General features: G+C 42.7%; 1 protein-coding gene across 1 annotated transcript; it reads right to left on the reverse strand.

The window, feature by feature from the left end:
* Positions 1-26,953: 26,953 nt before the first annotated feature.
* KCTD1 (potassium channel tetramerization domain containing 1) lies at positions 26,954-93,878 on the reverse strand. The gene is given in 6 exon segments (XM_053994879.1): positions 26,954-27,938; positions 30,783-31,088; positions 33,336-33,480; positions 60,348-60,526; positions 92,026-92,440; positions 92,442-93,878. Coding segments are annotated over 6 exon segments (2,640 nt in total). The 5' UTR covers position 93,878; the 3' UTR covers positions 26,954-27,779.
* Positions 93,879-144,179: the final 50,301 nt, after the last annotated feature.

Consider the following 144,179-nt stretch of genomic DNA (forward strand, 5'->3'; position numbering starts at 1 on the left):
TTCAGAGAAAAGTGTATACAGCTGTGGGGGGAAAGCTGTTGTTGCTTGCTCTTTACTGCTATCTCAGCAGCATTCTATGCCAAATTTTGTGTATTACTTGCTGTCAAAAGGGGGCCTTACTGTTTCTCCTCCAACTGCTGCTTTTTCCTTTTATTGCCATTTTGAAGTCTTAGCACTGAATCTAGCCCTTTGCACTGTCTTTGACTCCAGCTTTTCCCTTCTCCCCATGGGAAAGCCTAGCTGGAGTGCACTAACACACCCTGCAGCTTTGTTCGAGGTTTAATGAGGAAGGTAGCAGGGGATCGTGAGACATTGCTGGATGATTCCTCAAAGCCATTGCACTCTCTTGGACACTTTGACACGAGTAGCTTAAGGCTACTGTTTGCATCAAGTTGTTCTAGCCCCCCTCTCTTTGTAGGCACCTGTGTCCTGCCATGTGAGTGCACTGTGCTGAGCAAAAGTGCTGTCAGCTGTTCTCCAGGTTCATTTCTTTGCTCTGTTCTTTGCTTTCCTCTTCATTTGTAATCACTGGGGTGAAGAGAGAAAGACTAAAGCAAGTGAGGATGTCCTGAAGGGGAAGACAGTCCAAGTGATTGGACTTCGTGAAACAGGCTTGTTCCCAGCAGCTTTTCAAATGAGGGCTGCTGGGTTTCTGAGGCCAAGTGCTCCACACTCTTCCCTGTGCATGTAGCACACAATGTCTGCGCATGCTGTGAAAGCTGGATGCCATTGTTATCCCAGGTCCCATGGCCATAGCTCTGGAAATAACTTCAATCTGTAGTGAAGTCTTTACTCCTTTGAGGGGTGCAAAGCTGAGCACCAAGACTGAAGACCACAGCACACACAGTCTGTTCTGAGACTTTGGGTTTTGGGCTCATTATGATGTGTCAGTGGCTTGTCCCTCCCTCACTGGGTGCAAAGGCTGCTTGTCTACAGGCCACAATGCCATTGTTTCATTTGGTGCAGACCTTCAGTAACCTAGACAAGCACCTCATCTGGCTTTGTAACACTGAAGGAATAAGCAATAAACTTCATCCTTTCCTTTCAGATATATCCTATAGCCTCTTCTCTTCTCTTGCAGGTATGAGATGGTCACTCATTGCCTGCTCTCTGTAGCTATTCTGGCATGTTAGCTGATAACTTTGCTACCCAGTCTCTCCTCATGAGCCCCTGCTTCACAGTTCCCCTTCTGGGGAGCCTGGTTTTGAAAGGGGTTTTTGCTGTGAAGAAGGGAGGAAAAGGAGGATTTTCATACTGGACTTTAATGGTTATTCTGGAGTGGAAGGAGATAGTGGCACAGGTCAGCCCACAGCCACTTTCTGCGCCAGGAGGATTCTTGCAGGAAGTTAGTGTTTCATGGTGGCCAAGATTTCCACCATTAAGTCCTACTTCAGTCAGAGGTTTTCTAGGTCCTTATAGCAGTAGGTACTTGCCATCTTCCAAGGGATGTTTCCCTGGCAGAGCCATCCAAAGTTCCTGCTGGACACCCTATCAGAGATGGTCATCCATTCTCTTCCCCAGCCCCATCTCACAGTCCCACAGCTCTTCTATGTCTCATTGTCCGCCTGTGTCTCAGAACTAGCGAAGGGTACAGAGCTTGTTTTGTGTCATTCAAGTGGACACTGAGGAGTGTCAGGACCCCACTGAGGCCCCAGAGGGTGACCAGTATGTGTTTCACCACAGTTCTGCCCGTTTGCAGTGTCATTAAAAGACTACTTCCCCTGCACCCTGGTGGGAGGGAGCAAAGGTGGGGGTCTTCTGCATAGGTACTGCTAAGACATAAAGTGCCTCTTAGCAGCTTGGCATGCCATGCTCCCACTCACAGGCTTTGTTTGATAACTGCTCTGCAGTTATCAGTAAGCAGTTACTGTCTCTACCAGATCACAGGGAATAGTATTTTTAAATCTATTTGAAATCAAAAATTATCTGATAGATCATCTGTATCTGTTTTTGAGGGCTAATTCATAATTATGTGTAGTTCCCCAAGCTTCTTGAGATATTTGCTCTTCCACTTTGAAGTGTTTAGCATGACAGGGTTTATTATTTACAGTTATTTTAAGGTGTTTCTTATTTCTGTTCTTAGAACCTGGAAGGGAGGATGGAAGTATTTTTCAAGTAATTATGTGTGAATATACATGTACTCTGTGTGTATAAGGATGGCTGAATAACTTTAAAAAAAAAATACTCTATGTAAAGACTGAGTTATAACAGCTCCCAGGCGTGAAACTCCAGCAATAAGGAGAGAGGCAGGAAGGAGATAAATTATCTTCTTTCTTTAAGAGGTTTCAAGTTTTAATGTGTTAAAATCCTTTGATACCTTTGTGCAAAATTGGGCAGAGAATAAAGACTCCCTTGAAGAGCTGATCAGCGGGAAGTCTCAAGAAGGAAGGATAGGAAAAGGAGAATGCATACAGGGAATCGAAAACAGAGCTTGCTCCTCTCTTCAGGAGCTTCAGTGATACATTTATGTGCATTCTGGCAGAGCCTTTCTTTTAGAGAAAAGACAGAAAAGGACCTTCCTAGAAACAAAGTAGGTGAGTATGTGTACACAGACTGTGTATTTAACGAAGCAGACTTGCTGAGGAAGAAATCCTTATATTGTTGCTTCCTGCTCAGTGCAATTTTCATTTTTAACTTCATGTCTCTTACAATTTAGAAAACCCCTCTGTTATCACCTCATCTCTCTGAAGGAGTAGCAAGTGCTATCACCAGCACAGAACTGAGCTGCTGTGGGCCACATCCTGTCTATGGGAGTTGTTAGCCCAATGCTGAAACAAGAGGCTGGAGTAAGGAGATGTACAGCTACATTAGACATACCAGGAGATGTGTAAATACAATGTAGTCTACTCAGCACCTCATAGCTGAAGCAGTTTTCCTCTACTGATGTGAATAAACCACAGTTGGAGGCTTATAGCCCATGTGAGCGTCCGCCTTGCATCAAGCTGAGGTGGTAATCAGGCTTGTGCTACCTCTTGTCAGGGCCAGGTCTGTAATTTTCTGCACCCTGCCTTTCACCAGCCCATTCCTTAGCCCTTTGCAGATGGGCTGACAGGTGTTGCAAGCTCAAAGAGGCCTCATCTCATACAGCTCTCAGTCTTTGCTTCTAATTTGAAAGCTTTATTACAGGGAAAAAAAAACTGAAAGTGACCCAAATGTCAGGTAGAGAGGGCAAATATTAAAAGTAAGCTTGTTTTTGCCTTTGAAATTCCACACTTCTTAGAAGCTGTTGGTGCCCCAGAGCTGGGGAGGATGGCTCCAGAAAAAGATCCCCTCAAGTGTGCAATCAGCCCTTCACAGCAGTCTGCTGAGGATGCTGGAACAGAAATCAGTGTTTCGAGTTTTTTTTTTTTTTTTCTCATGCGGTAAAGAAGAACCTGTGGGAAGGTCCTGCCTATGTCCTTACACAAAACCAGGATATCCAGTTATTAGTGAGAGATACCTCCAGGGCAAGCTCAAATTTTGCAACACTTCCCAAGGCAGGGAAAATGCCCTGGGCTAGGGCAGTCTTGGGAAGAGAATGAGTCAGGAGCCCTTTCTTTCTTTCTTTCTTTTCTTTTCTTTCTTTTCTGTCTTCCTTTCTTTCCTCTCTCTCTCTCTTTCGTTCTCTTTTTTTCTTTCTCTCTTCCTTTCTTTTTTTTTTTTTTTTTCCCTTCTCTATAGTCCTGATTGAGTAAAAACTTTGTAGGGATGAAAACTTTGCAGAGACCTGACTCTTCCAGACCTCCCTGTACCTGGGTGAGGCTCCTCCACCTTCTGAGCTAGACTTCTGCCTTTTCAGGCTTTTTCTCCTTAACGGGCTCAACTCTCTGCAGTTCCGAGCCACGTCTGGGAACGGGGAAGCCGAGCTGACCCCAGGTGCAGCATTCCCCAAGGAAGAAAGCCCGGGCGGTGCCACCCAGCCCTCGCACAGAAGAAGGGGTAGCGTGCTGCTTCTTTTGGTGATTCTTTCCCCTCCCCCAGAAACACAGGGATGATTTAAAGAAGGGATCAAGAAGATATTTAAAATTCCTGTTTAGCTGTCACCCGCCTTGGGCGGCACCTGACACATAGGAGCAGCCGAATCAGCACAGGCCTGGGGCAGGGTGGGTGGCACAGGGGCGATGGGTGGCGGGAGCTGGCGCTGACCCTCCGGCAGCTCCTGCGCGGCGACCCAGCCCCGGGAAGGGCGGAGAGGCCGCGCTGGCGGAGGCAGCCTTGAGAAAGCTCCTGCTTGGCCCTGGGCCCAGAGGAGCCAGCACCGCCCTGCTGCCCCAGGGCCGCCGGGCCTGCCCTGCCCGGCCTTGCCCAGCCCCTGGGGAAGGCCCTGCCCGTGAGGAGGGCCCTTCCCCTCGGAGCGCCGCGGCTCTCGGCCAGAGGGCGGCTGGGAGGCCTGGCTGGGGGGATGTGAGCCCTCACTGAACTATGGTTCCCTGGGTGCTCCTTGATGTGACATGGCACCAGCATCCTGAGGCACATCTCTCATTGAGGAGGTCTCCTTGTGAAGCCAGTCTGCATCACGGGCAGTAAGCCATACGTAAGGGGCTCAAGTTCCTCACATCGGGATGCCGCATAAAGACTCCCTGGCTCTTGGAACTAACATCCCCAGGCACATCTGACCAACATGCAGTGGCCTCGCTCCTCTTTCCCACTCTTATCCCCTCCACCTGTTTTCTGTGGTGTTGGATCCCCTTCACACCAGTTCTTTACCCCTACAGCTGCCTTAGTTTTGCATCTTTCCCCCCTGCTCATGGCTTGCACAAATCTGCTGTAGCACTGCCTGCATTCCCGTACTGTTCTCCCTGGCCTTCCCTTTCTCAGTGTTTTAAACCCTGGGAATGGTATTTTGAAAGTATAGGGTGTAGCCCCAGTAATAAACAATGCTGGGATAGTGGTGACAGCAGATGAGGACAAGGCTGAGATACTCAACAAGTTTTTGGCTTCAATGGCAACTTCTCTTCCACATCTCTCAAGTGGATGGACAGCAGGATATGGACTTGGAGAGCAAAGTGTTTTCCACTGTGTAAGCATGACCACCTGACAAACCTGAATGTAGGTAAGTCTCCTAGAATCCTGAGGGAATTGGCTGATGTAGTTGCGAAGCCACTCTCCATGATATTTGAAAAGTCTCGCCACTCAACTGAAGACTGAGGTGACTGGAAAAAGGGAAACATTGTACTCATCTTTGGAAAGAATAGAATGGGGGACCTTGGGAACTATGGACCTGTCAGCCTCAGCTTCATTTGTGGGAAGATCATAGACAGATCCTCCCAGAAACTGTGCTAAGGCACATGAAGGACAGGGACATGATTCAGGACAGTCAGCACAGGGCAAGTCCTGCCTAACCAACCCAGTGGTCTTCTATGATGGAGTGACTACATCGGTGGACAAGGGAAGGGCTACAGATGTCATCTGAGTATCTGTAAAGCCTTTGACACAATATCCTACAACATCCTTCTCTCTAAATTAGAGAGAGAACAGTCCATCCAATTTGGTGGGTGAACCGTTAGATGGATAAGAAATTGGCTGGATGATCATATTTGGAGGATAGTGGTCAATGGCTGAGAGCCCTGAAGGACATCAGTGACGAGTGATGTCCCACAGGGGTCCGTATTGGGACTGGTGTTATTTAGTATCTTCATTAATGACATAGACAGAAGGATCGAGTGCACCTTCAGCAAGTTTGCAGATGACACCAAGCTGGGTGGTGCAGTTGACACACTTGAAGGATGCTATCCAGAGGGACCTGGACAAACTCAAGAAGTAGGCCCTCATGAAACCTCATGAGATTTAACAAGACCAAGTGCAAAGCTGCACCTGAGGTCAGGGTAACCCCAGCCATGAGTACAGATGGGGGAAGAAGTCACTGAGAGCATCACTGATGAGAAGGAGTTGGTGGTTCTGGTGGATGAGAGGCTGGACATGAGCAGGCAACATGTACTTGCAGCCTGGAAAACCAACTGTATCCTGGGCTGCATCAAAAGCAGCATGGTCAGAAGATCAAGGAAGGTGATTCAGCCCCTCTGTTCTGCTATGATGATTCTGTGAATTTTGTACTGGGAGGGAACTGTCTGCTTCATCCAGGCACCTTCCAACCTGACTTGAACTTCTGTGCTTAGGCAAAACCCAAGTGAAATGCTCATGGACCAGCAACACCCAGACCAGGTGCCTCCACCTTCATTTTTTACATCTGTTGGGCACTTCTGCTCTGCCTGAAAGCCTGCCTTCCTCTTCAGCTTCCATGGCTACTCTGATTCTCCTCCCCATTCCTCAAATAATTTGTTTCCCTTGGATGACTGCCATCGCTTCTCAGCCTTCTTCAGGTTTGCTGCTTTGATTGCCTTCCATAGGAGACATCTCCTGCACAAGCAAGTCCTCAGCTGCCCCTTGTCTGAGCTGAGAGCTCAAAAAGCTTTATCGCAAACCTGTTGTCCAGGTAGGAATTGTGAGCACTTGGGGGTCCCTGTGGGCATGCTGAGACATTAAATCAATTTGAACAGGGCTAAAATAGGGCTCAGTTACTTCCTCTCCCATTATCTTTGTTAATGAGTAGGCAGTGTCAATCCTGTGGTATTTGTGATCTTGAGAGCTTCCAAACCTTGAATGTAACTTCTTGAGAGCCTTGAGGAGTGCTGGCTGCAAAAGTCTCTGCTGTCATTTCTGCCTTTCCAAGGTGTCAGAGAAGTAGGTTATCTTTTCCCCAGGGAAGGACTGCCAGGGTGGAGCAGTTTTCCTTCCCTAGATTTTTGTGTGTACCTCCTGCAGAAAGAAGGCTCGCTGTCCCAGGCAGCTACAGTGCTTTTAGGCTATTAAGCTGTTTCAGATGTCTCGTTCAAGTTGGGCTTTGCTGTGATGCCAATAAAAACTTGCTTCTGCAGCATCACAGAGAATGCCATGAGAAGGCAGTACTCACTTCTCAGCAGCTGAAACCCTGCATTGGGAATTTCCCTCCATCTATTTTTTGGTAGTTCCCTTTCCCAATGTGCCACCCTGTGTGGAGGTCCGTGGCCCATTGCTTGAGGCAATGAAGACCAAGGACAGCACTGTATTTATTATACCTTCCTAAGATTTACCATAACAAAGCCTTTTCCTGAAATTAGCTGTGAATCCTAAACTGACTGGAAGGTCACATCTTGTAACCTCTCCGATGGTGGCACTTTGCAAACCCTCTCCCTCATCCTTTTGCTTCCTGATTCTGCTCTGTCTTCAAATGGGCAGGGAGCTCTCAGAGAGAATGGGAAACAGTCTCCACTCCCCTAGGTTCATAGTTTTACCTTCCATTATGCCAACAGCAGGCTGTCTGAGGGAATACAAATGGTGCTCAGCACAGGGCTCGGATAATTAATGCTGTTTCTTTGAGCTACAGTATTACTTATGCCTCTGGTTGATATCTGCAGTGATAAAGATACAGTCTTTTCTATGACTGCACAAAATAAATATATGGGAGGAAAATATGGAATTTTTTCTGATCCAAATTAATGTGGGCCCAAAAATCTCACACTAAATCTCCCAGAACAAAACCATCCTATTTTCATGACCCCAGGAAAGGCCCTTAGATGCTCTTCTAGGAGCTTATGTGCCTGCACGTACCCAGACCTCCTCCCCAGAGCAGCTGGGGGGGACAGGGGCTCACCTTTCCCACAAAAACATGTGGGAACAGATAGGTCACATCCACCACAATGGTACAGGGCTTGTCTGCCACCCCCAGCATGGCTGCAGTGGGGGGACAGCATTTTCCTGCTGCTCCTTGGGGAGAAAAACCCTTGCTCAGTATATCCTGCCCCAAGGCAAAGCAAAAGCCATGAGGAGTCGCTCCAACCTGCTGTGGTTGGTTTAGACTATAAAATTGTGGGGGATTTTTTTTGGTGTTATTTAGTGAGCAACTCACTGTGAATTTAATAGATGAGTTTTGCTATCAGTAACAACCCCCCTAACCCCCAAGCAGTTTATTTCATGTGTACAAGAGTAAAAAAAGGGAAAAGTAAGAACACCTCTGGGGAAAATAAGGGGTTGGGAAATGGCTGTAAGTGTAAGCACAGGATTGCCAAACCCACACGTTCAAAAAGTATGAATCAGATCTCCAGGAATCACAAGACTGGTGGTCTGAATTCCAAGTACGAAATCTGGGCAGTTCCTGAAGGGTATTTCCCTCCATATTTTCAATGCTCTAGGGGAAACTGTATGCCCTCCCTTGGGGAGAGAGCGTTGGTGGGCTGGAGTTGAGGCTTACACATGCTTATAAATCCATCCTCCCTTTGCTGGAGCCTCAGATGGTTGTCATGCCCTCCAAATCCTCCAAGCCTGCCTCGTTGCAGTGCTCTCCCCAGTGTGGGGCGTTGCTGCTGCTCCCTCATATCCCTGATGTATTGCCTGGAAGCACATCCAAGCCCCAGTGCCCACCTTGCCACAGTGGGGAACAACAGCTGCTTGTACCAGGTTTATTCTCCTCCCTGGATAGGTGGTGAGGAAGAGGCATCTTTATTTAGACCTCAGACTTTAATGGGAGAGAGATGCAGCTTTGAATAGTCCAAAGATGTACTTAGCCAGGGCCATAAAACCAGCTCAGCACTGCCTGAGGTAGGGAGAGTTGCCTGCAACACCTGTTCTGGAGGGACATAAATTGTTTTTCTGTACTATGCATGAGCTTGCTTTAAGACAAAGCTGAAACTTTTTTATCTGGGGGTACAAATTAATACTTCCTCCCCCAAAGTTAACCAAAACCTTCAAAAATCTGTGAAGAGTGCTGTGGCAAACTTCCTCTGTACTAGACCAAGTGGCCCAATTTGTTGGCGCCTGAGCCCCCAGGCAGGGAGCAGCCTTCACCCACACCTCCAAATATGGATGTGCTGGCAGGAGAGGGAAGCTTCCTCTGTCTCCTGCCTCACTTGAGGGCCTCTAGATCTATAACTGATCTAAACTACAGTTGCCCAACTCAGCCTTGCAGAGTCAGCTTTGCTGCAAGTCCTTTCTTGTTTCCCTCTGGAGTCCTTCAGTTACTGTCAGCGCCACAATGTTGGTCCTTGCAAGCTCTTTGGTCATGCTACAACTGCTCAGCTACAGCTGTTCCCACTGAAGGAGCAGCATGACCTCCATGGGAGAGGACTTCCTAGGTGATTGGCTACACAGCACCATGAGATGGTCTACCCAAGCCCAACATGGTGGTGTTGCTTCTCTGTGCTGGACCAACATCTCTTCTGTTTCAGCAGAAGCCACTCTCATCCTTCTGTGTTGCCTCCTTGTTGCTCTTACATCTCAACTCGTACCAGTCCAGACTCGTTGGTGTGAAATGTGGGGAAATCCCAGGCTGCATGGCTCTTCCTGACCTCCTGTTGGCTAGGCAAATCACCTGTCGCAGGGAGAGGATTCAGGAGTTAGAGGGAATTGCATGCAAATGGGAAGAGTAACCAAAGAGCCCCAGTTCTCCCAGATCTGCTGAGGCTGAAGACGGCAGTTGGCAGTGCACCTGCTTTGGTGAGGGGTGGAGCTGTGCAATGGGTAAACCTCAGAGCCTTTCTCCTTCAAAGCCAAGCATCATATTTTGCTCCAAAGCACTTGTACCACGCACCTGGGAAAGAGGAGTACCAGTGACTTCCAAGTGGATGGACAGCAACCAGCAGTCAGCGAAACCACTCACATCTAACAGGAGCTGCAGCTCTTGCAGTAGTAGCTGATGTGCAGAAGCTGGTCGGTTTCCAGGGCAGGAATGACTCACAGCGCATCTGTGATTACCTGTGAGTCCTTATGTCCGGCTCCCGACTCCCCAGGGCCTGGTGCAGCAATGTCTGCTTCCTGAGTTCAGTGAAAGGGAAAAGGTGCCTTGCTCCCTGTTGATGAGTGTGGATTAATCCCTGCTTGCCCTAGGTAGAAGGTAATACCAAGAGCACCAAGCACTTCCTCCTTCTGCATATCAAGTGTGGGAGTATCCTGGCCTGAAGGACCAGACATATTAGCCTGACCCATAAGTGAAGCATCTGCCTCAAAGAGTACTCAAGATTAACATGTACATGGACAGCTCATGGCAGCGACCCTTTGTAACTATGCCTGCTTGCCTCACTAGAGGCCCTTTATCTGATAGATAGACTCATTTGTCAATATAAATAAACACTTGCCAGCAGGGGTCAAACACAGTGCATAAAGTGCTGGAGAAACTGGAAGAGCAAAATGTGTCCAGCATACACAGCAATGCCAGGAGAAGAGCACCACTGGAGCCCAGGAGAACAGAACTAACCGTATCACAGCATAGTTCTTGCTTTCATTTCTCCTCCCCCAGTCTCTCTATAGCCACGGCTGCCAGAAGGGGAGAGAAAAAGAACAGAAGTCCCTCTCAATGCTCACTGCAATCACATAGAGTACATCAGCCCACGCTGTTGGTTGTAGCAAGGTGGTGGGACCTTTGGCTGCTCCCAGGCCAGCTCTCTGCATTGTGGTGTCTCCAGAGCAGAAAAAATTCGCTCTCTCTTTCACTCTCAGTGTACAGCTGGCCCTCACAACCCTCTCTTCTTCACAACAACAGAGCAACCTATGTGGGCCATGCTTCCTAGGACATCTACCAACACAAGACTTGAGCCTCCTGCTCTCCCACAGCACTGGCTCCAGGGATAAAGCACGTGGACACAACAAGGATGTCTCTGCCTGCTCCCTCCCAGCAGAAGCTCTGCTACAGTTGGATCTCCATCTGAATGCTGCTCCAAGTTCGCACAGTGATCACCCTCCAGATCTTTGTGGAGTTCCCACTCTTCCTTGGAACCAGGAGTGCACAGTGCAGGGTGCAAAGCTTAGCATATCAAGCTCTTATCCACATTGCAAGTCTGGTGAGTGATTCCGATTTGCTTGGTTTCCTGATATGTCTTTCCATGTCTAGATGCTGCCCGCAACCTATCTGGAGAACCATTCCCCACAACCCCCTTGTACACTTCTCTCACCTGTCTCTCTCTTGGGAGTCACATGCAGAGTGGATATTTTGAGATTTGGAATGTGATTCCACAAGCAGCAAGTGAGCACTTTTACCTGTTCCAAGCTCCCCATAAAGTTCTTCAGTGTGTGCAGGCTCTGAAGAACTATCAGGTTGTTGTTTTTGTGATGAAGTACCTGTCTGGTTGTAGCTACATGTGCCATCACTCTGCTGAATTCACCTCTCCTTTGAACAGGGAGGGATTTCCCATCCTTGCTGTGAACTTTCACTCATGAAAGAGCACTTCAGTGTGGTCAAGATGGCCTCACAAGTGATGGCTCCATTCTGGAGTTCTGAATACTGCTGACTCTTCAAAAGACTGGATTTGCTGCTCGGCCTTTCCCTCAGAGTAGCAGCCCTTATCCAGCTAAATTCAGCTGGGGGAATTCCACCTGTAAGATGTGCAAGTAAGGGCAAAGACATCCTTTGCCTTGTCCCTGTCAAGTTTCTGCTCCCCAAGGCCTTGCTTTCTCTGTTGGTAGTTCCTGCATGCAGCAGCAAGTCTGCTCCCCGCGTGTTTCGCTGAAGCCAAGATGCCCACACATTTTTTCCATTGTGAACCTGGCTTCATCCCTGCCAGCTCACGCAAGCAGCTATTGTTAAGTAATTGTTTGAGTCATCCACTGAGCCCACACCCAAGCAGGCTTTTCAGATTTAGAACACGGGAGATTCACTGCTGTTGGCGTGGCTTTGGGGTACCCTGCCTCCTGCCTCTGCCCAGGAGGATGGCAGCAATGAACACACTCCACATGGGCCATTTCATGCCCATCTTTGCTTTCCCAGCCTCCAGCCACCAGTAACAGAAACTTAATGCAATACAGAAGAGCCACTATCTTGCACCCAAGCTGGAGCAAGGGGTTTTTCTCCTGATGCTGCTGGAGATCAGAGGTATCCCTTTCTTCCCCTTTTCTCCCTATCCCCACTGTCATTACCTTAGCAAATGTCAGAGCTGCTGCTCTCACCAGTGATGATGCTTTCCCCTCAACCCTATTTGATGAGTGGGGTTTATACTTAATTTTAGTTTGGTACAGTTGCTACTCCCCAGCTCTGGCAATTAGAGAATTTGAGAAGTTCATTATGGAGCCCTAAGTTTTCATATGGTCATTCTGGCTGACACCACACTTTTTACTACCTTTTTACATCCATAGCCAAAATACTCGGCACATTTTCAGAAGAGGGAAGATTAAAAACCCAACTGAAAAAAAAACAACCAAACCCCCCACCACCACCACCAAAAAAACCCCAGGAAAAAGCCTGAAGTGAATTACTAAAGTTTATAAGGCTAATACTTTTTAGGGCTAGTATGCACAGGCCTGGGGCCTTCAAGATAATATAATCTAATGCTTGGAGATCCCCTGATGAAAGGCACTATATATGCAAAGTGCTTTATAAACATTAATTAGTTAATGTTGAAAATTTTGCCCAGGGCAAAAGAAAAAAAAAAATCCTACCAAAAATCCCCCTTCCCTCCCTCTCTCTAGTCCCTAACTATACAAAGTTAATGATTCTGTGTGTGTAGACTTAGAGTACATTTTAATTTCTGTTTACTTCTGGGAAGATGGAAGCACTGGAAGTACTTTCATATAATTTATGCTTCTGCAAGCATTAGTAACATAGTGGCTTCTCCTATCGAGTACTTTAATCTCCATGAATGAGGACACCCCCAACATCTACAGCATAACTTTGGACCACAGTGTTTGCAGCAAAACTGCCCAGGCTCTACTCACTCATCCCTTCATAGTCTGTTATCACCAACCAACCAAGCAAGCGACCAACCAACCCATGTGTGAAGGTCTTTGTGACAATAGTTTCCATTCCAGGTCACCTTTTCAAACCTTGGGCAATCAACAGGTGGTTTCAGTGTCATCACCACATCATATGTCACCACATAATGTATGCGCAGGGAGCAATGGACAAAGTAATACACGTGTTGCTTATCACAAAAGGAGGGAGTCTGCAGAACAGAGCAAACCTTGCCAGGATGAGGTTGTGTTTCAAAGTAGGTGGTGTAAAACGCAACAAGTTCTGCATTCAATGATATTTCCAGCAATGATATTCCAGGTATAATTTATCTCTCCTTCATGATCTTTCCCGGGGAAACATTCAGCTCTTAGATAACACTAGGGGTTTTTTTCCCTGGAAGCCCACATTTGCTCTGGCATAATAGTCCACCACAGTCCATCCCACTCCTTTCAGAGCACTGTGCTCACTTCCAGGCTTTGCAAAGCTTAGGGACCCTCATAGGTAACACTTTTCTCCTGAAAAAACCCTTTGCATCCCTGACAAGGCCTTTACAGAGTCCACTCAGTTCAAGCAAGTCTGCACCATCCATGCTCCTAGTATGCCACAAACTACCAAATCAGCTGTCTGACTTGGACTTCTCTTTACCACATCCACCAGCAAAGGACCAGCAGGCCGTATGCCCTATGGCCAGGGTGGGTGACCGCTTCCCACCACTCTTCTCCCAGGTGCAAGGGCAGCAAAGACCCCAAGGGAAGATGTGCAGGCAAACTCCTTCCCTGAAAAGCTGGTGGTATCTTCTGGAGTTCTTTTTTCCATATGTCATGTTGGAACCCCAAATTCACGTGTGTCAGCCCAGACACAGGGATAAAAGTGCTTGATGTAGCAGGAAAAACTTTATTGACTGAGAGGCAGAATGCAACCTGCTTCCAGGAGCAGGGTTTGTCAGGGCCCAGCAGGGTTTGTCAGCGCTGGGTCAACTAGGTCCCCGTGGCAGTGGCTGGGTGCAGAGAGACCTTTTATTCTTCATCTTATGCCTTCCCTATCAGCTGGGTTTTTGCAGGCAACTGATCTTTCCCAGGCACCCATAGCAGCTAGTGCTGCCTCCCTGACAATGGATCCTTGGTGGGGGATGCCTTTCCTTTCCCTCTTCTGGGTCCTGGGGGTCTCAAGGGCTGCTCTTAGGATTTTGGCTCCCCACAGTGCCACCGTGTGAGATTTTTCTGTGCACTAGCAGCAGGACACTAAGCCAGACATTTTCTGTCTGCCTGGACTGTCTCTCGGAGAGGCAGCATCAAGGGATGAGACCATGGCAAGTTACCACATTTCCCTTAGCCTCAGACTTGGTAACTGGTATGAGCAAAGTCTTAAAGTGAAGTGGAGTCAGCCCAAGTTACCACAGGCCATGCTGATGGTGGCTGTCTTGTGCCTCCAGTGCTTAGCAGCCAGGCAGCTGCATGGCTTGGGAATGCATCTTCTCTCCAGCAGCTCGTGAAGGAGTGACTTACTGAGCTTCACTGCATGTGGGTGCAGCACATCATGTGGGTGTTCGGCAGGTGAAATGATGGGGCCAAGGAATCAATGTATTCCCAAGGATCTCAGCTGTAATGACAGCCCCCCTTAGTATCAATGGCAGCTGTTGATGGAGTCTTTGGAGAATCAAGGTCTGTAAAGGTTTGCTCTGGTCTGTTCCAATCACTGCCACCTCTGGGCACAGTCAGGGTTCAGCTGAACATCCGACTCAGGTGAGTTGTCTTGGGGGAGTTTTGCCTGTACACGAAGGCATGATCAAGCTAGTGGAGAGCAATCACTTGCACACGTGTCTAATGCGGACGTACTTGAATGAGCCAAGCTATACTTTCATCTTGTGCAGTTAGGAATGTTTAATTTTAATCCTGTGTCAATGGGGAAAAAAACCTGTATGAAGTCCTAATAAATAAATTATGCTGCCGAGTGCTCAGATCAGCACATCCTAGCTAGAAGCAGTACAGAAAAAGCCGCCTTCCAGCACTGCAGACTGCTTTAAAACATCCCTTCAAATAGATGTTGTTGCAAGCCAGTGATACCGGTGCTGTTGTGTTGGCTTCAGATCATGAAGCATTTGCCATTCTGAGGGTGTGCAACTCTGAGGAAGAAGAAAAATGAGAAATATTTATTAGTATTTGACAATCAACTTGAGAACTCTTGAAGAACCCAGATTTTTCAAAATCATTGCGCATTTGCTCTCAGACAGCCTGGCTGCTTTCAGGCATATCATGCTGGGCACCTGCCAAGGCAACCACTGAAATTGCAAGTCTGCTTGGAAAATCTAGACAGGAGATTGTGATGGAGGAAACTGTCTGTGCTACTATTGCTGAAGTTACTGATTTTTACCTCCTCTGTTTTTAAATTACTCTGCAGCATTATTTGCTTTCAAAGAGACAGCTAGGAATGCAAGGAGAAACTGGAGACTGGAAGCATGTTTTATATTGCTATGGGCAAAAGACTTGCTTTTCCTGAGATTTCTTGGAAGCTCAGACCCTGGTTAAGTTCCACGGACAACAACTAGCACAGGGAACTGTTGTGTGTAGGTCAGATACTACCAGTTTCACCAAAGGTGTTGGTCTGTGCCGCAGCAGAATATTTGCAATATGTATTAGGACAGAAGCTGTTTATCACCCACTGATGAACTTTTATGTGTAAAACGCCCCTTTCAATTTGGGCTGAAGCAGGCACTTGCTTTGATAGTTATATGAAAAAACACTTACCTTTGCTTTGGGATATTTATAACCAAAACACGCAGAATTATTGCAACATAAAATAAACTGGGTCTTGGTGATATAAAAAAGGCAAAAAAAAAAAGGGGAAGAAGGTTAATATAATAAAGAAAAAAAGACAGATGAGTACACGGAACACACTTCAGATCTACAGCACTATATTGTCCTAGCAATGCCACAAATTCAGTTTAAATCCTAAGGAAAAAGCTAATGCTATTGAGGCACTGCAAATTAACAACAGCCCTGGCCTTGTACATCACCCCTTCACAACAACCAGCCCATCAAACACCTTTGTGGCTCCACATGAAGACAGAGTGAAGGAAAAGTGAAATGGTTTCTCATCCTCTGCCCTGCCAGAGGCAAGTGCCAGCTCTCACTGTTGTAAACTGTAAGGCAAGGCAATCTGCAGTGCTATGGAAAGAAAACAAATACCACAGTAGCAGGCAGGCAGGCAGGCAGAATGAGATAGAGATATTTTTAATTGATGCTAGAGGAACATAAATAGATGAACCTGGCATTAAGCGGCACAGCCCTTTTTCTCTCTTTGCCAGGTACCCATTTACCTGGGCTCATAACCAAAGGCCAACATGACATCAGAAGCCCTGTGGAGTTTTGCCTTTGGGCAACAGCCGGTAAAACTGGTTTCATCTGGCAGATGAGCATGTGAGCTGAGGTAATTGGTGTGTTCTTTTCTGCCTCAGATTCCTTATCTCATCCTGAATATTCCCATAACCTCCCTTTTTCCAGTCCCTTTTGTTTCTCAACAAAAAAAAATATTTACATTGAAATAAACAGTGGGAGCCTCTAGATCCCATTGGGAGACACAGTGCCAGTAACTTCAGGAACAAAGAGCAGTGCAGTGACAACTGCAGAAAGGATAAGCTGGAAAGGGGGGCTTTTTCTAGTGTGCTGTTCCTGAACAGAAGGGGTTGTAACAGACACCGTTTGATAAAGGAGCCTCACTCAAAACCAGCTGCCCTTCTACTTTTCTTTCACTCCTGAGATCAGTTTGGATTCTTTTTCTGAGATGTTTTGCAACTGCAGAATAAAACCCACCTGAATGTGATCAGACCACGATGAGGGAATCTTTATACACGCCAAGGCTGAAAACAACCAGGGCTGCCTATTCCTAGGGCTGTATTAGCAGTGCTTTGGCAGCACAGCCATCCTAGGCTATGCAGAGGTTGGGCAGGCTTCCTGTGGGCATCCCTCACATCTCTGACTGCTTTGCTCGCTTGAAGAGAGCAGGGTCACGGAATAAATGCTGCCAGCAAAACTATATTTTCTAGCATATGACTGAATGTACATTACTGGTGGTTTTGTTAGATTATCTATGTGGATGAGTGATTTCACCCATCGCAGCTGTCATTTAGAGATGGCCACAGCATGTCTGCGGGATATGTGTGCTCGGAGCACTACTGTGGGGCAGCACCATGGCCAGGTAACATGTGACTGAGTAATCTGGGGGATTGGATGGAGATTTCTGGCTTGTTTGGAACATATGAACCTCTACAAGCTTCCTCTGGAAAGAAGTTGGAAAGCAAAAAAAGTTTTCTCCTTCCTTCCTTTGAAATATACTACTGATATGTATAAATGTGGCAGAACAACGGGGCACCATGCCTAGCAGGGACATGCTGGGGATAAGGTTCCTGCTCTGACACATTGGCTCAAACCAGGTAGGATGCTGCCTCCATCTCTGTAACTTAAGGAAATGTGGCTTGCTTTTCAGAAATTTAGTTCTTATAGGTCACTTTGGAGCTAGGAGATGCTGGAAGCATGGAGAAGCTTGGGAAATCTAGCAATAGACAAACCCAGACACTTGGGTTTAGTCTCTCACATTTTGAATGTTCTCCCTCTTCTCCTATGGAAATCACTGGGGAAACTTCCCACTGAAGTGAAGCTGGATCCCAGTCTGCTAATGCTGACATATTAAGAGGAGAAGAAAGTGCAGAACATAAGATAGAAAAAAGAGCCTCCAACCTGCTAAACAAGGCTAAAACACAAATCCAGTGGTTATGTTAAACAGTCCAAATGAAAATTATCCAAATGTACAGGATTATAGGAGAAGAAAGAAAGCAGACAACTGGAAAGAGATGATGAAAAATGGGCTAAGGGAGGAGGAAGATATAAAAAGTGGGAAATAATTGGAAAATCCATTTGGGGATGAGAGAGAGGCCGAAGAAGATGTAGAAGGAGGACACTAGTGTAGGAAGTTTGGTGTGGAACACAGGTAGTTCTGGGTACAGGCACTGACACGGGGGCTTTGACATCTGGGTCTGAGCCTCATAGATGACAGAAAGAAACACCTGGAGGAGTGTGAACACTTTCAGAGAGACTGGAAAATGTCTGAGCTCTTGGTGGTCTCTATGGAAAAAGACATAGGGGAAAATGGAGCAGAGAAGGAATGGAGGGGGGTCCCTTGTCTGGCCCACCCTACTGGACATGCCCCAGAGATCAAGCCTGGACAGGTGCTGCAGGAGCTCCTGCTTTTTCCTGAGGGACTTCAGGGTTTCTAGCAGGACTGAGAAGCCTAGGTCACAGATGTGGTCCAAGCAGTGAGCAAGGCAAACCCAGGTGGCTCCTCCAGCACATCCCCCTGCCAGACACACACCCCGCCCCCACATCCCTCTTGCACCACCCTGCTGCTCCGAGCTCACGATCCAGCACTGTGGAGCTACCCAAGACCTGAGTAGGAAGCCAAAGGGCTGCAGCCTGTGCTGCTCTACACCCCTACATGGCACATAGATATTTGGGAGCCAGAGGACTTAGGAGACTTCTGAGCTTGTCCAGGAGGATGGCTCTTCCCTCAGATCCAGCCCCACAGTGACAGCATATGATGCTCCCTGTCTACCAGGTTTTAAACCAGATCCACACAGACAAAGCTGGGAGCACTGTTTTGTCCTCTCCTCCAATCTCTGTCCTCTCTCCTGCACTGAGAATGTTTTGGCCAGGGTGTTAGCAGCAGAAGGACATGTCCCCCACTGCTTCTCCCTTTGGTGAAATACTAACCGGCACACCACTTCAGCAAGAAGACAAATGCCTCAGGTTCAGAAAACGCATTTTGGACTTTTAAGAGAGTGAAATGAGGCAGCTGTCCATTGTGGGCAATTTAGCTCAATGTGATATTGTATTCAGCTGTTTAATACACCCAGATGCTCCAGCAGTGAGTGTATAAAAAAACCCCAACTTCAATAAATAATGAGGATGTGAAGAAATTTTTTTCTGTTTGTTTCCTTTTTTTTAATGAAAATGGCAAACTATTTGCTACTGTACATCTGCATCAGTTATTTAACATGACATCTTGCTGTAGTAATAATCCATCAACATCCAGTATTACATATGGATTCATGAAAAGGTTTATGCTTGTGTTGGTGCTTTTGCTGTCTGCCAGACTAATTATATACATTTTACAATAAATAATACATATTGAGCTGAGAACCTGCTGTGCTAATTGCTCACATATTTGTAGGGGAAAAATATGGTCCTGGAGTGTTTTTTTCATTTTAAGCATATTGAGAATATGGTAGAAGAAGATGCTATGTCTTCAGTTTTTCAGAGCTGAAAAATCAATATTTAGCCCTACAATAAGTAAAACAAACAAAAAAATTAGGAAGAGAAAACTTGGGGGAAGCTTTCTCTGGTGTGTTCTTGCCCCTCTGTGTCTTCATTTGGTGAGGTATGGAAATACAAACACAATTTCAGTACTGCAAGTTCCCATGAAATGAAGACCGAACTTCTACTGTACCAAAACCTAAGGGCCCCCTGAAATGCCTCCCAAATCAGGACCCCATTAGGAAGATGTGAAGGAGCTCTGCATGTGCCTTTCTTGGAGTTTTTTGTTTGCTCTTCAGCAACAGTGACATGTAATTATGAGATACGGGTTCACTGTTCACAGAACTTCTCTGAGTAATACTTTAAATATAGTTTATTACATTAAGCCCAGCACTTGCACCCAGTGGCTTTCAAGTCCCATTACGACAGAATCCCCATTCTGCTTCCTACTAAAAAAAATGTAAATGTTCTCTCTTGATTGAAAATAAAGAGAGGACAGAATTAAAACTCCAGAAAATATGACAATGGCACCATGTAAAGAGGCAGGGCCACATTTCACACTCCCTGAGCAATCTTTCACATCTCAGTCCAGTCTTCTTGGAAATGACAGAAAACATAGAATGGTTGAGGTTGGAAGGCGCCTCTAGAGATCATCCTGTTCACTCCCACCTGGCACAAGCAGGGCCACCTTGAGTCCATTGCCCAGGACTGTGTTCAGATGCCTTTTGATCTCCAGGGGACCCAGAGGATTTGCCTGATGGTGGAACAGGGAGCTGGGCACCCAGAACCCCTCGCTGCCAGCAGCACCTCTCCCAGCCCCAGCAGCGAGTACAGGCACTGCCCTGGGCTGCACCCCCTGTTGCTGCTGCACAGTTACAGCTGTAATGCTTTTTGGGTGGTTTCTCAGCACTGGTGCTGCTCTTGAAGCTCTCACTCATGCAGCAAGGCTCCATGAGCTGGGGAGGACACCATCAGAAAGGCTCTGTGGTCACCGGTGCCAAGCAGTCACCACATCTGCTGTGTGGAGCACCAGCTGAGGCTGGACCAGAGCAGGCTGCTGAGACAAAAATAAAGCCAATCCAAACAATGAGGACAAGTAAATGCCCTAATTTTTAAAGACATGAATTGAAAGGGGTAGTTCATCTTGTATTGCAGCTGTTATCAAGCCAATAAAAATGCAAGGAATAAAAGCAAAAACCAAAGATGTGTCTAAATCTCTCAAGTTGGAAAAAGAAAAAAGTACACTTTTAAAATGAAGGCATATTAGGTAAACCCCCCCCCCTCAAAGATAAAGAGTAACATTTATTACAAATGCGTAGGAACGTCCTGGTCCTCACCACACTACAGACCCATATCATGTCTTTGATGGAAAAGATTAGAAAAAGACCCATAGCATATACAGCAGGGAACAGGAAAGCTGCATTTCCTAAACACTTTAAAAATGTGCACTTTTTTACCCTAGCAAAACAAATTGTATGCTGTTCTGATTGATTTATTATCTCAGCATTGCCCTTCAGGCTCAGTGGATATATTAACATTAAGCAGGTAAAGACTTAGGAATAATTCAAAATAGAGTTTACAGCAGCTGCAGATCAGACTGAATTCTGCTGTGAGATGGTGAAAAAGACAGAAATGCTCTATTAAATTTAGAGAGAAAGACAGCTGTGTTTAAGTATGTTAGTGAGAAGAGGCTGAGACTCACTGTGGCTGTGAATTCTCTGCCAAACTGGCACATGAACATCATGGTAAAATTGGTTTGGTCTCACAGAGAAGGTCTTTCCTCAGAGCCTGACATTCCTTCGTTCTCCAAAGAGCAATGGATGATTTCTCCCTTTCACCAAGGAGCAGATAAATCAGGAATGAACTTAAATGCATGAAACATGTTAAACTCACCAAGTTACATGCACTGTATTTGGTTTTCCTTAAACATTGTTTCTTTGTACTTCCTTGCTAGCCTTCAAAGTATGCCAAGTACTCTGCTCATGCAATATCTGGTTTCAGGCAAACCAGCATGGCAGTTTGCCTGAGCTGAGAAAATATGCTTGAAGTCGGCATTCACAGGCAGCTTCAACATCCTAAGGAAAATGCTTTGTTTTTGTAGCCTGAAAGTATGTCACAAACATGAATAGAATTATACACTCGCTCTCCCTCACCCTCAATCCTCTTTACCTGAGGAAAAAATTACACAGTTCCAATTACAGGGCCAGTTAAAATCAATACAAAGGTGGGAGAAAACAGATCATTTTTCTTATGGAAGTAACTGTTCTCATTAATTTTTCATTAGTCCTGCTTTTGTTGTGCTATCCATCACTGAAGAAGCTGGTATGCAGTAGATTACATTTAGGTTATCTTACATGCTTCCAGGATTTAGTAGATATTGCCCGATAAAGCTGCAAGCTTTATGGCTTTAACTTACATCTATCAATAATGCATCAGAAGAGAATTTTTCTGCAGACAGCTGTCCCTGAGCCAAGCAGCTTTCTTCTGGAATAGCTGCACTGGTTACAGCGGAGATGATAGCAAAGCTTTTACTCATCTAAAGGCTGCAACTGTGAGAAAGATGAGCAGATGCTTAAGGAGAAAGATAATCTGTGAGGGTTTGAGCCCTAGTTTCCCACTGTTGTAATTTTTATTGTGGAGCATTTGAAGCTGGGAGCCAGCCGTGCCTTGCCCCATCTCAACAACCACACCTGAAAAACATTCCTGCCATCCTGGCATGCAGCAGGATTTTGTTGTGACCACTGTATGAACAAACAAGGCTCTTTCACAAACTGCACTGGTTCCTTCTCCCATTTTAATGCCTGAGTTCTATGTTAAGGAACATAAACATAAACAGAAAATTATAGTCCCTACTGAAGAGCTGAGGAAGAGAAAGGAAATTAAGTAAACCATCAGTAGGCTTCACTTAAAGCATGTAAGGTAAAGGAAATTTTATGTAATTTAATTTATTTTTCTCTCACTTTGGAAGGAATAAGAAAAAGATCTCGGAAGGTGCATCAAGCCTAACATGGTTGTAATGCTAACATTTTAAGATCATTCAGCCAACTCAGCAATGCCTTCTATGTGCTTGAATAGCTTCTAACTCTCAGCTTAAAAAAATAAATGTGTCACAGTTCCTCTTTGATTTCCACCTCTTTCTATACTGCAAGAGGGCTTGTGGAAAAGTGGGACTCCAGATGTGCAGTTTGAGACCCAAGCGAGTGACTGTCAAACTTCTTCAGCCTTCCCAGCTGCAAGGTGAGTTTACTGCTGCCTTCTTCCCCTAGAAGTAGAGAGATGCTTATTTGAAGGTCTGTACAATACTTTGAAGAGACCAAGCACTGCATTAGGGCCAAAGTTATTACTCTTGAGCTGCCCAGGCATAACCCCCAGCAGAAGGAAAACAAGCCTCCTGAACTGGAGAAAGCAAGGGAAAGAAATGCACAGCTGCTTTTGGTTTTAATGTGAGCCACCCAGAACTGAAATATTTATTCAGAAGCAGCAGGGATTAGTGAAATTATGCCTCCAGATCTTCAGAACAAGCATCCATGTTTTGCCTTTTGTTTTTACAATATCTTGGCAGTTAATCAAATGAAGTATCAAACATCCACTGGCGAGCCTCACTGAGCCCTCTGGTTTGATCTGAAGTCAGAATGAATGCAGTACATGAGTTTAGGGGACTTCACCACATGCAGTTTTTGGTTTAAGTCAATGTCACCCTGTCTTTTAGACTGCATCCTAATGGTAAGGAGGCAAGGCCAGCCATCCCACGCTTCGCATTTTCCTCAGGAAAATTAATAACAACACTGACAAGCTACATAGTAGAAGCCACTATACCATTTAGGGTTGTAGATGAGATCATTTATCAGTCCAAACTCCAGAGCACAGAGACAAATGTCCCTCTCTCCATCTCTCCTCAGACCAGCAAGCCAGAGCTGTGCTCTGAGGACCACAGGACGGGGATCAATGGGCTGGGCTATGGCACCAGCACTCTGTGCTCCCCAAGAAGCACAAATCCAGCCTGCTCATAACTAGCAACAGCCTCTCCAGAGAGAACTCATGTATATGGGGCTTTAATGAGGCTGAGAGAGAAGAGTCTCAGCAACCCATACTTCGTCTGACCTACAGTGGAAAATACTGCATTTTTAGAAGCAACAGAGATGACATACTATTGCTGTGGATGCAATGACACTGACAGCCCATGACCACACTGTGCTCCTTCAGCTTCTGACTGGGGTGTGAGGCAAGATCACCATGAGTATGGAGGGCAGAAGATGGGATCTGGCCCATAATCTCCAACATCACCTGAAAAATATTACACCCCTATTGTTTTAGGGGCACAGGACTCCTATTAAGTCTCTAGTCAAAAAATGTGAAACAAACAAACAAAAACCAAAACCAAACCAAAACAAAACCCCAAAGCAAACAAACAAATACTCCCCCCCAAAAAACAACAACAACAAAAAAAACCCAAAACAGATTCAAGGAGAAGTGGGCTTTTCTCCATTTGTCAGAGGACATTTCCATTTCTGGAGCTCTTACTTGTGCAAATAGAAGATGCTTCAGCAGGCTAGCACTAGGGTTTCCCCACAGCATCAGTGTTAACATCCTGGTTACCAGCTAGCAGAGCTAGCTCAGCTTACAAGAAGATGAACTTGTGTACTATGTGCCTGCATTTTTTATTTTTAAGAGGAGTTAGGCTTATGATTTTAGCAGTTTCAGCCTCAAATAGATGATCCCATATGCTAAGTCAGTTTTGGGGTCTTCAAAAAAACAGATCAATGGGGCAGCAGCCAAAGCCAACACTGGGACCTGGTGCAACATATTGATTTTTGGTGGTGGCGATCCCTCCAGACCCTCAAGAAAAAATAAACCATTCAAACTGAAATCTGAGAAAAAGCAACTGGTCTACAGGCCCTAAGGATATCTTGGTTTCACTTCCACTGTAAATAAACCTCAGGCAGCTTGAATGCCAACATACAAATACCAGTTGTCCATAGAAATAATTCATAATATAGAATTCTGCAGTGAAGAAATGACAGATGGAAATAAATGTTTTTATTTCTCTGAAAAACTGACCATCAGTCAATAAAAATGCTTTTCTCACCCCCCAAAATCCAACCCTTTCCCCCCCCTCCTCCCCCCCAACTCATGCAATGGAAACATTAAAGAAAAATTCACTTGACAAGTCATTTGGATGGCAGTAAAAACCCTGTAATTAGTATAGAAATCAATTTTTAAAGCTTGCTGCAAAAAATTATGCTTATGAACAAAATGTTTGACTTCAAATTGAATTCAGTGCCTGTTCAGCATAAAGGAAAATAATTGAATGGGTGGTTTAACTTTCATGTTTTCTGAGTTTACTAAGTTTTCCCCATTGGTTTTCGTGATGCATTTTAGTGGGCATCATAAAACATCAACTCGACTTCCATCAACTCGACTTGCTTGTGCCAGTCAAGCACTGAGATGATCAGCTTCCTTCTGTAGACATGTGGCAATGGAGTGGAAAAACGTTCATTGGGCCAGACTGCCTGGCTAGTATGTACCTGAAGACAGAATAAACTAGCAGCACCTATTTACCAGTACTGCTTCCAGAAAGAGAGATTAACCCAGTGACAAAGCAGGACTTCACTTTCTCCAGCACAGAGTAAATTAGTAAATGGGACACTCAGTTTTAAGGTTCATTCAAGCATGCCAGGATCCATACTTGCATTACGCAGCTCTTTGGAACATTAAGGGGAAGAACTGAATCCTGGGTCAATAGTTGTTGCAGAAATCCAGCATTTGCATTACCTAAAGAAAAGGTGAGGACCAAATTCCTCTGCCTGTGTCTCACTGTGGGAAGGGGAGTTGGTGCCATCTGCAATCTCTGCACGTCTGCAGGAGTTCTGGCAGCTGCTTAACCAACTTGCTGAAGTACAACGTTGGCAGCTACTGCTCACTGCAGTTTTGCCTCTTGTTATTAAATACACTGATGGCATAAAATGGAGTCAACACTTTCTAATAAAAAAATAGATAAATTTAGATGTCAAAATTACTAACTTCCAGAGACAAGCTGACAGTAATCTGGTCCTTCCTGGTTCCCCCCACTCCCCCCACATTCTTGGAGAAATTGCCCATTTGTTTGTTGATAGGTTTTTCTAAAGAACATTTTAAAAACACATGGTTATAAACCTCAATTGTAAACAATTGGACTAATCTCATTTGCTCTCTAAAAATCTACAGCCAGTTTATTCCTGTATACATTTTTCATCAGCCATTACTTTGAATATTCATGACCTCTTCCTCCATGACCACATTTTAACTGCAGAGAAATTTACATTCAAGGTCTCAGAGGGATTTTTGACTCCATCAACAACAAAAGCAGGCTTGGTGAGAGGGTGCCCAGCCAGTTGAGGATTTGGAAGGAGCACAGTGGTATCTTCAATGTCATTGACTTGGACAGGTACACGCTGAGCAAGCAAAACCACCAGCAGAGCACAACCTGCTGGTTTTGGGAGCCACATGTTGGAGAGCATCAGAGGAAAGCTCCTCACCTTCCAGTCCCTGCCTGTGCAGACACTGCAGGCACTGTGGGCCCTGCCATCATGGGGGGGACACCTTTGGGGCTGCTGATGCTCCTGGCCAGGCAGGCTTGCGGTGCCTGCTTGCCAAGGAGCAGGGAAAGGAGCTGCACTCCCCCCAGCTCCAGCCTGCACAGCAGTCTCTGAGGAATCACATCACGGTGCAGTGGCACCCATGGACTCTCAAACTCATGGGGACCGGCATCTTTTTGGACATCACAAATTTCATCACTTCCAACGGTTTGAAGTTCTGTTCAAAATATTTATTTCCCTGGGTTTTAGCTTTCCAACTTCTATGCAGACTAACAACCAAATTGTGGGTTGCATTTTGTTTATTTTGTAAGAGGACTTCTTGCTGCTAATTGAAAACAAGCATTTTCAATGAGGCAGCTGTTTCAGTACTGTGAATAGACAGATCAGCATCACATTGAAGATCTAATAACCCACTAATGAATCTTAATTTTTAGAGGCCCCTCCCTCACCCATCATCACATTTCAGTAATTCCAAACCATTGATATGTGCCGCCAGTTATTTAAAGCTGTCCTTAGACACATTTTAATAAAAACCAGAAAAAAATGTAACTTTTTTTTTTTTTGTTAGACTATATTGGAAATCTTGTTACATGTATCTAACAGCTTCTTTTTTTCTTTTCTTAAATAAATAGCAAAGTGTCACCAAAATGAATGGAATGCCAGCACCATTGCGTTGATAGAAATTTCCATACTAGGATGAACACACAGTCATATTCTGTAACAGTGCATAAAAAGAGACTTTGGAGGAAAGGTGGTGATTGCTGGTGTATCAGCCCGTGAGTGGTCCGTGCAGTGGCATCGGGATGTGGTGCCTGTGCAAAGTCTCACAGGCCAGGAGCCCGTGCCTGCAGAGGTGGCCTCAGTGAGACTCTGCTAGAGAGCAGCTCGCAGGACGTGTAACGCAGAACGTGGAATTACTGCCTGCTACCAAGGGACGCGCAGCCGGTGGTAACTCAAGGGGCTGGCCATGTCACTCTCTGGACAGAAGAACAACGGCTTGAAATGAGGGAAATGAGGAACCTGAAAATCAAACAGGCTGACTAACACTCAGCAAGGCAAGGGATTGGAGAGTCAAAGCTGCCAACTCCTTAATCAAGAGGGAATGATGCAAGGATTCACTGTGGCACTGAAGGTTACAGAACCAGGTGTCATTTTTAGATAGGTTTCCCTGGGCTGAGCTGGTGTTATTTTCGTATCTGACCAACAGTTTCTCTTCCAAATGGGGCAGTGCTGAAGGAACAGCAGCCATGTGCACCTCACCACAAGATCCCTCAACAGCCCCTGCTGCCTTAAACTCACACCATCCTGTGCAGGCAGCTCTGCCTGCCCACTGCCTTGCCCCTGTACATGCTGGAGTGCAGTGCCATCCCACCTCTCTGCTTCTGTTTGCTTAAACCAGACCCTTGTTATTTTAAACAGGAGTTTATTGTATTTAATACATTATAAAATTTGAAAAAATTGTAGGAAAGCAGCAGATTCAAACCAGAGCATCTCTACCAAATATTAATTATTCTGGCCCCCTTTGAAAAACACAAAACAAAACAACAAAAAAACTCATTCAAAAGAAAAGTTAACCTTTCACATCTGTGAGGGCTGACAAAAAGTGTGCGACTTCTGTACAAACTACATTTAAAATTTCAGCTTTCCAATGCAATGGATGGTTGTCTCCTGAACACCTGCCCATCCACCTCTAAAAAAGACAGACATAAACCTCCATATGCAAATAAAGTTGAGTCAAGGTGTGTACACATTAAAAAGTGGATGGCTGTTTGGCAATGAAAATGGGTGAAGAATAGTCCATGAATCCCCCCCGGCAATGGCTTGTTCACCGTTAAGTGGGCCCGGGAAGGGCCTAGGACACTTAATGGCCATCACAGCACCGACCTCATCTACCACATTTTGTCATTGCATTTCCTACCCCTTGACATATACATACATATATATATGTACAGACATACATATACATACATATTTTTTTATGTGTGTGTGTGTGTGTGTGTGTGTTTTCTTTTATACCATGAGGTTATTATTATTATCACTACTATTCCAAGTGTTCCCATATGAATTCAGGTGTGGTCTCTATATTTGATATAAATGTTTCTTTTATTCATTTTAGTTCCAGGACTTGTTTGGAGTCCAAACCGCACATGAAATGTCCCCCTTTTTGTTTTTCCTCTTTGTTTTTCTTTTTTTTTTTTTTTTTTTTTTGCATAAAGAAACATGTCCATTTTAGTCCAGAGGCTCTTGCTTTATTCGAATGACAGAGGGTGCACGAGATGTCCTTCTGAGTTCTCGTCTCAGTACGTATTCACTGAATTGGGAAGAGTCCACCCCACCTCCACATGAGCCAACAATCTCAAACCCTCTTTGCTGTAACCTCTCAAGTACCTGCAAAAAAGAGGAAACAAACACCAATGTATAAGTAAATTAACAGACTATTTGCTGTCCAGTGATAATAACTGCTGTTTTCAAATGGATTCAGCTAGGGGAAAAAAAAGTGGTTACATAGCTTAACTGTATTGGATTGATTTCTGTTGACTATGGCCACTGAGCAAAAAAAAAAGAAAAAAAAATTATTTTTTTAGTACTGCCAACAAATCTAGTCTTCTTCTGGCCATAGAAACGTGACTAGAAAAACACATTCTCTGCTTCACAGAATTTTTACAATACAAATGGGCAAATACATGATTGCACAGCAGATGCTGAGCAAACACCACAATGAAATGATGATTGTGTAGATAACAATGGTTATAATTTAAGAAAACCTACCATGATATTTACTAGAGAGTTAAAAACCAACTCTTTGTTACTTTTATCATCATCTTCAACTGTTCTGGGCTTCCTTTGCCTCACCTGTGAAGGAGACTTCGTGGGATTTACCAGGGTCAGCCTGACAGCTGCCAAACCCAAGGAAGGGGCTGATGCCTCTGGACCCCAGAGGATTTGGGACCCTCTATTCAGCATGACCAGACCTCACAAGGGTTGTGCTGGAATCAGGTGCCTATCAGGGCTTTCCCAGCTGTTTCATCAGTTGTCAAACTGGCTTGCATGTATGCTGGCACAACACTGGCAAGCAGAACAGCAGAAGACTTCAAAGGACTAGGGCAGGGGAAGAAGCAGGCTGAGGTTTAAAAATGCTTCAAAGAAGACATGCCACATCTTTACATAAAATGCTTCAGGTTGGCAAATGTCTTTCCAAAGTACTTGAGCATGGCTAATTGCCCAGCAGTCACATAAAAAAGGAAGGGATAGGAAAAGAGACTTGCAAACAGTGATCAAAACACATGTGATCTTTAGCTTTAAACAATATATGCCAAAATCCCCTGCCCCTACCCAAATGTGTTGGTGCAAGCTACTAAAAAAAAAGAACAGGAGAACTTGGATCCTGATAAAAAATGTGGTGGAAGCAACTCTGGAAACTAACTCAGCCCTGGACAATCCATTTGGTCTGTACCTCACTCTTCAGGTCTACAGGTAGTCCTCGTCCTGTCTCCCATTTTTATTAGTACTGGGAGATGCTTACATCCTCCTGCTATCAGTGTGGGATCATTACCTCTCTTGAAGCTTGTACATATTTTGCTACTCTGACTCAGGTTTTTCACATCAGTAAATATGCTTTGTAATTCTTATTTGTGCAACAAAAATGTAAGCATCAGAATAAGTGACAAAGTGCTGATGGATACACCTGCCTTGATAACTATCATATGATATAACTAAGCAGCCATCCTTGAAACTCCTTTTCAGTTGTAATCTGACATCTAAGGCTGTCCCAAATTTGCATTAATCTCTATGACAAAACAATTTTGATGTCTCAACATGACAGTCAAAGCCAGTAAGAGACAGCTGTCCAAGCATAACATAGGTCTAGATAGGTCAATATAGACCCTTGCATTAAGTGCTAGCATGAGTACAGTGCCTGGCCAGCCTCCAGAGTGTGCCCCAGTGCTCAGCTTGCTTCATCTGGAGAAAAAGCGGCTCAGGGGTGACCTTCTAAAACTTCCTGAAAGGAGGCTGTTGCAAGGTGGGTGTCAGGCTCTTCTACCAGGAAACCAGCAACAGGTCAAGAGGAAATGGCCTCAGGATGCACCAGGGGACATTCAGGTTGAGTTGGACATCAGAAATAATTTCTTCACTATGAGGGTGGTTCAGCATTGGAATGGACTACCCAGGGCAGTGGTGGAATCACCATCCCTGGAAATGCTCAAGAAATGACTGGATGTGGCACTTAGTGCTGTGGTTTAGTTGATATGGTGGTGTTTGATCAAAGGTTGAACTTGTTGATCTTGGAGATTTTTTCTAACCTTGATGACTCTGTGATTCTCTACCTGAACAGTGGGACCTGGCAGATGAAAAGATGCCAAGCCCAGCTTGCAAGCCTATTCTATAAAGGAATTCACCCATGAGCCTGCAGCATTTAGGAGGTGCATTTAAACCACACAACATTGATTGTGCCATTGATGATTTCACATGGGAAGTGCTGGCTATGCAGGATGTGCTAACTAGGGGCAGGCAGGTGTCTGAGGTTGGCTGCTTTTAACCAACAAAGGATAAAAAGATAACACTAACGCTGAAGTTGATCATAATTATTCCAGGAATTATCTGCATTTGTCTCCCAGATTTTTTCTTATCCATTTCATAACATCTACTGATTTTAGACATTGCTACACTGCATCACAGAATACTCCGGGTTGAAAGGAATCTTTAAAGATCTAGTTCAACCCGCCTGCAATGAGCAGGGACATCTTTAACTAAATCAGGCTGCTCAAAGCCCTGTCCAGCCTGATCCTTGAATATCTCCATGGATGGGGCATCCACCACATCTCTGGGCAACCTGTTCCAGTGTTTCATCACCCTCACTGAAAAATTTTCTCATTTTATCTAGTAAAAATCTACCTTATTTTAGTTTAAGTCATTATCCCTTGTCCTATCGATCGCATCAGGTGTGATTTTTATACTATGGTATAAAAAATGAGGAAAAAACACTGGGAGTGAAAGTGAAGGGTTTTCCCTATGACCACAGAAAATTCTAGCACTACTGTAGTTTGTCTGCAAAGAGATTTGGTGATACATGAATTAAATGGAGAAAGACAACTCGACACACAGAAGTAAGTAACTTGCTTAAAGCCTCCAGCTGATTTGCTCACCAAAACGCTCTAGTGACATGGAACAGGGTCAGCCCACTGGTACCTGGCCAGCAGCTCCCTTTCTAAAAATGCACGTGTGACTTCCTACCTGAACTGAGTTGAGGTGACAGTATCCGTTCAGCGGGAATCGGATGACGTGTGTAGAGTCGTGGTTCCAGCCGGCGTTGACAGAATTACACATCACATCCCCGATCTCCGGGAACACCTCCTCTATCAGTGACTTATCTCCACTCAGCGTAATCCTCTCGCCGAGATCTGGGGCAACTCGCACCACCAGGCACTCGCAAGACTTTGAGAAGCGGCCACTCTCCCGGTCCTGTTTCCACCGTTCCATCTCTCCTAGCATGGGCTGAAGCTGGAAATACTTTGCTTCTTCATATAACAAGCTGTAGTCCTGAAAGACACACACATTACTGTGCACAATTAAGAGAGGCATTGCTAATGTGGTGTTTAAGGTATACGGATATTCAGGCCAACGCTGCTCTAGGTCTGGAGCCCTTCGGACAGAGCTCGTAATTACTGTGTAGGAAGGTGTAATAAAGTAACAGTGCGAGCAAAAACCAACCATCAGCCACTTGAAACACAATGAGTATAACAGCACTTACAAGAGTAGAGAAAGGCTATGCTTGCTCAACTCCTTTCTGCAAAAAAAAATCCCACTTTTTCCCATATTTCATCCCCACAGTGATGTCATATAATAATGATCTCATTGAACAGATGGAACAGAATTCAATCAGGATTTAGAAAATTCATCACTAGGATCCATTGTGTCTTACAGCAATACTAGCAGGCATTATAACAGGTATAAGAATGTAAATGAGGAAGCCTGCAATGTTTGTTAGTGTAAAATGATTCAGATATTTGCATAATGTTTGCACATATTAGTGCATTTTAAAAATTAAGTATTTTTTAATACTTCCTATATTGCCACTAGTATTGTTTACTACATCATCTCAAATGCCAGAGCAGAGGGAATGCATTTCTAGGCATAGCCACTGCAGAAGTAATTTAGAACTGATGATGTGGAGTCTGCCTACTGCCATTTTTTAAATTTAAAAAACATTTTAAAAAAAAGTCTTGTTTTTCTAGGTATAAGAGCATAAAACCGTTTGGAAAATATTTATACTGAGGAAAGAGACACATGAGAATTAGGAATGAGAGAGAAACAGAATGACAACAAGAAAAGCCTGCTAACAGTTAATATGGTCCTGAATTTGAACTAGAAACCAAATACTTGATGAGGACAGCTAAATCATGGTAAAAATACTGCTTACATTTATTGTGTAACAAAAAAGTAATGTAACCTATGTATTTCTAAGAAACAAAAAACACTATTCATCTTAATCACTGTTTTTTTGTACACCTTAAAGCATAACTGGGGACGACATCCCTTTGAACATCACAGTTGGGTGAACTTGCCAGGAATTACATTTTTAATTTCAACACAGCTACAGTATATTTATGTGCTTAAAAAGCTCTACATATGTAATTTCTTAATATCGCATGAAAGGTGGCTTTTCCTTTTTCTGTATTTCTGATTACCTGCAGAAGTGCCAAGAGCAGCCATGCTGAGGCTTCAAAAGAAGGAAATGATGCTTATCTGTTCACTCCAAACTCCCACGTTATTCAGGGAGACCTGCCCTTGTCACTATGGGAGCAGCAAGGATGATTCAAAGCAGCAGATGATTCAAAGGTTGCTGAAATACAGCTCTTGAACTCAGCCTCACACCTCTTATGCCCAAATGCCTGAAAAACTGTCTCAGGTGTGAGGGGAAAAGGACTGCATACCAGTGTGAACTGCTCCATCCCTGCCTCATCACCCATCACCTCTCCTGTTCAGTCACAATTACTGCATTTCCTGCAGTGAACCATGTGCACTGATGTGTGATCATTAAGTGAAGGTAAGGATCTGTTCTGATTGAAGACACCACTATATTCACTAGCAGATAAATATCACATGGATTCTGAAGCTCTGCCTCTGTAGGCTTTGTCTGACATTGAACTACCATTAATTAATTTTATCACTAAAAACTAAAAAAAAAAAAAAAGCAGGCTCTTTATTAAAGTTTAAATAATAAACATAGAACTATTCATTCCTGACTTCTTTAAAAATCCAAAATTAAACTTGTAGTATGCATTAAAAAGTCTGAGGGAGAAAAGATTCTATGACTTAATGCCCAAATATTACCATGTGTGCAGTTTATTTTGTCAATATTGTGATTCACACACCATTTTCTGAATTTCAGTGTGGGAGTGGAAAATGAAGCTGCTGCAATCACTGGGGAAGCATAAAAATGGATAAGAGGACAAGTAATCAGCAAAGCTCACAAGCAGTCAGTTGCAGATTGTAACATTGCTTCTGTTTCCGTGAGTATGGTACAACATTTAATTTCCCTAGGTCAAATCTGGCAAGGATGCTTTATTACCACTATAGCCAGGAGGAGGAAATTTAGTATTGGAGCCACTCTAGGAAAGGAAGACACCACTTTAGCAACCCCATTCTTACTTTTGCCATGTACCCGAAATCAAACACCACACCCTGCAAGTCCACCTTCCCTATCCAGGGCTCTGTTTTGACTACACACCAGATACTTGCCTTACCAACGTACATGCAAAACACCCAAGTCCCTTGAAATCTCACCTTGAAATCATCAGGAATGAGGAGTTTCGATGTCCTTAAGAAATTCAAGATATATCTGAACATCTGCCCATCTCTGTCGATGAAATAATGCTGTTTGAGACTGTCGAGGACAATGGGCTCCGTGCCATCGAAAAGCCGGCCAATTCTGGAGAGGAAACAAGAGACAAGGAGCACAGTCAGACTAAGCTCAGCTCAAGAGCTGCTCAAATAGCTCAGCACTACAAAACCTTCCCATGCAAACTTCACTGAAGCTGCTCTGTGGCTTTCTTTCATTAGAAAAGGGCTGGTTTCAAACCAGTGTGTAAGCTGCATATTTTCCAGCATGGCCTCATTGAGTTATAAGCAGCACAGCTGGAGAGGTTGAAGGGAAGAAGCCAGGCCAGCAGCCTCCCCTGTCCACCTCACTGCCCCAATCTGTACCTCATAAAATGACAACCCCTCAATTATTTTGGACACCTCTTTTGATAGTCTCCTTCAGCACAGCCCATCCCCTCTAGATGCTCCAACGCCCTGGACTGACTCATTCTGCTTTACAGAGCACTGCATAGGGAACTTGATTTAGTTTGGAAACTGTACTTGGGGAATAGTTTGGTTTGGTTCTTTGCTTGGTTTTCACTTGTTTTTTAAACCCAGGTCACTTTTTGGATACCATTTACTGAAGCCAACATTAGGGCAGGCACAGCTAAGGTGAGGGGCAGCACACTGTGGTAATATAAAGATGAGGGTACAGAGTTGATAACATTTCAATGTGAGGTAATGCTTTAATGTAACAGTTAAGTGCTTGTGGCAGGTATCAGTCAAAACACGCAAATAATACAGAAAAATGTCTCAGCTTTTAGACACTATCCACTGGTCACCAGAACCACACAGCCACCCAGAGAGCCTCTGCTTGGCAACAGGTCTTGCAACATCAACCACTGGGTACACATACGTTTCTGGATGTGGGTCTCCCAAACCAGCTTTAGTTAGAGCAATTGCAAGAGCTGAAAAAGCCAAACAAAACCCTCAGAGCAACACCAAATAAATGTTTTGTTACTGTACTGGGGCATTTGCAAAACACTACTGAGTCACTCGTGGTTTCCCAATGAAATGAGCAGGAGTGACTGGCAGGTCTGATTTTGTGTGCCTGTTCATATGTCTCTACGTGCAATGTGGAAGTACTTTTTGATAACAAACTGTCATGGCACACTGTTTTTGTTTTGTTTTAAAAACAGTGAATAAACAATGAACCCCCTCCACCAGCAATAAAACAAAATGACACCAAATACTCAGAGGTGATCATCCCTCCTGGCTGCACAAAGCACTCCGGGCTGAGAGATGCCCCATCCACTGGCCAGCAGAATGTCTAGAAGGCGTTCAAGAGGCAAAAGACAGAAGTGTCTCCCAAAGAGGAGGAGGCAGCAGGGCTTGCAGCAGGGTCTCAGGGAACTGCAGAGGGGCAGGGCTCCAGGCGCTCATACACTGTGTTGCATCAACAGCTAAATATCCTCCCTTTGAAAATGGCACAGGCAACCCAAATAGAGTTTGGAATGATGTCTGTGCCTGGAGCAGGTATATATGTAAGTTGTGAACAGAATACAAATCTCATCTATAGTTTCTCACCAGCTGGGAGGAGACCAGAAAAGAAATAAAACTCTATTAACCCCAGCTGGCCGTTTACAATTCTGTAATAAATGCATGAATCAATTCAAGTTGCATGAAATCTGTAACATATAAGGAATTAAATATATTTTGCATCATGAGCAGGTACAGAACACCTTTTTTTCAAAGCCATCCCTTGAACTATTGGAGCTTTCTTCCTCAAAGACTTGTTACTGCCTGCCCTGCTGCTCAAAATTTAAGCTGTGACAGCCCGTATAACACAGGCTCCTGTTCACGTGGTGTATGAGCCACATTTTATGTCTAATATGGAAGTACTCAGCATTTAGAATTAATTTTCCCTTATACTCAAGCATGTCATCTTCAAATTTATCATGGAATTCACACACAAAACATGTATTTGGCCAAGTCAGTCATTACTGAAATGTATAATTGTAATTGGTTTCTGCAGCATTTTCCTAGTTCTAAATTACTTATATAATTACATATTTTAAACCTCTAGGCTTTTTGTCTCCATTTTATTAATTGTTTAGAGAAGAGCAAGATAGTATCAGAGGATGGAGCCTTCAGACAAAACCATAATGCTGAGGAGAGTGCTCAGCCACTGGGAGTGCTACCTGGGACCTGAATGGCTTTGGGAATGGACTGGAAGTGTTAACAGAAAGGGCTGCATTAGTTGCAGCAACAGCAACTAGCAGCAATTAGCAGCAACAGCAGCAGCAGCAAAATCCCAGGAACTGCAAAGTCCCAGTTCCCTCCTGACTCCTCTCCCAGGATCTGCAATACACTTTCACATATTAAAACAGCATTGAAAGGACAGACCCTCAGCAGAGAGACTTCTGTAAAGAAAATTAAAACTTTTTTCCTTTTCAGACGGAAAAATGTAGATTCCAGCTTCCTTCATACGGCCTTCAGGGAAAAGCCTGAGGTACTACTATGGGATCCAAATCTGGTGACATGGTCCTGCTCCTAATCTACACCCATCAGGAGAGGAGACTGGGCTATGCCAGGATCTGGGGAATAACCAGCATCCTCAGCTTCCAGCATCCTCAGCAGGAACTCTTGTGTTCCCAGGGGCACAGTGGGAAGCACTCTCTCATGCCTCACTTGTCACTTCCTCTATACAATACAATTGGATAACCATCCTCCCTGCCTCTGCACAATACAGTTTGATAACCATCCTCCCTGCACTCCTGCTTGGCCACACACTGGGATTATACATGCTTAAGAGACACCAGTTTGCTAGCACAAGAAGGAACTGGTAAGTCATTATAATTTCACTTCACAAGAAAACCTGAAAGATGTTTTTCCCCATCTCCTTCTTGACAACGTTGGCTGATGATTGGCAAAGACACCTTTCTTTTTTAAATGACAAATACGTAACAGCTGAATGGAGTTTCGAGCCAGGAGAGCACTTTGAAGGAGGCTTGCAAAATAAGATGATAATTATATGCAGAATTAGCCAAATATCAAGGGTAAAGGATAAGAAACTGTAGTCCATTTACAAGAAAATGTGCTTCTGAAATATTTAATTAAAACTAACAGGCTGGAATTTTCCATATGTCGGGAAAATTAACGTCCCATGGGTTGAAAGTGCGACCTCCAATGGGTAATAATTAATGTCTGTGGCTTTAAGTATCATATTCCACTGTCAGAAATCGAATGCTTCAAGGGTTGAAAATATAACCAGTGGAAAACCCTGTTCCATCAGAGAATTTGGTTTTACTTAAAGGACACAAACTAGGTATAGCTACAAGCCCTGTTTACTGGAGAAAAAACAACAGGGAATGGAAAAGATCATTCCTTTAATTCCATAAAATACCACAGGGATGGATCTTTCTTCCCACAGATCAGCGCTCCTGTAACAGAATTTCTATAGCAAAAAGCTAGCACAGGAAGATGACATTGCTTGCAGGATTTCTCAAATTCTTCAGAAAAAAATTCTGCTTGTCAAGTATAAAAATATACTGTCTGCAGCAAAACTGTATACATAGTGTGTTTATAGCCTTGCTCTCTCGTTGTATATATATTTAAATATATTATTATTATACACATAAAGAGAAAAGACTTCACTTTAGTATATTCTGCCTCAGCTGGAAACGTGGGAAAGCAGCAATAATTAGGAACACTAGGATGGCCAGTAGTAATTAAACAAGTCAACTATTGCAAAACTCTCTTCATGCCAAGAAAAAATGACAGAGTTCTACAGATTGTTTTAATGGCTTCACTGGACAGAGCTAAAATTCTTCATTTCTGTAATCAAAAGGATCCGGGGAACATGGAAAAGCTGCAAGCCTTGATGTTTGCAAACATGAAGAATATTACATCACTTTCAAACTAAGGTAGAAATAAAACATTTCTCCTCTGAGAAAATACAGGTTTCTTATAATTGAATATATTCAGTATATAATTTCTCAGTATTTTAACATCTTTATCAGAGGACACCACAGACTCCAAACTAACTGAAAATCTTTCGCAATAAACTACTTTCAACATTTCTGATCTGTCAGAGTTCTGTGCTCCCCATGTCTTTCACAGAACAACAAAAAGGGAGGAAAACTGGTGAGAAGTCCTTTTCTTAACCCATCAGAGGGGGCTGTGCAGCAGGAGGAGCAACAGTGATGCCTTGGAACCTGCAATCCCACACTAATGGCAAGGCAAGTAACTGCCTGGATTTCACCGAGGGAGGATATTCAGCAGCTAGCAAAGAGCAAAATACTTGTGAAAACATATCTCTCTCTCTCCAATAATGAATCACATGACAGAGTAAATGTATTTTATTTGAAATCTTACTCATCTGGTTGGAGCCACTGCAGCAAAGTGATTAGGAGTTTGGTCCTTGAAAGTTAAGTGCAAGTTTTATTATCACATCATTATATTTATGTGGCTAATGGGAATGCTTATTTAACACTCTGGAGTGTGTGGAGAGTGAGCTGTAACAGGCTTTTACTTTTTTTCCTCTGCAACTTTTTAGTCCCAGCTGTCCTTATTAATTTCTTTTCATTTTCTTTTACTGAGTGCTCAAAGGCAATTTGCATAAGAGTCCATTATAAATTAGATCTGTTTAATGGTATGCTCATCTCATGGCTCTTTAATTTTACTTCCTCATATGTCTAAATTACATAATTTTGCACCGTCCCCTAGCAGCTAGTACAGTTGAAGTGGTGTCCACACCAGTGAGAAATGTTATCCTACCCAAGTGGAGAATGATAATGTTTCTTTTCTTTTTTTTTTTTTTTCAGAGAACCACTTAGACAGTATCAACCTGCTTTTCTTTTTTTGAGTAATTCACATCATTTGGATCCATAGAGACTGAATATATAGCAACCTTTATAATTCTGCATAACAAAAGTTGGCTCATAAACATAACAGAATACATTTGCAATTTTCAGGAACATATATTATGAAAACCACATTTTAAGCAAATACCCTGTTGTAATCTCTTGCTCTCAGTGCTATTATAATTTGTTCTTATCTTTTTCTTCTTACATTTAATTTAAGGTTTCATGTCCATGAGTCTCAGGAATTTCTTGGCACATACAGTTCCTACATTATGAGAAGATGCATGAATACAAATAATTATAAAGCAAAGGTAACAGGGGAAAAATGTATTAAAAACTAAAAGCTCATTAAACTTTCTATAGAAAAACTATTTATATATTTATATAGGAGCCAAAATTACAGAGAAGAAGAATGTACAGGAAGAGGTATTTAAACACCAGTTCTCACAAGATTAAAAAAAAAGAAGTTACATGGCATTTTAAAGAACAGATAAATGCCAAATACTGAGTAAAAGGATGTCAAACCTTTGTATAAATATTTGCTAAAGATTAAGGAACTGAATCATTTACATGGAGAAGATTTCAAACATCTTAAGATTGTTACTTCAGCATGACAGTAAAAGAAAAGGTAGGGGCAAGCTCAGAGGGCTCATAAGGCATTTAGAAAGAAGTGAGATAGACAAAAAGTGGTGAATAATCTTAAAGGCAGAGCAAAGCATGCGAGGAGCAGATGGGAAGGATCTGAAATGATGAGTGACATGGTATCATCAAGGAACACACTAGAGACAAAAAAAAAAAAAAAAAAAAAAAAAAAAAAAAAAAAAAAAAAAAAAAAAAAAAAAAAAAAAAAAAGAGAAACATGGGATTTGCTACAACCTGCCTGATCAGAGGCAGCATCAGGAGCAGAGATGAAAGCCAATCAGACATATTACAAAATGAACTAATAGCCGCTGGATCTAATCCAGATGGACAAACCGACACTTTAACTGGAAAAGCATGAATTGCACAACATGGTGTAGTCATGTTGCAGGAACGCTACTGACACGAGAGCAAACTATGTCTTTCTACACCACAGATGAGCGTGGAGAATGAGAGACATATATTGAAATGACAGCGGAACAAACATGGACACATGGGTCACAGCAAACACAGGAGTAAATTAAAAAATGGCTCCACATGTCAGTAGAAGCACCCTAACCTCTGTTTTCCCAAAAAAAAAAATAAAAGCTGTAATTTCCCTGCTAAAGAGGTGACCTAGCTACTTAGGAGTTTCACACCAGAACTAATTATTACACCATGAAATAGAGCTAATACAGCAACTCCCCTGGTGTACAGAACATATTGGTTGATAGTCAGTCACCCTGGTGGGTGTAGGGTGCCTGAATGTTCAACAGAAGCCAGTTCAAAAATGTAGTCTCTGTCACAGCCTTCTCCCAGGATGTTCAAACCCTCATTCCCAAACTCAGGACCATCATGTACCCAGACACAACTGGCACTGATAGAAATGCTGACATTTTAGAATAGGAAGGAATAAATTGTTGGGATGGGATGTTGAGAGCTGTTGACTCGTGATCAGAGAACAGTATATGCAGGTAGATGGAAACCACATTGCCACAATCAAATCTCCCACATTGCAAGATGGCAACAAGGGTGAGGCCAGGAAAGCACTACCCCAGACCGTGGATGGGCCAGGGAGTTTCTGTTTACCATATTCCTTCTCTCTCTGCTCTGGTGTACCAGGGAGATGCAGACTGATAAGAGGAACAGGCTGAAACCCTAATCTGCATTTTTTCACACAAGGCTGGGCAGGTAAGTGTTTTAAAAGCAATCTCAATACCATGTCAGCCAAGCCTCCTGGATCTTTAGGTTGCATTACAGGCTTCAGCTATGGCTGAGAGGGGTCTATCCTCTACTCACCAGTTGTTCTCCCACCCCAAACCAGGATCTTTACCCCACAAACCCCATCACTTTTCAGAAAGAGAGGTTCCTCCATCTGACAGACACTGAAGTCACTGACATTTCCCAAGACATGTATGGGCCATTCACTAAGAGCTGGACTCGATGATCCTTGTGGATCCATTCCAATTCAGAATATCCTCTGACTGAATACATCCTTGATCCTCACATTTTCGCTTGTCTTCAGATACCAAACATACCTTCAACTCCTTTTGCTACCATACAGATATGTCTCCAGAAAACTGAAGCCTTGCAATCCCCAAATAGGTGTTTCTTCAGCCAAACCACTGTCCACAGACTGGTGCCACTGCCCCTCTCTTCCTCTAGAACTTTCAGACACCTCTGGGACCAGCCAGCAACCTGAGTGACTCACCTGCCAGATCTTGGAGACTCAGAGCAGGGCAGGAGGCTGCAGATATCTGCCATCATCCCTCTCATCACAGAGAGCAATTCGCTCGAGGTATTTGTGAGGACATCAGGCAAAAAGGAGCTACACACATGGCCTTCCCTGCACACCCAGGGACCATAGCCACAGCTTGACCACTAAGATTTTAGCCTTTTAAAATGCCATCTCTAGTCTTCTTTCTTTTCAGGCTTGTGCACACACTGGATATACCAAAGAACAATCTACAAGCCTGTAACCCCCACATCTCCTACAGTGTTTGGAATCTTGCAAATAAGTCCTTAAAAACTTTCTAGTTTTCCAGAGCATAGCAAAACCACTTTTCCTAAAATCACCTAAACCAATGAAATGTTAAATCAATTATTCATGCAAATACTTTTGCCATCTCTGTTTTTTGTAACCAAGTTTACTTGGCAATGATAACATTTCACAGAAAAATTAACAAATACTCTCTTTGCTTGCCAAGATGATTTTACTAAGCTTGAATCCGATTTCATTGAGGTATGTTATTTGTTTTATCTTGAGGGAAGCTGCCTATTAAGTTAGTAGCAACCGTGTCCTTTTGCTTATGATATGGTTATTACTGAGCTACCAGGAGTACCTTTAAGTTATTAGGGTGCAATGGCAAATTAAGTACTTTGCGTCATAATTAGCTAATAACTTTTGAATTATATTTTAATCATGTTTAAGATGGTCAGGTTGGCTGTGAGTACAGATAATGAAGGATAGGAGCAGAACAGGAGTGTTTATCATTCAATACCAAAAGCCAGAAAGTAGGTAAACCAGTGGATGCACAACATCCCAAAGGCCATGATAATCTATATATTCAGAACACTGAACTCCTTCACAGGCAGCAATGTAAAAAAGTGGAATTTGTGTCTTAGGATCACATTTAAGTAAAAACAAATCAGTTTCAACTCAGCCTCCTGTGAGCCTGTCAACTTTTTTTTTTTTTTAATAAAAAGATTGTTAACAATACCCATCCTCAAATCCCTGTTGATAAACCTGTTCATGCAGATTCCACAAAGAGAGGACACCGTTAAAGCAGCTTGGAAACTACCAGAGCCATTTCCCTTTCAAAACTCATGATCAAGAAAAACCAAACAACCAACAAAAATACCTTCTCAGAATAGGGGAAATCCTTTGATGTGTTCCTTTGTACATCAAGTTTGCCCCTCAGCTTTCATGAATTTCATTCAAACCACTATTAGCTCTCAGTATTTCCTCTGTATCCTTGAGAAGACTCAGCATCAAAATTCCACATACGAATCACTGGAAATCAGGAAACACCATGAAATGCCTTAGAAAAGTAGTGGCAAAACAAGTTCTGGATCCAAATCCAGTAGAGACCCCACTACAGCATGTATATGCTTTGTAGAATCTGTAAGGTGTTGCTAATTCTGCCCCTTTCCAGGATGTTGCTTTGAGAACCTGACATCACTCTCACATGCCTGGAACCTCTTTCCATATAAATTACAAACATGGCGAGGCAACCATAATGAATTAAGCTTTCCAAGATCTTCACAACTTTGACTACTCAGCCAGAAATCACATCTATGTTGTTTTGTTAAGTGCGGCCTTCTCTAAGAGAAAGGACAACACGTTTCCATAGACAGGACAAGAACACACTTGCCTTTCCCTTTGCAAGAGTTGCACAAGCTCCTTCTTCATTGCAGCCCATAAAAGCAGGAGGCTGCACAATTAACCTCTGTGTGCTCTGTGGGGGATTCTACAGGAACTGCTTCCTGAGAGACAGAAAGAGGCCACTGCTGCATTAAAGCCTAAGTAAAAGCTTCCCATTAATGAATAAAATTCAGAGAGACAAAGCGCTTCTAAAACTTTTAGCTGTCTGTGTCTTAACTATATCTGTGCCTGTGTCCCCAGAAAACACCACCCTCCAGAGCCCAGAATGAAGGAATAAAGTATTCCCAAACATCCTCACTCTTCTGCTTTCAATAAATACCCATGAAAGTCACACATAATCTTTGTAACATCCTTCTTAAGTGCGGTTCATGAAGAGGACAACAATTTGCTGCTGTTAGCTTGTGCAGCAGAAGCCTATAAAACAGACTACCAGGTCCCAACCCTGCTGCTGAACTAGGGCTTGGACTGTCAGAAGACAAATTTGCCAGGGAAGGTGGAAAAGACGTTCAGTATGCTTTTTAAAATCCCTACACAAATAGACAAAGGAGAAAAAAAATACTTGTACAAAGAACACTATTAAGGTAGTCAAAACAAGCTTCACGAGTTAAGATATGTCAGATATTAGAGATGCTCCTGCAAGTCACATTTGCAAACCTGCCTTTGTGTGAAAGATTTTAGACTTTAGATTTTAATGATCCACTCTTTTCTCACAGCACCCTGAACTTGGCACCCAAGCCAGGTATAACCAGGTTTGTACAGCCTAGCAGGCTGTTGCCCACGGGACACCTGCTTCATATGCTGGAGCTCTAATGGATGAGGAAGGGACTGCAGGAAGGGAAAATGGATAAGGTAGATGAGGGCTGACCTGGAAAAATGGACTCTGTCCAAGCATGTGCCAGATTTCCTCTGTGATGCTACCACTAAGCACACCTGCCTTAATTTTTTTAGCCCCTTTGAGTGAAGCAAGAAGGTACCAGACTAAGGAATGTTGTGAAGAAAGCATGCAAGAATGACTCTTCAGAACAGGACTTAAATAATATGCAGAAAATACAGCCCAAGGGACACATGCTGAACTGAGGAGAAACAGAAGATGCTGATGACGTTTAGTAAATAAGCAACACATCTCTCTGCACAGAGGCACGCAAATGTATTGGAGATAGTATTATTACACATATACTATGAAAACTACAAAGGTCACCCTGGCTGCCCAAATAATGTTCTTTTCCTATAAAGCTTACTTTAATTGCAATTAGAGAAGCTGCAAGGCCAGCTACCCAATAGCACATTTATTATACTTCAAATATTAGTATTTTCCCTTACTTACTTAGCCCACCTGCTCAGAGATTCCTCTACCTAGACTGAAAGCAGTACTTTCAGACTAACACCCTAGATTACGAATTCTTCTGGAAGGGCAATCCATATAGCATAAAAGCATACACAACAGAGGCAAGGAAGAGGTGGGTGTTATGAGCACAGAATTTAATATGAGAAACACACTGCTCTTTTCTTGATTAACTCACACACAGTACAATCACATTGCTGTGATTCCTAGTGTGGACACATGCAAGTGTCTTCATAGAGAAATGTGTTTATACCTGTATATAACTCATTCCCATACATTTACATGTTTAATCGCTTCCATGCTAGAGGTTGAAGTGATTTATGCACTTCAGTAACTAGAAAAATCACACCATTAACCAAATCAGTTCATACAGAACCTGTGTGCTAATCAGTTAAGAGGACAGGAAAGTCCATCTGAAACATTTAGACAGTGGCTCTGAGCAATAAATAATGCTTATTGCACAGGTTGGAAGTGCCAAAGCCACACCTGAACATTTTGGTGGTGGTGGGGTGATAAAAAAACACACAGATAACATTATTTCCATTGACAAACTTTACATATACAAAACAGTGGCTTTATTGTTTATTAAATTAGATGCTGCCATGGTGTAATCATCCCTGCAGCCATACCAAACCCAACAGCAGGTCAGACACAGTCCTGTGGAGGAGGTAGAGAGAGGAGAAAGGAAGAGAAGTGAGACACAACAGAGAAGCAATACAGCCCCATAAACTAGTGGTGCAAGGAATAATTAATCCACGGATGTGAAAACAGATGCTGTAACTGTAGAAAGCAAAATCTGAAAAAATACCACATGACAAAAGTAAATGTTGCAACATGGTTCCTTTAATAAACAACATCCAGGATGTGATTCAGCTGCCTGTTGCCACTTGAGATACTCTAGGGCATCCCAAAGTGCTGGGTGATGGCACAGGGACACTACTGCAGGCTTGTGCACTGCTGGAGCAGCCACAGAGTCCAAGCAGAAACTGTGCACAGGCATTAGCTTCCCATGTCAAGGTGAGTTATCCCACTCACAAAAATGACCAGAAACTAACTGTACCAAATTCATATATTAGACAAAATCTAACATTCTTCCTAGACACTCATTTCAAGTTTAAAAAGTTGGGCTCCACTAAATAAAAAATTACAAATTTATATATTAAATTCAGAGCAAAAGTTTGTAGTGCTCCTAAATTGTATAGGAATTTGTAACTTTTTTAATTTAAGAGTTCTTTTACCTGGCAGCTCAGGTTACTCTCACACAGAGAAGCTGACTGGTTCTAGCTTCTTCCTGAGCCACAGCTTCACTACAGGAATACAGAAGAGTGACATCCAAAGCCCTATTATACTGCAAAGTGTGTTAGGAACCCCACTTCTTAAATGCAGGCAGTCAGCTGACGCCGTTGAGCAGGACGGGAACAGAGAACTCCAGATCAGAAGGTTAAGAAAATGAACTCTCTTTTATTTTAAATGCACCGCTCTCTATATAGAGAACATCATGCAGATTAATTTCATTGGTCTTGAAGTAAAAACATCCCACACCATTGGTGGGCAGTGAATGACACACAGTGGCAGAACGTATCTATAAACAATGTGAATAACAAGGTAGATTAGAGACTTATTTACATTCTTTTCTAACTGCTTCCCAGGCTCTCACCTGGTTAGAAAACTTTTCTCTTTCTCTCTGACTGAGCCTCAAGTATTTTAGTAGGGTATTGAAGTGAGCTGACTCTAGAATCAAACTACAGCCCACGAACAGACAGAGACGCCCACGGAGGGCAGCCCACCCACATGGGGCTGGGTCTCACTCCACGCACACCTTGTGCACCACTGCAGCAGAGATCGTGTACCCCAAAGATTGCGACAGCTCTGTCATGTAGCAACTAATGAGTGCTGAATGCAGATGGGAAATGATCTGTGGAGAAACACTCAAACAAGCTTAACTCCATCAGTCTGGAGGATTTACAGCAGTGAGGATATATGTCCTACATCTGTTGTGATCCTCCTGGTGGAAACCAGCACAACCCAACAGTGAAAATCTTCCTGGGGTGGTTCCAGGATGCTAATAAACAAGGAGATGCCTATTAAGCTGAGCACTGCTTTTAAACTAGTAGAAATATGCTGCTGATGAAGCAGACTGCTGCTTGAGTTTGTAGGTTTTCATAATTTCATTCACTTAACTGTGAAGTTTTTCTTTAAAAAGATCAAAATATAACTACACTTGGAACAATAGAAGCGAAAAAAGCACCATTTCCTAAGGGTTTCTCCATACTGTGTGTGCCCTTTTCCCCAGATGCTGGTAACACCACACAACCCTCATATCAATAAATTAAGTTGCAGCTTGCACTAATACTAAAAAAAAAACTGATCAAGAACCCACAGGGGTACAGACACCAAAAGACCAGAATTTCCTTAACAACAAGAAGAAAAAATAGCTAAGAATTAACTGAGAAAAATACTGAATTTCAAACCTACAGTTTTTTAGAACAATGCAATTTCTGATACAGGCATTTTTGGGGACAGAAAACTGTTCCAGAAAGTTCTCCTCCCCTCTGTTGAAAATCAAACACATTACAACCACCTTGCATTATTCCCTTCAGTTGTGTACTTAGTTAATACCAATGCTTTTTGCTCTGTATGTGAATGTAATAAAATTTTAATTTCGCAAAAATACAGGTGTCTTGGTAGATTTCTGATTTTTTTTTTCTTTCCTCACCCCAAGGCATAGATATAAATTGTTTTCTGCTATCTTTACAGGAAATCTGCGGAACCACGTTATCGAAAGTTGCAGAAGACTGAAAATAGTTTAGGGTAATCAAAAGCTGCACTGTTTCATCAAAGCCCCATCTCTCCAAAAGCCACTGGTTTTGCAACAAACAGTTTGGGGCTATAGCTTGATTTTGATAATTTTCCATTACCTTCCTAAAAACCTCCTCGTTCTGTGGCAGGCAGAAGCCAATTAGCACCACGAAAGGAAGAAGTCTGGAGAAAGATAATATGTTAAAACGACCAACTTTGACTAGGAAGTCAGACCATCAAATTAAATATTGCTAACCACCCTATGCACAAGAGTCTGTATTTATTTGGTTTAACCTCACAGTCCTGTGATGGGAGATGATAGTGCAGATTCTTAGCCCCTCACTTTTGCACAGCTTTTCTTCCCTCAGTGTATACCACAAGATAACTACCCACAACTAATGACAGGAGGCGAAATGGACCTGGGCTGCCCAGTTGTCCAGCAGAAGGCAGAACCTGCTGCTGAGCACCATGATAGGTTTTAACAGGAGGGAGAAGGCACCTGAGGTCAGACTGGGCTCTGTCATATCACCACTGATACTGCAGCAGTGCAGTTAACAAGAGATTCAAGACAACAGGTCTCATTTGCTTGCAGCTGTCCCTCAGAACAGATGCTTTCCCCAAGCCCTCCTGCTCAGCAGCTCTGCCCACTTCATCCCTGAATCCTGCAGCCCACCCAGAGCTCCAGCCACAGTGGGTGCAGACACATAATCCATCTTTGCTGCCTCTAATTGCCACCAACCACTATCCATGTGCTTTGATGTTATGAGACCTCTGGCAGAGGTCTGCCCCAGGGATTTACACTGCAGTAAAGAACAAGTCTACCATATTCACACTGGTAACACAAAGGCAGCAACAGCTTTGCAGGGATCTCTGAGAAGTGTTTATGAAGAACTGAGCCTCACAACAGGCGACAAAAGGCAGGGGTATTTCTTCCACTCTGCTTCAAGGGTTGGTTGATCTTTGAGGAAAATCCTCCTCTGCTAAACAAATACTGAGGGGCACAGAAACAGCCAGCATATGACTGTGGACAGCAGCTCAGGCTACTTTGCAGGATTGAAGTTAGACAAAGCATGTTCGCTCCTCAGGGTCTGTGAACACAAGCAAAATTAAATTCCACGTCTAATTTTGGGAGCACATCACTGGCTTATTATTTATTAGAAACAGACAGACATGACAAGGAAGGAGCTTCACCTCAACTCTGAAGCAGGGAAAGCTGACAGCAACACATTCTTGCTGGCTGAAGCATGTGGAGTCACTTCAGAGCAGGGGCATCAACTCCCTCCACACTACCTGCCCTACCATTGCCAATATTTTGTTACTACAGCAGGATAATATTAGGACATCAGTGAGGAAAATAAACTCTCTGTTATGATGGATGTGCATTTAGTCAGCAACGTGCTACAACAAACTTGACCTTTATCAGGACTAGACTTCACTGACTGCTTTTTTGGGACCTCACCCCATTTATTTTGCTCTGTCTACAGCCTCTGCAATTTCCAACTGACAAAACTTTCATCACCTTTCCCAGTGGAAGCACACTGCAAAAAAAAAAAATATTCTGGCATTCAAGGCCAAGGGACAGAGCCCTTTCTCTGGTCCTTCACAGGAACAGAAAGGGGTACTGGAATAAATACTCCCAGAAGAGCTGCAGATGAGTTGTTCCAATGTGAAACAGCCTGGCACAGCCCAGCAGAGTTTCTGCAGGCTCAGGCTCAGGTTTGCAGAACAACATGACTCATTTTTATTCTCTAATAGGAACTGTACTGCCAGCTTTACGTTTTTACACGGTACCAAACCTGTAATATGTTCTTCATCACTCCCAGGGCCATTCATGTTTATCATGTTTCCAGGATTTCATTAATAAACAAAAGGAAGACGGGTTTATGCCTCTGATTGAACTACTTTGCATTTTAATAGGAAATAATAAACTGACCCATGTGGAATCTAAACACAATTGAAAGTTGTACCCATACCAGCTGTTTCTATTTTCAAACCAGTGTTTTATGCTTTGTAATGATAGCAGACAGCAGCGACTTCCAATAGCATCTTTTTCATCCTTCATTTTGTTGAGCCTACCCAAGAGAGAAGCATGAAACATACCTGATTAGGGCTTTTATTTCTACTTCCCAAGAGGGGAATTAAATGCTCACCTAGAATCAGACCTCTGTGGTCTGGAGAGCAGCATCCATTCAGTTTCGGAGAGCTACACCATTAATCCAAAGTGGAAGTGGGAAAGTGCAATTGTAGCTCTGCTGATGAGTTTATCGAGGTTAGCTACTAAGCAAGGGGAGGCCAGTATGAGAGGCATGGCCCAAGGCCCCGCTTTATGAGACTGCAATATTAGAAACTGGGAAAATGAGAATGCCTGATGAAAAGTGGAGCCTCCAAATACGCTTTAGCTACAGAAAAGCAGCAGTTTTTCTCCCTTCCCTTTCCCATAAGGTCTTCCAAAGGGGAAATAAGCAGGCAGGTATCCTAGCTGCCACTGTTGTGCCAGCTTGCATCTCCCTAGAATAACATTTGCCACCACTTCCCCACTCATGCATCTCCTTTGCATCTCCAACGATGGACACTGGGCTTTTCTCTGTGGCAGCACAATGGAGCCAGAGTGGTTCCCTATGGCATTACTGCAGCAGAGCTGGAAGCTGCCATGAGCAGAGCACCACCCTCATCAGGATTTGAAAGGCCAGAGGGAAGATTACCACTCAGGGGAGCTCATAGACAGGAGAAGCCAGTAAAGAAAAATTAAACCTTAATATTCTGCAAAGGATAAGGACGTTGTTTTTGAAAATGTTAGCAAGGCATGAGAAAAACATATTTAAAAGTCAGCCACTGGCACATCAGGAGTCAATCGTGCTGGGCAGTAAAATATTCAGAAAAAATATAAGATGAATATAAATATAGCTTACATGTTTGAAAGTAAACATTAACTGCTTTTCACATACTTTATGGCAACTTCAGTCCTGTGCAGCTGTAGCCACAGCGCTTGGAGAAAAAGCAAAACATCTCATTGTTTCAAACAAACATGAGCATTTTCATGTGACAAGCTCCAAGCATAAAATGAAAAAAATATTCCTAAAACTCCCACATTATACTGCCAGTAAACTAGAATTTCATAGCAAAAGTGAATAAACAATAGCTTTTGAGGCTGGAGAAATTACCATCATGGTGATATCTAATCTCTCCCCAGAAGTCAAGAATTATGACTAAACCCTTCCAACACAGATATAGCCTGAAATTCTATGTCAGAAGTATGTCCAATTGCATTTGGCAATCCTTAGCCAAGAGAGAGGCTGATTATAATTGGATGAATATTTGAAGTGCTTCATTATTCATGTAGGAAGGCTAGGTAAAAAGTATTTTGTAGTCCCAAGACACTGGAGGGTGTGTGTTATTGGGTAATAACCAATTAGGAATGTTGACAGCACTCTGCCTTTGGGATCACCCTGGCCAACAAAGCACCTGGGTGTATGTTGTTGTGCAAAGGCACACACCCACTGCCTACTGCTCAGTTTATTTAAGCTAGGCTTCCACCAAAGGAAATGGAGGACACCCCAAAGGATGTGTGTTTGACAGCTCAGTTACATTCAGAAATAGTGCTTCTTCGTTGTTCTGTCTTCCAAAAATACACCTTTTTTCAATAGTATTTCTGAATTACTGATGCTACTAGTTATTGAAAACAAATTCCATTTCTTCTGTTTTACAGCTTATAATTTAACAAAAGAGCAATATTTTTACTATTTCCAGTAAGGAAACACTGACAGCAAAAGATAAGCTTCTACCCCTGTAATCTGGTAAAAAACTCCACTGTGCTGCTATAAATACTTCAAACTCAGAACAACAGAAATCAATGATTTTACTTTCATGCTAGTCTAAGAAAAACATATGAATCGTTAGTACAGGCATGCAAAAGATTTTTAAAACTTCAGCATTTAAAAACTAGAAATCCTGACTCTTGCTCACAAGAACCAGAAATTCAACACCAATTCAGGTAATGATAGAGCAGTTCAACCTATCTCTACTTCCCACAACAAGGGTAGAATGTACTGATGGTACAAACACTGATTTTTATTTGCTCCTTTATTTTCTTTGTCATTGTAATGAAAAAAAAACCAAAAAAACAAAACCTGCAAATTTAATTCTCATTGAGAGCAAAGAAATTACTGTACAAGCTGCCCAACATGACTTTCATACCACAAAAGAAACACTCAAAACTTTTCCTGAAAGATTTGCTTGTTTCAAACATGCAAAATTCAATATTTTATAAGAGGAACATATCAGTTTTTCTGCAGCTCTCATTTTCTGGCTTGTATCACATTTAGCCTGTCCTGTGGCACTGAGAGTACTGCAGCATTTTCTCTGAAATCCCCTGAATGCCCCCTCACCCTCTCCCCCATGTATCAATAGGACGATGATGTTTTGATGAAGCATCAAGCACGGGCCCTCGAGATAATGGATTCAATGGGATACACTTAAAAGACCATTTTTCTCTTTTGTATTGACTGCTTTCACTGCTCTAAGACAGGAAGGGCTTTCATTTTTTATGTAAGCTGCAAGACCCCGAGGGTCCTCTAAACTGTTTAAGAGGGATCAATTTTCAGATGGGTAGAAGGGGCCCAGCAGACCGTCACGGTTTGGAGTGCCTTCTTCCCCTCGGATCACCGACAAGTTCAGGCAAACTGAAAACCAGCTCCCAGCTGAGCCACTCCAGCATGGCAGAGCTTCCCAGTGTTTGGGATTTGTGGTTAGCACTCAAACAGAACTATAATTTATAGTATGCATGGAACAAAATAGGAAAATAAGTTTCACAGAAGCAAAATAATCACAGGGGCTGACAGAGATAAACAGCAATAGAGCTGCTAAGCAAAGCAGTGCTTGGCACTGGGTGTAGGGGCAGGAAACCATTGCCCCATGACACGGGTTTAATGCAGTGACATTGTTGCAATTACACCCAGGCAACCTAACAAAACAAATTTATTGTATGGCACACAATATTTCCAATTCAACATTGCAACATTTATTTTTTAATTACAGAACAAAGAACAACTTTTGGGGTGTGGAAGGACATAATCCATCACTTGCTCTGAAGTGACACACTTATGGCAAATGCTGTATATTATAACTTTCTATGCCACAATAAGCAACTACAAGCAATTTCTTAGGCAAGGAATGCAAAGGGTTTGGGTGTGGTTCTGTGAGATACTGCTTATCCCTCCATCTCCCTCTGTGTCAGCAGGGAGCCAAAGGCAAGCCACATGTTGCTGCACTGGGACTTCAATCACTCCTATTTTACATGTGTCACACAGCTTGTGACAGCCTTTCACCTGCAACACGCCTCATGTGGAAAGAGTTTTTAATGTTCAAATGTGGCCTGAACGAGAACTTAAATACAATTTTTAATTAAAAGGAATGAGATGTTAATAGGTCGCTTAAAGAACAATTATGTCTACCATTTGATTGACAGGCTTCTCACATTTTATCAAGAAAACCCCAGTGCGGTCTAGGAGGTAGAATTTATCTTTCTAAATTGCTGAACTGCAGAAGCATACCCCATTGCATTTAACATTGCTTTTTGCAACTATCTCATCTTCTGAACAAAACACTTTCATCTTCCTGCCACTCTCCCCCTTTACCTCTTTTAATCCTTTGCAAACAGGAAGGTTTTGATTCACAGAAACTGAATTGCCAGTGTTGCTCTCCATCACCGAATGCCTGTTCTGCAAAATGCAGCAGTGTGAAGAAATTGCAAAGATAGGTCTTCAGTAATTAGCTTGGGTACCAGACATGGCACTGCTGAGTTTGCTGGAAGCAGGAAAAACGAGTCCAGGTGGAGCGCCATGCTATATTGCTTTGAGCACCTGAGCTACCCAAGTGTCTACACACACGGTGCTGCACAGTGGAAGGACTGGATAGGAAAGTGACTGTGAGCCCCCTGCTTTCCTAAAGGCACATCCCTACAAAGCAATCCACAAGTAGCAGCTACAAGCTCAGCATAAATGCTTTCAAACAGTTGCAGAAGTCCGCTGGTTCTCAGAAGCAGGCAGAAAGTGCCTTGAAAGTGCCTAGAAAAGTGCCCACATTTTCTGCTGAGAGCTGCAACTGTGCTGGAAGAGTCCTTCAGACCCAAGCTAATGTACACATCAGGGCTAGGAACAATTTATTTGATTATCGATTTAAAGACTCAATGAAAGAAATCAATGTGAATGAGTCTCAGAGACATCCCCAAAATGATGTCACTAAGAGCAAAAGCAGTATCTGAGATATCCTTAGAATATGCTGGCTGTTTACCTACTCTAAGACAGCTCACTACTAACAAGAGCTAGAAAACCATATACATGTGGGGGGAAAAGGACAAGAAAGCAAACAATGTGCTTTGATCTGGTCAGGTAAAGATCACTTGTGACCTCTGTGAGCTCTGACTCCTTCCAACAGAGATAGAAAAGTGTGTATGAAAAAGAAATGAAGACAAAGCAACGAGGGACTTTAGTTGACAGAAGTAGGGTCAATGGTCAGAGCAGAACAGGACAGAAAAAAAGATACTGAAAGGCAAGAATCGAAGAGACATCAACATCTTGCATGGTTTAGACAAAAGCAAAAAAAAGGTTGAGAACAAAAGACAAAAGGAGAGTAAAGCTTGCCAGATGACACTTGTCTGGTTATGATATTTGAATAAACTGCAGACTGGTTAAGTTAGAGGAAAAGTTCACATAACAGGAACTAGTGACATTCCCTTAGCCAACACAGCATTTGTGCCTTTGAATCAAAATGACTGCAGATAACCATTGAGTCCTGAGCAGTTTTCACCATTTCCTATGCAACCTCTGCAAATACATCCCCAAATGGCAAGCATACTTGTATACATGAAACCCAGCCAGAAAGTTGATCATCACCAGAAAGAGGTAAGCCAGAAGTTGGAATCTATATCCTAAAGCTTCAAACACACCCAAGAGGTGGCCGGGTGTTGACAGCAAAACTGGAAGCCAAATATGTTTGCTTCTGCAATTATGTACGTACTAGATGCCAGTTTGCTTAGCAACTACATGGCAATTCATGAAAGACCCATGAAGTACAAACAGTTTATGCAGGAGCAGAATGAGAACCTTGTGCTAATACACTCCTTGCCATCAGGAACCTCTGTAAGTACAGCAAAAGGCAAAACAAGCCACTGAACCTCATGACTATGATTCAAAACCTGGGCCCTATCAGAAGTAACCAATAAGCAGAATACTTCAGTGCCACCTCAGTTTCTAATGGGATTTTTTTCTCATTAGGTCAGCGAGACACAGAGCCTCGGAATATTGGTTTATCTTCCCAGGTCAGGCAGAGTGAGAAATACTGCATGGGTGCCTTCAGTCTAGCTTATGAAACCATGCTATTGGGCGAAAAATACAAAAGTTGTAAGGTTCCCATCCACCAAGGATTCCAAGCAGCCTTTGCAATCAAATGATTTCTCAAAGCACAGACCCTTAAACTAGTTATTGACAACCTCCCCTCTGCTGGACTTACAGACTGATCCAACCCCTACAAACCCACATAAGCCAACTGGCAAAGGAATCCCTACACTGATTATATGGCTATGGATTTTCTTCTTTCCCCTCAAGAAAAAATGATTGTTACTTCTGAGGATTACTAGCCTCAGAAATAAGGAGCTGAAGTCTTCAGCTTTCTAACACTCCTGAATGCAGACACTTACTCCTCTGAACATACTTCCTGATACACTGTCATAGCCAGGCAGCCAGAATAAGCATGCAATGAAACCCTGTAGCATCAAGTCTGCACATCTACTTTCCCTGGCTCTGCATATGTGCAAAGAGCTCTCCAACAATCCACTACCTTGATTTTACAGATATTTTACAGATTTGAGTGCAAAAGCACTGAACAAATACAGGACACTGCTTTTTACCCTCCAAGTAAATACACATAAGCCCACTTTTACTGACATTTAGAACAGGAAGACAGACATCAATTTCGTGGCCCCTTTCAGTGATGACTCACCACCAGTTACTGACCACATGATGTGAGAACCTGCTAATCTGATGGTGCTATTTCTTTCACCAGTCACCAGCCACAAGCATCAGCAACAACTTGCTGACCTTGCAAGTTAAACATATTACAGGATACAACTTGAAAAATATTTACTTCTACTGAGGCAACAGTGATGACTGACCTGTGGTGATCATTAATTGAGGCAAAACAAGGTCAATATATACCCTAAATTCAATATACATACCTAGAGCTACAATTAATCTTGGTTCAGCCAGGACCAGAAAATACCCCTCAGAGCTCTTTATTGACAGATGTGTGTTAAAGAGAGATCTCTTTAAAATATTAGTTGTGTAAATTCTCTGAATTTCTTTAAATAGGCATAAAGTATAGTATCATTCACAGTTCTGTTTCCATTTTCTTTCCAAATCTGTATATGTGGTTACTCTAACCAACATAACTGTACTGCCTGACTCTGTTGAGTCTGGTCCTCATGAATCAACAGTTTATTTTTTATTAATACATGTTACTGATGATACCAACATCATCAACCTCTATCTCAGTTACTGGATCTATAAATATTTATGCTTAGAGATAGTAATCTTTTACACTTTCAGTCATCATCCCAAAGCACTCTACAAATTGTTTTTTTGTTAACCTTGGTAGGAAGCAAGTGAAGCTCAAAGTTAAATCAGTTACCTTGGGTCACAGAACAGGTCAGTGAGAGTCAATGCATTTCCCTATCTCGAGCCCTTACTTTTCCTTGCCACAAGACCATGCAGCAATCAAATGATGAAATATAAAAGGTGAATAACGAGATGACTAAGACAGGATAGATAACAAAGATTGAACTGACCCTCTGCCAACTTCTTCTGCCTATTTCCCTCCTGTCAGGAATGTTACAAAATGTTAAAAAGCTGTGACCTGGACCATTCATGCTAATGCAGCAGACAAAGCTGGTTACAGCAATACTGAAAACTTTCACAGAAGCTTGCCCTTTCACAGAAGCTTGCCCTTGATGTTGCTGTTCTAGAAAAGATACAGAAAGAGATGGACCTCTCAGGAAGACAAATATAAATAAAGAGTGTGGAAATAAAGATGCAGTAACAACCACTCTCTCAATATTTCCTTAAAAAACCCAAATCACCAAATGCTCATTAGTTAGAAAATTTTGTATTTCTTCAAGTTTAGCATAACTTAGAGCACTTTGAGAGGTGCTTTCCAAGGTGAGTAGGAAAGTTGTGCTTTCATGCAGGTGTTACAGAGGGAGGCCTATGCAAAGTGCAGACCACCCTCTCCTACCAAGACAGAAGTCTCCGCATGGTGCTTCAATTTGCAGGAGCTTGAACTAAGGGCCATGTCAGTTCATTTTAGACCTGGGGACTGATAATAGAAACTGGCAGAGCTCTGATACAGGCAAGCATTGCTGCCTGATTCACAGCACGTCGTTGGAAGTCTACCTACACAACTTGTGAAGGATAAGTCTTTCTTCCAAACTGTCAAAAAAGGCCAAGGACAGTCTGGGCATTCTCCTAAGTAATTCTGTGCTCTTGATGCAAAATAAACCCTTACCAATAATAATAAAAAAAAAAAAAAAAAAAAAAACACAGTGTCCTAACTGGATCCAAGTGTGTGAAAATTAATTTCCCTGAGGGCTGAGAGTGAAGATTGGGTAAGAAAACTGGGACACAAATGGATTGGTTCATATGAAAACCTGAAATAGCCCTGGGCAGAAATATGGAAGGATTGTGAAATACTGTATAAGAAGAATCCATCTTCATATGCAGGGAGTAACTCAAGATGGGAGATGTAGCAACACAAACAGACACTCTAAAAGGTTCTACAAAGTTATATACAAGGTTTTAAGTGATTTTTTCCCATTCTGTGGTGGGAATATAGGATGTGGCAATCCAATGCCATGGTATTACGCAAATATTTGTACCAGATGACTTGGACAGAACTAATTAAAAGTTCAGATGCTTTGAACATATGAGATAGACAACACTGCTGATATTGCTGATATCAGAGATATCAGACAGCTGATGCTTGTATGATCAAAGTTCTACATCTTCCCATTCAGCTTCAATATTCAGTTGAGGCTGTCTTAGCCTGGTACACAATAACTTCTGGTAGATGCCATGCAGACAGCATTAAGGCTGAGAGTTGTAGGAATGCCGACTCCAAATCGATCCTGCTGCAAGATGACAATGCATTGGAAGGAGAGTAGGCTGCTTGGGTTAAAATATCAGGGCTAACCAGCCAGTGCTTCCTCTCCTCACAGTCATAAATCCTAACACCTCAACCCGTTCTCCTCAAACTTTTTGGTGACCACGGGGAACAATGGCACTGCATGCATGTGCCTGAGCTCTTGGGGGAGAAAGACTCCTTTAGCAGACCCTCATCTTGGATCCTCCTTTCCTGGATTTTTTTTTTTCCTGTGCAGTGGTAAAAAAACCTATTAAAAAAATCTTTATTTTCAAAAACCAAGCAATTAAAAAAATTTTGTACTCCCAAGTCTTTAACAGATAGCTCACTGTTGCCAGGTACCCACCTGAAGATATGGTAACTTCAAGTAAACCAAAGATTGTACAATCTGTGCAGGGCTGAATGCACCAAGGTCTACAGTGGAGAGGTCTCAGTGGAGACAGCTACATAGAAGGACACCTGCTCCCTCCTCAGACTTTAATAGAAAATTGCTATTTATTTCAGCAGAGAGACCTCACATTAGGTCTTCTTGGTAGACAGGCTGATTCAAACTTAGGCTTTTTCGTGAAGCCTACGTCTGGCAAATTGTATTATTGAGCTTCATGAGACCATGTTTGAGGCATGTTCTCACTGGTTTCTTGGGAGAACCTGAAGCCTGTTGATGAGCTAAAATATTCATAGGGGATTTTCCTTGTGAAAACAATAGGTTCTCCCTAGTCTGTATTATAATTGGGCTCTTTGAAATTATATGATACTAAAATCAACTTTGAGGGGTTTTTTAAGCATTATTTCAGCTTCAGAATTTATAATTCTAGGATTACTCAATTCAAACCATCTATTAGATAAGCTGCTTGTCTGTTGGACTGCTTCACCAAGTCAGCTTTTGCCCAAAACACAGATCGGTCCTGATTCTTTGGCTTCTTCAAGCACAAGAGCATTTGAGAGAAACCCACAATTGTCTTTCCAAAGCAAAGGGCAGGGATCCAGCAACAGTAGCAAGACACTTTTACAGTCACACCAAGGTTTCTTTGGCGGAATGAACAGGTATCTGTCAGTAGGCATTTTACATGTCAAGGCACAAACCAGGTTGGGGAACCTAACAGAAGAATTATGGAAAATGATCCCTTCAAGCTACAAGTCTTTACCTGATATCATTTAAGGAACTCTTTTTTAAAGTACTCTTTCCAATTCATACTCTACTGTCCAGGAAGAAGAAAACAGCAAGGTACAAGATGAGGTGCTACTGACTCCAAAAGGAGGAGTACACTTGCTCCAAAGCAGAGACTTTTCTCTCTATTCTCTATTCTCTCTATCAGAATAGGTCTCCCTCACACCAGCAATTCAGAGTGACTCCAGAGCTACCGGTTTGAATATCACCCTTTCAATCTCACAAAGAAAGATGACTCTGGTACCTGGCCCACAGATGAAAGGTTCATTTTAGGCTTCTGGCCCTTAGACTACATGCAATACGAGTCAGAAACCTAATGACTTTCGTGTCTCAACCTGTTACATGCTGGAGCCTGCAACCGATGCCTTGACTCATCCCTGGAGCAGCGCTCTTTCAGGCAAGATAATCGAGACCTTATTTTTCATAGACAATACTTCATATAACAGTAAGTCTCAGGAGGTTTCAACTGGCCCAAAAATATCTATGAGACCTTCCTTAGTTTTGGTATCATTCACACAGGTGATATTGACAGAAAAAGAAACATATAAGCAATGTTGACAAAAACCTTGTGCTAAAGTTGCGTAATGAAGTTGTAGTCTAGCCAGATATGAAACTGACAATGTCAGGCTTCAAGAAACTATTTGTATTAATGTCCAAATATTACTGGATAATTTTTACCTAGCACTCACTCTATATAAATATGTACAGACACATATACACACATATATACATCCCAACCCTCCACTGGAAAAAAACCTCATAGCAAAATCTCAGACAAAACCCAAACAACTATATCATGATTACTGGCATACTGCTTCATGCCATTGTCTTGACATTCAAACTAGTATAATAATTACTCTTTTGAAGCTGCTAATGTTAAAAAAAAATCTCTCAAGTTCTGGAAGTGGCTGGGAATTCCAGGTTCTAACAGCTACGCTGGAAATATTCACTCATCAAGAGGTTCAAAAGACACTGTCAGAACTGAAACACAAACACATGTCAGAACGACTTGAAACAGAATGACTATAACTCAGAGTTTGGGTTTTCTTTAAATTATGTTTGAAGAGCTTTTAAAATGTTTAATTTATTAAACTGGCTTTGATACTACAGGCATAGCTTTCACTTTCAAGTGCTACAATGGCTCAATTGAGCATAGAATACATTAAGCTTAAATTCCACTGCCACCAGACACATTTTTGAATGACATTTTAGTGTTTCTTCACTTGAAGTAATATACTCTCTCTGTGAATTTGACATGAAAACAGAAGCAGCAGCCTCTTATTCTGCATATACAACAGTGTCAGACACCATCACTGCTCCAACTACCAAAAAACCCACGAAGCACTCACAGCTACTAGGAGCTGAACACAAGAAGCTTCTAAAAAAAAAAAAAACCCAAAAGAACAGATTTGGTTTTCAAAGAACAGTTCACGTTTTCCCAGACATTACTTCAATCTCCCCTGGCAGACCCAGGCTTTGGCATGGCTTCTTTTGCTCCCCTCTGCCAGGCCTTCCTTGAGGAGGCTGTGACAAGAGAGGCCATGTGCCTCGCTGTGTGTACGGCTCTCTTCCTCCAGCCCTCTCGGGAGCACTACTTCAGCCCACCTAACACTGGGAGCCGATGATGCAGAGGCAGCAGCATCAAGTTCAAACTTCATTCAAACCCAGGCTTTGAATGAAGTCACGTCCCATGAAGTGGGCTTTGTGCCCTTTGAAAAGGCAAGTCAGAGCTGTGGGATCAAGAAACTGAAAAATCCCCCCCCTCAGACTGGAGAGAACACAATGGGCACACTGCCTGCCCTCTAGAGCAGGACTGGGCGGCGAAGGGCAAGGTAGAGATTTGTACTGTGGACACAATGACTTCTTGCTGTTTCATAACCAACCCTTAGAGTTACAGTGCCACTACACTCTGCTTGTCTGCCAGCACCACCAGGTAATGCCCACACACACTGCTAAATGCACTCTGGATTTCTTAGAGATGCACTCTTGTTTTAGCCACTCTACAGGCACGTTTGCTCAAACATGCAGCAGTTCTCTGACTGCTTAATACCAGTGAGCTACCAGAGTCACAAATACTTCATTCAAAAGGTACATGAGAGTTAAGAGCCTAATTATTTAAAAAGTCCTAAGATTCTATAAAAAGTATTCTGTTCATACTGTCCTATAGTTTATTTCATTCAACTTTGCCTTTGCCTCAAGTGACACTTGTGAGATGGCGTGTTGACAGCACAGGAGAGCAGTTACTGTTCCAAAAGAAACAAAACAAATACTCCAACACCCCCACCTTTGGGATTAAACGCAGTATCACTACAGTTTTTGAATGTAACAAACCACAGCATGGGTGCCCTGGCATAAACCCAGAATCCTAGGTAGTAGAAAGTAAGTGCTCTTTTCTCTCAGCTTTGTTTTAGTACACACGCATCTGGATTTGCAGAAGCGTCATTTGTCAGAAACACAGTGGAGCAGGGAAAGAAAAGTAAGTCTCTAACTGCCTACTAACAAAGAAAGCTAATTTAATTTTGAAACAAAAGGAGCTAAATTCATCATTCTGAGACAGCCCCAGGACGTCCAAGCACGAAAAGGAAGAAAAGGAGTTTGCCAAAGACATGCAGAAGAAGCTTTTTAAAGTTACCTGGAATCGGGATATTTTGTAAGCGTGGCCAGGCTGCTGGTATACATGTGCCCACCCACATCAATGTGAACTGGTGCGTTGGATTTTGTGAGCTGTGCTGGAGTGGGGATGCCTTGATTGTTCAATGGAGATGCAGGGGATCTAGTGATCAGAGGTCTTGACATATTGGGCCGACTGTCCTGTGAAAAGATAGACCTGGATTAATGATCTCCTTTAAAACCTTACAGAAACCCCCAGTCTTGACTCAATAGGACTGTCTGATAGCCTCAGATTATGACTTTTATCTTAGTAAAGCACAGACAAATATTCGTCAGTTTTTAAAACGAATCCAGCTCTGAGATTGAAATGGCTACATTTTAAATAAGTGGGGCAAAACGCACTGATAAAATCCGCAAAGAAGAAATCACATTCAAAACCAAGTTTTTCCTGAACACTATTCATGACTGTCAATCCATACCAACAAAAAGGATCATTCTCATTTTTAAGAGCTGATGAAAGCACTGACAGAAATCGACACAGACAAAAAGACTGAGAACAATATTTTCCTTAACTGAGACGACCCCAGGTAGAGTTTCTGTTCCTTCCCAAGCCCTCCGTCACTGCCGTACCACCAGAACAGGAATACAAACCCTCAACTCCTCCATCCTGCACACTCTTCTCTTGAATTCCCAATTCACATAGCACAGGAACAGAAGCAGAAACACCTGGACTAGTCAACTGCTCATGGACTGCAGACCACTGGACATCGACAGCCTTTGAGAAAGACATTTTCCATTTAAAAGTTATACGTATGGCGACAGCTGCCCCCGCGTGCCGCACATAGGCTGCGGGTCTGAGCGGCTCCCCGGGGCCGGCGGGCTGCGAGCGCGGAGCGGGAGCCGATGCTTTGCTGATGAATCCAACTTTCAGTCACGGCGGGAGCGCTGCAGCAGCGCGGAGGGAGCCGCGGCCGCCTGCGCGCTGCGGGCGGGGCAGGGCAGGGCGGTGAGCTGGAGCCAGGAAGGCAGGCGGCAGGCAAAGTTGGGGATTAAAATAGAAATGCGTTCAAGAGCGGTTTTGGGACAACCCCGCTTTCGACTGAAGGACAGCTCCACACGGGGTGGAATCTTATAGGGATGCCCTGAGAACTAAAAGCCCTTGCAAATGACCGAGTTTTACATTTAAAAGGTAAGCAAAGCAGCGAGAAGTCAGATACACTTCATCACAAAACTCCCTTTGTTCTTTCAACACCGTCTTTCTGCTGCACAAAGTAATGGATTCCTTGTAAACATCTCCTCGGAGCCAGGCAGCAAACCTCAGCAAAGCGGAGCGCGGCCATCACAGAGAGTTACGGGGCGTTCGGACCAGCAAAGTCCGCTGCGGCCAGAACCAGCGTTTCTCCATTTTTCATGGCTGTTAAAGGACTCAAGTCATAAAGGCAACATGAGCCAGGTAATCGTCTGGCTGAAATGATTTACAGGCCAGCGTTGCACAATAAATCCGAGGAGTATGTAGCAAAAGACATCTATAAACCACAAGGTACTTAACTAATTTTCCTTCATACACAAAAGCAAGCTTCGGTCTAATACTGATAAAAATTAAGGGAATGGAGAAAAACATCTAGTTTAGATGTTTGGGTGGGGGGGAAGGAAGGGTTGGGTTTCTCCTCTTTCATTATAAGCAGAAGTTAATATAAATCTGCAGAAATACCAGGCTTAATCACTACAATTGCTGGAGGAGGTGCCTGCAGCGCAAAGAAGACAAGTCCAGACAAAATAAGGTACACACGCTATGCAAAACTAATGTCTGCTACAAATGCTATGTGGTACAACCACCACCCAAGATGCTACTGATCTGCAGAGCGGTATTTAGCAAAATAATGAAGAAAAAATTAAAAACAACAACTACAAAGGTGAAAGTAAGAAGTCAAGGACTGATACAAACTAATGGTGGGGGGAGCATGCGTTGGACAATTAGCAGGAGGAAAGCAGCAGGTCTGAGGAACACATTTCAGTGCTTAAAAGCAGACAGTTTGGAAAAAATAAAGATAAAATTATCAATGAAAGTTGAGACTAAAACGAAAAATAAATTCTGTAACTTGTACAAGACAGACACCAGCATGTCCCTTCACAGGATCTTCTCTGGCAGAAAAAACATAGCTCTCTTGCAATTTAGCACAGTGCAGCACCACCGAGTCTGTCACAGTTTTTCAATTGGACACATTCTCCTGTATACCTTGCCTGGGGCTGCTCGAGAGAAAATGAACAGATTTGCAGGGTTAATATTGTAGTTAGGCAGGAACCTCATTCAGCATAGCTGTGATAACACTGGCTGCACAAAACAGTAGAAGAATGTGTGGTATAAACATCACTGCCAGGATGGGAGATAGGTTGGAGGACCGTGGGCATTTTAAAAGGCAAAAGAACCCACAAAGCATAAGAAAAGGGAACCAGTTTCCAAACCCAAGTCATAACCAAGCTGCCATTTACACAGTTTACCTACTAAAACTCCCAAGAAATAAAAATGCTTTATAGTAAAACCTTTTACTCTTTTATTTCACCCTCCTCCTTTTCAACATTTCCTCTTCAAGTTACCTGTGTTTATGGGTCTCATGAAACAAAGTCCTTCTCAGTGGCTGATATTAAGCACAATAAAGCTAACCTTGCTCCAGTCTCAGCCCACAAAACACATTTCCCTGCATAAAAACAGTTCAGTACCATTTTGGAGACACTTTGAAATTAGGCAATTGTATTTCTACTGCAGTTGCCCCAGCGAAACTAAAGCAAAAATGGGATTCAGAGAAGCAGGTCCTTAAAAAATCCCATTTTTTTTTTAATGTGGCACAACTCAATAGCACTGTCAGAGCACAGAAGATCACCATTCAGTGAGTACAGCATTTAACAGATCAGAGTTATATAACTGCATTAGTTAAATCCCTGTATTGTTCAGCTATGGAAAGGATAACACAGGGGCAAACAGTCTCTGAAGAAATACATGGGTTGCATTGGATTATTGCGAACGTGGAAGTGAACAAGCTTTGGTAAAAAGCAATTAAAACAAGGCACTACTGGTGAGCTAAGCTTCCACCACCTAATGTGATTACAAACACAATTCCTTAGCAAGAATTACAGGTGGAGAGAAGGGAGATAAAGAAACTAAACTCAACAGGCTCCAGCAAGCTATCTGGAACAGCTGACAACAAAAATAATCAAGAAGCTATTCAGAAGCCTTTCTTGGTGTCAGGCAGGTGAGACATGAACCCAAGAACGGGTTCAGAGCTCAGCCATGGTTGTTCCCACACTGGAGATCACAGAGGTTGCTGTCTGCCTTGGGAACTGCATCAGCTTTGCTCATGAGTGGGGCACAAAGCATGGCCACCACCTGCACTGGCTGGATGGGCACTGACCCTCCTGACCTGTCAACAGTCTGACCCCTCATAGCTTTCCTCCTCAAACATTTTATTATTTATCCTACAAAACAAAATTAAGAACAGAAAATACAGTTTTATAACAGTTCCATGAACCAAAATACTTCAAATACCCTGTAAAGAATTTATCATTATTAATATCCAGATGATTCCCCCCTGCCTCCAACAACTTTTCATAAAAATTAGTTCCTGCTTTTACTCATAATGAGTGTATGACAGAGATGATGTAATCAAAAGTGCCAAAATCTATGTGCTAGGCAGGCTAAAGGCAATTAGGTTGTCTAAAACTTTTCAGTTTTGGTTTAGCATACAAAAGCACTGCTCTTAGAGCAGTTTGGGGCTCCTCCACTTCCTTGTTGATATTTGAAGGAGTCTTTCCACAACAAGCAGCTCATAGGCACAAGTTTTTAGAATAAATCTGAACCTGCTTCACATTTTCTGCTCTAGGCAAGCCCTCCTGTAGGCTCAACAAAAGCAAAAGCAGCCCTGCCCTAACTGCTCCTCCTGGGATTTACAAAAATCCGTATAATTTAGAAGCCTTCCTACCAAAGGGGGCCAAGGATCACGGAGAAGAATTTACAAATCCCTTCTCCTGTCCCTGCCTTTTGTTCTATACCATCTTCTCCCCAACTCCACTCAAAAACATTGCTAAAGAATAAGCCTTTATACCTGGGTTAAAAAAAACCACAGTAGCTGCAGGGCTGAGATGTGCACTCATGCAACTGGTCTACCATAACATAGGAACCATGTCAGTGTTCTGGTAGCAAGTGGAAGGAATAGGAGATATCTGAAGAACACGAGTCATTACAATGTGCTAAGTGTACAAAAATCAAAGAGAGGGGAGGCTTAATCCTCCTCTCAAAATATTAGCACAGGTGTCCTAAGTGTTATTTACACTCTGTGGTCTTGAGTAGAGTCATCCTGGTTCCCTTCTTAAGACAGAAGCCTCGACAAAAACCATGCCACTACAAAACAACCCAAGCTCAGGCACAGAAGGACCAACATTCAAGTACAAACTGTCAGCTTGACTCACAGGACTGTGAGGATCATTTTAGTTTGCAGGTCAAGACACTGCTGGCTGGAATTATTTTAGCCAATGTCTTCCCTGTAAGCCAGCCCAGCTCAACCAGAAGTGTATATGCTACTCAGTAGCATATATATTCCCTGTCAAAGCCCCAGCAATTATTACTGCTGAGAAACTCAAAGTTACACATTTCTAATGCCCTTGGATTTTTTGGGGGAAGTGAGGGCAAGCTTATCTGTTCTAGACATTAGAATGAATACTCATGCGGTAGTTTATTCTAAAGTATCGAATCCGTCTGTGTTCATTATCCTTTTTTTCACAACAGAGAGACACGAGACAGATGCTTCTCCTCACAAAAGCTGGTGCTCGGGAACAACTGGAAACAGCAGTTAAACATCCACATCAGCCACCTCCAGCAGAAGAGTCTGAACACATATATCCCACTGTATGGGGAATGAATCCAAAAGCAAACAAACTTCAGAAGCTGGCATCAAATCCCTTCTCCTTCAGTACAGAGCAGAAATCATTCAAGTGTCAGTGACATCTGTGTGCCTGCACTCTGAAATAAACAGCAGGCTGATGCTCCAGGGTGCTTGTGGGATGGGGGAAAGTGCAGCTCAAGAACCTCATCCAAACCAGGAACATTAAGACTGCTCTTGGATTTGGCTCCTACACAAGTGTCCCCATTTTGAAGATGCACTTTTTCAAAACAAACATTTCATTAAAGATTAAAAAAAATAATCATGATCACCACAATGCTTAGACAAGTACACCCCCCCCCACTTTTTTGAATTTAGCAAAAAGAGTTGCCACAACAAAGAGGCTGGAGAAAGCATTTATTCAACATAAACAATATCAGTATGGTACAAACAGCACTTCTGGAAGGTGTAGCAAGCAGGCAGAGATACAAAGCTACATGTCCAAGAAACCCAGGAGCTTATCCTGGTGGAAGGGGAAAATCCCCCCATGGGGACCTCTATGGGCTGGTGATGTCCTCACAACAAATTCTCTAGCTGTAGCTCTGGTACTCAGCATCCACAGATGACACCAAACTGTGCTGGCCCCTCAGACAGAGCCCTGTAAGGTGGTCAAAGATGACCATGTGCACCACACAGAGCATGCAAACTGCATTTTGATCTCAAGGTGTGCATGCCATCATCTTCACCTTCATTCTGAAGAGCCCAGAAGCACAAAGAAATTGCTCAGAACTTTGTCAAAAAGTCTTTACATGTAAGCACATCCATCCTTTTCTTCTGCTTCTTCACCCTGACACCAATGGTCGGTAGCTCCCTGAGGACATGGTTGGGCTTTACTGCTGCCACCGGGTCTGCAAAACAAAGAAACAGCCCATTGTTTTCCCCAGCAAAAATATGCTGATTGCACTGTCATGTTTTGCCTTTCATCAATATAATACAACTGCCCTTTCTCTCACAGCTGCAAGGTTTAGGATTGCTGACTCTGAACATTAGGAATTATGTTTATAAGGCAAAACTCCAGAACAATTGTGTCTGAGCATCACATGAAAAACAGGCCCAAAACACAATCAGCTGCAATTCAATGCCACAGTAAGCTAAGACACCAGGTCCTCTGAGACTCAATAGTAGTATTAGATTTATTATTCTAAATCTCTAAAGCTTCATTTTAAACCCTGAATGTCTGTCAATATACAACAGAAGGTCAAATTATTCTGTGCAAGACTGTCAAATACAATGGAGAGCTTGAGAAGCAGGAAGGTTTTCTGGATATGCTGAGCCACCAAACTGCAGAAGATCTACTATGCCAAGCAGCTGCTCACTCCTCACACCGCAAGTGCCATGCTTGGGGCACTCAGTATTATTTGCAGAAATACATGCAGCAATGCATTTTAGAAAGGTAGGTGTCACAAGGCCATCTGAGAGAGGGGACAGAGATACACAGAAGGGTCCCTCATAGCCAGAGTGTAGGGTATAGTTCATCATGAAACAAAAACTGTGGCTGAAACTCTTTCCTGAAGGTGTCAGGAACAGTATTGGGCTGTCCCCTGTATATCCTGAAATAGTCCAAATGCAGATCAAGCCTACGAAGGGGACAAACACACCTCTGGTCACACCAGAGTGGCTACAGCAGTGGTGACTGGAGCACTTACCTGAGGGGACAGTTTCAACTGGTACATTCTCCTTGTCCCAGAGTCACTGGCCCTGGAGTGGAGCGCTGATCTGGCCCCTCAAGACAGGGGTCCCTTGCAGCACATCCCAAATTCTGGCTGCTTTCAGCCTTCTCCTCCTTGAGATGCTGGCACTGCAGAGCACGTACACATGCTAAATGCTGCAAGCGCTGGAGAGATGTGGTGGCATTTCCTTGGTAAAATGAGCCTTGCTGGGATTTCAGAGCTGACCAGGACCTAGAATAAATGACACAGGTGCAGAGAACCAAATGCAAGGCAAGGGGCTGAAGGAAGTGAGGTATTTGTGCTGAGTGGAGAAAGCTGTCTATCTGGAGACGCAGGACAGTTAAAAACCACCCTTGGACAAGAGCTTGGAGGCACCTTGATAATTCCAGAGCCCAGGAACCAAGTCTATAGCACACAACTAGCTTGAGCAGAACAGCTCTAACCACACTTTCATCAGAAACTTTTCATTGAGCCCCTAAGAAAAATCTTTAAGTGGAGAAAAAGAATTAATAGATAATGGCAGAAGTCAAATGAGGGCCTGTACTCACACCAGTACAGCAGTTAAAGGCAAGTCCAAAAACCTGGCAAAGTTTACAGAGACAGGATGTATCTTCTCAAGTGCTTTTGAAGTTCTCTGAAAACTTCCCTAAGCCTTGAAACTGCAGACAAAAGTTTAATACCTCCCTCAAAATATTTTATAAGTTTGCACTCTTTATGGAAGATTAACTCAGCCCCTTGCTTGTTTGGGTGAGTAGTGCTGAGGTCAGCCCAAATGTTGTCATTTGTTACATCCCTGTTCTTCTGCACTGCCTACCCATTTCTTCCTTGGGCCAAGCACAACCCTTCTGCTGGAGGTGGCTGATGTGCACACTTGCTGTGCTTGGGTCAAGCAAATGGCAAACATGGCCAGCACAGAATCTGACTGAAGCAGGAGCTTTGGAATACATCCAGCCCACTGTATTATAGAAAAAACCCGAACGAAACTTGGAGGTCCAGCCCAGATTCACTACCCCCAAACACAAACACTTTGGCTTTCACGATGGAAGGGGAACTTCTACAGCCTTTAGAGGTGCCGATTCAATTCTCACTCAGCAAAAGCGTCCATTTAATTTACAAGCAAAACCGGATTTGAAAGCTGCTCCCAGTTAGTGCACAGCACATCACTGCCCACCTGACACTGTAATAACAGGCTGTTCACCCCAGGATGCAGCAGGCAAAAACATCCCCTAATCATGCTGGAGGACACAGTGTTTAGATGCAGGAGGACATGGGACCAAAGGTAACCGACTTGCCATGACGCTGCTAAGGGTGTCCTATGATATGGGCAGACTGGACAGCTGGCATTTCAGGCCACTTGCTCCAACAAGGGCTTGTCTGTTCTGCACCAGCATCCAATCAAATTAGCAATGAAACCGAGTTAGGAGTGACCAAATGAAAGTGTAACTCCCCAGCCTGAGCTGGACATGACCAGTTCACTTTGAGAAACACACCTGCTTGGAACTCATCTGGGGGTAGAACATAGAGACTGTGAGCAGAAATACTTGCAAGAGGAGACAAGTATCCATCAGATACTGCAGAAACAAGCCAGTAAGCACAAAGTGCTCTCTCATCTGAGCACAGAACAACTGCAGTTATTGTGGACACTTAAAAAAAAAAAAAAAAAAAAAAAAGGAAACAGTATTAAAAGATGAGCAGTCCCTGGGAAAGGCTTCCAGGTCTGAAGAGCCTTCAGCAGCCTGGCAGCCCTGCCCACAACACTACAGCTTGATACTAAAGTCTTTGCTTCTGCTGCCCTGAGGACAGTTTCATTTACTTTCCTTTAAACCTGGAAAATAGGTTGCTTTTCTTCTCATACCTCTATCAAACCTCAGGTAGCAGAGAAAATGTGAATTTACTTGTACTTCATAGGAAAGCAAGCACACACAAAGGGAGTTTCACCTTTTGCAAAGGGCAAAGATGACAGATTACTTCCCCACCATACAAGGCTTCACTCATTCCAGTGAGAAGCATAGATCCAAATATCTTGGACCACTTCATCCCTGCTGCAAGAGGTTTGGCATGCCAGCTACTTTGCAGATAGCATACCTAAATGCTCTGGGGCTCCATTCAGAGTCTACATCTCCTCCCTGAAAGAGGCAGCCACTCAGTCAGCTCTCCCCAGTCCCAAGGAATAGCCCAGCACAGAGCAGTCAACAGCTCCCACTGCCTCTGTGAGGGATGCAGCATCTGCCAGCTCATCTCCTGCACCAGTGACGGCTGGACTGTGACAGCCACCTTCACCACACATACAAGGGGTTTGGCCAGGAACAGCCATGGGAAGGAACAGGGGAACTCTGAACACTGGAATCCATCTTTCAACTGTTCCCAAGTAGACTACTTGTAGGTTGAGATTTATTAAAAATGTAACTTTTAGTCAGGCTTTTCACTCAAGTGCTGTTGCCTTTTATCCACTTCTAGCAGGCACTCTACACATATTTTGCAAGAGTCTTCACATACGGATAAGGGAAAAACAACAACAAACACTCCCTCCTGGGTTTAGAAGGAAAGGACTTCTCTTTGCCAGAACCATGCTGGTATATTTGAATGCAAAGTCAAACAAATCCTTACAAATGGTGTCAAGATTTGAGTGGGAAAGAAACCAAGTGGTTACGTTCTTCTTGGACCAAATTTGCAATCTGTCCAATAATCTTCTGGTGAGAAGTAACACTAAAAACAAGCATTGTTTTGTTTGCAAGGTAAGATCCTATCAGCAGTACATGAATAAAGATTAATGTCTTGAATTGCAGTTGTATCTGAAGATTTCAAAGACCCATAAAAATGTAGACTTCAGTGGGATAACTGGAAGATTGTCATGAATTGTCAGAATTTGAGAAATGGGTTTCTCTTCTTTAGATTTGACTCACAAACTGAACAAAAAGCCTGTACTGCCTTATTTGAAGTCAGTTTACACTCCAGTTTGAATAGCACCTGCCCCTGGGTATGTTCCAGAAGAACATCTACCTTTCCACAAAGGGAGGCTAACACCCATTGTAAAACTTCCAGAGGCACATTAGATGTCTGTTCTCCCCCCAGCAATTTCACCCTTAGAAGTAGAAGGAACGCTGCCAGTTACAGCCTGTGATGAGGAAACATGAGTTATAATTTTACCCTGGGAAAATTGCTGAACTGGGAGCTTCTGGTGTGGCATAGGTCTTGCCTTCGCAATCCAATGGTTCTTTTGATTCAGAGAGGCTTTGAAAGGGTGGTGATGAAAAACATAGCCTCTCCCTTTGAATCAGCCAGCCGCCTGCTTTCCTTTGCACTTTTAAATTTGGTTTATTAATTTGCCTAGGAGCAGAAAGAAATAACACTGACCCATCTAGAGAAGATATCTACTTCAGACTGAACATGAAAACAATAAAACACCCCCACTTGTGGACTATCTGAAGAATTTTGTATCTAGAATCACCTTTACCACGCTTAAGAAAAATACAAGAAAGTCTTTATTAGGTCTCCTGGCCATATGAAGAGGAAAAAGGTAAGGGACAAAATAGAAGGATCTGATAAAACCACTTCTTTGAAATGTTGTAAGACACAAGAGCTCTAAGCACTCTCCAGATGTTTCTTGAATCAACCAGTAATAAAATATTCCCAGCTGGAATTGCAATTTTGAAGACATTGAGTCCATTTGGTAATTATGGCTGTAGCCAGTAAAACAGACAGCTTCATCTATAACCTGACTGCAGGAAAAAGGCATGAAAGTGCTTTGAAGCCCCACATTTGTAAATATTTAATTCATGTTAAAGATGTAAACAGAACCACAATTTTGAAAGTCACAGCTCAGTCTTGTAGAGAATTAGAAAGAAGGCGTGAAATTGTAATATTAAATTAGACATTCCTCACTCCAGGATCAATGAAACACCATTAACAAAAAACCCTGACCTTCAGGACCCCTGTGTCACTCAGTTTTCCTTCTTTCTTTCTCATCTATTCCACTTCCAACAAGTCTCTGAAGTCGAGCTTAGCAAAGCAACGTCCCAGTCTCACCAAAATGATAATCTATCGAAACCCCACTAGAGGGACAGAGACTGCCAGGAGGGAGAAGAGTGCAAGGAAAGGGTAGGAGTTGCACTTACTGAGATGACAGGCTTTTTGGAAGTTCTTGTCAAGATGGACTGCAATAGGGAGCATTTACCTGCCTCTCCCATGCATTTCCAGGGCTAGCTGGGAATTTTTCCTCTCTGCTTGTAACTCCCATTAAAATTATCAGCCTACAGATTTCATAACAAGCAGGAGAATGAAAAACCCCAAACATTATCGTGAGAGAAATCGTATTATGATTAACTATTTCAAAATGCCTGTGGGTTACTTAATACCTTGGGACAGGCAGCATAACACCCACAAAGGTGTCACTGTATGGGGACAGGAAACAGCCCCCTGCTAAAAATACGCAGCAGGCAGCACACAGCAATGGGAGCCTTTCCCCAGAGCTCTGGGAGTGGGCTATGCATGTGACACATGAAACCTGCACTCAAACCCATCAGTGACCCAGTTACTTCCCTACCCCCACCCCACTCCAAAATCTGTCCACCTTTGGATTTTAAAGCCCTTCAAGAAGCAGGTATGTTTTTGGGTGGCTGGTGGGAAGATGGTGAAGTCCCAAATGAAGCTAAATACAACTGTGAGTAAATTCAAAAGGCTTCTTCAATGCAGTATCACATGAAGGTTTTTTATTTCAGTTTGCCTCTTTTCATGTGTTTGGAGTTTTCTAAAATGCTGGAAATGTATTCAGGGAGGGACGAAGAAAGTCATATGCCCACCATTCCCTATGCAGGTCAAGCAGCAATTCTGTTTTGCTAGTGTGAAGGGCAGGATTCAAGAAAAGGAGAACACAGGAGTCTGCTCTGGCAGGCAAAAAGAGTGCTTGGCAAGACAACGACCATATGGCACATGAACAAAGCATATTTTAGATTTGGTTCATTTGATTCCATTATATGTAAAAGATACTCTAAGATCCGTGGCTAAGAAATACAATTCTGGTTATTGTTTTCAGACCTGTAAGGATTTCCCCAAGTAGTCCTTGTAGCTTATATGATAAAAACATCCATTTGGCAGCTAATTTTAGCATTTTTTACCCACAGGAGTGATTAACCCTGAATCTATACAACCCTATGCTATATGCTAACAGCAGCCATCACTGCCTCTGCCAACCTCATGAAGCAGCAATCCACTATTTAGTTGTGGACAAACAGTCTCTGCTAAATAGCTCAGCAAACTCTTACTTTTATATTAAAAGTCTTTTACTTGATCCTACACCAAATGAGACCATGCATACAACGTCAGAAGAGTGGATGAAATCTACATTATATACAATATGCACTCCTTTGGATGGGATAGCCTGCTTCTAAGTCTGTGGTAATATTTTTCTGGTCATTACTAAAACATGAAACACCAGTGGCTGGGCAACAAAAGGACCCAAAAATGTTTAAAGAAGCAGCAAAAGCCATGCCTGATAATCAAAGATAAATGACTATCTCACTTTCTCTAGCTACTAGATTTTATTGCCTCTAATGTACAAGACATGTCAATAAAACTGAAAATAAAAACACATTGGCATACACCAATAGTCACCCTATCTATGTCATTGCACAGAGAAAAATCACATCCTTAGATGATTCCAAGGGACAGCTCAAACTTAAACCAGCAAACAGCAGCTTCATCAAGAAAATAAAAGATAAACATTATTATTTTCAAAACACACGGAAGTTAAGTGAGACAACCCTGGACACAGGCTGTCACTTGCCACAGCTGGACCAGCCACCAAGGGGCAACAGGCATTTGGCTATGAAATGAATGTCTCTTCTGTCAGGCTGCCCTGTAGTAGGGCTCTCGGAGAAGCTGGCAGTGGCCAGAAGGCTCAGCTCAGCTCAGCTCAGCTCAGCTCACTTCAACTGCTGTTGAGGCAGTAAGCTTTAGATGAACTTACCCTCATTCAGAATAATACTTGAAGAAAGCTTTTGTTGGGTTTGTAAGGAAGCAGGGGAAGACTTCATTTAACCAAAGCTAGAGGAAAGAAACTCACTGAATATCTTGAGTGGTAATAATCAGTAAGACCATGCTGCTCAGGGGCCTCTCTAAGCCCAAACAGAGTTTTGAACCTATCTTCTGCAATACAAAAAAAAGCAACTTTAAAGAAGGATAAAGACTACAAGACTGGGGACCAAAAAATTTAAAAAAAAAAAAAAAAATCATTAAAAGAACAGTTTGAGTATCAAAAGTACGAAAGGGATCAGGTACAGAAAACCATCAACTATGATGAAATATTTTTTTTAAAACCATATGCAAGAAACCCACCACATTCCAATAGGGACCTGAAAAATGGAAAAAACATTCACAAGAGGAAAGATTGACAGGTAAAGGGACAATTGTATATGGCAACACATCCAGAGTCTTTAAAAAACCAATCTCAGATAAAGCATGGGAGATAACTGCGAAGTATTTTGTCTGGAACCAGGTAAATTTGAGGGAAACATCAAGAAGACCTTACAGCTTAGGTCTCACTTCATGCTTGCCTCCCACTGAGGAGCAGTGGAGGAAACCATCAGCTCTCTCCCTGGTGTGGAAAAGGAGGATAGCAGAGGCTGAAGCACTAGCTTTCCTGATAAGGGCAAGCACAGAGTGCAGCAGAGACACCAAAGTATCCCCTTTCGAAACAATAAACCCCTGCAAGGAAAAGGAAAGATAGAAGAAGGAGAAGGAATTAAATTGCTAAGAGTGGGGGGAAAAAAACAAAACTAAAGCAAACTCCCCCCAAATGTCAAACATTTCAGTTCATAGGTCTCTCCTCCAGAAAAAGTATTTGAGAAGCCTGGCTTCAAGAGCAGAAGATTTGTAATGTCAGAAATAAAGGAGCATTTGAAACAAACAGGAGTTTTTTCAGGAGTCTTGTAGTGATCACCCAGTACAGCATAACTTGAGTAACAATCCTAAAGTTGTAGATTGTCTCAGCTATCTTCCGTCCCATTACAAACACAGTGAACTAGACACTTGGTTTCTGATGAACACCATCTTAGAGGTGAAGAGCCAAAAGGGAATAGCTAGGGGAGAGATTTATCTGTGGGGAAAGGGGCTAGAGTGGAAGGATGAATGGCTAGATTTTGTTTTTCAGCAGAAAAAACAGACCTCATGATTTCCACCCATACTGCCTTGCACAATGAACACAACTTCAACCCAGAAATCAACAAGGGATGAGGGTTTGTGTGTGCCTTATTCCACATATTTGAAAAGCAGCATGGAATGAGGTGTGGCAAGTGAAATTCCTAACTCCAGCCCTGGCCAGGAAAGATGGCTGGATGCTAACCATGCCATGAAGGTCTTGTCATCTAAAATTCAACTAAGTCATGAGGTGCTCAACACTTTCTCACACTGAGGTGTGCCACAGACACAGAAAAAAAATTATATCAGACTCACAGGGTTTGACAGCCACAGGAGTCTCTTGCCTACCACACACTTGCTTCATCAAAACCTCTTAACCCATCTCACAGTGATGAGTCTTACAAAGTGCTCAGAATCGAGTAGCTTCACCGAGAATAACACACTCCTGCCAACAGCAGCCTCACTTGACCAGAAGCAAGTCTGGAAGTTTCTGTGATGCTGACACTGTGGAATCCAGTAATATGGATGGAGGTTCACCTCATGAGGGCACAGTGAAGCAAGCCAGGAGGTTCATCTAGGACTAAGAAACCCAGGAGAAATGTGAATGCATGGCTGAGCTTAAGCAGCAGCAGTTACATGATAAATGATTTTAAACACAACAAAGGAATGGAAGATAAGCAGACAAACTCTAATACTCATATGCAAATTAGAATCAATGATGATGATTGATTTTTAGAAAGGTTCTAATGCCAAATAATTCTTCCCACTTGCACCCTGGCACCATTTAGTGTATATCTAATTTAAAAAAAAAACGAAAACATGAGTATGGTTTTTTCTTCTCCCCCTTTTTCCATGCTGATGCTTGTTTGCATTACATCTATTTTGAGCTAAATTAAATAGGAGAAGCAGAGTTTTGATTCAGTAGTAGCAATAAATGGGGTTAGCCTGGCATTGATCTGTGTAAAGGGGCCAAAGCTAGGACTGCCAGAAGCAAAACATGGTCAGTGAACTCTACAGCACAAAGAGTGACCCTGCAGCTGAATTCCTAGCCCTGATTACAACAGAAAGAGACTTGCTTTCCTGAACAAAGAGTATTTCAGGCAGCAGATTAGCAAGAGAAAGTCTACTTGCAATGGCAATCAGAGGAAACCAAAATTAAGAACCACAGCAGACTTTGGAGGATTGTAAAAAGCCTCTGAACAGTCCAAAACAAATGCCTGCCTTACTCTGTGTTTCTTGTATACCATCAAGTCCAAATGCTGAAGAAAAAATATTTTTCTTTTGCATCTCAGATAAATAGCTTTAAGTTAGTAAAGTGTGCAGCAGGGAAGATGAGCCAAAACCATGTTATGGACAGAATGCCAAAAAAGTTCCCTTGAAGCCTAAGAACATTTATCTTGCAGCCCTACAGAAAGGGCAATCACATTTACTCTAAGAGGAAAGGCCCTTTTTATAAATCACACTTTAAATTCAGCCAGCAAATTTGTACAGAAGGAGAATTTCACAATCCTTAGGAAACACGGATCAAATTTGCTCGCTCTCTGGGTGTTTGTGCTGTTATGCAATGCACAGCAGTAAATCTGGCCTCATGACTACCAAGTTTAATCACAGTATATCTACGATGGAGAACAAAGTGCTTCTTATTCCCACTGCACTGCTAACCCACCAGATCTCAAGCCAAGCAGCTCAGGCCAGCTTTTGGCTAGAGGCTGGCAGAGCACTGGAATCAGCCATTCCGAGGTTGAAGCAAGCTCATGTCTCTTCCAGCGAGGCCAGTTCACACAGGAGAAGCACACAAGGTGTTGGGTATGCAGTCATCCCTAGCAGCACCTTCAGCCACTGCTCCCAATGCTTCGGCAGGTCTGCTGGCTATTCACAGGTCCTGCACACACTGAGAAGCTGGCAAGAAGCACAGCCCTGCCAAGTGATCCAGGGCTGCTGAGCAGCAATGCTTCTTTTAGTCTCATTTTTTAACCCACCCATTTTTTAACCATGGGTGACATGGTGCAGCATGCCCAGAGCTCACCCTTGCTGGAAATCCTGAGTCAGGGCTGATGCCCAGCAGGGCAGCCCAACTCCTCATGCTGGCTTCACCAGGAGCAGTGAGACTTCAGCCCCCAGAGCAGTGAGAAAAACAGAGGAGACCTCATTATCACTGCTTTGACTTTCAACCTATTTCTTTTCCATATTTTACATGAGCATTTACTTAAAAACAAGGATCACAAAACACTGAGCAATGTCAAGTCCTTATGTATAAGCTATTAAAGATCTTCAGCCCATTTTCCCTGCACAAAGTCCCATATGTGACTTTTGCTCACTTCTTTACCAAGCTGAAAGAGGCAAAGTGAAGACCCACAGAGGAAAGGGGGGAAGGATTAAAGACTCTGTCAGCATACTGACAGCCTACAAAAAATTAAGTCAGAAATTGGAAAGACAGCACCTTGGTTTTTTAAATGCTGCTCCTTTGGTTCACCACTTTTATTAGGGGTTGATTACATCCCTCTCTTGAGTTTTGTGGTGGCTGCAATGTCAGAGTGTGGGACGTGGTTGTCATGACTGGGAACTTGCTGACTGATTTACAAGAACATACAAACCCACATAACCAGAAGATTTTTATTATTCACTCATGTTCTGAATGTTCCTTTCACCTTTCATTGAATAAATTTTGAGAAAGTGAAGATTTATTTCTAGTTTGAAATTCAGCTTCCCTTTTGTAGAAGGGTGCCTAAGCATAATATACCTTTGCTATGGAAAAATCACCTCACAATATCCCTCTGAACAGCTCGAGGTCAATATACCTACATTGGTAAGAGCATCTTAAAATTAGGTTGGCATTTTAACTGTTTAGTAGGCATTGAGCCATTTCAAATAGATCAGTTCATTATTAGAAGTGGCAATTATTGTAAATTATACTTTCCGTAAGAGCAGCTACCTAAGCTTTAAATATGTTATGATACCTCCCTGACCATTCCCTTTAAATGAGGATAGCTGAGGGCTCAGACATCATCATGCAGCAAATAGCTGTGCAATTTCGGACAACTCTTTTTTAACCACTCCTCTCCCCAGGGCTACCACCCCCATAGCAGAGCTGGCAAAACAGACTACATGACCCTGCCTCCTCTGTCCCAGTTCACAGAATAAACGTGGCAACTCAGTTTACCAGTGACAGTACCCAAAAAAAACCTAATCCCTTGACCGAGGTTTGTTGTAGCTGCTCAAGTGCAGGCACACGGCTCCTTTTGCTGACTCCACAAGGGAGCAAAAGCCTTGGGCAGCCAAGGGCAGTAGCATCAAGCTAAGATTTGCCAGGGCTTGTCTGTCAGAGGACAAAGTTTTGCATTTTAACCACTTTTGGCACATTCCACATTCGGTATTTTCAGGAGCTTTCTAGGATGTTTATGAAACAACTGCAGGGTAGGCAAGTAAATTGATGGTGGCACAAAGAATGCCTTCCCACATTCTTCTCCCATGCTCTTACTGTTGAAGTAAATGAAGATGTAGTTTATGTTTCTGTAATTACAGTTTGTTAAAAGGAGAACAGGTTGTTAAGTTATGGTAAGGAGCCCATGAGCCTGTCCTCTGCTTTGAATACCACAGCAATGTAGATTTTACTGAATAAGAAGACCAGTCAAAACATTACTCAGAGAGAATCTACACTCTGATGCCATCCAGCATAAAACTACCTACATCTGCAGTATTCACATTAATCAAACCAATCAACTGAAAATTGTTCTTATGAGAGCTATTTTAACATAAGTCAACACTGTCAAGTTTCAGTCATTTAATATTTACTGAAAGAATGCTACTACACATTTGCTCTCTGACATTTCTGTACCATACATCATCAGCTGTTTGCTTCTAATCCTGCATTTCCCCCATTAAATACTTACAGCATTTATACAGCCTCGTAAAACTCCAGTAGAAAAGAATAAGCCACCAGAACTTTTCCCCATACATTACTTACCAACTTAACTATGTAACACAATGTGAAAGGTTTATGCACACCACCTGGATCTCATTACTGCTAAGTTTCTGTCTTTTTAAAGTGTACTTTATCTGGAATATTGAAGTGCCTTAGAATTTCATTTAAAAATACTGAGCTGACATACACACAGCTCTCTACTGCAGGATGCTAACTCAGTAAACAGGTTCACAAATCAAATCTGTGCACACTTATTTCTGGAGTTTAAAATGCATCAGGTTCAATTCAAATATCTGAAGCCAAGTGAACACCTCAGCCTAATTCAGCCTTCCCCTCCTAAGCATACTACAACTAGAGATGCTACTCCTTGTACAGTAAGAAAACCAGCAAGAAAAGTAAGAAAGGAAGAGTTTCAAGATAGCATTGGTATCACCTCTCTACTGATGGGTGTTAAGGCTCAGAGGTACACCAGCTTTATATAGCAAGATACATCTAAAAAGCAGGAATCTGAGCTGTGATGAATTCAGTAGGAAGATGATCAAAGAGTTTGCTAAATACCCAGATGAACCAAAGAAAGCTTGTCAAACACTTTGGTATTACCAGTTGAGAGATTCCCGTTCAATCGTGAGGCAAGAATTGTGGTTTAATAAAAGCATAGAACAAAACCAAGCATAAAAAAATCATGTGCAGTGATTTTATTTTTGTTGTATATTTGACTGTAATTACTGTCTTAAGTACTTTAATTGCCTGGCATCTCCTCAAGTGCCTTGCCTGTGGGGAGGGGAGGCAGGGCAGTTTATAGTTTGTTATTAATGAATGAAGTACAAACAAGTTTACCTTGTCTGTAATCAACGTTCCCATCAAAAGAGTTTGAGAGGAAAATGTAAAGGGGTCCATACATCCCATAGGCCCAAAGTGACTCTGTTAATATCTGCTTTTTAATGATTAATGTGCTTCTGACATGTCACACTACAGAAGGAGAAGTGGCAAACATCTTTATAACACCCACATGAAAAGCATCACCTATCTATTTGTGTTCTCTTCTACAGACATCTGCTCTCAGCCACTGATGTGGGGATAGGGTATGGGGACAGGCCCCATATGACCTTCCTTGCATGCATTCTAGGTGAGAAAATGGGGTATGCAAGCAAATCTGTAGGGTCATTTACAATAGCACTGGAATGACACACATCCAGCCCTTCTTCACTGGAAATAATTTTTGCCTGGAGTGGAAACAGAGTGGAAGGAAACAAGAATAAATGATGAGAAGCAGCTCACACAGGATAAAATAAAATATAATTGTCTGCTTCATTAAGAAATTATTAGACACAAGAAGCCATAAGTAAAAGTCAGTGAGTTATATAAAAAAGATGGTGAAGCCAGGAGGATGGAAAAGCAAACTGCTATTTTTCACTATTAGTAAAAGACACAGAGTGTAGAAATTTGGCCATTAGTCTTGTTTTTCCACTGAAATTGGTACAGGAGTCCGCTGCTTTGAGGTAACATCATATCAACAGCCTAGCAGACCATCCAGGCAGCAAGTGCACCACTGGCAGAGCAAGCTTTCTCTTGTGGCTCTCACCCTGTCTTGGTGAGCTGGTCAGGAGCTCACCTCTGGAGCAAGAGCAACTCTTCACCAGCCAGGCTACCAACAGCAGGGACAACCAGCATGAGTTCAGTAGCTTCCACTGCAAGGATACTTGCCCACTAAGACCCAGACTGAGACTGCTGATTTTCTCACAAGTCACCAAAAAATACGCTTTAGGAACAGCTAACACTAACAGCTTTCCATTTTTATAGTCTGGGACCTTTTTGCTGGCATCTCCAACGCTGTCATCTCCTGTGTCTTGAAACACAACTTACTTTCATGGCACTGTCCCACTGGCATGCAGGCAGCACATTTGCTGCTCCAGGGAAGCTCAAAGCTTGTGGTGGCCACTTTTCTCCATAGTTAAACACAATTTTCAAGTCACAAAATGGCCAGCATATTTGACAGTTTCTCCAAAGCACATTCCTTATACAACCATGCTCAAAGCATCCTCCTATTGTTGTTAAAAAAGCAAATATTGCTGATCAGATGAACACTTCCCCTTGAATAAGTTTCTTATAAAATGCACAACCATGTATCTTGATATAGCTACATAAATAAAGCATGAAAGCAGACCCTGTAAATATTGATTTGAGCCTCCTACTCATGCAGATGCATGGGCAGAAAATTGACAGAAGAGATCATAAAAGTTTAAAATATATTTATGAAAAAAGTGGAGTACAGTATGATAGCAGCTTAACTTCTTCTCAAGAATGGGTGGCTGAAAGCTAGCACCCAGCCATCTACCTACCAACAAGAAATTCCTGACTTCTCAGAGCTGTGACACCATGTGTTTCCTTAGGGAAAAAAAAAAAAAGTGTTTTGATCAAGCACACCGCCGAGGCATTTAAGGTTGTCATGTAACATGAACTGACTACACAAGAGAAATTCAGGCATTAACATACACAGAATAGACTAGCGTGCACAATTCATTTTGGATGCAGACAGCTATTCATGCAAATAATTCAACAATCCTAGTATTCCACTAGGAAACTGTGAGTCAGATAAACATGGGAAAAAAGGACACTCCACCTGTCTCCCCTTAACCCCATACATTCCCACGTGCCCTCCCACCATAGAGTGGAGCTGCTCTCCCTGTTTGGCATCCAAGTGGGATGAAGCTGTCTTTGAAAGCAGGAACCCACCAGAGTTGTTCTCAAGAATTTTATGAAGTAGCTTAAGGATTAAGAGAGTATATGACCAGCTTCTACAGCACTTTGATCAAAAACATGTTTTCCCAACTTCCTCAGTGAGCTTTAATAAGATGTGAAGAAGAAATTGATCTGGACACTTTAGTTTACAAGGAGTATTTCAAGTAGCTTGAGGAAACTATTTTATTGTCCATTAGGCATAAAACCAAACACAATGCTTACAGGCCATTTCACCACCGTGCTGATAGCAGATTTCTTTCAGAATACATACCCAAGAACCAACACTTACTCCAACACAAACCTCTACAGGAAACCACTGTTTGAAATTTTACTTTTTTGAAGGTTAAGGGAAAAAACCCTTTAGATTTTAGTTCCTCTAAGAGGCAATAATACAATGCACTTAATTTAAGTCCCACTCACTTTTTTTTAACTCACTCTAAAGAAGAAAACCCAGTCTTCACTCTCTGCCCCTTAACTGTTCTTTTATATTTTCCTCTAGCTTTTCTACTTTAAAGAAAAATATGCATAGTTCTTCTTTGCCACCCCTCTGGGTCTATCTTTTCCTTGTTCAGATTTTCAGTGCACCTACTACACTTGTTATTAAGCATTAAGAAAGAAGGATGTTTTCCCCCCTAATTTATTTCTCCAATTTCGGCTCCTCTCCAAAGAGAGACATTATTTTTTGCTCCTTGAATCCATAAAACTAATCCAGCAGAAGCACACTGGCATACAGAAGTTAATCTAGTTCCCCAACTGATATGCTGCAACAAGATAGTTGATAAGATATTCTCACCCTGCTTTTCCTCTCCTTCTTATTTTCCATTTCAGCTTACTACTTCCATCTCTTTCTTCTCACAAAGTAATCATGCTCTGCCTTCAAAATCCTGCTAGCTCAGTTATTTTAACCTTTCTGGCCTCCAGATAGGTTGGAAAGCTCACATCTGCTCCTTTCCCCTCCCAAAAATCTAGTCCCTTCAGATAAAGTAAGTAACAGCTATTTCAGACCACTATCATTAAAGTTAAAGACAATTAAAGCTTTTCAGGGTGGGGCTTTTTTGGAGCTTTTTTTTATAAAGATTGGGGTGAGGGGGAAGACATTTGAATTTTTCCTTCTAGCTTTAGTTCCCTTTTTGGGAGGAGAGCCTGAGAAGACGCACAGACCCCTGAGCCGCAGGCGGGGCTGCATGGCCAGTGCTGCAGTGGCAGTGCTCCTGTGGCTGGAGCCTGAACCAGCTCCCCACAGGAGGCAGGGGCCGTGGAGGGCACTGCCACCCCCTGTGCCAGCTGCTGACAGGGTTGGGGTAGCTGGCTAGCTCTGGCAGCTCTGCTGCTGGTAATCTATGCAGAACAATGCCACAACGCCACGGCACCAGAGCATTTCACAGCAACTAAGTTGGTAAGATCATAACCCTGTAGCAAAAGAAGGGTCCAGTCAAATTAGTCCAGCACTTTACAGAAATAAAAATGCCTTAATAAGTTAGAATAGTCAGCTGAGTTACCAAGCAGGAGGAGGAGGAGTGTGTTTTGCTGTTTTAGCAAAAATTTGGACATGGGCCTTCTATATAAAAAAAAAAAGTAATTCTTATCTATTTTTTTCCTGGAAAGATACAGATTTAACCTGATGCCTTTGTATCTCTCAACAATTAAAACAACATATACAAGCTTCTGAATATTTTTCATGACAATCACAGTTACTACCATATCATTACCCTGTACTGCAAATCTAGTCTACTATTATATTCACAATCCTGATTATATCCACTGGCAGTTTGGAAGCAAATATACTGAGACTGAGAAAAACTGAGTGGTTAAAATTCTACTTTAGCACATGAAGAAGAGATCTTTTCTTAATGAATTACCACAATAAACTCTGAAGTCTTGAATTATCCTCCTCTGTACCAGAGGAGTTTTGCCAGTTACACAGTACTGTAGTGCTACACTTCCATGAATCAATTCAATGCATTAGCAACTCAATTAATACTATATTTAGTATTGAGTCACTTATATTCTACATGCCATGCCCATTTTGACACATTTGTACTTCCTAGTTAGAAAAAAAACTCATTTTCCTTAGCTTTTTTTTTTAATTCCTTACTTTTGATACTTTCCCAATGCCTAAACCTGAACAGAACAGCTTGTATCTAGAGTAGTTTCAGTGGAAACAAAAAAAAATTGTATTCAAGTGCATCTCAAAAGTAACACACTAAAAGTCTCCCAAAAAAGGTAACTTACAAAGACTTCTAAGAGATAAAACCAGTAATAAGGTTACTTTGAAAGTGTGTCAAATACTCCAAAAAGAAGGCAAAACTACAAAGTTCTGAAAGGACATTAAAGTTATTTCTGCTTTTCAAAAATCAAACTGTAACTGTGTTACACATACTGCTTTGGATTGGCAGCAGCTTCAGAAAGACGATTTTGCAGCAGTTTGAGGCTGACACCGAAACCACATTAGTCCCATTCTGCCTATTTTATTTTCAAATGGTACTTGAGGGGAAAAAAAAACAGATTCAAAGGCTGAGGAATTTTGCATTGCCATCCCTGCTAAGGAATATAACTTTTTCAAGCGTTTGTGCTGGGGGAAAAAATCATATTCTTACCAGATTCAGTCAGTTTTAGAGAACTTAAGTTTTCCTCAGATGGTTTCATGGACCAGATAGCTTTGCCTTATCTGCTCTTCCTCAAAGAACAATTACTTTTCCACTCCCAAGTCTATCAGTCACTGACCAGTGTGTGTTTTCAGAGAAAGTGGTTATTTTTTTTTACCCCAAGAAACTGTATTTTCCAAGAGATAATCAGCAAGATACATACTTCAGCATTACTAAATTAAGAGACAAGAGAAAATAAACCAAAAAGCTCAACAGGTCGTTCTAAACTGCTGATTAGTCAAACTGTGCAAGCTTAGAGCATCTTATTATTTCCCCTACGCCTTAAAAAGCATTTTAAAAACTTGAGAAAAATGTGAACCTGGTCTTGCAACGGTCTAGGGAGAGCTTCCAGAAACTACTGTATCATGACAAGAAAGACACGGCATTTTCTAAACCCAAGCTGGAGACTAGTACTGATCAACTTGATAAAAGCCTACAAAAAGCATCACCACAAACAACCAGTATCACTGTCATATCTGAGATAAGGAGGAATAGCACAAAAGCTTTTTTTATGACTAGCCAGTGCTGCTAGTTATAAAATCATTAGAAACACAGGAAAACCCTCAAAAAGGCAATCAGTTGAAGCAGGCTCCCTCTTTATCTGCATTTCCAACAGTTTGTACTACAGCCATAGGATTCTGTCAGGACATCTGTGCTCCCATTTACACTTTCCAACTTGTCAACCCAACTCTCAGCTAGGTCCTCCCAATTTGGCATCAAAACTAGACGGGTTAATTACAGCACTTCAGATGACTCGCATTCTTCTGAATGGGGCGATTTCAATACAAGGGAAGGAATTCATCAGGCATGTCACAGGTGAAACAGCCAGCCCTTGTTAAGAAGGAAGGAAGGAAGCTATTTAAGTCGCTTCTCCTCTTCCCCACATTTCAGACAAAAAGTCAAAAACAGTCTCAAGCCATCCCAAATAGAAATGAAACGAGGAAGGCAACGTGAGTGGATTTCCCCTTCTCTTTTATGCTAAACCCACACACCCATTTTCCCACCCCCCCACATTGGCCAGACACACCACACGCTTCTATTGCTACTTCTCCAGGGCAGCTTTCAACCAGAGGATGCTCAATAATTAACCACTGGTGCTACTGAGCCCAGGAGTTTCAATGCTGTCCCTTGGTGTGCACTGCAAACACCTCACCCATGAAACAACAGCTCTCACCAGCAAGGTGAGGACAAGCTCCCTATCTGGTCACCCTGGATCAGAGTAAGAGCTCAGTATGACTACACTGGACTTGAATGACTCAAAGCCAAGGCATCAGACACAGGATGCTGCCCTTACTGCAGACCAACCTCCCTCTGCCACTTTTGAAGCCTACTAGAACCTACAGAGAAAAATCAACAGCAGCAAAATAAGCAGCTAAAAATATTGCTGTGGTGAGTAAAAGCTCAGGATTTAGCTGAAGGGTGTTGAGAAATCACTCTTGAAATTTTTCCAGCAATCTCTAATTTTGAATAAACAGAAGCGGACACACACACACACAAAAAAGGCTTAAAAGAAGGTGTTTTAGGGAAGTTGTGCATTTATATATTACATTTCTGACAGGCTGACACAGAAGTACTAACAGAGTACACACAGGTGCCAATTTGTAGGGGAGCCTGAGAGCTGTGGTTCCTTCATTAGAGCTACCAAGCAGAAGAGTCTCAACTACACAGGCACCTCTTCCTCTCACTCCTGATATCAAAAACCAAACTAAAACAAACAGCATCATCAGACCTGGTCCCTGGGCACTTTGAGGAGGACAGTGATAAGTGAAGCACCGTGGTAGAGTTAAGCTCAGCTCAGAAATCACCCCAGCACCTCCACAAGACTTTTTGGATAAGGAAACAGGAAAAGGAATACCAAAATTCCTTTGGAAAGGAAAGCCAAAATTCAGCTTCACACCTTGCCTCCTGTAAAGAGCTTTCCACTCTCTTGCCTTTACGCAGACAAGTGCTCCAGCCTGTGTTACCTGAACAGCACCTACCAAACAACCTCCCTTCCACCACGAGCTACCCCCACTACCAAAAATGCTCCACTCAGCCTTCATCTCCTATGCTCACCTTGAGGAAGGACTGGTTTCCTACAGCTGGTGACACTATTTGAAGAGAAGTGATTACCTCTTTCCAGTAGTCACACACTAATGCATTATATCCAGACTACATGACCTATTTTAAGTACCAAGAACACTGCAAACCACATCAGAACACTCAGGCTAGGACTTGAAGCAAGTCAGAAGTCCCAAGGAGGTGCTAGCTCAGAACTGTGCTATATGGAGCAGATGTGTCCTAAACATATAGTGGAAAAAAAAAAAAAAAATCCATACATTGGTAAAGTGAATGGGGCTTTAAAATGTCATTCAATTTCCATTTCATTAAAATGATCTGTCCTAGCTACAGAAGTGTACTGGTGCATACAATAGGTAAGCTTATCAATTAACTAAGAATTTATTAGAAATGTTTATAATACATTTCTGCACTACAATTTTGATTATTTTTGAAACTAGAAGTTGCATTAAGAACACATCAAAGATACTTGTTCTCATCGGGGATTAAGTCCTTAGCAAGTTTGAAGGTTTTCAGATCAACTAAACCTGGCTGAATGCAAAGCATGTAAATTTCTAAAAGCCCAGAAAAGCCATTTTTCCTTGTTGATAATCCCCAAAAAACAACCAGAACAGAATTCAATTATTCAATTGTACATCTTCCAAAGTTACTTTTAGATCAAGGTATTACAAGAAGTTCCAATCCCTTCCTTATTCCCTATGCTTATGCCCAGAAGAATCTGAAAGCATTCCCTGGAAACATGATTATATATTTTTTACTGTCTCAACACTAATAAATCTCTTCCATATCAGATAAAATGCAGTTACCAACACTTGTCCCTTGAATCCAAAATATGATAAAAAAATTATCTTCACATACATATTTGGCTACATGCCCTTAACAATTTCCTTCTGAAAAGAAGGGTGCATTTGTTGCTTCAGAAACAGAAAAGCAAAATAATAAGAAAGGACACAGGGAAAAAGATGAACAGAAAGGTTTCGAAAGTGACTGAAAATCTACAACATCTCTAATTAGGTTCCAGCTTCGAACACAATAGTGGGGGTACCATGGCCTGTTATCAAGTTTATAGCCAAGGGCACAAGACAATACAACCCCACATTCAATTTAATTACAGCCTATGGCTTTTGCAGTAGTTGTGTGTTTCAAAGGGTTTAAGCACTCATTTATTTCTACACCATACATGAAATAAGGCAGCTCCCTGTCACACAGACTCACCAATTAGACTGAGCAGTTTCTGATCTCTTGCTCTCTAGAAACAGAGCAGTGGGCAAAGGAAATCTTTTACAGGATAATCACAGAATACTTTTTAATAAAAAAAAATCAGCTCTCTGCTGCCTTTAAGCTTGTGCATTTTATCTTTGATGTGCAGATTACCAACATAGTAATTTCAGATTCTATAGGATGTAAAAGAGTGTAAAAATACAGCAGCACCTTCAGTGATGTTATTTTTTTCCTCCTGATTGTATTACAAAAGTCATTTTCATTTGAGCTATAAGGAACTGGTCACCTCTTGCATTCCTGCCATTACGGAAGGCTGGACAAAGCAAGTCCTCTGACCAGCTCATGTGACGCAACTAAATAACATTAGTCTAACTTCTAAAAGGGAAAAATATTTTGAAAATTAAGTGATAGTAGAAATCACCCTCTGAAATAGTTGCACAATTTAATACCTCCAACATATCATGCTAATGCAACCAAGAGGACCTACAAAGACAGTATTGGACCTTTAGCTGCACAGCCACCATTCTAAATGCAAGTATCAAAACACCATTCTTGGATCTGCTCTGAAATACTCCCCCAAGTCACCTTAAATCAACTCCCTAATAGCTGATTCAACGTGGACCAACCTAGTCAAGGGAAAAAAAACAGTTCCCTTCATTCCTTTCAGTGCATGCACTGCCCCCAAATCTGTAATATTATAAGATTACTACGCCTAATCTCTGTTCTGCTTGTCTTGTACTCATCTTGGGAAACACTCACATGCCTACCAAGCTTCATGTTCATTATAAGGAATGTAGCCTGGGATATCCTACTTTCTTAAAAAGAAAAACCTATCTCCAACAATATTTAGGAGCACTCAGTTACAAACAACACTGACTTCCACCCAAAAGAGCAATAGCCAGGATTCCTGCATTTCACTATGGAGATTGATAAGAAAGCTTTGGGGACCATACTTGACAGCACTACTACCTTATCCCCCTGTCCTCCAAGGATTTCAGAGCAATTTTGATGATTATCAGGTATAGTAGTCCCTTCTACAGATCTACTTTCCACAACTGTAACTAACTTAGCAGAAAACAAAAAATCTTCCTCGTTAAAAACAACCTGTAAGTAACAAAGTAACAAACAGTACCCTCAAAGGTAGATACAGTTTCTTATACCATTGATTAAACTTTCTTTAACTCTTACCTTCTACGATTTTAACCTCAGTGCTTCTCTTAAAAAAGACACCTAGCAAATTGTGGATTTTCTTGTATCCTGGGATAATCCAGTAATCAAAGAGACGAGCACTAACTGCGCAGTAGGGCAGCCAGCACTATCCTCTGAAACCTGATCAATAGTAGTACTGTCGCAAGAACTAACAAGGTATTTAGCAGTCATCAGCCGTAATAGCCACTGTACTTCAAGCCCTTAAGATAGGGATATTGCTGCATCTATTACCCTGGTAGAAATAAAGCCTAGCATCTTTACACCACTATCCTAATCATCCTTCCCTGAAGCTACCTGATGAGTTCTCCTGCCCTTCATACTGGGAAAGCACCTACCAACGATTCTGGTCAGAGTACTAGAGATACTTGTACAAAATACAAGTCTTTTTTGTGGCCATTTAAGGAATGTGCAGGATGTTCCCAGATCAGATTCTTATCCACTTCCTCCAAAATCCAAGACTAAAAAGGGTTAGACTTGTTAGCTACTTTTAATTTGCTCCTGGTTGTGCCTACTGCCTACTCATATTCCTCATTTGCTATTGTTCTGTCTTCTTTTGCAAAACCTGCAGCCAGAACTAGATTTCTGGTTTGGGTCAAAGTAAGCCCTTTAAAGAGAATGTAAGGCAATGAAAAGTCATGTGAAAAGGCATCAGAAAGGGCAACTCCGAATTTAAAGCAGAAGGAAAAAAAAAAAAGGCATTTCAAGATTGCCCAAAATAGCTTTGACAAATGCACATGGCTCAGGTTTTTAATCTAATCAAGCTTTTGGTAGATATCTTAATAGCTAATAAATTCTTCACAAACAGCCCAGAGAAACACAACAGTTACAGTTACAAATGTAACCAAAGCATTTGCAAGTAACAGGCAACTCTCCTCCCCCATGGCAGAAGCCAAACTATTTTCCTACACCTCTTTTTGGGTATTACTACTGTAGGAAGTTCAGCATGAACCAGATCTATAAAACCCAAAAGCTACCACCACATTGTAACATCAAAAGTTCAAGCTTTAGCTATTGTTCATCTTTCAGCAACATGGGAGATGAACAACAGCCAAATTACATCACTCTGTCATCAACTTGAACTAAAGTATTGCTGTCAGTGGCATGAAAATTACTACACTTCAGAGCAAATACGGAGTGAAAAGAAAGTTGTGCCATGATGGCAATGCTGTATGCTTAAAATACACTATAAATGCTGCTCTTAAGGCTAAAACCTAAAGCAGTAGTTGGATCAAGATGAACATTTAATGTACCTTTCCTGAGCTCTGGAGGAGGCTCCTACAAACTCAGTGTTGAAAAGACAATTTGGGGCTAAACGAAAAATGGGAGCTACAACACAAAAGCATAAAATTAACATTCTTGCTCAGATAGTCAATGCAAATTGAAGACACCCCATTTAGTACTTTCATGTTCCACACTTTGCTAAATGCTATAAAAAAAAGAAAACCAAAACTCACAGTATAAAGAATAAATGCTAAGAAACACACACATTATGCCACCACTTTTTCACCAGAGTATTGCACAAATCCATGAGTTCTGCATAATCTGTCCCCTGGAAGACTTATTACAAAGACAACCAATAAACCACAAACTTATGTCCTTCATGTTTTCAAGGAATCAGTAATATTTGTCAACAGTGGAATTTAGTGGCATGGTACTTGATGAGATATATTCAGTAAAAAGGCTTAGAAACTCTTTGTTTATAATTAAGCAATAACGATTGAGGGCCAGGGCATTTCCTGGGGATTAATGACTGGGGTGGGAGAGCCAATGGCTTGAGGCAATGCCTTGGGCCATTAACCTCAGCCAGTCATTAATTTCCCCAGGAAATGCCCTGGACCTCGATTAGTGTAAGTATCATAAAAGGTAGCTAGAAAGAAAAAGTTTAGCATTAACAGTCTCCCAAGGAAATCAATTCCACAGCCAGTATTTTTTCATTTTGTCACATCCCAGAACTGCATAAGTTAAAAATGACACAAGAAAAATTGGTGATGAAAATGAAAAAAAAAAAAAAAACCAAAAAAACAGAGAGACACTTTTTTTTCTATTAAAGATTTAAATTAATGAGGTTTGTAGTAACAGCAAGATTCAGCTACAAAAGCGAGTGGGCACCTTGTTTAACTCATGAAATTATGAATGGAGGTGAACATTTCCATATAATTACTGAAAAAACTCACATTGTCTAGTTCTAGTACCCTTGGAGATTGCTCATTTTCTTTCTTGATACAATTATGAAGACAGCAGATGCCTGTGTACTCTATTTTAGCTATTTCTCCCTTTCTCCCCACAGCCTTTCTCTCTCAGTTAATGAGAATTACAGTGCCAAACGCTTCCCGTAGGAAGCTCAGCTTTGCAACAAACACTACGGCAGCTGGATTTCTCCTCACCTAAGCTTCATGCAAGTGTGAAGGGATTTGTGGTAGAGATAGAGTTCTCTAGTCTGACAACTGAAAATACCAAGACACCTCATTTAAAAGGTTAAAGACACACACTCCCTGACCACTGACTGCTCTGCCCAGTTCCCTCTTCCCCTTCCCAGATGAATGTGCAGTGCTCCTCTTAAAAAGCTGAACTGTGCCCGAAGTTTCAAAATTACTTTCAAGATCATTAAAGATCAAGGGGAAGAGGAATCTAGGGTTAAATACAGCGAGGAGCATTAGCTTTTACCTGAAATAATGAGCTAGAACAAAAACATTATCTGCACATAATCAAGCCTCTAAGCCATTCAGAGACACCAGATACACACAGCAGGGGATCAAGCTACAGTACTCCACTGAAGTGGTCCAAAAAAAGCCTCCCTGGAAGAAAGGAGAGGTCACAGGTATCTTAAACATAGATGCTTATGCAGGCATTCACTGGGAGCCCTGCCCTCCCCCTCCCCACCCCAATTAGCCTTCAGGCTGGTTGATTAGTAGGCAAACTCTTTGAAAGGGTCAGTCTGTCCAGAACTGGTATTTCCACTCGGGAAACAGCTCAGGCATGTCATATACCTGTGCTTGCCCAGCGCCGCGCTCCCTGGCTGACAGCTGCGATCCCTGTTATTACTTGACACAAGAATGTCAGAGGGGTTTTGTAATCATGTAGGGCAGCCAGCAGTAAAGTTCTTGCCTGAAACGCGGTATTTTATGGGGCACAACGTAACTGCATACGCTTTACAGATTTAGTTAGAATGGCTTCCAAACTTCAAACCAATTGCGGAGGTGCAGTGAGTCTTTAATTGAAGTAATTTAGCTCCGTCGCTCAAACACCCGAGAGGAAAGTACTTTTGGAGGGGATGGGGAGCAGGCACCAGCACGCGCTGGCACACAGCAGAGGGGGCTCTGCAAGGCACGCATTAAGGCACAGCTCAGCAGCGTTTCCGACAACACCGTTTTACCTTAACGAAACACATCTAATGAATTTGGGCTCATTCCACAGCTAAGCTGCACCTAAACCCGTTTAATTGTGCTCTTACTGTATATTTCACCACTATGGTAACTAATGCAACTAAAGCCAATTTGCCTTAAAAAAAAAAAAAAAAAAGAAAAAAAAAAAGGATCACTGCCAGGAAACAGAGCTATTTTAAATAAACAAATACAAGATGAATGCAATTGCCATATTAACCCTCTTGTTAACTTCTGAAGTTTAAAATTACACCCTCATTACTAGTGTGTAATTGAGTATTCTCCCGGCTGTTTCTTGCATTTGAGGTTATTCAAATAGTTCATTAGCACATCAAGAACACCACACACACTAATGATACCTGATGCCCCTATCTACTATTCTGGCTGGACTTTCATAAGTCACCTCCGGCAAAAAGAGAAACAGAAGAGGGGGGAAAAGAAATAAAAAGGAGGAAAAGGGGAGCCCATAGGGCTGAGCTGTCAGTGCTGCCGCGGAGGGGGAGCATGGCAGCACCCAGGCACCATTCAAGTCCAACAGTCAGGCACACAGTGAGTGGCCACTGGACCAGTGACAGGGCCTGAAGAGACTGGTGGGGCAAATAAGTTGGATAACTTGCATCCGGGCTCTTTGGGTGCCTGAAGAGTGAGCATGACCCAAGAGCCACCTCAATGCTGGCCGTGTGCCTCAGTGCCCAGCCTTGGGGGAAGAAAGGAGCGGGGCAGTGCAGACTATGTGGGGCAGGGTGAAGGGTTGCCACTTTTTTTTTTTTCCTTTTTCTTTTTCCGGTTACCTGTGTGGGGGAAACAATAGCAGGTGAAACTACTGTGGGTGAGGTGGTGCTTCTGTGCCCATTTGCTTCGGGGAGGAGGTGAGGCAAGGGGTCATGTTTCACTGAGACCACCACCACGGCGGGCGCAGCGGCATCCAGGGGCTCAGCGGGGCGGCGGCAGAGTCTTTTGGGGGAGGCAGAGGGCCCACATGCATCGCCGCCGGCCGCAGCCCCTGCCGGGAACACTGCCTCGTAGAGCGCCCGCTTGGCCGGGGCCACTGCGGCCGCTTCTGCTTTCACCGGCGCAGCGTCGCCGTCTTTGGGCAGCACATAGGGGTTGGCAGCGGGTGGCCGCGGCCGAGGTCCACCATTGAGGGCGGCAGGGGTGTAGCAGCCCCCGCCAGCGGGGTGGTGGAGGAGGTGGTGGTGGTGGGGAGGGGGGGTGGTGGTGGTGGGGTGGCTGCAGTCCTCCCAGCTTGGTGCCAATGCCAGCGATACTGTTGAGGGTGGCAATGGAGACGGCACCGATGCAGTGGTTGGTGTAGGTCTTGGAGAGCTTGGCCGCCTTGGAGAGCATCTGCATGCGGGTACCCAGGAGGTTCTTCCCGATGGCCTTGTTCTCGTACCAGGTGATGTCACCCTCGCTGCAGTGGTCCCGCGGGCGCTGGAAGAAGGCCTTGCAGAGGGGGTTGCGCTTGGAGAGGTACTTGACAAAGCTGGCATAGGGGCAGAACTCTGTGCCAGTCTCATACATACGAGGCAGGTTCTCCTCGTCGCTGCTCTCCGCCCGCTTCTTGCTCCAGGAGGATGAGCGCGACTTGTGGTAGGGCCCCAGCGCCTTGAAGTAGACGAACTTGCGTCCATCCTCATCCACGGCCAGCCCAAATGAGTCCTCCTCCAGCTCCCGCTGGTTCTCCCGGCCCCGAGTGCAGAAGTACATGCAGGTCTCAAACCAGACCTTGTTGAGGAGCCCGAAGGGGCTCTGGGTGCTGAACACGCTGCACGTGTAGAGCTTGCGGAGGTCGGCGCGGGTGATGGCCTGCTTCTGCACCACCGGCCCGGCGCCCTGCTCCTCCAGCTTGCGGATGACAGCGGCCAGGGTGAGGTTGGCGGCGCGGAGCTCGGGGTCCTTGGTGAGGTCGAGGGTGCGGCAGTAGGGCGGCTCGTTGAGGTAGCGGTTGAGGGAGCTGCGGATGCTGATGAGGGAGGACTTGGAGTAGAGCTGCCCGCTCTTGGAGCGCGCCTCGGCGTAGAAGGAGCGCAGGACCCGGCAGAGCGCCCCCTTGTCCATGGTCTCGAAGTCGGGGCTCTGCGCCTTCTCGCTCAGGTACTCGCGGAAGATGCGCACGGCGTAGCGGGTGGCCAGCCGCGTGTTCTCGCTCAGCCGCGCCCGCTCCGGCCGCTGCAGCAGCAGGGCCGCCTCCAGCTCCGCGTCCTCCGCCGCCCCCCCGGGGCCGCCGCCGCCGCCGCCCCCCGGGGCAGCCGCCGCGGCGCCCCCCGGGGCAGCCCCGACGCCGCTGCTGCCGCCGCCCGGCGTACGGCCCGGGGCGGGCGGCAGCGGCTCCGTCTCCTCCTCGCCGTCCCACTCCAGACCCATCTCCTCTTCCTCCTCCTCCTCGTCCAGCAGCAGCCCCCCATCGGCTCCGTCCTCCTCCTCCTCGTCCCCCGTTATCTGCACCTCCTGGATCTCATCCTCCTCCTCGCCCTCCTCCTCCTCGCCGGCGCTGCAGTAGCGGTGCGGGCGGGGGGCGACGCCGCGGCCGGACGGCCGGTCCCCCGCATTGTTCCCGCCGCCTCCGCCGCGTCCGCCGCCCCCTCCGCCGCCGCCGCTCCACTCTCCGCCGCCGCCGCCGCTGCCAGGCATTCTCGCCATATTGCCGTCTCCCTGCCAGTCCTCGGGCAGGGCGCATGCGCTATATTGGACCGCAGCGCTGGAGCGCTTTTGTGTTTTAATGACCTTCAGCTACCGGGAGGCAAAGCCGGGCTCTTAAAGGGGCCGCGCTCCCACTGGCGGCGGCGGGGAAGGGGCGGGAGAGGTTGGGATGGATGGGGAGGAGGCTGAGTCGCGCTGAGGGGGTACCGCGGGGAAGGGAGCGGTACTTACCGCGCCCGCCGCTCACCTCGGGTCCGTCCCGTCGAGCAACGCCGATGGGCGCCGGGCGCGGGGGGGAGCCGCCGGGCAGGTGCGCCCCGGCCCGGAGGTTCTCCCGGTGGCGCCCGTCCCACCTCCCCATCCCCGAAAAAGAAAGCACTCCGCGTGTGGAGCGGCTCTTTCGGTAGGGACGGACCGCCACCGAGCTGCTACGACGCCTCGCACCTCCTCATTCCACAGTAACTTAAACACAGACCAAAAGGAAAAAAAAAAAAAAAAGAAAAAACCCGCAAAGCGAAGAAAAGAAAAACCGAACAAAAACCCAACCAAAACCCAACCCCCCCCCCCTCCCCAAAAGACTCGGGCTGTGCTTGTCCGCAGCACGGCTCAGACCTCGATAGGATGCTGCCGGGGAGCGGGCGGAGGACCCGGCCCCGTTCCCCGCCCGCCGTGCTGCCGCGACATCGCCTGCCGCCGACCTCGCACCTTTAATCGGGCGCCCGGATTTCGGTCGAGGGGCTCGGGAGGAGACGGACGCTCGGGGCATTGCATCCGTGCGGCTTGGAGTCCGCCCGGGAACAGCCAGTTGGTAGCCGCGGCGCTCGCTTGGCTTGCGGGAGCCCCGGCGAGGCTGGCTGCGGAGAGGGAGCAATAAGGACTCGGGGGCTGACGGGCGCTCCGGGCCGCCCTCTTGCTCGCTGGGGCTGCAGACCTTAGGGCAGCCGGAGGGGCCTCGCCCCCCCCGTGCCGCCGCTGCCTCCCATCGCGCCCGCGTTCTTCCTCTGCTACCCTCTTCCGCGACGGAGCAAAACCCGAGGGGACTCCCGCAACCGCGCCGGGGTGCGGAGCCGCCGGACCCAATAAGGCCGGACCCAATAAGGCCAGACCCAATAAGGCCACTTTGCGGGTGTTTTCGCAGAGGGGAGCCCCGGAGCGGCGCAGCGCGGGCGGGGGGCGCGGAGCCCCGGCTCAGCCCTGCCCCCGCCGGCCCGCGCCCCCCGCCCCGTGCGCGGCCGCGGGGCGCTCCGTCTCCCGCCCCTCTCTGCCCCGGGAAGGCGGCTGGCTGCACGCTGCCTTCCTTACCCTTCCTTCCCGGGAAGGGTCCTTGGCCGGGCTGGGCTCGGGCACGAACGAGGGCATAAGCCTACGGCCGCGCACCGCGGGGAGAGGGAGCCTGTCCCACTCGGGACGGGAGAGGACGAAGTGGATCCCCGATGGAAGCACCCCCGCTCTCCAAACCAAACTACCCCACAGAACTCCCCGTACTATTTAGCCGAGCCATTTCTTTTATTCGGTACGATGAAATAAATATTCATTACGACTGCTGGCTACACCTGAAATTATAGCCCTAATTGCAGAGCTGTTGGCCTGAGTTACCACATTTGCTGCTTACTCATCCGTAAGAGTTGCTCAGCGCCGGGCCCCAACCGTGGTGGTTCGCTTTGGGGGGGCTCGGTGCCCGCGGGTACTGGGCGGTGCCGAGCTCCGTGGCCGCTCCCCTGGGGCAGAGACCGACGGCCACGGACGGGGCGGCCCGGACAGCCCCAGCTCCCGCCGTCCGGGGAAACGTGGGATGCCAAGGAAGGGATGTGCAAATTGTTGAGCAAATTAGGCCAATTCGAAATAAATAAGCACTGCGGGAAGAGAGCCTGCCACTCCCGGGAAATAATTGAAGAGAAACCCGGCACTGTTATATTGATGTTAGCCTGGAGTAATTACACGAAGGTCAAAGTTGTTGCACGCGCTACAGAAGTTGTGCTCACTCTGTAGTTTGAGAGCGGATTACGTTCCCTCTTAGATTGATGGCACATATATAAAATTCTGCATTTTTTTTTTCTTTGCACATAAGAGGATATAAATAAGGGGGCTTTTTTTCCCTTGTCATATTTCATCTGTAACCTAATCCTAAAACAAAGTCTCAAAGACCGTCCCATGAGATGGACCAAATGCTGAAACAGATAGCTAAAAGAAACAATACCTTGTTGTGTTTAAAAGCTGAATGCCCCAGACAAGCTCCTTTTAGGGGCTATTACAACCCACTCTAGAACACAGAGATCTGCAGGGCTTGCAGCATAAACTTTTTTTAGATTATTTTTCTTTATTGTTCCCGTAAATGCAAAAAATTACATGATCGGCATTGACCTTTGATTCTGGCTTATGATCGTGGAAGCCACTTTTTTTTTAAGACCTTTTCAGAGCCATATGAGTGCAAAAGGTAATTGAATATTTTTTTAACTTTAAAAAAGATGAACACCAGGTTGACAGCTTCTGTACTTGGATGTTCATTTAATCACCATTTTCTGATTACAGGAGGTGAACTATGTTGACAGACTTGCAGATGAATATGCAGCCCAGTATACGAATAATAAGTATAAAGGACATAAAGAACTTGCAGTGAGGTTGGAGGGGAAAAATGTGTACGGAGCTTCCGTATTACACACATCAACTGGAAGCACCTCAGCAGCCGGGGGGGATTTAGAGAGTAGCAAGAGAGGTGTTCAGAGTGCTGCAGGTGCCCATAACTGGGAAGACACATGCATAAGTTATATACCTGTATAATCTATATGCATATAGGTGAGTTAATCATATACATATATGTTAACTTACCTATGTTCCTAAAAATAGCATTTAGACTAGTCAGTTGTATTCCAGAAGTTTAAATCCTATTGTTCAAGCTCTCCAGTTAGATAAGGTAATCAAACTGCATTCCAAAACTGACAGATTGCACAAGGTTGTCTAATGTGAGCTGGCATATAACATTAAACTTACATCCACTCCACCCTCCACGTCACTAATCAGAGGTTTATCCTGCTGAGAGCTCTGTGCAGGCAGAGACAGCATTCTACATTCTCCCCTAGGACTCAAGGTTTGAGGCTGATTATCAAATAGGTCCTGTTCGCACTTGGAGAATACATTTTATTACTGCTGTCAGTAAAGAAGATGTGATACCCACAGAACACTAATAATGGACTGCCCCCACGAAGAATTATCCTTAGGAGTACTTGGAGATCAGTTCATATACCACAGAATGAGCATGCCAGTTTAAAAACCAAAACAACCTCCTCCATGAGTCAGTTGGTTTATAATAAAGGTAGTGCTTGTTACCACATTAGCAAATAGTTTCAGGTCTTTCTTCACTTCTTTTTTAAGCTACTCTTGCCCCTGGCCGTGCTCCTGGCAAACAGAGAGCTTGCTAGAGCTGTGCTCTTTGACAATCGGCTATTGTGTTGAAGCTTTCCACAGCCCAATTCTCCTTCAGACTAACAAAATCTGCTTCTCCTGCGGCCTCTGTAAGCGGTTATTTCATTACAGCTACCTAAACCTTCATGCTTTGGTGAGTCTTGGTAGGTGTTACATCATGAGGCTTTACGAGGAACTAAACTGGAATACCCCAAAAACCAACAATCAAAGAAAAACCATTGCATCTGTTCATTTCTTAGGATCCTGTCTAGGCATCTAGAAAAGTTTATTTTAAAAACACTGTTTAAAACAAGCTTGTGAGTTAACCCTAATGCTGGCCAGCAGGCATTTTTTAAAGAAAAGAACTTTCTCTCCATATACACTTTTACTGTTAGTTTATACAATAAACATTTTCTTTAAATGTCGTAATATGTTTTCTAAACACAAGATGTTTTCACTGTAGGGGCAGGCTATCTGGAAATTGGTATGAGAAATCCATATTGACACTACAGAACTAGAAGGCAAATAACACTTGGGACTCTTGGAAAATTCACTTAGGGAGAAAGCATGTCCTAGAAATCCTTCTCCCACCCAGAAACATGCGGTTTTGAGATAAGCTTTTTTAGCATTTCAGAACTGTCACTTCAAATGCTAATTCCGTTTTTATTTTACTCTTTTATTTTTTAATATGATATTTCTAGTTGTTTCATTACTTCTTCATACTATGGACAGCTAATGCTAACATGTAGTGTGCTATAACAGATTTTAAATCTCTTTTATTTTAATTTTTTTCTCCTTTTTTTTTAGCATTTCCCATCTGTGTGGCAATGAAACAGCTTCATATAACTCAACAAAGGAGACATTGATTTAGTAAAGTGAGGATGTATCCATCAGCACTAAGTTGCAGCTGTTCTTAATGGATTTTAAAATACAAAAGCTATTTCACCTCTTAGATTGTCATATTATGAAATGTTAGTAGTAGTTGCGCATATCAAAGCACCAGCTACCAGCCAAACCTTGTGAAACGTGAAGGCAGCATCAAGCCAGCCCCCTTGTAAAGTTCCCCGATGCCAATCGAAAGCCTCTTTCCCCAGAACGCTCTTTTTTTCCCCCCGCAGGTATTTGCCGTTACCCTCTCACTGCTTTTTTTTTTTTTTTAATCCTTTTACAAAAGCAATATTTCTGCTACTGAGGCCACAATTTGTTTCCCAATTGCTTTGTTTTCAAAATAAACCAGAGAAAACCCAAGCCATTATCTTTGTAAGAATGCATACATTCAGTGCTTGGCAAACTAAAAGGCAAGACTTTGCAAATCACCTTTATTTTCAGTGTCAAGCAGCTGGAGCACTTTTGCTTCCAAAATTATGGAAGAGCTATGTTGTCAGACAGCTTGGAGAGAGGCAGGTAATAAATTACATTGTGCTGCATAAAGGTTTTAATGGTCTTTTAAAATGTGCTGGAGGTAAGTTTCCAGGAGATATATTAATGCTTTTATTTAGCTGTATTTCAGTTTGTGTTTGTCTTTGCTTCTCTGGTGTTGAGGGCACGTGAAACAAATTGGCCAGTCTGTGTGGCACAGTGGTAGCTGGTTAAAGTTGCTCTCGTGGTTGTCTGATCATTTCTATGAACTACTGACACCAGGCAACCTGGTGTGTTAGTGGCACAAAGTTTGCTCTCCATGGAGGCAGAAAGACCCCTTTCTATCCAGGCTGATAATTAGTTAGTTTTTATTCCTTCTCAACTGAGTCCATACATTCCACGTGAAGGTGAGGGAAATTTAGAAGGATCAAGCCAGTAACTCGAGAAAGGGAGCTCCAAAGAGAGAGATCCCTGTGAAACCAGAAAGCTTGCCAATGTTGTAGGTCTAAGTACAAGTTTTTACTTCATACAGTGTTTTATGTAATAGAGCAAAACTTTATGCTGAACTGGATATGGAGTTCTCTTTTGTGATCATAATCCTCCAGTAAAAGTTTATTTTGAACCATGAGTTCTAGCTGGAAGTCACACTGGGCTGGATGAAGTCTAGAAATGCAGGGAGGGACAACTGGTTATATGATAATAAGGTCTGGCTAAGAAAACTCCTTAAACATTCCTTTAAGAAAAAAGGAAAAAAAAAAAAAACAAAAGAAAGCCCAAATCCAAATAAGAATGTAATAACATGAGACTCTGAAGAAGTGCACTTTCCAACTTGTTTCTGTACCATATGTATTTTATCTTGGTTCTTTTTACCATCCCCATTGCATGACCCAAAGTTTCTGTGCTGCCATAAGGTGTGCTGAGCACTGATTCCCACACAGGGCCAGAGGTAGAGCTTTACACCCCATGCAACTTATTCATACCAGGCTTTGCTCAGAGCATGGGGTCCTCAAGAGACAGGACAGCTGGCCTACAGCCCAGCATGGAAAAGGGAATCTTCTCTTGACCGTCGACTTTAAATCTTCTCTTGACCGTCGACCGGTGGCTTTAAAGCCTCTTTATACCATGAATTCACTGTCAATATACTTTTGTTTTGACTTAGTGAGTGAATTAAACTGATTATTCCCCTTTTCCACCAGTATTATGTCTGTGTCATCATGAATTTGGACATTCCCTTTCAGGTATTTATGTAGCAAAAACCCCAGTACCAATGGTCTGTCTTCTTGGATTTTCTCTTCTCAATTGAGTTATCTCAGCTGGGTTGACACAAACCCAATTTAAGCAACTTTAGAATTGTGTGAGTTCAAAGGAAGCCCACAGAGGGTGTAAACACACTGTTAAACACTGCCAGAGCCCTGCTCAGGCTGTCACCCGGACCCACCTTTCTGTTGCTGTTGAATTTTAAGTTACACTAACTTGTGAAACAGCATTCAAGTAGAAGCGAATAAACTCATAGGTCATATGAAAGAAAAGTGCTGGGATAAAAAAAGTATTGCAATGTTTACTGCCAGACCCCATCACCTCCTTTATCAGCATGGTTTAATTCATACCAAGAAAAAAATGGTAGAAAATGTGGCAGAATATTAAAAAATAAGGGAAGTCCTTTATGCAAAACCACTTTCATGAACTAAATGTTCCTACTGTATCTGTCTTCAAATGAAACTGGGGGAAAAGCCTCAGGATACTGTCAGGACTTTCATTTGAGGTTTAAAGCTAGAGGCCATAAAGGACCTTTCAGGTCTCTTTGCAGTTTGCACCTGCATTTTGCTGCATTTTAAGTTATAGAGAGTAAAGCCTGGAAAAGTAGAAAACCTGAAATGATTCAGAGAAAACAAAAAGAAAATTGATAAAGTTTAGTGAAAAAGGCTGGATGTATTGGATGCACCTCTCTTTTTCCAGTATCAGGTAATAAAAGAGATGAAAAATACCTTCTAGCATCTGGTAAGCATCAGTATTTTGTAAAAGTTTGGCATTAAAAACACCCCAACAAACCACTTCTGCAACTGCTGAAAATGCTTAACTGCAAAGCTTTTTTGTCCAGCCCTGAATTGTACTGTGCTTTGAATAGCCTTGCTTTTTCTATCTATGAAAGGTTAAGCTGGGCTTGAATCAAAGTTTTCTTATTTGAAGATCAAGACTAAAACTTGATTTCTTTTTACAGAACAAAAGGTATCATCAAATAAATTAAAATAATCTAAAAAATCCTAGAGCTGAGACTTTGCACATTCATGAATTATACAACTACAAGCAGGTAGTTATTTGCTAGTAAATACCCTGCTTTTAGTAGAAATAAGCATTGTTAAAATAAGCAAGAGAAAAATTACAAGCTCCTCCTTTGCCTTGGACAAAACAAGGTCACATTTGCAATTTGCAGTGCTTGATCTCTCCCTTAGCAATCTTGGCAAAGGTTTATCAAGTTATTCTGAGTAATTTTCTTCAAGTTATGAGTGTGTCACTTGGTCTGTTATGGACCTGTTCCTTCAGTTTACTCTGCTGTTTACCTGTGAATTGTCACACTTGTTCTTGCAGATCAGTGTCAAAAGAAAAAGAAATAAAGCAGTGTTTAAAATCAAAGCTTCAGTGTGGAAGGATATAAAGTGTGAAATCCAGACCCATTGCTTTCATTCTGGCTTTAGTGATCATAGAAACCTGCTGTAGGGCAGGACTAATCTGCCAGAAAATTATTATTGAGCCCTGGTAACTCAGATATATGTGCAGACTTGAAAACGTTGTTCTTTGTGCCAACTCCAGGTCCTACAAGAACCTCACACGGTATCCTCCACCTGGCTCAGAAATACCGTAAAGAGGAGGAAGTTTGTTAATTCCCAAGCAGCTGTGAACAATTTAATCTCTTTGCAAACAGCCCAACATTCTATTCCAGTTGGGAGTTTCTTAGAGGATGGAGAGTTTGAAGAGCTGGTGAGAGATAATAGAGTCTTTCTCTCAAGACCATTCCTATGGATTTGGCCTCAACAGTAGCATCTTGATGACAGGGTTGCCAAATCTCAGAGCTTCACGATACTTGGTTGGAGTTTCCTCCTCCATATGCTGGAACTGAGAGGTTTTAAATGATTCTTTGGCAGGCAACTTTGAAAGCTTGAATTACTTCTCTGTAAATACTTGGAAATCAGGAGGTGAGCCACAGTTTTGCAATTTTAGGAAGAAGAAATCCCTGTAATTTTAAGATATGATTAAGATTTTATTCTGAACGCTGGTGGTTGGAACTCCTGGGATTTCCCAGATAAAATTGCCTCTGAGAACTGAGCTGATAACTTGAATTGGTTTTCTGGACAAGTCTCTAAATTACTGACTTCTTTGCCTCACATAGTTTCTTAATCAAAAAAATCACCATCCAAATCCTACACACAAGCCATTTTTGCTACCTCTTTGGCAATATGTGTAGAAGAGTCAGAATCACAAAGAACTACTTCACGAAATTCATACTCAGATTTCTTAGAGTTCTCAGAACCAAGAACTTTTTTTGTTCTGATTATCAGAAGGTCTCTGCACTCAAAAATGGTTGTATAGGTATTTAAGCCAGCTGTACTTTTAAACAGGCTTGCACCTGATACGGTTTCCATGGGAGCTGCTTGGTCCTTAGCCATTTGCAAACATGGCTGCTTATGTAGATAATTAAATTAGAGTTAGTGAACACAGTGTTCTTCTGAACAGCTGACCTTCTGTCTTTCTGGCACACGGTAGCAGAGTGAAGGGAAATACATTCTTTCTATGGTTTACATTTTCTGTACCACATTTTTCTTTTCCTTAAGACTAGCTAGATGTGACTTTCTGGATACTTTACCAAAATCTTCTACTATTGCACTCTATTTTCACCTGTTACCCTTGGATTGCTCTGCACAACTCCAGACACAGCATTTAATCATCTTAGTTCCTCTATTTTCACTGGAGTTCCCAAATTTTCAAGCTTGTCTTTTGTCCAGCAAGATATATTGGGCTTGGGTTACATGAAAATGTTTAATAATATTATCTAAGAACTAGTTTTATTCAATCAGAAAGTAGTGGAGCTTAAGTACTTAGGAATGTCAGTCATATCTAAAGTGTAGAGGCAGAATTATAGGAGCTTTGTTTGTAAAGCTAAATGGATCAAAGTATCTGGAACAATTTTTAATTTTTTTGGGGCAGGCACTATATTTCAAAGGAAGTTGTAGATTAATTTTGTTAACCCATTGCTTCAAATGAGTTTGTCAGATCCCAAATAGGATTTTGGCTACTAAATTCCAGTTTGGCCATTAGTTTCACCACCCAGGCTAATTAAGGATGGGTAGAGAGAGCCCCACATGCAGCTGAAAAATTAGAGTAGAAAGTAGAAAAAAAAAAAAAAAAAAACTAGAAAAATCCTGATGTCCTACTGAGGTCACCAGTACTAATTAGCATCCACAGACAGGAAATCTGTTTGAACCTGCTTGCTTTGCTTCCTGGCTTTGATCACATCCAAACTCATACAGGAAAATTATTCTGAAGCTATATCATGCCAGAAGCATGTGGTGGGATGCTCATGGGCCAGCCTGTCCACCCAGGCCTTTTATAATCATTCTCACTTACTGGGGTTGCTGAAATTTTGTTGTACGGAGGATACAAACCCAGAGGCCTTTTGGCTGCTCAACAGAATGAGTTTGACCCTTGCAGGGGTACCTGTCTGCCTGGCTCTTAAGCTCTATGAAGTCCAAGAAGCCTGGTACTATTCTAGGAAGTCATGTTGAGAATTCCAGCTCTCTGCAGTAGTACCAAACACACACACAGAGAAGCCACAAACTGTCTCCACATTGGGGAATTTTGCCAGATCTTCATTTCTTTATACTTTCTGTCCATGAACTCTGAGGTTTCATGAAGCTTCTCCCTAAGTACCATGGACAAATGCCACTACCTCCCTTCTCTGTGCTGCTCAAAAGCCCATCTGAGGTATAGGCTGCTGAATTCTGGTTTTGTTCATGCTCTCTGAAGGACTGCTCCATCTCTTAAGCTTTCTCAAGAGCTGGGTGACTGCTGATAAAACAACAAATATACATAAGCCCAATACTTTTTCAGTATTTTTGGTTAAATTAGTGGAGTAATATCTGAAAGTTTATAGTGTTTTATCTGCTGGTCAACAGAACAATTTTGAAATTAAGAAATAAGAAAAGTTTTCATGATTTAAAAGCTTCAGAGAAGTAAAGCAACATTTTCCAGCATAATTTGAACATAAGCACTGTGCTATTTGTATTAGGCAAAACTCCTCCACATAATACATCAGAAATAATATATTTTTTCATGAAAGGTGGCAAATATTGGTGGCAAACTACAGTAGTAGTTTCTCAAAGTTCTATGCATAAATGATTATTTTAATAGGCAGTAGGCAAGCTATCACTTGCCTGTGTGAAAATTTATCCTTCATTTTAACCTCAGAGAGAGAATCGTTCCTCTCAATTTCTTCTGCTTTGCAGAAAGGCCATGAAACAAACAGGAAATGTTGTGAATGTTCTACAACTTCAACTGGAATAAAAAAAAATAAACCAAAGCAAAAAAAAAAAAAAAAAAACACTTCAGCTGAAGACCAACTAATATAAATAAGGAAACAATAAAAAACAGTTAATAAAACTTCTGCCTTTGATGACACAACTGTTTTCCACAGTGCTAAAAGAGTGTATCTCTCAAGTGTGTGTACAATGTTGCCAAATCACAGAATTGTATGCAGAAATGGGCAGGGATTTAATTGTATTGGCATAACCAGTTTGAAGACACTTGGCTGGATAATGAAGACCAAACTTTTATCATGTGAAAATTACCTATTGCTATAAAGCACCTATTATCCTGCAAAGTACTTCAAGAAACACTCCAAAAGTAAGAAAAGAGAATCTAAGACCACTGGTTGCATCTGTCTCTTTGCATCCAGCCATGAAGAACATCCTTCTGTTCTGGGCTGACACTGCCTGGGTTGACTCTGTTGAATCTGCCAACAGAATAAGGCTTAGCAAATAGACTGGGGAAAGGAGAATTCTGTCTCAGCTGTTTGCAGTCATCTGAGAGCTTCTGGTGATCCATGCCACTCTGTTTGTCCTCGCTGCAAAATGCATACACCTTGGGGGAAAATATTAGTAATCTGGGCACAAGAGTAAAAACTTTCCGGTAGAATAATCTGAATCACATATTTGGCTTGGTTTCCTCATGGAAGAAATAGAAAGTCCCCTTGCTCTGTGAAATCAACCATCATTCAGCTAACTATTATATTTTTAAAGGACATTCTCAGTAAACTGCAAGGATGCCAAGACTGCTGCTGTGCCCTAATGATATATGTGAGACCTTAATGTTGATACAGAGCTCAGGGTAATGAAGATTTTCTAAGAGAGAGCAAGAACTCTAGAAAATCTACCATCACATTAGCAAGATTAGTAGTGTTGAGGGGAACTCTTCTTGGACTCATGATAACCAGTCTGACCCATTATAACTTAAAAGTCATAACAGAGAGAAGTAAAATTTCACCATGGGCATTCCTCTTGAGTAAAGACCTCCCCCTTCCAAAAAAAAAACCAATCAAACCCCACAGAAATCCACACCAAACAGATGGCTCTTTCCTCCATTAGCATCCTGTCTTGCTCCTTTTGAACCACTACCACTGCTGTATCAGAGAAGATTTGATACTGGGATATCATATACCCAGCCCAAGTACATCCCAGATTTGATTCTGGGATATACTTGGGCTGGGTTAACCAAGATGGAACAACAGTGAACAACAGGAAAAGGTGGGGAGCTGGAGTTGTACTACAAAAGGACATTAAATAGTTCTGAAATTAATCTTACTCAGATTGTGCTTTTCTTTAACAATCCCTGTGTACCCTCTAAGTTTGTTGGCAGTTAGCCAAACCTTTAGAACCCTGAAGCCATCCTATTGTCAAATTGTCTACATTCTCCGAAATTTTGCTGAGAGGAGGATTTAACAGAGGAAGATGTGGTCTTGTTGCCTGCAGTTCTTCCCATCAGCAGACCCAGTGGATAGAAAGAGTCACTGTAGGAGCATTCCTGTAGCCCTGGTCCATTTATGTTCCTTTGGCACATGCAGGCATATTCATGAGCTCTATATCCAAACAGGTAAATTATTCTCAGCAACACAACTAAATTTGAGCTCTTGTCCTAGAAAAGGGCACTAGTGGACAAGGTTCAGGGCAAGAGCGTATTTGACACAGAAAAGGGAGGGGACACATGTAAAAGAGACATAAAAGGATGCTGCAGAACCATATTTCCTTCATTCCACAGCTGACAAGAGGTGGGATTTGCCTCTTTTCCCTCGCAGCAGTGACTCTGCCTTGGTGAAGGCAGCAGCAGGAGCAAGTCTCATTTTCTAGGACTCTGTCACAGATGACATAGACTTGGGACCAGAGCTGATTTGTTCCTCTAGGCAATCTGCCCTCAGCAGCTTCTATGTTGCTAGAACCTCAGGTCAGCTCTGTTCAAAACCTCCAGCAACCTTCTCTGAAGACAAACTCCTGCAGTCACAGATGAAGCCTAAGTAAATTTGCTGTGCCTGCAGAGGCAAGAGAGGATTTCTCCTGGGATACCTGTTAAGGACTCCAAACAGTGGTGCCAAGCAGCACATATCTTGCAGTTACCTTCATCAGACAGGACCACTTTGCCCCAAAGGTGGCTGAAAATGAACAAAAAGTTGTGTTTTAAGCTACACCAAGGGTTCTCTCATTTGCCATTTTCACAACTCTCAAAGGGGTACAAAATGTAATAGTTTGTTTTTGTTCACTCCAGTTGAAAGAAACTAGAAATTTAATTTTGATGCCACTGTCAACAGTCCAGTCTTGAGCTGGTGAATCTGGCTGATAATTATCCTTGACCTGGGACTCTTCTTTCTTATTCTTCTAAGATAAATTCCTCTGTTTTTCCCCTCTTCCTTGTGCATCATGGCCAGGTAACTGAAATGCTACACATCAGTCTCAGCTTGGACAGTGCTTCCCCTCCTCATTCATCCTCCACTCTCTCCAAATCATGTCATACTTTCTCCCATGCCCTTTCCTTCACCACCTGTTCTTCCTTTGGGAATGAGCAGAATTACATATCCATCTGCCTTAACTGTCTCCTACATTTCTGCTAGGAGAGACTGGAAAGATGAAAGACAGGGAAAAGTGGTGCAGAAAATACACTGAACTGATATGTGAAGCTACACTGAACATACAATCTCCTCCTTCTGCTTTATCTCTTCTCCTTTGCAATCCTGTGGAAAACAGGAGGAAAAAAAAAAACAAAACACCGCATGGCTGTCAGCTTCAAAGCAGGAGAAAAGAAAAACCCCTTCCTCTCTGAGTGATAACACTGTGATTACATCTCATGATAGATGACTTCCCACACTTCTCTGAGAGAATCCCTGGATGCTTTCTTGTTCCTATGGGCCCACACAAACAGCTGAACAAACAGCAGTAATATCTGTGGGAAAGACAGGATGATTCTACCCCTTCCCCCAAGTTTCTTCATTTTCCTATAACCCTGCCTGCCTCCTCAGGAGGTTCCAGCTCCTCACCTTGGCACACGGTGCCCAACAATTGTGATGCTCTACTCAAGGTGGCACCAAGCACTGCAGTCCTGCCAGGACTGGTGTCCCTAGCCATGTGGGGGTGGAATCTCTCTGCTTTCAGCCACGTGTCCTTGTGTCCTTGATGGTGTTTGGGAAAACAGTGCCCAGCTCTTGCTAATCTCTAGTATTCATGATGACATGATCTTCCAAAACAAAGCATGAAGAAAGAGATGAAACCTGGATTATTTTATTAGCAGTGTGTTTGGGAGTAGTCACTTAACTTCTGGGTTTGGGTTTTCAGACTGCAATAATTTTCAAGTCTTGTTCTACCTTTCCTGTCTCTTACTGCCTTATCCGTTTATCCTCCACCTCAAACATAAAGGCTAAGAATCTTTCATCCCAAACATAAAGGATGATTGTTTTTCCCCTTTTAAATCCAGGAATGTCTTTAATCCTGGATGTGAGACAATGGGACACATACTAGGAGGTGAGAGGAGAGGCTTGGCAACACAAGAGAGAATGCACTAAACTAGTTATTTATTTTTCCAATCATTAAACTCCACACCCTAGAGTTACTGGTCTTTATGGCAGCCTGGTCAAATAGAAAAAGACACAGAAGGGCAGAGGAGAAAGGTCCTGTTTCCAAACTGATGCATGGACAAAGTGCCAAATGATTGCATTTCATTCATTTGCCACAAACTGGGTTAGCTTTGAGCTTGAAGGAGAGAGAATAGCAGGCTGTTAAGTACTGCTTCTGGGTCTGGCATCAACATTTCTGTTGCCATAATGAGTCAGACATCAGAGGCAATACACATGAAAGGATGCAGGCCAATGCCTAGGCAAACAGAAGTGGGAAAGCAGAACTGAAAATTAAGTGCACGTGTCAGGGAAGAAGGACTCCATTGTCACAAAACTTTTGAAATTATAACCTCAATTTCCTTTATTTCATCAAATATATTCACTTTAAAATAAACCCACTACCACCACCACCACCACCAATACAAAAACCCCTCTAGAATTCTGGGCAAAGTTAATCTGCCAGAGGCAGAGTTTGTTCTATTAATGGCCATTTGCCATGTACCAATGCCACAGTCCCCAAATGCTCTTGCACATTTCCCATCAGGCAAGCACACACACGATTAAGAACATTTGAGCAGTCATCCTTAGAACTGTGAAAAACATTAATCCTTAAATGAAGGGAAATCAGTCTTCTGAGCCACAGAAACCATGGCCTCAGATGCTCCTTCCCTTTGCCTTTAGCGAGGGCTCCTGAAGGGATGTTGGATGATGAGGGGTAGATAACTGGCTGTGGCAACAGGCTATGGGATGGGAAGTGCATTCATGGAAAACATTTCAAACTCTAATTTGCACCCTTACTTGGGGGCTTCACTGGGAATTCAGAGCAGTCCAGACATATATTTGGCACTTTTCAGCTGTCAAGTAACTCTCTCAATTGCTCTCTTACGCCTCACATTTGCATTGTCTTTTCTTCCTCCTTTCTTTTTCAGACCATCCCTTCTTCTCTGACTCCTCTTTCAACATGTATCATCATTACCTAGAGAGTTGATATGCATTGCTTGGTGCTCTTCTTTACTATTCCTTGTTCTCTCCAATACTTTATCAAACATAATTGTCACAAAGAAAATATTTATTCCAAGAAGTTTCAGTGATCTGCTAATAAACTAGTACAAAATATTCAACTAGAAAACTCCAGAAGATCTCCCATGTCCCTTCCTGTCCTCCGTTACTAGCCTTCCATTACTATATCAGGACTTGTCTGTTGACAGTTTTAATAATGTGACTGATTAGTGGGGAAGTTTTCATTTTATTTTGACCAACAATTGTACTAATAGAGTCTCATCACTGTTAGTACAGTTGCATTGATGTGAAGATACAAGTGGGCATCACCTCCTTGATCTTGGTTAGATCACAGAAACTGCTTTCCATCTTGAGAGTCAGAGCTGCAAAATTTTGTCTTACAAAATTATGTGACATAAAAAACCTCTACTAAAGCACACAGAATTCAATAACCGTGTATATAACCCTCTGGTACCTCCATTGCTACAGTGTTAGATGGTGTTGATGCAACACAAGCCAAAATGGTGAGGTCACTGCTCCAATAGGAACACAGTAATGAGGTCCAATATCCACAAAGAACTTGCACTCACATGTTATTGTTCTGGAGTCGGTTAATGATTAACATGGATTAGCTCCTTGTGCCTTATGGACATAGTATCAGGGTTTCTCAAAAACGTAGGGATACACAGAGACACTGTAGGGATATTGGAATAGATTCTCTTCTTTAGTGTTGGAAGACAAAGATCTTACAGAACATTAAAAACATGTTGAATGCCTGACTCTGCTGCCAAGAATCAGCCACCATTTTACATGTACTGCTTTGGTATTTCAGGCCATGCCCGCCTTGTGTGATCCCACGCATGTGCTGAAAATAAAGGGAACGTGATAAGGCAGAGAAACATGATTAAGCTTTGATCTGAAAAGGGATCCTGACTCTCTTATGCTACTGAGAGTTTGTGGACACCAAAGAGAATACGGTAAGTTTGCTCAGCAAAGTAGAGGTGTGACATTAATACAAGTTACCCAACACTAGAGCCTTCCATACAGCCACAGCAAAAATAAATCTGTTTCCCCACTAATTGGCTTAAAGCCAGCATAGCTATGTTGCTTCTCCTACTGCCACATTTTCTTTTGCACTTAATGATCTAATCACATCCTCCTTTTTCTACAGGGCCTTTGCCTCATTCAGTGCCCAGGATGGATGCGACTCATTGAATAGGCATCTGTAGTCCGACAGTTTGTCTCAGATTTGCCTGGAGCTGAAGATACATCCTTTGATTATATCCCTGGCTCTGCTGCAAAGTTTCTGTGTTAGACTACTGGACTAGTAACTTAAACCAAACAAAGTGGGTATGAAAACCCTCTTCTTTTTTTGCTGTGGGTGTCTGACTGTAATGACTTGAGATATCATTTGTGAAAAAGCTAAGTGCTCATTACATACAACTGGGGCAGAATGCTGTAAAATGCTAAATACTCTGAAAAAGAGAAACACTCAGAGGTTGAAAATTAAAATTAGTAAGACAGTGTCATCCATGATCTCCCTGGACTCCCTTTCCTGTATCCAAAATACTTTTTCCAGCATAGGGACAGTGTGACAAAAACACATACATATCTGGGAAATGGCAATTTTGAGGTTTCAAATCCCCATTAGAACAAAAGGAAAACCATTCTCAGGTCTGAAGGGTGGACCTCTGTCTCATACAGGTTCCAGGTGTTTAGGCTCTCCTATGTAGTTGCTCAAATCAGCAGACTTTTGGTACTTCTAGATCATTTGACCACTCAGTTGAACCAAGAAGGCTTTGCCCTTCATGATTTAATCAAAACTGAAAAATGTCAGTAAAAAACTTCAGTTTTGACAGATCTTTTCTTGTAAGACAGCTGTTTTGTAGACATTTCCTGTCTGAACTGCCGAGACTGTGGCAGAGCTCTGGGATGAGTGTGCCAGTCCCACTGTACAAGTTTTTGTTTGCAAGAGTTGTTGCTCTGGGAGAAGTCAAACTAGGCTTGCAAAGGCATGTCTGGAGTTCATCTGAACTCTTCTGTAACAGCTACAGATGCTCCACAGTTCCAGGGGAGCTCTCCTGGCCCAGGTCATCATGCCATGCTGCACACTCAGAAAGTGATCAATTTCCTTGGTAAGTCCAGTAACTCTGGGCCTCCATCAAACCTTCAGGTTTTCCCAGAAGGCTACACTGCTTCAGGCTTAAAGTAATCAATGGATACAACATTATATAAACCATTTGAATGAAGCTAGCACCTATGTAAATGTCAAAGCTTCATACCTTCTTCACGTACATACATCCCTGACAACACCACATCTGAATATCTTCATCTTCAAGGAGAAGACTTAAAGTGTCTCCGAAGAGACATCACCTGTCCTTCAAGGCTGATGTCAAAGGGCAGCAAGGAGCATCCTAAATAGCCTTATTTACTAGGCACTACAAAAGCAGGTGTAATCAAAGCTGTTCCAAGGAGAAGAGACACTCATCTCATCCCTCTTGGACTCCAGCCAGGAATTTCTGTATCCTTTTCCAGCAAACCTCCCCACTTTTAGAAGACAACAAAATTAGGCTACTAGACTACTAAAAGAGATGGAAAGACTTCAGGAGGCTGTGGCAGCAACTACAGCCTTTGCTGTCTGGGTTCTGTGCACATCACCTCTAACAAGGATCAGTGCAACCTGGCATTTCAATGATATTACTGTGGGAGCAGTTCTTTTCTGCAGCATGCTAGAGCTTCTTGTGCAGCATCAAATTTGGGATCATTTTGACATCTGGTCTGTGGCACTCATCCATCTGTTGTAACTGAGTAGGTGTTGGGTGGGGTTGACAGGAGAGACTTGTTTAAGTGCTTGTTTTCATTCTGTAGAGGAATGGCAGAGCCAGTTCAGTAATTAATTAAATACTCATCTTAAAAAAAAAAAAAAAAAAAAAAAGTGTGTGCTAATATTTTAAAGAAATGGTGAATAAGGCAGCTGGCACTTCTCACTGCTGAAATGTGGGGACATTGTTCCCATTTCTGCTTGGTTCCATTTGTTTTAGAATGCCTTCTTCATTGGGCTGGCACTCTGGTTTCTATTCCTGACTCAGCCAATTGCCTCCTGGCTGAATTTGGATAGGTCACTCCAAATTCAAATCCAAATTGTGCAGCAGTTTCCCGCTCTTGAAAATGCATCCAAAATAAAACACCTCTTTTTTATAGACTTTGAAATCTGCTGATAAAAAATGCAACAGTATAGGTGGCCAATATCATTACTACCATTATATTAATTTGTGGCTTTTCTATTCAAATAATCATCATTTTTACGATGACTTTGCTGTCATCTGCTCTTAGCAAAAGAAAGGATCTGAGCACAGTGAAAACAAATCCACAACTTCTATGGTTGACTCTTTGTGTCTTTTGGGAACTTGTTTCTCTAATTTCACTCAGAACAGAGCACTAAAATACATCTCCTTGTTTAACTGTCTGCTCATAATCTTCCCACCATTTACAAATGCATGGTGCACTGAGCAACCATGTCCTTCCCTGTGAGTGTCTAGGGAATGTTCCACCTGCTCTGTTGTAACTTCTGGACAGACCTTGGTATACATTTCTTTGCCTTAGGACAGGGACTCCTGCTGTTCTGTTTGCCAGGCTACTGGGTCATTTAGCAATGAGTTTTACCCTGCTCTGTGATCAGTTTATGGATTGAAGAAGTTATTGATAACACTTGAAAATGCCTTCAGTAGAACATCAAGTTGCAAAGGTACTAGATAACCAAGGAAACAGGGGAGCTCTCTATGCATAGCTAAATATAGTAACTCTTGTCCAGCGTGTCTAATCCTGTGAGGTTCTGACCACCTCCAAGAAACCCTGGCACAGGCAGGATGCTTGGAGCAGCTTGCAAATTGCTATTTTGTGACTGGCAGATATGAATGCCATATCCATTAATCCCAGAATATACATAAAGATGTGCACTGAGCTGTGGAGATGACACAGTCTGTGCTTGTGAATGGAAAATTGTGCGATGTGGCTTTTCACTTTCCTCCTTCCCTTTCTCCTGTACATACAGCAAGAGGTGTTAGCCTAGGAGTGTCTTTTGCACCTAAGATTATCAGTCCTGTCATAAAAAACAAAAGTAAAATCCTGGGCTTTCAAATGTAGTTTCTTCTAAAATACTGTTAGAGAACATCAGAAGTATCCACTGGGGACACCAATTAAGAAGAACAAAATGCAATCTTCTTGTTGTTTTGTTTTGTTTTGTTTTGTTTTGTGGTTGTTTTGTTTTGTTTTGTTTTAGATAATAAAAAAAAATCAGTGTTGTAATATCACCCTGAAGGTATCTACCATTTTACCTATCTACCATTACTAGAGTAATATTACTCTTTGCCAGGGAAAGGTGGAGGAATTAAATGGGTTTTATTTGTAGATCAGGTTAGGCAGAGAGGTTTCATATAATTATTTCTTAGCTTGCAGACTAAAGCATGTACTGTATGTTGGAACTAAATTCCATTTCTCTGCTGTGATTTGAGTCATAAGTTTCTTCTCTAAATTATTTCCCTCTCTGTAATTTCCTCTAGTGATTCCTGGACCCTGAAGTGCCACTAGCTGCAAAATTACAGATAGGAGTATTTTGAACTTCAGTCATTCCCAAGAAATTCATAATCCTGACATCCCACAAATACTGTATTTGGTGTGAGATGAAAGGAACTTATTCACTGCTTTAATCATGTCCTATTCATTTCTATAAATGAAGATTTCTCTTTATTCAAGCATCTCTCCATTTCTTTCTTGCCCACTCCAGGTCTGGCAAAATTTCAAATAACTCATAACAAACTGAACACTTTTTGCAGCAGAACATGATCACTGCAGGAGTAAGGGAGTGAAAATGCACAACAGCAGTGAAAGGAACCTTTGGATTACAAAATTTAGTAATTTTTATAGGAAAAAAATGTGAAGGCTCCAGTACGGTTCTCCTTAAAACTGGATCACAGTTTTGTTGTAAGGCACTAAGTCCCATTTTTGTACAGTCCTCTCTTCTGTCTCTCTCCCCTAAGGACCAACCCCGGGTGAACCTCACTGTGCCAGTCCATGCTGAGTTGAATGATATTTGCTGTCAGTTATAGAATCTTCAAATCACAGAATAGTGTGAGTTGGAAGGGACCATTAAAGGTCATCTAGTCCATCCTGCACATTTAGTTTTGATAACTAAACTAACCATTTAGTTATCAAAATATAATTCCTCTTATCAGCTTTAGACTTTCTGGCTTTATGTTTCCTTTTGCATTTCTGATCTTTGTGAGATCATTGCCCTGGCTGGCTCACTATGCAAAAGCAGGGAAATAAACATGGAAATAGGCAGGAGTGATGCTGCAGCCAGTTCTGGCCAAGAATTTACAAAAGCTGGGTCTTCCAGCAATAACACTGGGTTTTTTTTTTTACAAACTAACACTGCTACACAAAAAATTTCCTAATATTGTGGCAGAGCAAAATGAAAGGTTGAATTTATTTTCCCAACTGTATTGATTATATAATTTACTTCTATGATATGCTCCGTCTCCTCTCTTCGCAAACCAGCTCTTTTGGTACATTCTGGGTCTGTTCTGTGTTTAACTCTTGTTGAACAGGGCGACCAGACCAGTTCACTTGGGTGAGGAGCCTGGCTGCATTAAGGGAGTTCCTCTCACTGCTCTCCAGGTTTTGGTGCTGCCCGGAGCCTCTCCAGCTTTGCCTTCAGGTGACTGAGCACCAGTCTGCTCCTTCCACTGCTGCTCTGCTCTAACATGACAAAGAAAATAAGAGGGTTTAAGAGGTTTTTCATAACCTGAGAGTGTTTTCAAAGAACACAAAGTATTTCCTCTTGTATTTGGCACTTTCTGTGTTGGCAAAGCAATACAATTAATGTCACTTTCCTCTTCAACTCAATTTATTTGGGTCCCCAGATTTTTCAGAGTCATCTCACCCTGGATGACCAAGGGGCCACATAATTTTCTCAATGTTGTTATGCTTATATGTCCCACCTTATTGTTCTGATAATTCATCAAAGTATTCTACTGCCTTCCTTGCCAACCCTTCATTTTTCATTCCTGCAACACTTCCTTTGTATTGTAAAACAGATCTAGGGCAGAATTTCACATCTCACTTCATGATTTAGATTTTCTTAGCAACATCTTCTGAGATAAATTATCAAAGACTTTCTGAAATTTTCTTAAAACTTTATATTAAATGGTTCTGCATAATCACTGAGATCGTCAAGATTTTTTTTAGGAAATCATAAAAGGCATGTTTCACTGTTAGTGGATCAGCCATTCTTAGGATTAAGCAGATTTTTTAGATTGCTAACATATATTTCAACATTTCTTTCTTTTTCATTTGGTTGAGATGATCTTGATTTTAAAGTAAAATACATGCAATATTCCATTGCTTTGGTATAGCAGAATAGCCTATTTTTAAGGGGAACTTGCATGCTTTTGTTAACAGCTATCAGTCTTGATTGATGCCATCTGCTCTGGGAGGTTTGTTACTTTAGCATGTCAATCCTGCAGTTTCTTTTCTGATACCTCAGTGTTTGACAGGCACCCATCTACAGTAATTAAATAGACTATCTAGAGACTGACTGCATTTTCAATTGGTAAAGACTGATGGGAGGATATAATGTAGTGTCTATAATTGTATCTTGTCATTTTTAACTGCCCCTTTGATCCAGCAAATTCACTAGTTCTGTTTTAGATATTTTAATTTCTCCATTGTTTGTAGAAATGTGTCTCTTTGCATTTGAAATATCCTCTCAGTACTCCTGTTTCTCCGTGTTTCATTTTCCCTTGCCAGTTTACGTTCCTGTCTTTTGGGTTAGCCAGGGCTAGATTTCCTTTTCCTGAAGGTTACCTGTTTGGTTCATCATGCTGTGTTTGTTTTTTCTAGCCTTCCTGCTTCCTTTTTGGTTTCAGGGTATGCATACCTTCTGTGATGCAATTATGGTAAGCTTAAGTAGTTCCATGTTGAGGGTAAAGATTGTAATGCCTCCACTTCTGACTCCTTCTCTGCACTTCTGTCCAACTCTCTCCTCCCTCCAAATGCAAGAAATTTAAAGGATGATATTTAATTGCAGTGCAGTTTAGGTGTTATATTGTTATTAGGCTTCTATCTACACCCCAGGAGGCTTTATACAATGTTTTGTATTTCTTGTGTTTCACCAGGCTAGGGGAGTAATTGTGTATTAGCTTCTGTATTTAGGACTGGCCCAGACCCAAGTCCCTACACTTCTAAAAACTGCATGAAATGCAGTTGTGACACAAACAAGCAACAAATATGATTTCAAATAAAGGTCCTGCCAAGGCGCTTTGAAGGGAAATGATAAATTCAGATTGGTCAGACCATTTTATGCTAGAGCAGACTTTAGTGAGTTCAAGGGCACTAGCAGGGTTTTGGAAAAAAGCCGGTGTGTTATCAGGCTGGTAGTCTCTGGAAAGGTGAGTTGCTTTTTTTTTTTTTTATACCATGATTCTGTTTAACCATGTTTGCTAAACAAGCAACTGGGAAAAAAGAGTAAGAAAAATCCTGGTTTAAGACCAAGAGACACACATGCTTTGTTTTAGCATCTCTCTGCCATGGTAGGACAAACTGCTTTAATCAGTTTCAAAAACCATGCACAGCTCTGGAACCCAGAGGAAAAATAGAGGCATTTAAAGGAAAATGCCCAGAGCATTGAGAAGGGGAGGAAAGGGAGCAAAGAAGTGACATCTTGCCTTCTGCTCCCACACTGACAGGAGGAATATGACCTGTACAGGAAGTAAAAATGAGGGAAGGGTCAGGCAAAGCTCTGCATATGAACAAATGGTTTGCATGTAGAGCCTGGCTATGAATGACACCAGATCGCTGGACTGCAAAGATGCAACCAAATCCACACAGGTCCAGCTTAGACTGGGGAACCTGGGAGTGCTCCAGGTCTGGATGAGTTGGATCCAGGTCCGTCCCAGTTCCCTTCCCTGGGGGTGAGCATGGCAGCCAGCGGGAGCTGTGCACCCTTCAGGCCACATCGCCAGTTTGGTTGTCTCAGGAGCAGAGCAGGGCATAAATGCCACTGCACATGGTGGAGACCACTTCAGAGAGAGTGTCATCGACTTCAGAGAGAGTGCCATTGACTTCAGAGAGAGTGTCATCAACTTCAGAGAGAGTGCCATTGACTGGCATGATGGGATGGGGCCTATTTGGCTGTGGCTAACTGAAGTCAATGGGAAGTCTCCTTCCTGATGCAAGTGCAAGACTGACACCTTTACAGAGAATAAGCAGCAATCTCCAGCTTTACATTAAGTTCTCTATGGCCATGGCAGTAAGACAACATTACATCCAGTGGAATTCAGCTTTGAAAGGAGTTGCATAAAAGAAAACAACAGCATCACCATACTTTTTAGGAGAAAATGAAAGAAGAAAATTTTTTTTGAAACTGACCCTTGGCAGCCTGTTTAAAAGCGCTTGAAACTATCTGAACTACACAAGAAGAAAAAAAAAGAAGAAAAACATGCCCACAAGGGCTGAAAAATCACTTCAGTAATAGATGGCTTTTAACTTTACATCAGAAAATGTTTGGCAGGCATAATTTTAAAGTGTTAGGAAAATGTGTGTGATGACTGTTTGGGTGAAAGAGCAAATGTAGTCCACAGTGAGATTTATCAAATGTTCACATAAGCATTCAGAATCTGGCAGGGCCAGCCGCCCGTGGAGAGGGGCAAAGAGGATCACAGCTCTAAACTTTGAAAATTTAATGAAGCTCACTGACTTCTCACAGGAAGTTTTTTTTTTTTTTTTGAGCATGTTCATATATCATGGGAATGCTAGAGAGCAGAAGGCTATGACACAATTCCAGCTATAAGGCATAAGGGAAACAAAGCACTCCAAACCCCACCAAAATCCAAACCACCCTTTTCCTTTTTTAAAGCTGGAAATATTCTTGATGTCTCAACACCCCTGAGCATCCTTATGTGTTATTCTTAATCACACAAACAAGCCTATTGACCTGAATGGGGTTATCAGGAGTCTTCCAGGATTGGCCTCTTTTCACAGAGACCACAAGAGCACCAAATTTCCTGGGGCTTGTTGCACAGCAATATGTACAGGCTTGAGCAGACAGTGCTGTCTAGGGGGTCATGAAAGTAGGAGCTGACTATCTGTTTAGAAAGGGAAAGAGAGACATCAAGGCAAAAAAAAAAAAAAAAAAAAAAAAAAAAGGGGGCTATGGGGCTAGGGGGAAAACAAGCAGACAAAAAAATGCAGTGTAAAGAACAATGCAGTTTTCCTTAGCTTTATGCTACAAATACCTAAGCAACTTGCTTTTGTCATTCTGCTGGAATAGCATCCTATCAAAGTGTGTTTTTCCAGCATCTTTTGTGGCACAAGAATATTTTAAAAGAAAGGTTTTATAGTTCAGACACCTCATAGATCTCTCCTCCCACTGCTTGACAGATGACCTTTTTGCAGCAAGCGATGACACTTGGGAAGGTGTGTGCCTGGGAGATTCCCTGGAGTGTGGGGCTGTGACAGCAATGTACACCCATCCAGAGTGCTCCTGGCTCCTGTGGACCAGAAATCAGGCACCAAATGACACACCCAGGCAGTAAAGTGCCCCAGACCTGGCGTGGGCTTTTGGAGAGTGATAGAGGTGCTAAAAATATGTAACAGCCAGGCCCTGCTGTAAACGTCAGAGGAGGGAACCAGATGGGTGAGTCTTATGCTCCTTGTAAGAGCCTTGACAGGTTGTGGATAATTAGTTTGTGTAGACTGGAGGCAAGCCAGCAATACTTTGGTCTAGATCCCACATGTGGGAAGTATGAGTGGGAGTTAGGGGTACCTCGTGTCTCCCAGGAACAGGGTGTGTCCTACATGTAAAAAGTCAGAATTTGATCCTGTTTTTCACTTTCATCAGGACTGTGCTGACTTTCCAAATCCCCAAGGATACATGAAAGTCAAATCATTAGCAACTCATACTTTCCATATGAAGCTGACTATAAAATAACAAAAAAGAAATTGCTTAATTGAATATGTTTGGAACCTAATATTAGAGGAGTGTAACAAATAGGAAACAGTCAAGCACCATACAATCAAAGAGTTAGAGAGAAGTTACAAATTTCAATACACATGCAGCTGCCTTGTGGAAAAACAATCAAAACCACTACATTTAATATGGCAATGTATCTAGAATAATTTCCATCTAGACATGGAGAAACACTTAGCATATTTTGCTTGAGACTTCCCTGTTGTATTCTCTGGAACTAAAAGAGAAACTGTGAAATTCTGCAGCCAAGTGATTAGTCTAAGGTCATAGGGCAGGAGATCTGGAAGAAGAACTTTGGAGTCTCGGTAATATACTTTGACCACAATACCACCCTTCAGTCTCTTTCACGCTGATGACTTTGGAACTAGCTTTAAAAGATCCAGTGAGAAGCAAGATGGGAGTGATAGATAGCTACACTAGATAGCCAAAGGCAACAAAAAAGATTAGAGACATGTGGGGGTATTTCTAAACAAAAAGATTAAAACCAGAACTATTTCATTTAGAAAGAAAAACAGTAAAAGATGATGGAATTGAGGTATATAAAATAATGAGTGGTGTGAAGGAGAAATCAGATGCCCTTCATAAAACAAGAGGGCACCTAATGGAATTAAAAAAGGCATTAGCTTATAAATGAATAAGGATATCACTCTACAGCATATGTCTCAGCAACCTGTGGAACTCCCAGTTGTAGGACGTTGATGCAAATACTTGAGGAAGACTAAGGAAAAAAGGAAAGACTGTACGCAGCCAGTAATAAACACTAATTTCTGAGTTAAAGAAAATGCTTCTTCAAAGCCACAGTTTTCCCTGAAAGAACCACCTCTTTCCCTGAGAAAGAGCTAACAGTTTTATTCCTGACCAGAGTTCTTCCCAAACAGGAACGCTCCTGCCTACTGGTTTCTCAGGAAGCCTCTTCCTTGAAAAGGCTTTTCCAGCCTTAGAAATTCAGTTTTCTGCTAATAGCAAAAATCATGTCCTCATTTTGCCTCCAGGAATCCCAAGCTATTTTTGTACCACAGAGGCTACTGTAAGGAAAAGCTGGAGGATATAGAAGGTTGCACTTTCTCATTTTGTCTCTCAGCTCACATCTGCAGCCATCTTGAACGCCACTGCTTCTTTCCTCCTTCTCCAGAGCCAAGCTCCAAACCCATGTAAGATTTCACCTGGATCTCGTCAGTGACCATCTCTTGAACGCCTAGAATAATCCCATTGGCCTTTTGTTTGTCAACATAGGCTGGAGTCCTACTTGCCCCAGCTCTCCCTTTTGACTCTGTTTGAATTCCTCCGTTGGACTTTCAGCAGTCTTCAAGGCTCTCCCTAACTTCCTTGCACCTGTGAGCCCCCTTTGATAACCAGGGTGTAAATTGTCCTCTGCCCATTTAGTCAGCCCTTTTCTCGTTTTCTCCTGTAATGGTCTCCGTGCCTTCACCTACAGCCACCAGCTGGGACAGCTGCCCTGACATCACTAGAAGCCCTCTCCTGTACAGATGTTAAGCCTGTAAAACCCCTTTCCTGCCGTGCCACTTAGAGCAGAACAGGCTGCTGTAAATAAATGGTGTCAAACCTGCCTGTTACTGGCAAGCCAGGAATGTCTGTTTACCTTGTGCGAGTGGTCCTTAGCGCATGGATTAGCTCTCTTCGGTGTTTAGAAAAGATTCGGTGTAATGGGTACATAATGGGCTACAGAAATGATAACGATCTGTGAATTATTCAACACCGGTCCCCCGTGCTGAACGGATAGCCCATCAACCTCTCAGGGCAACTTATCTAAACCTCTAGGTGAGTCTTGCCTTGTTTAGAAAGCATCTCGGGGAGACTCGCATCGGTATTTTAGGCAGAGACCCCCATTTCATTCCATTCCATCCCCGAGGTCCTGGTGAACAGGGCGCTCCTCCCTCCTTCCCTTGACAGCTCTGTGATCATGCTGATAGACCTGTACTCCCTTTGGAAGCTGCGCTACGCATCTCTTCCACCTAATGCCGCCGCCAAGTTCAGGTCACGGAGGGAAATAAAGCTGTTTTAAGGCAAAGTGCTCCTGGGAAGTAAATTTTCAGCTGCTTCGGCTGGATTCTTTGGTTTCCAACAGTTATTCAGAGTTATACTGAACGCCTGCCGCTCCTCCCCTCTCTTCTCCCTGCTCTCCTGGCAACACTGATGGCAGGAGATATTATTAATTGTTGAATACCTGCAGTGCTCTGCTGCAGCAGAGGGGAGATGGTACTGCCCCACCACGATTTACAGACTGGGCATGAAAGCAAATTAGCGTGCTGAAAGTTGACTGGGTGACTGGATGATCGAGACGGTGTTTTTAAGTTAAGTTTGTAAGAAAGTGAGGAAAAGAAAAAAAGAAAAGAAAAAAAGAAAAAAGCTTTTTGCTCATGTTTCTTTGCTGAATCTCCCCTCTCCTTCTTATAGAATGTGTTGAAAATAAAGTGAATGACTCTAAAGAGATCATAGGAAAACTGTAAGCATTAAACGTCTAACTTGGAAAAAATGAAGAACTATAGAAAGAGATATAGTTTTGCAGCTGGAATGAAAATAAACTAAGTATCCTATGTGAAGAGCAAATCAGAAATTCCTCCCATTGGCAAAACTTCTGCAAAATTTTCACTGATAATAAAAATAGATACTGAATTTTTTCCGTGAAAAATTCTGTGTTTTAAAAACTGTTTCTGTCAGTTGGCGTTTTTCAAATTTCTATCTAAGGAACATTCAAAAGAAATAGTGTTTTTCGGGTATGGAAATTGATTGTTGACACATATATCTATACACACACACACACATATATATAAATGTGTATATTCTTTTAAAAAGCTAACTATTTTGTCCACTGACAGAAATGTTGATGAAAAAAACGTTGTCAATCATAGCCTATTGGTCACCACAAAGGTCATAGAGGTACCTTTTTGGAAATATTCTCCAAGTAGCCCAGGTTTTAAAGGCATGCACAAAACAGAGTATTACCAAATTTAAGGTCTCACTTTAAATGCTGCATCTTCTAGATAATGCATCTGAAAATGTTCTGGGAAACTGTTGCCTAAGCCGGCCCAGTTTCTATCCGTGTTCACTGTCATTTAGCTTGAATAGCTACTTCTCTCCTCTCTGGGATTCACTACCTGTGCGACTTGACAGAATTTTCATATCACTTTGCAGACTACACATTGCTAAAAAGGACATTCAAGCCTCTTCTAATCTCCTTTCAAAAGCCAGGCTGTCCATTCCCCAGTCAGCCTTCTAGCTGTGGTTCCAGCTTAAGCTCACCGTCCTCAAAGACGAATGCTTGGAGATGCACACTGTGCTACAGATTAAGTTTCACCCGTGACTTACGTAGAAATACTAACATTTCCTCATGTCTGCTGGAGATATTTTGCCTGAGACAACCTCCCATCATTTCTGCCTGATCCAATCTTGATGTGGCTTCAGAGATCACCTGTGAGAACTGAAAGCTGACAGGTGAGGTCTGACAAAGTCTAATACAGCAGTTTTGTTCCCACACCAGCAGCCTGTTAGATAGAGGCAACCACAATCACAGAGTCAGAAGTGGGATGCACATGCCTGTGGCTCTGTCCTGCAAATCATGCTGAACTATGCCAGGGAAAATAAGGGAAAACCCATAGATGCCTATCCTGAACCTGAGGTTTGAGGTAGAACTGAGTCATAAGTGCTAGCTGAGGGGGAACAACCACAGATGTAAAGCAGAAAGAGCCATTAACCTGTGTGAGACAAAACTCCTTTTCCTATAATCTTCAAGAGAGGGTTTTTTTTTCAGTTTTGGGTTTATTTAAAGGCTGTTCCTTATCCACGAGTGCACTGGGCAAAGACCAGTTGAGTAAAAGCCACTAAATAACTTGTCAGTAGGAGCTGTCCTTTGCCCCAGCAAGCACTCCTAAACTTTGTATCCCTCACCCGGAGACTTCGGCTGTGTACAAAACACCTGCAAAGCCGCGTCTGCACAAACCTGCCAACCACATCAAACCGTGACTTCCACCGCCGGTGGGGGAAGGCAGCCAGATGAGGAGCTGTCAGGAAGAGGTTATCGGGTGAGCCATTCACTTCATAAACACGGGATTACAAATGAACTTTCTACACCATCAGCTTCGGCTCATTTGGATATGGGATGTTGTTCATTTGATTTCTGGATTAAGAGCATGATTAAAATTAAATAGAAAATCCAAGATTATTAGAGCTACAGCATACATCATCAGTATGGAATGTGCTAATTGCTTTCACTTCTAGATTTTTTTTAAGGTATTATCAGCTAGGAAGATAGTAGCTACTCCCTTCTGCTGCCTAGACATTCTCTAAACATACATACTCAACGTAATTTACCATAGAAGTAGAAAAAGAAGAGATCTCTGCATGCACAAGTAGTAAAGGTGGGCAAAATAAAAATGAAGATGTACATTTTATATTTGTCTCCTTCTAAAATCAAATTTCTTTCTTAAAAAAATGTATTCTGTAGAAAGCAGGACAACAGAAACCTGTATTTTAACACAGAAAAACAAATTAATGCTTTGTGAAACAACACAGAAGTCAATGGCACTACACCAGAGATTAATTTTATCCTGGCTGTAAAAAGAAAACATAAATGCAACACAGACCAACAGAAAAGATTCCATTTAGAGTAAGAATTATGTTTCTGTCAGAAAAAAAAAACAACAACTAACTAAATTTATTTCCTGGAAGGAGATCCAACTTGGCTCCGCTGCAACAGTGTAAAAGGATCCAAAATAAGTAACAGCAGGCATCTCCGCTAAAATTTGCTTCTGATCAACATTATTTTTCCTCTGGTACAAGAGAAGAGTTGCACATGTACTGCAAGCGAGGCACAGTAGTTTACTGCACAGAACATGAGAAAGGAGGCTGAAGCTCTGGCATTTAAAACTCTGCCCAGCCAGGGAGCCAGTACAAGTTCTTAAACAAACCATATGCACTCTGTGGAGCTAATTCCCAACTAAATGCTATTTCCCCCTATTTCAGACATATAAGCTCAAATTGGAGCAGGGGAATGGAGTGGAATAGTCTTAATTACATCCAAAATCTATGCCTGCTTCCACACACATGAGGATGTCAGGTCAGACCTTCACTGCAGTGATGTCAGCAACACTGAGGGAATGTCAGGTCCCTGAAGTACCAGCATCTTCCTAAATTCATCTGATGACATGAAAGCAGGAACTTTATGTCATGCTTTAGTGGAGGCAGTTTGTATATATCAGCACACATTAATAAATGAAGAGTAAAACACCACAACTGCAATCTGTACATCTGTGTCTGCTTTACGGTATCCTGAAAATATTTCTAAAGTAGTTGGAATACAGAAACCAGAAATTATCATTCCTCCCCAGCTAGGCTCATGTGAAATGCTATCTGACTGTGACTGGCAGATTTGGTATTTTGTTAATTGTGAGAGACCCCACTTTGAATAATGTACAAACATTTGTTATGATCAGTGAATATTTCCCTTCACATCGCATTTTCTCCATACATAAACTTAGCATAATCCAATAAAGAGCCTATGTGTGCAAGTCTACATGCAGCCTTTCCACTATGCAGGGGAAAGCCTGGCTGTTTTCACATACAATATTCATGCAATTTTTCATTTCTGCCTGAGTGAAATCTGCAACGAATGGAAGTTTTCCTCACGCAAAATCTTAGGGTGTTCCAACATAAAACTGAAGCTTTCATTTGGAGATATCTAGTAAGAAATGCTTCTCAGAATCCAGTAAAAAAAACCTGCACTGGACATGAGAAAATCATTCATTAAAAAACCCTGCAATTTCAAAACCCAACTAGGGAACTATGCTGAGGTGACAAATGAAATTGTAATGGGGAAAAAAAAAATAAGAATCAAAAGCCAGCTGAGTCCTAAAGTTTCAGAGTAATTTGTCTTTCAAAGAGTGGATGTACACCAAATACTCTCCCTAAAGTCTTGCATCTAATTCACTCATGGTCAAAATGGAATTTACATTAAGTCAGTGCTTCTTAGGGATAGAGGAACACATCAGGTCCAAACTTGACTTAAATCCAGAAGAACTCCACTGAAATCAATGGCTACAGCAGTGCAAATCAGCAAGAGATCTAAATCTGTCCTAGCTGATTCCAGATCTATCTTTTATTTGCTATATGGCTTCAGGCAAGTCAGTGACCTTCTTTTTATTTCTCAGTTTCTCCATCCGTAAAATGGTGATAATATTGTTGTAATACATGAAGACTGGGGGAACTAATTAGTTCTCTAAAATGGTCTGGATGTGGAAATTTCTTGGGATCAATGATTTTTAGTCACCTCCATCATTTTTATTGACTCTTTATAATCTTAATACTTAGCTTTTTGCTTGCTTGCATGTTTCTCTTTTAAAAACCACATGCCATTGCCTGGCATCCTTATTCAAGTTTTACGCTGTTTACTTCCATGGCAGGATTCACATGAGAAAACAGAAAACCGAGCACAAAATTTGGAATTGGCCCCAACAACAAACGATGAGGCTATTTCAAACAAAACTCATAAATCACTGCATGAAATTAATACCGTTTACATTCATTTTTTTCAAGAGCGCAGTTTATTAACTGATGCCCAAACAACCAGGGCCCAAACAAGAAAGTCGCAGATCTTTCTTCACCCTTATTTGAACAACGCTCGCTGCGCTGGCATTTGAAGGGACAGCCGGTTTTGTTCAAACAGTTAAAGCGAGGAAAAATAAATAATGAAGAACCCAACCTGAAAACACCCTAACGTCTGACAGCTCTGAGAGGGACCTCTAGCGTGTGCTAGAACATTTTGTGTTGTGCTTCGGGCGCAATTAATACACCAAAATCACCGCAGTCATTTTGGATAGGCAAAGGGAAGTTTCGCCCAGTGCCTCCGACCCGCGGGGTCTGCATCCTTCCGCGGGCGCTGCCGAACCCCACCCGCAACTATTACACTGAGATTTTTTTTTTTTTTTTTTTTTTTTACCCGCCGGACTTCTCGGCGTGCGCAAGGAACCAACTTCCCCCGGTCACCCCGGAGTTTCCCCACTCCCCACGCCCGCAGCGCTCAGCCCTCTTCCCTCTTCCACGGCCCCCGGCTCTCGGCCTCCCCCGGGAGCTCGGGGGCAGCTGAAGCTGGAAAGTTGCGTTCCAGGCCCAGCCTTTCCTCCGGGCTCGTGACCGGGAACAACAATTACGGGAGCCACCAGCCGCACCGCGGCCCCCCCGCGCACCGGGCACTGCCTGCGGGCACCGAGCGGTGCGGCCCCTTCCCTTCCCCTTCCCCTTCCCTGCCGGCCGGGGAGCAGCCGCGCTCCTCGGCAGCCCCCGCCGCCCAGGAGAGGGAAGCGTTTCGCCCATCTTTAATTCTCCCGAACAGTCCGAGCACGCTCGGTGCCCGCGGGGCACGCTCACATAAACTTGTACCGCGCTGATTGGAAACAGGCGGCGGGCGGCTTGCTTTCTTCTTCCTTTTTCTCTTTTTTTTTTTTTTTTAAGCTGGCGGACCCGGCTCCCTCATCCGGGCCGGTGTCGGACACACGGGACGGGGAAGCGCTGCCGGTCCCGGGGGGCAGTCGCGGTCTTGGCACGGAGGGAGAGCGGCCGCTGCTGCCCCGCGGGCGGAGCGGGGGGAGAGAACCGCGGGGCCGCCCTTCCCTCCGCCGCCCCGGCAACAAAGGGCGCCGCGGGGGCCTCCGCAGGGGGCGCGGGCATGGGGGAAGGTGCCTCCCGCTCCCGCACAGACACTCACACAATGGCGGCCCCCTCCTGCAGCCCGGTGGAGAACAATGCCAGGCGCGCAGCCCCAGCGCGGAAACACGTTCAAATTAAACACATCCCCCCCCGTCCGCCCCGCACACACCGCCGCACGAGTCCCCCCATCGCAGCGGCGGGGAAAGGAGGCGCCCCTCGCCCGCCCGCCCGCCCGCCGCGCGGCCCCCTCCCTCCTTCTCTCCTTCCCTCCTTCCCCCGCCGCCGCTCCCCGCCCGCCTCCCCGCGGCGCTGCGCGGGGGCGCGGGTTGCGCGGGGGAGCGCGGCGGGCGAGGCGGCCGCGCCGCGTCCCCGCGCGGGGTGCGAGCGCCCGGCACATGCGTGGAAGCGAGAGGCGCCCGAGTCCCTCCGCACCCTCCGCTGCAAACAACAACAATCCCGAGCAGCCCTTACCTGGAACATCGGAGCCGCCAAAGTGTCCCTCTTTTTTTTTTTTTTTTCCCCTTCCTTTTTTTTTTTTTTTTTTTTTTTTTTTCTTCCCCCCTTCTTTCTCCCCTTTCCCCCCCAACTCACACTTCCGATATTTCTCTCTCCCGGCAGCGGTCTGCTCTCCTCGCTACACCAGAGAGAAATGCAATAGCTTGGCTAAGGTAGACAGAGCAAAATACAGAGAATAGTTGCTCCAGGGCTTTGAAACCCCTCAAGGCAAGGATCAGGATACAATTAGCTCATGTCTCTACCTCGAGTCTGAATCAATCTCCGAAATAAAAGTTAAATTAAATTAACTGATCACACGGGCATAAAATTGATCTCCTTCGAAACGTGCATATAGAAAGATATATATATATATCGCGTGTATATTTTTTCGGATTTTTTTTTTGGTGGAAAAAACAGTCTCATTCCAGCCTACAACTTGCTTTTTACTCTCCTCTTGCACAGAAAAGCTGATTTTAATCGTTGTGATTAGTTTTGATGTAACGTTTCCGCGGGCGATTTCTGCAAATGGATGGAGTGTTTCTTTGCCAGAAGAGGGAAAAGCAGCAGATGATGATAATTATAAGGATTGTTGGTTGTTTCTTTCTTCCTTTCTGTCTCTCTCTTTCTTTTTATTTGTATTTAGCTCTGTCTCTTTACTTTCCCGAGTTGACCTGACATTGCCATTGCACTAAGGTCGCACAACTTGTTGATTAGGATCACCTCCCGTTTTGATCGAGGGATATGGGATAATTTGGCAGTGGAGCAACAACACATTTTCTGTTCCCTTGGCTATATAACTTCCCAAATGACGTGTATAAAAATAAGCACATGGAGTCTGCTTTGCCCCAGTCAAGTCTGAATCAATGCCTGGGGGTGATACACAAACTCATTTCAAATGTTCAACCATGCAGAATTGCAAAAAGATTGAAGGAGTTGCACCGCATTTTTAAAATTTTTCTATATGTGTCTATCTATTTTTATTTTTTTTTAAGCAGCAAAATTAAAATATAACAAATCCGTGTAAGCAAATCCCGGAATTTACCACTTAGGTTCATGTGACATCTTTCCAAATGCTACTAACTTTCCTTCTCCAATTACCCAATTACAATGGAGCCTTGCCTTTTTAATTTTCTTTACCCTGCAGTTTGCAGCTGCCTTCTCCTGAAGATAACAAAACCATGAATAGACAAATGATTTACAAATCTTATTCTTGGTCACTTTTCCCTTATTCTACCTTTCTTCGCCTCCCACGCCACTGTGTATTGCTTTGTTCAAAGCTTCTGTGCACAGAAGCTGTATTAATTTGTTGTTGTTCCTGTTAGAGTGGACTATTTTGTCATAAACCCACGGGTCACCTCCCATTAGTGTCACATCCTCGCTGTATACTTTTGTGAAACGGTATGTTTCTAAGCACTTCACAGTCCATTAATTCAGGGATTTTACTGACATTTCTTAGGAGAAAGACCAGGCTACGAGGCCAAAACTGCCCAGTAAAGCCCCTGAGTAGAACCAGACTTGTCCAGAGAATATCTGCAATTAGCTTTTTATGATACGTTTTTAGTATTTTAGAGAAAGTAATGCAAAATATAACAATCGCCTTTTCTCCTACGGCTGCTGCTGCAGCCTAAGGAATGACTAATTCTCTTGCTTAAAAACACCTCCAACGCATTCTTTTGGGTTTTCCTCTTTTCTTTAAGTGATAAGCCTAATAACATGGTAGGACTTCCCATGTAGGAATCTCGCACCATTTGTGAATGCTTTGTCATTCTGTTGTAACAAGAACAAACAGGTTAATTAACCAGGAACGGCTGACAGAAATTAAAAGGAAAAGCTAGAGTAATCACACACTTACATGCCTCAAGAAACGTGGCTTCATCTTCAAATTCTATTTTTAATATTCTTCCAAAAACTGGTAGTGCACAAGAGGGAAAACTCCCCTCAGCCATATGCGCCTTCCCCAACTGGGTTTGTATGAAACAGGATCATTGCAACCCTTACTAATGTTATGCAGCTTGAGCACAGTGATTTTAAAGTACTTAAAGCTGGTTCAACAATTTAAAGGTTCTCATGGTTTGTCAGTTCACAGTAAAGAAAAATTTCAGTTTTTCATCCAGATGAAATAAAACCTTACATAAAGTCCAGTACACCTGTGTCATGACCTAACTTTATTTCTGTATTACAATGTGTCAACAGAAAATAATTTTTATGACCTGTGTATGTGGCTTTTAAATGCTTCACTGCTCTTCTCTTTCTAATAAATAAATAAAGCCATGCCAGCATCCTGGCACTCATTAGCGACCTGCATAATACAGAGAAAAATCATCAGTAAAGGAACAAACTTTAATTTCAAGCTAGCAAATGGCTATTATGGTGAAAGGGGAAGAAAAATAGCAATATAGCATCCTTTAAAAATATGAAAAATATCCTTGTACAGTTATTTTACCTGCAGCAAGGAGTTTATCAAATGATGTCAGCACGAGATAAGAAAAGGTATATTTTCTTATGAAGTAAAAAATCATATTATTTTTTACCTTAAGGAGGCTCATTTGGTAAAACTTTCTTCTCCAAGACAGAAAATCATGGGCTGAAGTGGGATAGGGTAAATGCCCACAGGGGCAGCTGCAAGCCCTTTTGGGTAGATAATGCTGCCTCAGTTTGTCCACTATCACATCAAAATAGGACTACAGCGTGGTTCTTCCCTCTACACAGGGGTACAAAATATAAAGGCACATGAATAAAATGGAGATTTACTCAAAGAAGTCGACGTTAACTGCTCCACTGAAGTAGTATCTGCATCTCTTTTCACATGCAAATTAAACGTTTCCATAGTAAGTCCCCAGAAGAGGAGAGAGACCCTGGCACTGGTTATTCTTTCTTCTCACAGTTTGCAGTATCCTCAGCCTTCACTGTCTAAACTCAGGCCTGAGTTTACTACTGATGGGGCCAAACTCTGACCTAGGGATGTATTTTGACATTGGTAATGTTCACAAGATGTAAATATAACCCATACAGGCTGCCACATATATCTAAATAAGATAGCAGTGTTTACCTTTATTAACTGCTGGGAGGTAATTTGCATACAAAGGAGAACACATTAAACCAAATTCTGTTCCATTTTACTTGGAGTTATCTTTTTTTAAACAGGTTTATAAAAACTACAACATGTTTGTGCATTATGAATATTTTACTGATGCGGAATAGCAACCTTAATGAGCTCAAACTGAGCTCAGTGTTTGACTTCTGAATTTTTCCTCAAATCATCACCTGTTCATAATTAGCCTCTGGAAAACTACAGTAGTTTTTCCATATAATTGTCAATGTTAACAGTTTGGAAAATAGCAGCTTTTGAACAGGCAGGTTTTCCAATGGCTGCAGATCATATGTGTCCACTTGCTAAAGGGCATTATTTCTGATTTAGCTATAATCCTCTCTGGAAACAAGTACATTGGCTCTTCTCAGGAAGGCCCTCTTGTCAGCTCGACCTTCTCTTAAAAGTTCTCTCCTGCAGTTCATGGACTTCATGTGTGCTGCAGTCTTGTTTCAAAAATACTGAGAAGAGCAGCTTAGTGTGGAAATATAAAGCTAGCAACAGTTACCTGCACTAGATATTTTGTTAGTGGCTCTTTTTTGCTTTGAGAAAAATAGAAAGGATTTTACATTGCAATTGAATGGGGGAGATTTATAAACAGAGCTTTTCCAGATTGGTTTTCCCCAAGGAGTGTTAAAAATAATGTAACTTTTTCTTTATTACCAGCAATATTTTGATGCAGTATTTGAAGAAATAGATTTTGTTATTTAGCCATGAAATGGATTGAACAGTGTGAACCCTACCAAGCAGCGAAGTAGCCTAAACGACAACATCCCTTCTGCATTTGTGAGAATAACAGGGTGCTGGATCTTCTATAGGAAGGGAGCTGAACTTGAGCAGCAGCAAGTGCTTCTGCCTTATTTCTACATAGTCCTTGTGTACCACTTGTACTTATTGTCCTTTTGCTGCTGGTTAAACAAGATGAAGTTGAGCAAAACTACTTCTACATCCCACTACACTTCCTGGTTATGTGGTTGTCCCTCTGTTAGGCAATGCAAATCCATACAGAAACAGAAGGAGTGGTGGATTTCCTTGTGGATCCCTTAGCTCTGGCCTCATGTCATGACCAGATATGACAGTTCTGCCTGCCAGTCACTGTAAGAGGGGGTGGTGTCTCTCTCTGCATCCCAGCACCAAAATCTCTTGTACTGCAAGCTCCTTCAGTTGTCTGCTTCAGGGAGTAAGTCCAAACTTACTGAATCTCTGTTTTAAGGTGAAATAGCATCACTAGAATGGGACATGAAGCTCATTTTTTGTCATTTTATCATTGGTATGAAAACTCCCAGAGTGAACTCCCTTCTCCAGAAACATAAATTTTTGCAGAAGGAGTGTACAAAACTCTCCTGGGAGCTTCTTGCTCCCTTATGAAGCTATGGATAATCTTACAGCCTGGATGGGTAGTCAAGGGATCACAGAGCAGTTTCACAGAAAGCCTCTCTTCAGGTTTTGGGGGCTCTTCTGTGAGTGTCTTTTGGAAGCCTTCAGCACTTCTAAATCCCTCTGCCAGCAATAAAGGCTAGAGGTGCTAAAACCTCTAGCAAATTACGACACTAGTGGAGAGGTTAAAAAGGTTAGAGTATTGCCTTTGAGCACGTAGGTTTGAAAATGTGAACCCTGGTGTCATTGCCTCCTATATGCATATGCATTTATAATTAACTTTGGGAAATTCTCTGCATTTCTCTCATGTTCTCTGCATTTCTCTTCGCTCCCCAGTTATTCTTTTCCCTGAGAAGCAGCTCCTCTGCTTGCTTGGTGATTTGCAGAGGCTTTCTGGGGGGCACAAGAGGATAACACCATGCTTTGTTTCCTGCCTTTGGACATTTCTGTACAGAAAACCTGTCTCTGCTGCAAAATAGGTGAGGAAGGACCCATTCTGAAGAACTTGTGAGGGCAGAGGTAAGTCACAGTTCACCTGTGCTCCTGCTCTCTTTTACTCTGACTGGATTTCCCCAATGCACATTAGAAACCTCTACCCCTCACTGCAAGCCAGATGTTTCTTTCAGATTAGTCAATACCTTTTGCAAAAGGATTAATGCACTCTTACAGTTACTCTAAGCTTTTCTGGGCTGGATCATGTGAAATACAGCAGGGTTGAATATGGAAGGAGCTTCAGATGGTCTCACTATTCAGAGAGACTGTGCAGAATTCAGGGCAAAACTGATAATGTATCTCATGAGATTGTACAAATTGCTCTAAGATCGTTCCAATTTAACTGCTCAACTCATTCTAATTAAAGACTACACTGAGGAAAAGTGGGTAAAATGTGCTTTTGTGGGTATGTGTGTGTATGTTGGGGAGAAGGGAAATCAGTAAGGAGAAAAATAAGCATTTGATTAACTTGTTTTGCTTTTTCATATTTCAATAGCCTGTAACAGAAAACATGGTTTCTACAGGTAGTATAAACTGCCTCATTCTGAGTTTATCTAGTCCAGAAACACTCAGTTTTACTTTGTGGTCCTATTGCCTGGTCCAGAACTGCTCATGAGAAGCCCTATAATACAATGGAAGTACCTTCAGGGCACCATAGGAATTTATGTTAGTGTATCTCTTTGTGCATCCTTTGGGTGTCAGAATCTCTCCGCATTCCTACCTATAAAAATGATTCCCTGAGCACACCTATATACACAGACACAATGAGCAGAGGTATTTGGTGTTGTTAAATAATAAAACACACCAACAACCTTCCCTCATGGATTTTTAACATTAAAACTACCATTCTCAGAAGTGTTACTCAAGTGTACCTTGAGATTTCAGAAAGGAAATTGACATTGATATTTCAGCATTCTCTTTCAACAGAGATATATTTCTAAACACTCTCCTTCAAAAAATGTGTGATTCAGCAAATTATGGAAATACATTGAGATCATTATTTGAAGTATGAATTTCTACCCAAGATACCATCCTACTGAAGTGAAGAAATATTTCAGAGTGATACACAATACAGATGCAAGAGAAACTCGGGCAGTGAAATCTGGATTTGTGCCTATGTTTTGAATAGCCCAAAGTCCGGGAGTGGGTGTTATGATCTGGGGTTTTCAAGGATCTGGATAAAGAAAGGGGCAGATCACAGAATGTGAACAGGGCTGTTGCTCATCCACCCTTGTAAGTCTTAAGACTTACAAATATTTCTCCTAAGGAATGACCTGCAGATTTTGGAACCAGGCTAGTTTCCTAGAATCATTGTAGAGTAAGTGTATTTGTCAAAAGGATATTTGAAGGAGATACTCACTACCCTTCTGCTAAAAAAACAGCAAGTGTCTGAAATAATCCCTTTCCACAACAAAAACATGTTATTATTTGTATTATACTTATGTGTGGCAGAAATTATGTTATGCCTTCAACATTATACATAAGCTTTGAAAAACTGATGTTGCTAGCTTCTCCTGTTCTTTCTTTGTAGAAACAGGAATCTGGGGAAAGCAGTGGAACTTTTCTGTTTCGAATAATTTGGAGAAATCCACTTTTAAATCAATAATGTTTTTCTCCCAGCCACTTCCTGAAAAGCAACAGTTTTTCACATACTGATTTTATATCACTGTAATTTTCTTGGTTTGCAGGGAATTACAGGACCTAGTCTACTCTGGCCATATTTGATGGATGAGTTATGCAAAGGAGAGAAGTTGCTTAGATATTAAGGTATGTGTGTCTCCTTCTTGGTTCCATATATAGTGTATATATCCCAGTTGCAGTTATAAGGGTAATTTTCATTTTTTATTAATGTCTCGGTACCTATTTTTATATAAGAGAAATGTATGTAGTAGGTGGTGATAGACAGCAGTATTTTTTTGGGTAATGATAGCAGTCAGGGATATGAGCCTTGTGGCTTCATCACAATCCATATTTGTTAATTTCATGGTCAAAACCAGTGGGTTTACCAGAAGCTCGTCGATATTTTAATCCATGCCCTGCTGGTCCTATCACAGCTGCTAGAGGGACATGAAGGGACCTACAAGTTAAAGAGGATTTTAGTTGACTGCCTGTGAAAATAAACACAGTCACATTTCCTAAGGCAGAGGCTGAAAATGTCTGCCAGGGAAAAATGTCCATCTGGCAAAACTCTCCCTCTCATGCCACAGTCAATGAAAATTGCTGTGTTAGTTCATGCAAAGGCAATACTGCCATACATACCTCCAGGCAACCTTTCTCCATCCAGACCAGCAGAAGACAGATGTTGAGAGAAGTCCCTGCTAGACTGCTCTGGTTTGGCTTTTTTTTTTTTTTTTTTTTTTTTGTGGTATTTCTTCTAGTCTTCAGCCTTCTGGTGAGCAACAGAGAACCATGGAGAGTACACAGGAAAGGGGAGCTCGTAAAAGAGAAAGGACGTGAATAATCACCAAATATAAATCCAGAGACAATTCAAGGAAGGTGGCACAAAAGAGGCATCTCAAAAGTAAGAGCACATCAGCAGGAAAGCACTGCTGCCAAGGTGACATCTATGCTAGGAACACTCCCCTGACAGATATAAAAGCAAACAGTGCTGGCAAGGAGTCAGTCGCTTGATGTAGTTGGCATAGTTGCTGGTGCAAGGAAAGGAGAAGGGCTTGCACCAAGGCCGCTGATTGCCTTCTCCTCTCCCTGCAGTTACACTACCTGTGTGCACTGAGAGCTACTCCAAAGTGAAAAACAACTTGCTGCAGATGTACCCACACTGCCAAAGGTGGCTTTCCCTCTGTGTTCTGAACTTCTCTTCTGCAGGAGAAAATGTTGCTAATGCAGCAGCCACCTTCGCTCTTATGACATCAGCCAACAGAGAAAAGCATATCCCAAAATGATCAGGAAGGATTACAAATGCTGAGAAAATATTCCTTTGGCTTTGCCTGGTGATTTGCTGCCACTTATCAATGGCTTGGCTGTGGTATTGTCCTTTTGATTTCTCTCTTAGCTTTTGTTTTCAATTTGCCTTTTAAACTCAGTAGTCAGCTAAACCCACACAGATGCCTAGGAGTGATCCTCAGTTATTTCTCTATTCTATCATACAGACAGACATGAAAATGTACCAGTTGTGACTGTGCAGCAAATTCAAGCCAAACTTAAATCAAAGTAAAAGCTATGAGGTCACAGAGAAAACCCTGCCAATGTTTATTCCCTTATAGTCATCCAAGATAAATTTCATTTGATCATGTCATCCCCAAATTGAGGATACACCAAAGCTTTTCAGTTCCTCTCAGGCTTCTCATAGTCCTCTTCAATGACATGAGACAATGAGTACCAGCAAGTGTCACTCACTCACTGTTTATTTTCCTCTGCCAGCTCACTAGTGCAAACACTCTTTGAGGGACGTTTTGGTGTCCCCTTTGGGAGCACTTCTTTGTCCTTCTTTCTCAACAGCAGCCACACCCAAAACCTGAAGGACCTGGGCAGGTCCTGGGATCCTTTAATGCCGTGGAAAGGGAGTTGGTGTGTGCAGCCTTTTTCAGGAGCAAGTTGAACTAAACTAGGTGGAGTCTGTGTCAAAACTGGGTTCATTTTTCTTCTGGTTTTCATTTTCTGTAGCACGCCTTAGAGTTTATTGGTCATGACTTCCCAAGAAGCTAAGTGTCCCTGCTTCCCTGAGAGAATCCAGTGAATACTCTTTTAGCTGCTTTGCAAACATTGACTAATTAATCCATGCAGTACCCCTCGAGACAGGAAAATCAGGCAGAGAGATTATATGACTTGCCCAAAGCTACAGAAGGAATAAGTGTCAGGGGTATTATGAACAGGGCATATAGATGAAAGGAAATACAATGAGCACTCAGGAGTTCCTGTCTCCCAGTTTGCTTTTTACAACAGAGAACAACACTACTTTTCTACTTGTAGCTTTTACAGGATTTTTTTTTTTTGTAAAGGATCTTGTCAAAAGCTTGAAGGAAATCCAATCCAAATAAATCATCTTAACTATACTATGTTGGTGCGGATGACTTCTGTTTGTGAAAGGAATTTACGTGCTTGCCGGATTTCAGTGAGAAATGATGTTGTAAGATCACAAAGGCACAATCTATTTCTCAAGTAAAGTTAATACAACAACTTTCCTCTATGGTTTAAGTTATACAGCTGCGGGATTTGTTTTTATGTGTTTTCAGTCTTCTTAACCAACCTAGTTGCAAAACTTTACTAAGTGAAAGATTTAAGTTGCAAACTTCTTTGTAATGAATGCTGGGAATCACAGCACTTCTGGGAATGCGGAACCTACAAATAGATGTATACTACATACCACCCTTCTGGATTTTTTTGACAGTTACTTGGTACTTCAGGGGCTTATGTTTCCCGAGAAAAAATAATTTTCATGTCAACTGTACTCCTTGTCAAACTGGAGTCAATAGTAAACTTCCTATAGATTTAAATACCTCAGGTTTGTAATTCTCATTTCTATCTTGATCTCAAATGAATTTTACTGTGGGGATCATACTACAGATCCCAAGTGTAAGCTTGTGGAAACAAGCATACTGCAATTTCATATTACCTTTAGTACTGGCAACAAATATGTTGTGTTACCTTTTTTTTCCAGGTTTTAAAAATTTCTTGGCTTATGAGAACTCCTTTAGAGGAATAGTAATACTGAATACTCTTCTGTGTATATCTGTATGTGCTTATAAACACATACATATCTATCTGTGAGCAGCAGAGTCAAAGCTGTGCACAAACCCCCTTCATTTCCTAATTTTAAAATGATGAGCTATACAAACAATGCTTTAATCAGAATGGCTTTCTTCAACTGAGTTTTGAAAAACTATTTTTAAAGAAAGATGGGACAATCAGAAAGACTGCTTGGCAGACTGTGGAGAGAATTGCAGGAAGATGTGTAAACACCATAGTCTTAAATTGCTGAGTTGGATCACAGATTGCCTGGAAGCTCTCTTGAGGTCCAGGTGCTCATTTCCCAGCCCAGCCACTGGGTGCTCCTGGGTGACTGCAGATGGCAGCCACCCGTGCACACAGTGGGACCACCAGTGATGGAAGGTGACACATTTCCTGATCACTATTTGGAGATGATCTCATATTTTCAAATGGTGTTTTCTAAATTTGACTTGCTGGACTCTGCAGGGTACGAAATTTGATTGCTTTTTAGTGATTCTTTTTAGTGTGGAAATGCCAATAGGATCCTCCTTAGAGAGGCTCCTCACAATACCTGAATATTCTGCTCAGTGTTGGGCTCCTCACTACAAGACATTGAGGTGCTGGAGTGTGTCCAGAGAAGGGCAATGGAGCTGGTGGAGAGTTTAGAGCACCACTCTGATGAGGACCAACTGAGGGAACTGGGGTATCTGGAGAAAAGGAGATTCAAAAAGGGAGACCTTATCTCAAGTTGCACCAGGGGAGGACTAGATTGGATATTAGGAAAAATTTCTTCACCAAAAGGGTTGCCAAACACTGGAACAGCTTGTCCAGGGAAGCAGTTGAGTCACCTTCCCTGGAGGTATTTAAGAGATGTGTAGATGTGGCACTTGGGGTTTAGTGGTGGACTTGTATAATTTGTTGGATTTAATGATCTTAAAGATCTTTTCCAACCCAAATTATTCTATTCCATGAATCTATAATAGCAACAAGTTCATTCCACTGCTTTTAAGAGTTTTCTTTTGCCCTTCAGCCCTGCTTATTCTTTTCCACTCTTTGCACAAGTGCAATGATACTTAGCACATGTTTAAATGCTTTGATGAGCTGGGGCCTAAACCCTTCATACTGCACTGATTATTACACTGATTAAGGTGGCAATTAAAATTTGCTGTTTGGAAAAATGAGGGGTTTTTTTGACATTATTGTTAGGATGGACATTAATTAGAGCATACTTACTACTGTATGACTTGACAGAAATGCATGTTTTGTTCCTCCAGCACAAAGTGAAAATAAACAGCAGCAAAAGGGAAACCCCTTGTGGGGATGCTGGTGCTTCTAGAATGTTTGGGTCATGATACCTCAGAAAAATGCTGCTCCCAGCCAGTAATATAAAATAAGCTAGCAGTAGGTAAAATAGTTGCTGTCCTTGCCATGCTGAATCCTGCAGGTAATTCTGTACCAGGTTGCCTTTGCCTGTATGAAAAGCATTCCTTCTAATGTCACTTGCTACATCATTGGAGCATAATGTTTGTAACACACCTGGATTCATACATCTCTTAGCTATGATGTTTAAATAAACACAGTCCCTACATGTTTGGGGTTGGTTTTTTTTATGTTTTGGGTTTGTTTTTTTTGGAGTTTGTTTTGATTTTTTTTTCAGTTTCTTAATGCCTGGTTATACCCTGTGGATTCACAGGGTAAATGCCTAAACCCTACAGTTGTATTTAGTTTTGGTTTGCTGAGCTTCATCGCAGATTTGAGATGACTCTGAAAGGTAGGTGATGTTGTGCCACCCCAGGCACATTTTGGCAGGTGCTGGCACAATTTCCAGGACTCCTGGGGACTGCAGTTCCCCTGCAGGCATGGGCGGGCCTTTCCATTGTTTCTGCATCGCTGGGTTGAGAGCTTAGCTGGCTCACCTTGCTTCCTAATCATGCATTTCTTTGCTTTTCTGCTGTGCTGCCTAGCTGGAGAGTGCTGTTTTTTTCACTATTTAACTGAGTATCCTGAGTGACAGTCATTGCCTCCTTAGGTTTACGTTCTTAACTCCTGCTTACAAATTACATGAACTCAAAATATCTGAAAGGTGGACAAACAGATCTGAACTGTGTGGATACAGAGTAAGACAGGTAGGTGTAAGAAGTAAAATTTTGCTCTTCTTGCATGAATTTCATCAATTTACCGTTTGATTTGTTATTCTGACACCAAAGCCTTTAAGGGAGAAAAGAGGTCTCATCTGATTGCACCCAGCTGACTCCAGCAATGATTTGTTTACTAAGCTGACAATACCTTTAAATTAGGATAACACCTCCCTTGTGGATGAGATTAATACACCCAGTGTGAATGTGTAAATGTTGCTTCATCCCTCACTGTCACAACTGCATTGATGACATCTTCCAGGAATCAACAAAATAATCTTGGACTTACCATGAAGATTCACATGGCAGGGAGCCAATGCAGGAAAGGGACAGCAGCCCTGGTTGAGCTCCAGGCCAGTGTGTGTCCACAGACGCTTCGCTTTCATGGAAATGTATAAATAGTGGTTAGATGATTTTATATTTTAGGATTAAAAAAAAAAAAAAAAAAGTAAGATCCAGCTACCTGGTAAGTGCTTCAGGGTAATGGCAAATGCAGCATACAGCCCTGCAGGATGGAACAGCCTCATGCCTGGCTCGTGTCAATGACAGCACAAGGTTATCAACACCATCAGCTCTATCACTAAGCACTATCAAGCCAAAAAAAGACAGGATTCTTCTCCTGGTCTAAGAAAACAGCTCAGTGTGTCTCTGCCGGATGCCTGATGCCTTTGATTGCCTGTTTGTCCCATTGTTGCTGATATTAAGATACAAATATTAGTTATTAATTGAGAGTGATTGTGTGAAAACACAATGAGAAAATGACTGTCTCATAGTTATCTCACTGAGCAAGGACTACAGCACCAGAAATGCAGATTTGTGTCTTGCTTCTTGTAAACACAATAAAAAATGCAGTTAATATAAGCACTGGTTTTAGTTGAGCTGAGATCTTTGTTCCAAAGTGAAGTAGTTCACAAGAAATTAAATCAAAAGGGTTATGAAACGATGGAGTTTCCTTCAGCTGCTCCTGTTCTTCTGGGCCAAAACCTCCAAAGGCATCAGCACCCTCTGTAAATGAATCATTCATCATGGAGCCTGCTTTTACTTTTATTTTTGGCATCCCAATAAATAAATTCAATTTAATGTCATTTACACAGATATACTGTAAATGAAATAGTCTGATTTATTTTGTCTGAAGATCTGGACCATTATTATTTACGTTAAAAGACTCTGTGTAGAAAGAATCCTCACAATTCTTGTCATTTCCCCAAATGAACCTAATTAATGAAGTGTGTGTCATGAAAAGAAGTACAGAAGAAAGGAAGAATGAGTGTCTTGATAATTAGTCTTATCCCCTTCTCTCCAGCCAGACTATCCTTAACATCCCTTTTTCAGAAGATGCAATATTAAAATCTTCCAAAGCAGCCTGCTCTAATTATCCAGTGGAATTTACTGTACAGAAACTCTGTAGTTTTATAGTGGAATCTACAGTGTGATCATAAACCAGCCTTACTGTGTCCTAAATTTTACGACACAAAGATTGCTTGAAGGAATAACCCCTTTTGTTTGGCACATTGGAGCCCAGATTGCCATGACTATGGCTCATGTTTTGTTCATGTGTATACATATGTATATATTTTCACTTTCTGCTTCTTTTCATTTCTCTTGGAGCGCTGAGGCTTGTGTATTCACTAGTTTAAAATTTCTGCAGTAGGGCAGCCAAGGAGTTTGCTTTTCATTTTTTTCCCCTGTTTGTTCCCTGAACTGTTCTTGCAGTTTAACAAGTCAAATACAAAACACAGGGGGAATAAACATCCACATGACGGTACCATGCGTGATACGGCATCATTGATTGGATATACTGCATTGGAACATCACACAAAAGAGCCTGTAACGAAAAAAAATCAGTTGCCTGAAGCTTTGAGCTTTCAAATTAGACTAAAGAGGTTCCCCTGATAACCAGCAGTGCTGAAGCTTTCAGTATTATTTAGCTGCCCTGGTATCAGTACCAGTTTTCAGTTAGAAGAACACGGAGACCTAACACGCTGCTAAGGTAACCCACCTACCCTCTCAATACTTTGGGATCAAAAAGCCTATCTAAAAATCTCCAGTTTACCAAGCATGACTGGGAGCGAATGCAACTCTCCCTTCTTCAACACTATCTCCGTCTGTGCAGCCTATTTTGCATCAAAAGATCCATTTGAAAGTAGAGATCCCTTAGAGCTAAATATTCTAAACTGACAGAAGAATTTCTAGTGGCACACCAGCCTAGAGCCATATTTTTATGAGGACATCACTTTCTATTTCTAAGCTTCAGTATGCACTCATGCTTCCTCATTGCCAGGAGCCATGCCACATCAAGTTGCCTCCTCCCAGCTTTTATGTTTTTTTTTTTTTCTTTTTTTTTTAAATGGGGTCCGGTTTTCTGCCAAATTCATGGCTATCTCCTTGACAAATTGTCAGACACCTATGTCACTGGGATGGAGGTGTCCTGGTGGAGCACAAGCCATAAAGGATATTGTAGGTGTCATTAAAAAATTTATATGGGACAACCATTTGTAAGTCTGATTAATCTTGAAGATTGGGAGAGATTTAAAAACACCCCAAAACCCAGACACCATATGCAGTATTCAGTCCTTAAGTATAAGATAGGAACTTGCAATAGACAAGGGCTTTAAGTTCATGGGGCTGACCCTGAATTGCTTGGCACCTCGCAGTCTTGCAGAGAAGGGAAGCTGTGCTGGACCCTTGGCACCAGCAATGCTTTGCAGAGCTGCCCTTGGGTTACAGTCACCTTAGGGCAAGGCTCTGGACTCCTTGGATGTCCTATTCAGCACTGAGCAGGCTGCTTGCACTTAAATAAACTGCCATCACTTCAGTGTCTGGCTAGAGCCTGGTGAGTCACACTGCTGGGTTTTAAGAAATAATAATGGGCCTTCCTCAATTTCATGTCATGGGAAAACACTGCTTTTACAGTAATGAAGCTAATTTTTTTCCCCAATGAAAAGGCATCAAGGTTCAGCTGCTCCCATGCAGTGTCAGGGAGTTTAACATCCGCTAAAATATTCTCAAGGACAAGCACAGGATTTCAGTCTTAAAAATTCCATATCCATCAAAGGTAGGAATTTTTATGTTAAAAGAAGAAAGATGTGCTGTTATAAGTCAGCAACTTAAAATGCCTTTATCTATACAGCCTGCAAGACATCTGCAGAACATTCAGCAATTAAATATGCCCCCAGCTGAACAATAATGTTGCTGCTTGGTCTGCATATAAATTAAGAATATGTTAAGGGTGTGTGTTCAAGATGGGCTCTGTTGTTGTCAATATCCTTTGCCATAAGCTGCCCTTGAAATCACCCTGGAGTCTGCAAAGGGCACCTGTAAAGGTTCCAGCCACACATCCCTTCCTCTCTCACCCCAATAAAAGAGAGTGCAGATCGTTGAAAGAGGGATAAGTAGTAATCATTCATCATCTTAGATAGCTTAGATTTTCTCTCAGCCTCCCAGAATATGCCGGTTTGGGAGGGATGGAGGAAGAAGAAGAAAGAAAGGTGTGATTTATCCAGAAGTAAATTTATCCAGATCCCTGTTTCATGTGAGTACCAAGCAAGGCTGGGATTATCTGGTGAAGCTCCCCTCCCACTACAGTACCAGGGTTTTCCCAGAGGTGCCATCATACCTGGAGGTTGGTTTTTAGGCTGCTGAACTCTCTGCAGCTTTCCTTGCTTGGCAGCTTTGACTGGAGGGCCAACAGTCTGTGTTTACTCCCTGTAGCAAGTCTCCTGTCCAGCTGTGGTTTGGAGCTCCCAAGTGTGTGTATATCTGTGTGTGTGTGTGTGTGTGTGTGTGTGTGCGCTGGAGGGGCTGGAAAAAAACAGCTGGAGAGGCCCTGCTTTTCTTCCACTGCATCATTCTAAGGGTGACTAGAGGGTGTTGGCACACCTGTCCACCCATCAAGACTTTACGAATATATATTTTGTCCAGTGCCTTCTGTGTAAGGATCCCAAAGTATTTGCAAGATGTTAAGGCGCTTCTTGAAGCTGCTGGATTGTTCTAGTGAGGCAGACACCCTGGGAAGGAGCTATGGTGCCCACTCACACGTGGAGCAACAACTGCTGCAGTTGCTCAAGGGTCAGCAGCCCTTGCTCAGTGGCTGCCTGTCTCCTCTGCCAGAAGTCACCCCTTGCAGGAGCAGAGGGAGTGAGACAGACACTTGACCATGTGTCTGTGGCTCCTATGGGTGCTGGAGCAATGGTGCACATCCATCCTGGTCCCCCAGGAAAGCACAGGGAGATGGATCAGGGAGGGCACTGGCACTTGATGCTTTCCGTGACCCTGCTCAAAGGAGGGACAGGAGCATGCACATCTGCAGCAGCAGGGATGGAGGTTGCCAGAGCTCATCATTCAGGACCCCAAGGCATTAACTTCTGCTATGACTTACACTGTCCTTATGAGTGTAGCACCTTTCTGTTTACATTGGATTGCCTTGAAATTACAACAAAAGATAAAATTAAAAAAAAAAAAAAAATTAACTTTTGCCCATTGGGCCTTATTGTCCCACAGAGCAACAGAAGCCACATCTGTATCCGAAAAAGAGAAGCACTCTCTTGCTCATTGCTCCTGGTAGCAGCTTTGTCTGGATAGTCTGGAAAGCACAAGAAAACATACAGCTACGTGGCACAGCACATGGGCCCAGACACGTGTGGGTTTACAGTGAAAAATCCAGTTGGAGGTCTTTCTTCTGGGCAGAACTTTCCATGTCACCTCTCAGCAGGAGAGAGCTGCTTATTCTGTACCTGGATTCTAATTTTAACAATACCTTTCTATTTAAGCACTATAGAATATGCTTTCTTTCAGCAATCTTGTGACAACAAACAGCTTATACCTCCCTTTCCTTGTCAGATTTTTTCTTCTTCTTCTTTTTCATTCCTTTTTTGGGCTATTTGAAAAGAAACCCTGAATTTTTCCTGGTACAAACATCACTTGACTTGTTAGAGGTGATATAGTGGGGTAAAGAGACTTTAAGTGTGCAGGAAAACCAGCATTTCTTGATAACCATATAATCTTCTAGGAGAAAGGTACAGAAATATCCAGAAGCAGTAAATATGGTAAGGTATGCATAGGGCAACTCCAGACCATTAGCTAGGGACCCATAATGGAACATTGCCATCTTTAAGGCATTTTTGTTTCTACAATTTTTATGACAGTTTTATGGCGATTCTGTTACTACTGTACTTCACTGCTTCACAGTGATTCCTTTTTATCTCTTGAGATTTTTCTGAGACGTTAGGATGTAATATATGGAGAGAAGAGCAATCGTCGCATAGCAAGCTACACATAAAAGAGTCATATAACCAATTGTTCTGATGTCATAAAAGTCACAGTCCACTGATCTGATGTCACTGTGATGGATTGGGAGTTTTAGTGCTTCATTCATGGTGTTTAAAAAAAAAATGTGGGAAGGGGTGGTTATGTCAAAATACATGCCATTCTTAATGTGGCATTAACAGAGCTAAATGGGA

Source organism: Vidua macroura, chromosome 1, assembly GCF_024509145.1.
Source record: "Vidua macroura isolate BioBank_ID:100142 chromosome 1, ASM2450914v1, whole genome shotgun sequence".
NCBI classification, from domain to species: domain Eukaryota; kingdom Metazoa; phylum Chordata; class Aves; order Passeriformes; family Viduidae; genus Vidua; species Vidua macroura.